Raw genomic sequence first — 139,938 nt, 5'->3', positions numbered from 1 at the left:
GAAGCCGACCAGTCAACCTATTCGGTGGAACCGACTAGTCGTCCATGGAATATTTAGGGAATATTCCCTATACCGTCACCTCGGGGGCTCTCGCCCTCGAACGCCCACCAGGGGGGCCAGCTAGCCCCCAAACCCCAGCAAGAGCAAGGGGCTCCCACACAATCACCTTTCTACCATCAATGGTCTCATTGATAGACCTCATCTAACATGCAAGTCAGGATCCATCCAGTGTCCGACGTTCACACATGGCCTCTTCTCATATGGGGGCCTTACAACTTGAGCACCTTGGACCACTGGTGGTTACCAGGAGAGTGGGGCATTGAGCATATCTAACATTTCTTCATATTAAATGATAGGGTGCATGAAACATTGCTCATCGAGCAATGCTTTATGTTGCATTGTGATTGGCTATGAAAATAGGGTGTTGCTCTGAAAAGACATTGGGTTTGGTGAGATGGTGAGGCCTCACACTTTAAGGTCGCCAAGCCATTCTCTTTTGCTGCAAGATAGGGATGGAGATGAGCTTGTTTTTTTTTGGACCTGGGCATGGCAAGGGAGATCATGATGGTGCTATATCCATGGTAAAAAGAACACTGACTTATGAGAAATTGAAGCCCACTGGTCCCATCTTGAAGTGTGCTACTGATGTGGTTACTTTTCTATGAGACTTCTTCTAAGAGAGAAATGTAGCATAATGGAATGCAGTTGTGTGTTTTGGGAGATTAAACTTGGAGATTTGAATAGAGAGGTGAAGTGGAATTGTGAGAGTATTTCAAAGTCTCACTCCTTGGATGCCTTTTGTGATCGTAGCCCAATGGATACAACTACCCTGGCAACAAGATCATTGGCATGTTTATGTGAAGCGTGCATGCATTCACAATGGAACCACTGCACTAACAAGGCACATGTGCAAGCCTTGGCTTATCACATTATGGTGTCGCTACTTGATGCTGCTGAGGCCAATGCAGATGAATGTATATGATAGTGTCACATATGAATGCCACTATGATGTGTTAAGTAGTGCTTTGTGTGTTGGTGACACTTTTGCAGTAAATCTACTTGAATGTATATGATAGTGTCACATATGAAGGCCACTATGATGTGTTAAGTAGTGCTTTGTGTGTTGGTGACACTTTTGCAGTAAATCTACATGGAACAATCAATACTGAGGATGCATATCTATGTCTTATCAAGTGCATGGTGGTAAAGGAGAAAGTAGAAAAGGGGTACATTGATGATGTTACAAAGTAGAGTGCTCAAAGATGGAGAGAAGGAGCTCACAAGGGAGAATATGGAGAGAAAAGATGATGAGACCAACACACAATAGGAGCCAATCAATATGGATTAGCTATCACCTCCACAAATGGAAGGCTAGGATGATCCACACAATAGAAGGAGGAAACCATACAATAAATAGAACTAGGTCCCTATCCATATCCCATCTAATATCCACTTCCACCAATCATGTGAAGGTGGATTTAAGACCCCTCTAAAAATCCTGATAATCTCAACCCTCCCCCTCAATATGATCTTGATAGAGTATTGAACTAACATCAAGTGATAAAATGGGTTTGCCCTATCAGTAATAATAGGCTTTTAAAAGGTGTTGGATTTTAAGGAAGACATGGTGTTAACTATCAACACACTACATAATGAGGGTAGTGCATTGATTACAATATGTCTCTATAGTGTTGCATAATCTTCTCAACATCCGTATGCATTGCACGTTGGTCATTGTCACACAATGACCAACACAAGTCTGTGTGAAGGTGAGGGATCAAGGAGGATAGTAACACCATAAGAGAGACATATGGTAGAAAACAATCAATCTATTGCAATCTATATCATCAAAAATATATAATAGGATTCTTATATAGAAAGAGCCCTTTGAATGGTCAACACCTGTGGGATCCTCTGATCCACATCTCTCCTTATGGATGTCCTTGATCCACATCCTCACATCATGTAGTCCACATCCTAGGGTGGCTACTTTAATACATTCCTATACCATACCTTGGCCTCTAATATGTGCACATGGCACCATATCTCAACACCTCCCCTTGGTGCCATGATCCATTGGCTACTGCAAGGTGATCAGATGTGAGTTACAAGCTCAAATCCTCCCCTGGGTGCTTACATGGCTACTCTGAGGTGGTCAGGTCTGATTACAAGAATATAGGCTAAAGGTGGAAAGGTTGTTGCTTCTCAATACATGTTGTTCTTGTCATTCTGCTCATGGCTTGATGATGACTCCATGTAGTTGACCTATTGGTTCTTCAATCTACAATCTTATTCCTTATGTCCCAGCTTCTTGCAATGGTGACACTTTGGTTCGTTCTTTAGTTACATTCACTTTGATTATAGTGACCCATCCTTCCGCAATGGTAACACTTCGTTGATGTTTTACTGAAAAATGCTTGTTCTTAATTATTGTTGTTGCATGTTGATGTCAATGTTGATACCTTCAACTCTCTTTCTTTTTCAAGAAGAGAGGATACACATTCCTCAAACTTTGGATCTAGGAGATTTTTCAAAGTGGTTGTCAGTGCGCTGTACTCTATAGGCATGCTTTTAAGGAGAATTGCAAGTGCATCTTTTTCCCCTACTTTTGCATTTATGCCTTCTAGTTGGGTCATAATGCTTTTGATTTTGTTGACAAAATTGTGCTCATGAAGCTCATGTGCAAACCATAGAATTCAATCTTAAGATGAATTTCTTGTTTTTTGGCTTTTGCACCAAACACTGTGTTCAACTCATTCCATTGATCTTTGGCATGATCCTTGGAGTCTATATGATGAATTACATTTGGACCCAAGTGCAAACCAATGAGTGATAGTGTTGCTTCATCTTTTTCCTTCTAGGCATCATTTTGTGCAGTGGGGGTATGTCTTCTTTTACAATCGACGTTGTCACCAACAAATCTTCACATAGAGTCTTTAAAGACTCAGCTGCTACATTGGAATGCTCCAAGAATACTCAATACCAACGCCCTGAGGGGTGGCAACAATGAAGAGGAAATGGCAAGAGTAGTGAAGTGGGAGAAGAGCCTAGTTCTCTGATACCATGTTACAAAGTAGAGTCCTCAAAGATGGAGAGAAGGAGATCACGAGGGAGGAAATGGAGAGAAGATATGGTGAGACCCACACACAATAGGATCCAATCCATATGGCCACAAAGGAAGGCTAGGATGATCAACACACAATAGGATCCAATCAATATGGATTAGCTATCACCTCCACAAAGGAAGGCTAGGATGATCCACACAATATAGTATTGATATGAATCTGATTAGTGTTGAAACTACTTTTGATGCCTTGTTTGTGAGTTATCTACTAAGCAAGGTGCTAGTTAGCAGTGTATCTTTTATGTTCATTTTTTTTATAACGTTATGCTAGTGATCCATATGACATTGTTAGAAGTTAACAGTGTATGATGGTGTTAGAAGTGTTATAGTTAACAATGTATGATGGTTTTTTATTTGTGCTAGTTTATAGTGTTATTACACTTAAATTCTAGTGTATGATAGTCCTAGGTGTGCTAGTTAGCAATGTGACACTGTTTGATGTATGCTAGTTAGCAGCATTACATGTGCTAGAGTTAACAATGCTAATAGTGTTTGTCAATGTGGCCCTTGCCCCTACAGGGCTAAAGGGGACCCCTCAAGGGCCATATTGACAAAACAGGTATCCCTAGAGTCTTTTCTAGAGAGATAAATGTTTGTCGATATGGCCCTTGAGGGGTCCCCTTTAGGTGCAAGGGCCATATTGACAAACATATTGATAACATTTATCTCCAACAAGGAGCAGGCAAGGAGCATAGTTTTAATCTTTGTTATAGTGACTAACCTCTAGATATCAGAGCCTTGTTTATAGTTGCATGGTTTTGACATATTGATTTATAGGGCACTAAATTGGTGGTATGGTTTTACTAATAAGACCAATAAATAGATGACAAAATGGGCGATTAAAAATATTTTCTATTGCAAAGTATTGGATGGAGAGGCTAGAGTAAGAGGATTGAGAGTCTAGATAGAGAGGCAGCACAAAATTTTCCATGTACTCTAAAAACATTTTCAAATAAAGTGCATCACCACTTCCATAACTCGCCACTTTATCAAGGTGTATCACCCAATCCAAACTTGCCAAAGTATCCCCTACCTCTTCCAAAACCCACCCTCTCTAATTTCCGCCCAAAGCAGCCCCTACCCTTTCCCTCATCCCTCCAAAAGTTGCCCTTGTTTTCTCCACAAATGCCCCTACCTTTTTCACTTTATAGTAGTCCTAGAACTCCCTCTTTGTAACTAAAACTCTCCCTCTTTCTCAGATCTCCAAAGCAGCCCTGAAACTACTTCTTCTACTGCTCCAAAACTCCTCCTTCCACTCCTCCAAAGCAGCCCCAAAACTCCTCTTTCCACTCCACTTGCCAACTCCACTCCACATGCCTGCTCCAATCCTCTTTGCACTCCAATTGCCTACACCACTCCTCCTTCTCCTCCCCCCCCTCCTCCCCTGGGCTACTCTTCTCTCCCTCCAGTTGCCCTCCTCCCCCCCTCGGGTTGCTCTTCCCCCTCAAGTTACTCTCCCTCGGGCTGCTCTCCTCCCCCCTTAGGCTGCTCTCCTCCCCCCAACAATCTGCTCTCTTTGCCCTTGGGCTGCTCTCCCCCTTGGACTACTCCTTCTCAAGCTGATCTTCTCCCTCTTGGCTGCCCTCTCCCTCTTGGTTGTCCTCTTTGTCTTTGTTTGCTACCCTCTCCCTATCTATCCAAAGCAGGCCTTACTGCTTCCAAAACCGACCGTCTCCCCTGTTCGTCCAAGGAAGCCCCTATCCTTTCCCTTATCCCTCCAAGATTTTTTCTTTTTTTCTCCATAGAAGCCCCCACCTTTTCCACACTATACTAGGCCTAAAACTCCCTCTTTTTAAGAAAAACTCTCTCTCTTCCTCAGACCTCCAAAGTGGCCCCAAAACCTTTACTTCTATTCCTCCAAAACTACTCCTTCCACTCCTCCAAAGCAACCCCAAAACTCATCTTTCCACTCCACTTCTCTTTCAACTCCAGTTGCCTACACCACTCCACCCCTCTGCCTTCCTTCACCCTCCCCTCTTCCTAGGGCTACTATTCTCTCCCTCTAAATGATCCTCTATCCCCCTGGTTGCCCTCCTCCACCCTCGGGCTTCTCTTCCCACCTGGGTCACTCTCCTTCTGCCTCGGTCTACTCCCCCGCCCCCCCTGGCTGCTCTCCTCCCCCCTCAATCTCCTTCTTGGGCTGCTCTTCTCCCTCTTGGTTGCCCTCTCCCTCTCCCTCTTTGTTGTCCTCTCCATATTCATTTATTGCCTTCTACAAGCCCTGGACGTGAACGTATTGTTCCATCCATGTAATGAAATCAAGAACCTGCATATGAAATCACGTAGTAAGACCAAAATGAAAGGAATGAGATTATGTTGCTCACCCACGAATGGACACACAAGGGCTAGCCACCATCATGTCCTAGTGTGGCTGCCAGCCATGGCTATACCATATCTCAGGTGGTCGTCCCTGAGCCTATTCCATAGCGGGATCCTCAAATCCCCCTCCAACTCAAATCTAGTTGGCAAGTTAAGAAACATGAATTGGGCCGCCCACTTGACATTCTTTCCCAGTCTCATGTAGGGCATGTCTTTCCTAGCAGCCTTTAAGAAAAACTAGTGTGCCTGTGCAAAAGTATCATTTTTCTTTGATGCAACGAAGTCCATGCCCATGGAGACAGTCTCCAATCGCGCAAGCACACAGCAAGGTATCCCATCCCAATTGCCATATTTTGATTCCTTAGATCTAACAAGTACTTGAAGTTGACATGACCATATCTCTTGTGCCATTTTGCAGATAGTGGCATCTGTTGCATTTGAGCTAACATGGCATGCTTATCTGGTATTGTCGCTAGCATCCTATATAAGCATCCTTCCTTGACACCTTTTGCTACTAGCTGACCTCTTTTGGATTTGTCTCTGATAGTGCATTCATCACCGTCGAAGATGACTTTGTAGTTGTGTTCCATCATTTGACCTACTGACAAAAGGTTCTTGCTAAGCTTCGAAACATAGAGCACATCTTTGACTGATCCTTTTGTACCAGTGAAATTGTTCATAGGGATAACACCTGTCCCTTGAACTGGATTTGGCGTATTGTCTGCTGTGTAGATGACATTTTTTTGTCCTTCTAATGGCTTCATTTCTGTGAACCATTCCTGATGATTTGTCATATGAGATGATGCACCGCTGTCGATGTACCAAGGATCCTGTTCCACTTGGTCGACTTGATAGCTGAAATCCTCTTTGGGATTGAAATCAGTGTCTAGGTGCATTGTATCAGTCTGATGCAATTCCTCACTTGCAAGAAACATATTTCCATGTTCATTTGCAAAACGACTGTGACTAGAATGTCCACCACGATGATTTCCTCTTCCTCGGGAATTCCCTTTGCTGGATTGACCGCCTTGGTCATACTGCTTCTTGCGGCAATCTCTTTCATAGTGTCCAAACTTGTGACAGTAGTTGCACTGAATGTTTGACACATTGGTGGATGCATTCCCTCGTCCTTGGAATCTTCCTCGATTGGAATGATTTCCTCTTTGCTGATTTTGATGTTGCTGAGGATGATGCTGATGCTGATGCTGATTTTGACTTTGATTTTGTTGATGATGACCACTTTTCTGATATGATCTACCTCTGTTTCTGCCTTTGCCTCTGCTTCTATCTGAAGCTATGAATGCCTGATCATTAGAATGACCTTTACATGCTTGAATGGCCTGAGTCCTGAGTTCTTCACCAAGTAGAACTGACTGAAGTTCTTCCAGTGTTGGAATTTACCGTTGGATGGCAATACTTTGGACTAGATCCTCATATCCTTCTCCTAGTCCATTCAGGATTACTTGAACCATTTCTGCAGGATTCATAGTCTCTCTTGCTACTGCAAGTTGATTGTTGTAGTCTTTGATGTGGAGTACATAAGCATGACCGGTTTCACTGCTGTTGCGGAAACTCTGGTTGATCTGGTTTCTCAGGGTGAGAATCCTGGATGTGTTCTTGGACTCATAGAGAGCTGCAAACATATCCCATGCTTCTTTTGATGTCTTGACTATGTTGAGCTGTCCTAGCATGACATCTTGCACATTCTACTTGATCAGGTGATAGGCATACTTGTCTTTCTTATCCCATTCTGCTTGAGCTTGGGCAATGGCAGGATCTGCTACTGGTGCGGAAACTGTTTGTGTAGATGTAGATCCCGATGTAGATCATGTTGCTGGTGTTGTGACAACAGATGGAGTAGAGCTACTGGTGGCTGGATTGGCCAATGGTCTAGGTATAGATCCATCGACATACTCCCATTTGTCCTGAAGCACAAGAATGGTCTCCATTCGGTATTTCCATGTATCGTAATTAGAGTTGTCTAACTTAGCAGATGCCTCCAGATTGAGGTTGCTAGTCGACATGGTGCAAACAATGTACTCAAAAAGTGTCCTGAAAAACTCTGTATGAATCAACTGCAAATACACTGAAGATGCCAAGTGAGATCTCTGTACCGTCGGTGAAGATAGAACTGCAGTATATAAGATCTGATCTGTGTTACAAGGCTTGTGGCAATGATGCCGGGAATAGCCAAGAGGCTCTACAAGGCTGAAAAAATGATGTGCACGATGCCGTGAGATAGCCAAATAGGCTTTACAATGGTGGCATGTGTGTGAAATCAAATGCTATCTGCCCACTGAATCAATCTGCAATGCCTCTGAACTCTGAAGTCTGCTCACTGAACTGATGAACGTAAGGTTTCAGGTAATGTAATGATGTGAAATCGGATGTGAGCGTATGGACTGACTCCGAGTAGGTACTAGTCAGGAATTTTGGGCATGGCTTAGATTGGCAACTTGGGGAAATTCAAAGCGTCCCCTCTATGGCGATCTAGTCTACTCTGATCTAGATCTAAACCAACCGTCGATCGATGAAATAACAGCAAATAATTCCTTTTCTTTTATTCTTTTTAAGTGCTGGGTCAGATGCGTCGATGGAGAGGCAAATGTGCATGAAGGAAGTGGTTTTGTCGGCGAGGCTCAAATGTGAGTGTAACTTGCACCAAAATGTGCGCATGATGTGACGAGCGCGTAGAGCACAAAAAAACGAGCGACTTTCCTTTTTGGAGCACCTCAAATTCTTCGTGGATCAAGAGATACGACTTGATCTAGGTGGAGGGACAAAAGGAGTGCAAATGGTGCTCAATGATGATGTGTCACTGAAGTCTCATGCAGTGATGATGTGGCACTGTGCTTAGCAAGAGGTGTGCCAGTGAAGCTCTGTGCTGAGGTGGCAACTGTGTGCATAGTGTGCTTGACAAGGGACTGTGTCTGCAGAGGGTCAGTGCTGACTGGACTGCTGAGGTAGTAGTGCTGAGGTGGCATAGATGATGTCAGCAAGGTGATGTGGCAATGCTGATGTGGCACTGATGACGTGTCCCTAATGACATAGCACAGGTGATGTGGTTGATGATGTGTCATTGATGATGTGGCATAGGTGACGTGGTTGATGACATGTCACTGATGACATGGCAGGTGACATGGTTGACGATGTGTCACTGAAGATGTGGCAAGTGACATGGTAGGATGATGTCACTGATGATATGGCAAGTGACATGGCTGATGATGTGTCACAGATGATGTGCCAAGTGACATGGCTGATGATGTGTTATTGATGACATGGCAAGTGACATGGTAGGATGATGTGGCTTGCTTATGTGGCACTGATGACATGGTAGATAGGATTACCACGTGGCAAATTTTGAGATGCTTATCTGCCACATGGCAAATAAGATGACGTGGTGCACGGGCCATGTGTCACACTCTGGGAAGCCAAAATCTACCAAGATTCGGACGGAATCTTTCGGATTCCGTCGTCTTCTCCGTCGATGGAGCTTTGGAGTCGCACACTATGGAGAGCTTCAAGGAGCACAGTACGCTCAATCCAAAGCAAAAGAACGCGTTGGCGAGGCAGCTGAATACAAGGAGGTGTAGGAGCTACAAGCACTAAAGGTTGCATCACCCTGCATGATTGCCCACGACCTCTACATGCTGCTGCCTATAGCGACACTCACCATGTGCCGTTCCTATGAACGTTTGGTCACACTAGACAACAGAACTTTGGGATTCGCCAAGCCTCAGCTAACTCACCACTTCTCGCAGCTTTCTGCTGCTTGCTAATCGCCATCGCCAAAGCTCGCCATAGAGGCGTTGAAGTTGACGTAGAGGTGTTGATGGTGTTGAAGTCGACGTAGAGGCTGGCTGTTGAAGGAGTCACTGCTCGGTTGAGAGGCTTCGAGAGGCTTTAGACGGGTTGGCATCAGGTACCCGAGAGATCTCATTATTGTAGAAGGAGGTCCCGTATGTAGCTTGGCAACTGGCGGAGCGCTGGAAGAGCTAGTGCTGGGTTGTAGTCGTTGGAGAAGCTTGGATGCGTGAGCTCCTTGGTTGATTGGTCATTTTTTGTAGAAGGTTGTGGGCGAACCATTGTAGGAGGCATCGTTTGGAGAGCAAGGCAGCACTGTTGTGCCAGTGAAGTCGTCGCTGAGCCCGTAGAGCTGTTATGACAATGGCGGTGGCCTTGGAGGCTCTTGTTGGGGTGACGCATTCGAGTCAGCAGTCCGTCGAGGGAGTTTGTGAGCTATGGCAGCCATTGAGCGTGAAGCTTATTGCAAGTTGAGTCAGGATCTATTGATCGTTTGTAGCATTGTGGTTGCATGTGAGTCGTGAAGCATTCTGCATGGTGGTAGAGAGGCTGAGTCGGCTAGACCTCAAGTGCTATGAAAGGTGTTGCTCGTAGAGATGTCACTTGAAGATGGCTGAGCCTTATTGTGTTGAAGTCGGCCTTCGTCAGTTGCTCTGTGGAGAAAGCTAGTCTAGATCTCAGAAAACCTTATAGGAAACTCCTCATCAATTTGAACTATAGAGAACCTTTAAACTCTCTCAAAGGATAGAGAACACATAGAAGATGTTTCTCACATGCAAGAAGAAGTCACTCCCTATCTCTCTTTCAATAGATCTCTCACAAACTATCAAAAGAGATGAACAAAAATTCCTCTCAAATGGACGGAAATTTCTCTCAATGGAAGTGAAGGGAAGAATCTCACAATCACTCAAGAGAACTCTCAATCTCACAATCTCTCTCACTCTCACAAGAAGGATGGCACCTCAGCGGAAGGCAAGGAAGCTCTGATACCATGACAAAATATGAAGAGGGGAGAGGAGAAGAGTGGAGATGAGGAGAGAGGGCACAGCTAGAGAGCACACCACAAATGACTAATTGTACACTAGATTTAGTTGAAAAAATAGAATATATACAAACCCTTTTAGGGTTAGGGTTAGGGGATCTAACCCTTTCCTTTATAGCACTCTATAAGGTTAGTGCTATGCACATATGATCACGTGATGGTGCTATGCACACATGATCACATGATGTTGAGCGTGAACTCTCAACAGGTGCCAGAATCTTTTGAAACCCACATTAAGGGTACATTTCCAAAGCTATCTCTTAGGTATTGTGGACAATACCTATACATAAGAGAATTATAGAACTTGCTTTTACAAATTAGCCTTACCAAAAGGATCTAGAGTACATCCAGTTTTTCATGTAAGTAGGCCTAAAAGGAGGGTAGGAGATGATTACAAACTCATCAGAAATCAAGTCCTCGTTGAACTCATTCAACCTCTTTCTTTACCACATGGATCAGGGGAAAGTTTAGATAGATAAAGAAAAAAGAGCAAGACATACAATATGTGAAGAATGTTTGGATAAGTGGAAGCATAGACTTGAAGAGAGTTCAACATGGGAAAGGGTAAGCAATCTTCAGAGGAGGTTTTTCAATTTTGTTTTGGAGGACACGTAAGCAAGGGGGAAATCAAGAGGGCTTGGCAGTGTAACGGTGGACTTTGTAGTAGAGAGTATGATCTACATTGGATTTCATGTATCCCAGATCAGCAAAATACTTGTCAATTCTATTGTACCAACTTCTGGGTGCTTGCTTTAAGCCATAGAGACTTTTCTTGAGATGGCAAACCTTATTCTGCTTTCCTAATTCAACATAACCTACTGGTTGTTCCATGTAGACTTCCAGGTCTCCCACCAATGCAAAAGGCTAATTTCAACATACGCCTTGCCAATGATTCACGGGCTAAACCCTTGGGAATAGTAAATGGTGTGTCCACAAAGGTCGCAGGAGTCCGCTTTTCCCTTCAATTCACAATCTTGGATCTCCCCAAAAAATCCTATCAAATCTTACTGCGACGTCCTTGGTTACGGGAAGCATCAGTCCTCCATGACTGGGGAACTAATATCAAAGAAACCACCCCTCGGTCTTGTACTACAATGGTTTGAGTAGCCAACTCATCTGCCCTTTGATTTTCTTTTCTATTCATATGAACAAAATTGCAAAAATCAAATTGACTACATAGTGCCATAGCCTTTTGATTAAGCTCCTTCAAATGAGGACTTCTTGTCTTGTAATGCCCTTGCATTTGCTTTATAATAAGTTGAAAATCTCCTCTTGCTTCCAATTCTTTAACTTTTCTTTGAAGACAACACTCCAAACCAAGAATCAAAGCATTATACTCAGCTGCATTGTTGTTAGTTGTGATACCTAGAAGCTCTTGTCCTCTTGCCCACACCTCTTGACCTTCAGAATCCATCAAGACTATCCCCTCGGCTCCTTGTTAGCATGAAGGGCTAAAAGCCCCATCAAAACAAAAGCTATTGGCGGTGTCTCCCTTTCATCATTAATGTCCTCCTTATATTTCTTTTCTTCTCTTAGATCCTGCCATCCTGTGAGCAAATCTGTCAAAGTGGACCTAGTGATATTTTCAGTGACAAAAGAGAAAGATAACTCTTGAAGCTCTGACAACCATTTTGCAAATCTCCCCCCCAAATCAGGCTTGCGAACAAGATATGCTAATATAGACTGAGAGGTAAGGAAGAAAAAACGCCGAGGTAATAAATAGGAGCAAAACTTTCTGACTAAAAACACCAAAGAGAGGGCTTGCTGCTCCATTTCTTCATACCTTGTTTCCACCTTTGTAAGCTATCGGCTGGCATAATAGATGGGTTGCATTCTACTTGCCTCTCCTTTTTGTAGCAATACAACACCAACTGAATTGAAAGATACACTTGGATTTACATAAAAGTCTTGAGCCCAATCAGGGGGCTTCAATATTGGGCCCTTACCCATGGCCTCCTTAAGTTGCTAAAAAGACTCTTGTTGCTCCACACCCCATTGGAAAGAAACTCCTTTTCTTGTCAACAAGTTCATGGGATGCACTATCTCTGTGAAATCATCACAAAAGCATTGATAATATTTGCTTTTTCCTAGAATTCTGCAAACACCAGTGACACTCTCAGAACTTGGCAATGCCATGATTGCTTGAACCTTTTCAAGATCCATTTGCAAGCCTTCTTTAGACACAATATGCCCCAACAAGGCTACTTTTGCTTGAGCCAAATGACACTTGCTAGGATTTAGACACCCTTTTGCTTCATCAATCCTAACTAAGGCCACCTTTAACTTTTCCATTCTTTGGTGTGACAAATATAGGAGATATCCATTCTGAATCATCAACAAGAAAGATGAATCCCCTACCTCAAGTAGTTGTGTTACCTCTTTCTTTAGTGCCTCAGCTTGGATCATCCCCAATCGCCTTAAACGTTGCACAACTAGCTTGCTTTCTGGCTTCAACTCAATCTTGTGCTCCACAAGAGAGATTGGTTAAACCTATGAATAGCTTGCTGCAAAGAGACATGGAAAATCATCTAACATATCCAAGTACTGGAGCTTCTCACTACCTAATAGAGAATCACTAAGAATCTCTTCATTGCATTGGCATCGTTTAGTGTGCTCCACATGCAGATCAAAGGCCACTCCTTCCACCTCACCCTCTAAGCTAGACTCCTCAGAGCTACACCCTGTCTCTTCTTCTTCATCAGTTAAAGTCAGAGCTCAAACTCTCTGATCTTAAAGACTCCTCCTTGACAACTTCCTTTTTGCGACTTCTAATGTTGTAGCACACCTTCTTATCATTTCCTTGCAAAATCATTTCTCTAGTATCCCACTTTTGAACAACCTTCACCTTGCATAGCCAAGGCCTTTCCAAAATCAATGGATAGGCATGTGCATCTGGCTTGGTAGGGATCACTTGAAAAGTAGTCGGCACAGAAATTCCACATACATCCACTTCTAGATTCTTCACAACTCCCAAGGTCTTAACCCTAGTGTTGTCAGCCAATTTGATGCGATAAGGAGAGGTAGTACTAGAGTATTTTAAATCATCATCTATCATGGTCTTCTCACTCATGACATTAATCGATGCACCTCCATCAATGTACACATTAGAAATCACTTGACCATCAATGATCACATCAACCATAGATACATCATCATCAACATCTATATCTACCTTTTGAACAACATGAATGGCACTTTTCTTCTTTTTCTTCTTTGACACTCTTGTGCTTGCTAGCTTTCCCCATTCCTTCCGTAGTTTTGGAGACAAAGCAAGTAATTGACCAAAGGTGATATGATCTTCCTTTTCTTTAAGGTCGGACAACAAGTCATAGCTTCCAATGCCTTGCCCTAAAGGAAATTCTGACATGCTAATTCTCCTTCTAGATGCCTCTTTGACCTTCTCTTGCTCTCAGCATTCTCTCCCTTCCCTCTTCTTCAAAAACCAACCTCTCTCTCAAATGCAGACACAGTTCCCCTCCCAAATATACACCCAAACTTTAGAAGACATCCCCGCTTGCTCCTGAGATTAATCTTTTGCAAGCCTCCTTGGTTAAAAACTCACACTACTCCATCAATTGGGATAAGAACTGATCTACTTTGACTCTTCGATTTTGCAAATTGCCCCTTCTGGTTCACCCGAGGTACCCACTACTACTCTTCTCAACAATGGTTTACTGCATTTACAGTTGTCTCATGTTCAAAAGAATCTCAAATATTTTCATGTTCTGTACGCGCTAACAAAATTCTAACTAAAATCCCTCCAAAATCCCTTTATAGAAATACTCTACTTTTACATTTTAATTCCCTTTTAGACACTGTTCTATCCTTTGGCACTTTTGCCTTTAGTTGGCAATATATGCCTCCCCTTAGATCCCTTCTCTACAAGCCTAAACTTACTTTCTTAGTAGAAAAATTCACCTTGTCTTGTCTTTGCACTTCTCTCAAAAGATTTAAATCCTTTCTCAAATCCTTTGATAACAAACTTCACATTTGTACCTCTGCCCCTAGCTTCTTTCGTCATCCCTTTCTCCGCTCCCACATTCGTTATGGCCTCAATCACATTCCTATCACACCCTTAGATCCACATCTCGCTCTTCAAGCACTCATCCAAACCTTTCACGACGTCTGTTTCTCCCTAAATTTGGACCCTAACCCCCTTTTAGAAACCTCTCCTTTCTTTTTTGGAAAGACTTCCATGCATTCTTTCCCCTCCTTAAAATCCAAAAGTCACCTCTTGAAGATAAGACTCTTCTTAGATAAGGCCTCCCAAACCCCCATCATTCTTTGCAAATTTTTAGTACACACCCTAACCTTGGAAAGGTTAAACTCCCCTGAATTTCTACCCTTTTCCAACCCCCCTTCCACTACTCTCTCATCCCTTGCTACTACTCTTGATTCCCTTAATCTTCCTTTTTCTTTCAAATCTTTACCCTATCTCAAATGCACCTCTTAGCCTTAGGGCTCAAAGAGCTAAAACACGTCATCTCCCTGGAGGGAGAAAAACAACATTCCACCCATAAAAACTTTCTCAATGTTTCCACAAACATGATGTGGGGCATTGATTCTAACTTACAATTCCTTGTTAATTTACCCCCTGAGATTCACTCCTTATATTCTGCTGACATAGCAAACTGCTACTACGAATCCGCCATTCCCCACTTTGGACCTTTTAGCCTTATAGAATCCCTCACCTATTTTTGCAAACTTGCTTCAAAAGTAGGCTACAAAGGCTTCTTTCTCAAAACTAGTAGTTTCCACCTCACAAAAAGGGCTAATGTAAAAACTCTCTTCAGCTTTGATACTTTTCTAAGTTAGAACCACCTTCTTCTTGATTCATGTGCTATCCAAGCTAGTTCTCTCTACTGGTCCCAATCCAAAGGCATCCCTATGGCCTTCTCTTGTCCACCTCTTTGGTACCACCTGTATCTCACTTCTTTCGAGTTCAAGTTCATAAAGAAGTTAGCACGTCTTGGCCTTTCTAACTTTCTCTCTTTCTTTCTCCTTACCTTTAGGTATGTCGAAGACATCCTCTTCATCAATAATCCCCTCATCACTAATTTCCTTGACCCCTCAAGACCTCTCAATGAGGATGACCCCCTTACCATCTACCCTCTTCACATCATCTCCCTCAAATGTAGCTTAACCTCCTCCTTTATCAACACCAACCAAAATCTCATAAAACTCTCTTGCACCTTTTTAAACATTCACATCTCTCTTTCCCCCCCTTTTCTTGGAGATTTTTCTTCCACATTTGTTTGGAAGAAAAAACTCCTCAATTTTCCCATTATCTCCCTTATTTGCTTCCATAGCAACCAACCATTTTCATCATCTTACAAAGTCTACCTAACCTATCCTTTACTCATATTCTGATGAATTTGATGCCTTTTTTCATTTATCTTTTACTTCTTAATGGCAGTAAGGACTCCCAAGGATTCTATAGTTCCACCATCAGCCAACTTTACTACCAGATGGGTTTACTCAAGTGCAGGTTTTCCCTGCTTTATCCAGCATTCCTTGGTACAAACACTCACTCCCGCCCCCCTAATGTCTAGGATGGCATCAACCTTTTAGTGTTGATAGATTATGGGGATAGCGGCGTTAGTGTCATCACCCTCGAAGTATTGGCCTAGCTTATTGATAGGAACCTTGGGTAAGTTCTACCCCTTTTCCAGCAATGATTGGTTGGCCTTAGGGTTGACGAGGCCTAGGGGCAAGAGTGGTCTATTCATCCAATTGGATAGGTCGTGCCAAAGGATGGGATTCCCTCTTAGCGGGGATGCAATCGGCATTTTTACCTCTATCGATAGGAAGGCAGCCAGCTCAGCACTATCGTAGGGTTCTTGTGAAGACTCTCCTTCCATGGATAATAGGTCCTCGAAACCGTAAAGGTCTCCTTCTTCCTGTAGGTTTTGCAATACTGGGTCTTCTTGGAACATTTTCTGCATCAAATCTGGAGCTTCTGACTGATCAAAGCAAAAATGTTCCTCATCTTCGAGTGATTTTGCCCCTTGGTGGCCCATTAGGTGGGTTGGATGGATAGTATTCAACCCTCTACTCGCCTTGAGTCTATGCTTGAACTTTTCCTAGCATTCCCGTACCAAGTTCTGAGACTCTATTACATATTGCTTCTCTAGGACCAGGTCAAGATAGGTTTCCTTATAGGAGGGTAGGGGTACTAGACCTTGGGCCTGCACTGGCTTGTTTACCTCTGAGCTCAAAGGTACCTTAGGGTTACCTGGGTGGAAGCATATTCGGAGGCAGAGGATGTGGTGAGGGTGGCTCTCACCTCATCGAAACCGTCTTGGATGAGCACTTGGTTAGACCCATCACCTACCCTTATAGCCTTCTTAGACCGGGTCAGTGGCTGTTGAGAGATCTCCGGGCCTTGCGGTAGGGGCCCTTTATCTTTCCTTGCCAGTTTCCTCATTGCCTTACCTAATTCTTTGGCTTGCCTCCTTATGATGACTTTTAAGGCTATTGCAGCCACCTAGCCTTGTTTGATACTAAGCAAGTTAAGGTTGGTGCTCTTAGGCAGGGTGACTCGGGTTGTTGGCCTTCTCAAGGGATAGCAGCAGATGCTCGATTCCACCCACACACAAGCGTGTGGGGCTAGTCATGGCCAAAGCAGCAGAGGTAAGATCCCTATAGGGGTAGTCCTTCAAGAAATGCGGCCCTTGGCACTTGAAGCATGACATCGGAGGGTTCGAAGTACCTCTATAGGGGCATTCACTTGCCCTATGGGGGGGTTGGTAGGTATAGCATTGGATCGGGGTCCTTTGGGCGATGGAGTTTAGGTCTCTAGCCCTTGAGTTCATGAGAGCGGTCTCGAACACGGGGACTTGTTGATCCTCTTATAGGAGGTAGTGACTTAGGGTGCCACTTCCTTCCTCGTAGGGGTAGTAGTCGAGGGGTACATGATCTGGATCTGTCTCCCCCCAGTCATTGGGCACTTCCTCTACCAACACTTGATTGACCAGAGCTATACGAGGTAGTGGAGATTGAGGGCCCAGTATGGAAGGTGGTAACGGAGCCGGCTAAGTCCTGCACTGGCTTGAACTAGCCAACGGGCCACCTTGTGTATTCAGAGGATTAGGCGGAGCCGTTAGGGCTTATGGGGGTCTCATTTGATACATGGGTTGAGGAGGGTACCTCAAAAGTTGACATTGGGAGGTATCGTGGTTTCCTCGCCTATGGCAGTGTGCGCAATAGTGTCGGCCTTTCCCTCAGGCACAGACACTCATTGGAGGTATGGTTGCCATTGCATACCCCACACTAGATGTTGTCTCTCCATGGAAACAAGTGGGGGTTGCTTGGCGCCTCCTTGGAGGTTCCTGACCTCCACTGTTGGCCTAGCTAATTTAGCAAATTGGAGGCTAGCTCACTCATATCCAAGCCCTTGGGCTCGTTGGTCTCCTTCTTGATCATTTTTACACAGGAAGACCTAACTGATGGAGTGTAAATCATGAAGCCTAATCATCTCTAATCACTAATTACCTTGTATTCGATGACTGTACTCTGTGGATGTTAATGTACAGCCTTTACGGATAATGGCAAATTCCATCCAAAAAAATTTACCAATTCCTCTTGGAAAGCGAAGCACCAAGAGATTAGTGAAGTGCAAAAAAGGCACGTGCATTGGTGTGTAAACCAGTGGTGGTGGCTGATTGGCTGGCACAAAGCTCAGAAAGATGACAACCAAGGTCATGTATAGGGGGCTTCTTGCTTGCCTGGTTAAGCTTGAGGATTTGAATGTGAAGTGGGATCTCACATGTGGAATGAATTGGTGGAAAGCATGCTGCCATGATATCTGGAAATCGCAGATTCTCGATAAGGAGAGATTGTTACTTTAGAAGATCCTAAATAAGTGTATTCATGTGCACAGTGGGTTAGCCAAATGGATGAGAGTAATTCCTTGATCTGTACTCTATGGTAATATGATTGAGCAAGTTAAACATCTATTCTGGGACTATCCTATGGTGAGGGAGGTGTGGATCCAATTGGAACATTCTGGTTTGATTGCTTCATTCTCCTTAAGAGCAAAATGGAAAATGGATATCCTAGAAGAGAACAATCACCTTCACTCAAATTTGGTGTGTTATTGGCTATTTCTAAGGGTGCCATTCATGTTGGCCATGTGTTCTCTGTCCGTAACTCTATGGTGTTCCACCAATCTGTCCCATTAGGCTCCATGGAAAGCGGATTCGAAGGAAGGTGAAGACTCTACTCTTCAATTTGGGCACAGTTGTGTCAAGCCAGGATTCGTTGTTGTGTTCATCTTTTTCAATGTACTTTTGAGTCATCAAGTCCTATTGCCTAGCAGTGTGGGCCATGGGCTGGTTGACCACTTAGTTGGCCAAGTTTTGTAATTGGTTAGACTCTTTTTGGGTTTTACCACCCTTGCAATATAAGATGGCCTTTTATTTTCCTTATTTTTGTAAAGAGCTCTATTCAACATGGATGCTCATCTTAAAAGCACAATTTATTTTGTTAGCTACCTTAAAGAATAGCATAATCAGGACTTTGTTGAGCTTAACTCTACCCAACTTTGTACTTGGAGATTCAAGGACTTTTTTAAATAGGAAAAAAGGGCATATTCCTTTTTGTTTGAAAAACACTCTATGCTAGGAGAGGTGACATATTGACATTCTACCTCATATTACTTGGTGATGGTAATGCAACTTGGTCAAAATTAAGTTAATTCTTTTACTTTTATCCCTTGGCTTTATTTATCCTTTTTACTCTCTAAAATTCAATGGTTCATCTAAGTGAAGTATTGAGCTTACTTAGCTTGTTGCCAAAATATGTGCAACCAAAGGAATCAAAAAGATTATCTATAGGAGAAGAGGATATCCAAAGCAAAGTACTTAATTGCAATGGGTACAAAAGTATCAATTAGACCAGCTCTATGATAATAATCAAAGAAACCATACATGTCATTAATATTATTTTAAATTAAATTAGAGCAATTTAGTATCAATTAGACCAACTCTATGATAATAATAATCAAAGAAACCATACATGTCATTAATGTTGTTTTAAATTAATTTTGAGAGGAGAAATTTTCTTTAACTTGAATGTAGTTTTTGGTTGTTTTTTCAAAGTAATCACTCATAAACATTTGCTCTCAATTCTTTAAGAAAAGAAAAGTAAACAATCTAAAGAAATGTTGAGCATAAACATGGCCTCTTTTTGCCCAACGAAGGTATGTAAAGCAATAAAGCTTAATTTTGTAACCATTGCAGTGTCTCCCTATTTTTTAAAACATTACACTTTAGTGTTAAGATTTGCACATTCTTCATGGGGGAGCATTTATATGGGCACCTAACCCAAATTCAAAGCGATTTTGGTACAAAGTCGAAGGAATGAATAGCTACAAGGAACATGTCTCCACTTGCCCATTAATTATTGAAGCCCTCTCTTATTAAGAACTGGTTTTTGTGAGCCACTAAGTGTCTACCACGTGAGATCTATGTATAACTAGTTGTCTTTCTGAATATTGACAAAGGGCTTAAGGGGAGCAATGCTATGGTAAATTGTTCAAATGCTTATGAATGCCATTAATGGTTCAAATACAACAACTGATGATTTAAAGAATAGTCTTTGCACCCTTTAAGGTGACCACTATTGCTAGGTGCATATAAGAGATGATACTTAATTAGGATCTCTTATTTATGATATAGTATTTTCACTTTTAGATGCTTGGATCCCTAGTTCATTCCTTCCTTAGCTTATCCCTTGTTCCCCTTACTCGATCATGATGATATTACGTCCGATACTTGGAATTAAGACATCTTGTCTATTCTATTGAATTTTTCCTTCTTTAATGGCTTGGGTCCGTATTTTCCTATAATTGTGTTATGTTTGAGAGCATCCCTATGTGCATAATTTCCTTAAGATGGTAACATAATAGGTAATTTTAAATGTAGATTAGCCTTTAGAATTGTTAGCACTAGTCAATGACGGGAATCCAATGAAGTTGACTTTAAAAAGCAAGGAATATCCTAAGAGGTCCACTTAAGCTGGTGTTTCTCTTCACCGGTAGTAACTTCTACTTTGTACCAGTTTATATAAGGGGCTTTCTTTTACCATGTAGCATTAATATGTCTATTTCTATGGCCTCAATAAACAAAAAATGTGAAGATAGTGGGAGAGAAGGAAGGAATCTCACTTGTGGCTTTCTCACATACACAATGGGGGAATACACACAAAGGTGGAGGCTGAAAATAGTCTCCTCTTCTTAGTTGTGAAAGCCAAAAGAACTCTAGTACAAAGAAATAGAAGAACCCTATATGTGGGTCTCAAACCAAACTCAGCTAACTAAGGTGGCATACTAACTGAGCCACGAACTAGAGTAGATAAGGATAGCTGTCATCCAGCTATTATTCATGGGCGGTGTACCAACCGCATCTGCAACTCACAAGTTAGTGACATAAATGCACAACGGTCACCCTGGCATATCACGAGTGGAGCTCGATATCTCAACACTCTCCCTCAAGCTGAATCCCAATTCCTGCACACCAAGCAGGTCTCTGAACTTGCGTAGCTTCTCTGTGCCCAATGCCTTCGTGAATATGTCAGCTACCTGATCCTCTGTGCTGAGATAAACTAGATCAATAAGACCTAGTAAAACCTTCCCCCGCACATAGTGATAATGCACCTCAATGTGCTTTGTTCTAGCATGATAGACTGGGTTATTTGCCAAGTGTATACTGCTCATGTTGTCACAATAAATGACAACTGGCCCATCTGTAGACTGATGCATATCATAGAGTACTTATGCAACTAAGCTACCTCACATGCAGCCATTGCTGCACCCCTGTACTGAGCCTCTATGCTCGACAAGGCAACTGTAGGCTGTTTCTTGCTACTCCAAGTGACTGCAGCACTCCCAAAAGAGAACACATATCCACTGGTAGATCGTCTATCAGAAATACTACCAGCCCAATCAGCATCAGTGTATCCATGCAACTGTATCTGAACAACAGCCTCATAAAATAGTCCATACTGCAATGTGGACTTCACATACCTGAGTATGCGTCTAGCCGCATCCAAATGCGATTTCCTTGGAGCCTGCATAAACTGACTTACCAATCCAATAGCATAGCTCAAATCTGGCCTGGTAATAGTCATATAAATCAAACTTCCTACTATGCGTCTGTACATAGTAGGGTCTTCCAGAAGCTCACCTGCATCTGCGCTCAGCTTCACATTCTACTCTAAAGGAACTGAAATAGGCTTACAGCCTCTCATCCCATATTTGGATAGCATGTCCAATCCATACTGCCTCTGTAAGAGCTGTATCCCACTTGGTGATCTAATCACCTCAATGCCCAAGAAATAACGCAGCTCTCCCAAATCCTTCATCTCAAACTTCTGCTTCAATAGCATTTTCACATGAAGGATATCTTCATCACTATCACTTGTGATGATCAAATCATCAACATAAATGACAAGCAGCATAATACCTTTCTTTGTTTTTCTCACATAAAGTGAGAAATCTGCCTTGGAAATCTGAAAGCCAATAGTGACAAGATACTGTCCTATCTTGTCATACCATGCTCTAGGTGCTTGCTTCAAGCCATACAAGGCTTTCTTCAACCTGCAAACAAACTCAGGATGAATAGCATGAACATAACCTGGTGGTTGCTCCATAAAGACCTCTTCTTGCAAATCACCATGCAAGAAGGCATTCTTTACATCCATCTGATGTAAAGACCATCCCTTTGATGCAGCCATAGCAATGACTGCTCTTACGGTTGCCATCCTTGCAACTAGACTGAATGTTTCTTCATAATCAATGCCATATGTCTGTTCATACCCCTTGATAACTAATCTTGCCTTGTATCTGCTCACAGAACCATCTGCATTGTGCTTCACCATATAAACCCACTTACAGCCAATTGCATTCTTGTCTTTAGGCAAAGGCACCAATTCCCATGTAGCATTTGCTTCCAAGGCATCCATTTCTTCATCCATGGCTTTCTCCCATTTTTCTTTTCCCATGGCTTGCTCAAAAGAAGTAGGTTCTAGTTCCTGTATCACTTTGACCATATAGGCATAGTGAATGGCTGTAAATCCATCATATTTCAGCCTATCCACAGGATATCTAGCTCTGGTAGACCTGCGCAAAAAAGACTCACTTCCAGGTGCTCTCAAAACATCCCTGGTCTTCCTTACTCCAGGTGTAACAACAGAAGGAATACCCAACTCATCATCAATGCTCTGTTCTGAGCCACTGGATTCACCATCCACATAAGAGTGACCTGCATTCACATCAAACATGGGCTGATCTACCTTCTCCTTTCCTTTTCATAATACCTGCGTACCACTATCTGCATTGCTTTGAGGAGTCTCCTAATCTCAATCTGCCTGTCCATGGTGAAGTATGTGAACCACTGCTAGAGGACACTACAAGTCCACTAATATTTTGTGATTGCTACTGTGAATTCTGTGCAGCATTACCATTTTATGCATCTACATCAATCATCACATTTACTGGTTTATACCAGCTGTTCATCTCATCAAAAACAATATTTTTGCTCACTTAAACTTACAAGTAGAAGGGTTATAGCATCTATACCCTTTCTGCTGCAGAGAATAACCAATAAAGATGCACTTCTCAGCTTTTGGATCCAACTTGGACCTCAACTCATCTCGCACATGAACATAGGCAATGCAACCAAAATTTTTCAAATGAGAAATATCTCGTTTCCTGCTAGTATACATCTCCTCTGGTGTCATGCCATGTATTGCTGCAGTGGGAGTCCTGTTCATTATGTAAACTGCTATAGCAACTGCTTCAGCCCAATAATAATCTAGTAGGTCTTTTTCATTTAGCATGGCCCGAGATACCTCTCCAATATGCTTGCTTTTCCTTTCTGCAAGTCCATTTTGCTGTGGGATATGACTGCATGAATATTGCTGCTTTATGCCATGCTCCTGCAAGAACCTTGCAAACTCATTTGAGAGGTACTCTCCCCCTCCATCTGACCTTAGGCATTTTATTTGTAGGCCTGTTTCTTTTTCAACCATAGCTTTAAAAGCTTTGAAGCGCCCAAACACTTCACTTTTCTTTTTCATAAAATACACCCAAACTTTTCTACTGTACTCATCAATAAAAGTGACAAAATAATGACAGCCTCCAATAGATGCAGCTTTAGTAGTCCACACATCAGAGTGGATTAATTCCAATGGCTTCTTACTCTCTTGAACATGTCTAGGAAATGGTTTCCTCGCCTGTTTTCCAAATTGACAGACTTCACATACCTTATTCACACATCAGAGTGGATTAATTTCAATGGCTTCTTACTCTCTTGAACATGTCTAGGAAATGGTTTCCTTGCCTGTTTTCCAAATCGACAGGCTTCACATACCTTATTCATTTCTGTAACCTTGAATTTAGGCAATCTTGCAACAATGTTTTGGGCTTGCATTGATTTAAGTTGATGTACATTAACATGACCAATGCGTTTATGCCAGATATCAATATCTGTAACTACACCAGTCCCATGTGCAAACATTGCTGCACTCAATTCAGGCATGTCCGCATCCAACGTAAACATCCTGCCCTTCTTCTTTCCTTTTGCTATCAAGCGACCGTTATTTTTCATATCCTGAACAAAGCATCCATGAGGATTAAATCTGACCTGCAAGCCCTGCTCAACCATTTGACCAATAGAAACAAGGTTCTTGGTGATATTCGGGACATGAAATACATCAGACAGGTATTTCTTTTTCCCATCCTGCATAGACAAAGAAATTTTACCAATCTGCACAATAGGATGTGCAGTATCATCACCAGTCTCCACAAATCCTGGTCTATCCATTTTCCTTGCATCCTGTATCCATTCTGCATGACCTGTCATGTGGTTTGATGCACCTGAGTCAACATACAACACATCATTTCCTTCTTTTGCACTTGTCACAGAATTGGTCATGTGCTGCACCATAAATAGATGCTCATTTCTGTCATCACCCTGTCTACTAGAAGATGCATAATTGCCTTGATGCAATTTTCCATTCATAATGTCATTTTGCTTTTTGTAGGAGTCTTTAGCCATATGGCCCATTTTACCAGAGTAGTAGCATTCAACATTTTTGTTTGCATTTTGGCCTCTCTGCCATCCACCACGACCTCTTTGGCTCCCCCTGCCTCTAGAGTTAGCATGTCCTCCTCCAAAGGACTGGTTTTCTTGAGTTTGCTACATATTCTGATTTCTACCATGGCCTCCAGATCGGCCTCCTCTACCTCTGCCTCTACCTCTTCCAGCATTTGAGTAGAAGACAGTTTCTTTTGAAGTTTATCCTAAAGAAGATGCACCACCATTTCTCTGCTCTTCAGAAATTAGAAGAGCAAACAACTCCTCAAAATCAGGAAATTTTTCACGGACAGCAATGGATGTCCGGAACTGTGCATAATCCTTTCCTAGACCATTCAAGGTCACAGAAACTAGATCATCATCTTCCACTGGTGACCCAATGGAAGCAAGTGCATCTGCAATTTTCTTCACCTTCATGTGGTAGTCATTGATGCTCATATTTTCTCTCTGCACATTGTGCAACTCCTACTTGAGCTGCATTTTCCTGGCTTGCGTATTTGTGCTGTACATTTTTGCCAAAGTATCCCATGCCTCCTTAGGCATACTTGCATCCTAAATATGCACAATCATAGAATCTCAAATACTGATAGACAGCCAGTACATAACTTTTCTGGCTCTCTCATGCCATCCTTTAAATGCCTGTATTTCCTGTTCATTGGGAACATTAGGAAGAATTGGTTCTTCTTCATTTCCTGTAATGAACTCCCAATAGCCTTTTTCCATAAGGAAATTCGTCATTCTAAACTTCCATGCTTGAAAGTTGTTCTTGTCAAGCTTTTCAGTGACAATCTGTGAAAGAGAATCAGACGCCATTACAGAACACTGCAAAATATTCTGTCACTGCAAAAAACACAGCTTCTGCCTCACACGGGCAAATCTGCAAAACTGACGAAAGTGGTATTTGACCACACAGTCACTTCCTAGTGACGATTTTGCATCAACAGACAATAAGGATGATTCTGTAACTCCTAGTATCTCTGCGCACAGGCATACGATGCAATTTCTGTGGCAACTTTTCACTGACCTGCAGAGCAGTGGTCGCACAACAAAAACAGGGCCTTTTTCTCAGTGCTTGCGGAGAACTTCCACCTCCAAAACGGGCCCCGAAATGGCCTCAAATCAGAAAAATAAAGTCACCAAGGGCTTTGCCGTTTCCCGCAGCATATACTGCCCTCTCGCCACACTGCGAAGGGCATCTCAATCTGAGACAGTGCACTCTTGCACTTCCAGCTGTGCTACCTGTAGAGATTTTCTCCCAAACTCGAAAAAGGAAAGCAACGCTGGTCCTCTTACCAGGACACCGTGAACTTGGTTTGCTTTCTTGAGCTCCTTACCACGAACCAGGCTCTGATACCATGTGAAAATAGTGGGAGAGAAGGAAGGAGTCTCACTTGCGGCTTTCTCACATACATAATGAGGGAATACACACAAAGGTGGAGGCTGAAAACACTTTTCCTCTTCTTAGTTGTGAAAGCCAAAAGAACTCTAGTACAAAGAAATAAAAGAACCCTATATGTGGGTCTCAAACCAAACTCAGCTAACTAAGGTGGCATACTAACTGAGCCACGAACTAGAGTAGATAAGGATAGCTGTCATCCAGCTATTATTCATGGGCGGTATACCAACCGCATCTGCAGCTAACAAGTCGGTGACATAAATGCACAACGGTCACCCTGGCATATCACGAGTGGAGCTCGATATCTCAACAAAAAAGAGTGATTAGACTATAAAGAATAGACAAGCATGTTGCACGTTACTGCCCTCAACATGTCCACCCCTTCTTTTGCTTCCTTTTTCTTTCTTTCTATCGATGGAACGACTTCAATGTCAAATTGCAATAAAATGGATGAACCGATAAATTAAAAGAGAAGAGGGAAAAAGTATTGTGATTTGACATTAAAGTCGTTCCACCGATAGAAAGAAAAGAGGCAAAGATAAAAGCTCAAATGTAAAGATGAAAAAGATTAAAATCACTAAGTCAACTACTTTAAAACAAAGTAAATATCCATTATACATACATAGTCTTACCCCTCCTCACTCAAGAATTGCACGTTTCTTACTTGATACAATTTTCTTTTTTAAGCATCAAGCCTTCCTTAATGTTTCCCAATTTATCTTTTCCTCAACTCCTAAGGCCCTATACCATTGGCCTACCTTACCATCAAGGCTCAACGTGAATGCATTCACGTTATCCAAGACATCGATGTCTCAAAAGGTCTCACAGATCTGCTCAAACCTTTCAACGTGGGAGACGGCGGATCTCCTTCTCCTAAAGACTTGGTGATAAGCTTAGAGATCATGGCCAGACGACTTCGTGAAGAATTAGTGTCTATTCCCATGACCACTTACAGTCGGCCCCCCTTCCTAGTCCTTGCACTAGGATCCTCATTGCCTTGAGTAGTGTCTGTGGTGCAGGTGGAGGTGCTTGAGGGGCATGGTACCATAGCTGGGTGGCCCTTGGGATGGATTATAGAAGTTTGTTGGCCGAATACGAATTGTGTTCGCTAGTCCTGGCCTTGTGGGACATGGAGCCGGCATGCATGGTGGGCTTGGGTCTACTAGCCTCATGGGTATGGGCCTTGGCATGGGTACATTTGCGTTAGGCACATGCCTATAAGATGGGGCCATGGGGAAAGGAGTATAGTCTGGAGCTCCACCCCAAGTCATGTATAGATAAGGATGAGGAACCATTGGATGTGGTAAGGTGTTCTCCCCAAAGTCCATTTGATCATTCCTTTGCCCCATCACAGATCAATTGGCCTAGCATACACGTGGCTAACTTTATGATGTCCTGATGCATGCACCCCCTGATATGTCCTCCATGCCCAGGCCCAATACATGTCATTTATTCATTAAGCAAAGAACGTGCAAGCCACACTCTATCAACTCAATAACCAAAGAGCTCAAGATCATGAGGAACTACAAACTGAGCACTCACACATGGGTAGAAGGCTATATGCCATGGCTTCCCACCTACTTGGAGCACTACCACCATTATGCCAATACACAAAGCAACGGGGCCCATGAACACTAGGAATTACTGTACTCTTATTTGGCCACATTTTGGCCAAGATTTATGGGTGGGTATTAGAGACGGAGATAAATGGTTACACCGAGTCACATGGGCAGTAGGCTCTAGGGCAGATATGTTTTTGGAGGCAATACTCCACCCTAGATCACATCCTCACCTTGAGGGTCCACCCTCTTGCTCATGGAATCCCTTTTACTTTGACCATTTGACTTGCTTTGCGAGGGACCTCCTAGGCCATATAGGAAAGGAGAGTTGGGTCTATTTTTATACAGGAATTTTTGAATCATTTAGTGTACTCAAAGGATCAATTGCCATGTATGTAAAAATGCACATTTGAGGGTTCCCCCTAGAATTGATAAAAATTTCCCATTCTAGGCCAAGGAATTGACCTAACAGAGTGTAGAGTGTCTCCACTTGAGTGTAAAAGGTCAATGGAAGGTCCAAGAATTCTACTAAAATAGGGACTTTTGATGGGGCAGCATATCCAAAGTAGAATCGAGGCTCTACGTCAACGTAGGCAATGGTTGGTTTTATCTAGTCCACGTCCTTTTCTTCTTCACAATCCTCTTGGCCATGTCTGGTTTCTTGAATGAAAAGATACCTATTCCTTAGGAATGTCACATTGAAATTCTTATTGCCCTGTGAAGATTATTGTCATGTGTCTTATGTAGCCACCCATTGAGGAACGAGGCAAGGGGTCATAGTCCATGAATATATCCCACCACGCCATTAGAGCTTAGCCAAAGAGAAGTCTCATTTAGACACACAAGAATGAACTCACTTTCATATACATACTAGCGAGATAGTGTGGTCGAGATTTCCTACCCTCTGTGTTGGTGTCACTCCTATAGCTTTTGCTTGCTAGTTCACAGGAGAACCATCCTCTATTAGTTGCATTGTGTTTGTTGCCACACGCTACTTTCTAGTGCATTGAAATTTTGAAGAAAGAGCAGCTTCTGGACTCTACAGCTATAGATTGCAAATGCATAAACACACTTGAGCATCCATATGTACGAAGGTCTTTGTGCAGAGTTTCTGTTAGCACTGTGTATGCCAAATTTAAAGACAATATGCACAATGTCACTGCGTTGATGGATAGGGGCATAGCCAGGCATATACATCTTTTGTGTTTCATCACATTGAACACATGGAAGAACATTGAAACCTTGCAGAGGGATATCCAGAAAGAGAGAGAGAGAGAGAGAGAGAGAGAGAGAGAGAGAGAGCATATCTCAACTTCCATTTATCTTGGTTTGAAAGTGTCTTACCATTTGCAAAATCAATCTTTTACTCTCGAAAAATGTGAAGATGCATTTACAAATGAAACTGCACAGCTGTAATCCGTTGTAGTTTCACTATTTCGCAACTTGTCACAATGTCTCCTTTAGTCCACTTTGAATAATCACAAGATTCAAGGTCATTGCTACCTCCACCAAGACTCTCTTCGAAATTATGGCGTAGCTTTACAACAAGACACTTCCCTATTTCACCATAGAAACACACAAAACCATTCCACCGAATCATTTCATGTGATGAAAGAGACTCATAAATAAAGTTGGCAATTAGCCAACAAAAATTCCTCGGGTCATTAAATAAATGCAACGATACAGATGTATGATAGATCATGCCCAATGATCACCTCCACTGCTCTGTCAATTTGCAGTGAATCTCCACATATGATCCAATCGCCAATGTATTTGAACAGAAGCCCACGTATAACATTATAAAAAGGGGCATTTCCAGCATGTAACTCCTGGATTCCTTATGTACATCTGCAATGTTTATGCAAGAAAACATTACATTGGAAATTCCTTCTGCAGCAAATCAAGATCTCGTCTGTCACAAGCATCTAACAAGTCCCCCTTTCCTGCACCACTGAAAAATGAAGCGAGTCAATAACTGTTACAGCCTGCAAATTTGTGCTTAAGAGCAGTCGTTTCTTAAACTCTACACTTTCTTGAAATCCATAACCAGGGACTTTAAGATTATTATTGTCTTAAAGTATATGAAACAAATGGTAATGGACCTAGTCAGGACTCAGTGGATAATTACAAAGGCCGATTGGCTCCTGATTGACTCTGTACTAGGTATTTTTGTTTAAAGAGCACTGAAGCATACTGCTACACTGTGTACCTCAGAGAAATTCGAAGATACTGCCAAGCATTCTCTGCTTTTGGATTCATGCACAATGCCCTAACATAAAAGCGTACCGACTCCTCATAACGTCCCTGGAAAAATTTACCCAATAGAACATGGTGAGTAGAGATGTTGTGAGGGAGATTTGCGGCAACTGTCAGCAAGCATGATACAGAGGAACTAATTCAACACCAACACGAAAGAATGAACCTTGAGAACCTATATTCACTTACATGATATTGCATTCAGATGTCCATATAATTATGATGCAAAACCTTTTGGCAAAGATGATACAAAGGAACTAACTAGACACAGCAGTTACATCAGCAACAAAAGATTCTGTTTGTTCAGATTCACCGCCACATTCAGATACACGAAAAAGAACAGCTATCTCTAAAAAGATTTAGAACAATTTATACCTGATTAGCATAGCTAATTCCCATATTTGACCAAGCTCGAACATAGTTTGGCTTCAAATCTAATGCCTGGATCACAAATGAAAAAGATGCAGCAAAGTTTGGAGAAGAAAACTGGCATGAAAACAGTCAATTCTGAACAAGATATACACCTTACTCTCTTGGGAGGGTGAAGGATACATTTAACCATCCAAAAGAAGAAGCGATCACCCACAAGCTCAGAGGGGGGGCCCTAATCACATGATTAATTCTTACAAGTGGACTCTAAGCCAAGCAGCTGCAAATAATTCTCATACCTCCTGATATGCATGGAGGGCATCAGCGCTCCGGGCACTATTAGCCTGCGTTGCACCAAGCTTATTCCAAAGGGAATAGTCTCTCGGTTTCAGAGTAAGAGCTGTTCGAAAAGCTTTAATCGCATTGTCATATTCCCTTGACAAGTTGTACAAAACCCCAAGCACTGTGTGCACGTCTCCATCTTCTGGTGACATCTGAGCAGCTTCGTGGAAAAGCCGAGTAACCTGCACAGACGAATAATTGAAAATGTTAGACAAGTGGAAATTTATATTAAAATATACTTAAAGACCATGACGATAGGAATCTACATATGCTCTTTCAGATGCATCAGGAGCTTACCTCTGCATGGTTTAAACCTTCAGGGTGGTCCACTGAAAGCAACCTGCCATACTTGGGATGATGTTGAAGCCAGGCCCGAAGGTATTTTAAAGCTTCAAATTGCTCCAATTCTGCAAGCAAAACCAAGATAAATGATTCTAACATCATATGAAACTAATCTTAATTGCATACGTGCTCCAAACAATTGGCTTTCAGAAAGCAGCTCCACATTCAGCTAGTGAACTAGGACACTTCCAAGTGGTTGGTCTGAAGCATGTATAGACTGATTGGTATTAGAGTATGTGAGCTCCAACCTTAATATGCTATAACTGTAGAAACTGGTGCTCCCCTTCAAAGGCATGGAGTACATGCCTATGCAAATAGTTCATGGGTTCGTCACATAGCACATGCTCACTAGAACGTTCTCAGAACAGATTGATAGCACCACCATTCAAGATAGAAAAAGCTAGCAATAGAAAGGCTCACTCACCATTAGTATGGCTGACACCCAGTGACAACAGAACTTCCAAGTTGGTGGGATCTGCATCCCTTGCTCGAACCATTGAAGCAATAGCCTGTTATAAATAAGCATACCAGTACATATCAGGTGATTACAGCCTCCATAAAGTTGTGGTATCGAGGAACTAAAATTCAAGCCCTTGTCCAATCCCCAAATAACCCCTTTTACTGAATCAGTGTTCCCCCATATCATTCTGCACAAACATAAGCCTAAAGAGCGTGAAGTGAATCAAAATCCCATTTGCACACTCTCTATGAATAAGAAACTAGTTTTATCAGTCCCACTCGCAATCCCTCTTCAATTAGTATGCTAGCAAGTTCTCTACCTGTCTATAAAACAGTGTCAAGCACAAACCACAAGCACATGTCCAATTGTTTGAGTATTAAGAACAATATGCAGCTTAATCTTAAGTTATATTTCTTTCAGGGAAAGTATGAATGACTTCTATCCAGAACCTTTCAAAATGCTTTTCTTTTACAGACCTGTCGATCGTCATCATTTTCAGCATGTGTAATGCCTAGCAACCGCCAACCCTCAGCATTCTCTGGATTTTTTAGAACTTCTGCCTCCAAAGCTAAGACTGCTTCACTGAGAAGCCCTCGTCGGAAGAGATCTTGCCCCTCCTTCAGGGGGTTTGGATGCCCTACATAGGGATTTTGGTCGGCAAACACATACACCCATTTTGAAGAGGATGGAAGCTTCTGTTCTCCCTTTACCTGCTCTTCTACATACCTGCATTCCAAATTAAATTGCTTTGTTAAAGAAAAAGCAGTAGGTAATTATTCCATTCCTTAGCTGCAATCCATTCTGTGAAAAATCCACATGTGCATGCACAAACCACTGCCAATTTTCAAAGCAGTCTCAATCTGAATTCTAAGCTTAGAAAAGCAATACGATTCCTTGCACTATAAAGGCCTCTCTCTCACAGGCGTAGCTCCAGCTCCAGGTCGCGCAGGGTGCCAGCTTCAGCCCGCCTCACACAGGTCGTGCTGCCTCAGCCACCTAGGTAGTGCAACTCCACCTCCCACAGTTCATATATCTTCAGCTCTCCTTTTCTCTCACCTTTACTCCGAGTTGGGCTGAACCCCCAGCCGACCTTGGAGGTTAGCTTCAACGGAGCGTGCCGAGTTTATTGTAGGCCACTATGGAGTTCCCAGAACAAAAACCTTTGCTACCTCGACTTCAACCACCAGGTTTTCCAAACCTGCAGGACGGATTCAATATCTGCAATAGGCGATGCGAGAGCTCAAGCTTCGACTTGCAGCTATGAAAAGGAGAATTCATGACATGGAAGAGTCAAGACTCAAGTGAGGTTGATGAAACAAGAGATGATAGCCGCTCTCAACAACAAGGTGAACAAAGCTGATCTATATGCAGAAGTCAAAGAGCCGGAAGCTAGAGTAAATAACAAACAACTCCTACGCATGGGGGGGTTGCTAGATGGCTGTCTTGGCGAAGGGGAATACACAGTAGGCAGAATCAATCGCCTCAAGGAGAAAATACCACAAGTTCAATGGGATCAGACGATATATTGAATGTCAATCACAAGGGAACGTAGGTACAAGTCTTTAATGACGAGGCAGCAAGGGTAAAGATAATTCAACAAACCCACAGGTTTTTCAGCACAAAGATATGGATATTTGAGGAGCTCACTCTGACCCAGCTCAAACAAATTGGTCCGTGGATCCTGAAAGTGCGAGCGGGAGCACTGCCTTTCCCAATCACGAATCCTTTTTACAAAATCAAAATAAACCCAACAACTCTGAAGCTCCCCCCTAGGGCACATCTTGTTTAGCAAATCAACACCTAAACCCGGAACTTGGGTTGATTTCTTAATTACATGACACCTATTGAAAGAAGAAAATGTTAATTGTCCTAGGAACACAAGGCTTTGGAATTAATCATATTTTCTCTTTATCTTTAATTGCAAAATTTTGTCAAAGCCAGTTTCCATGCCTCCACCATCTTGTAATGCATCCTTCTTCCATTTAAAAATCCCACAAAAAATCCTCAATCTACGTAGGAAACATACCACTTTGGAGTAAAACCACAATCATTAGTGAGAGAAAGTGTTTTACCTCTTTGTGTCCAATAATGGAGAAAATCTTGTCAGTACGATGTCATGTTCCACCTCACTCAGTCTTTCAATACTAGGAACATCACTGTTTAGAATGACTGCCTCAAGTATAATATCTTTGACCATTATTTCCTAGATATATTTGGGTCTCATTTGACCAACACTTTTCACAAAAGTAGTAACCTTGGCTTTAAGTCCTCCATCACCTTTCTGGATGTACCCTCTATGACAACATGTAAATGACATCCGATATGAATTATGCATCTTGTTATCTTTCTTTCATCTTTTAGTCTGGCCGATGAAGCATATCCTCTCCTCAAGTGTGCATGCATTGCAGGTCTCATAGTGAAGATGGGTCTGAAAAAGGCAACCCCAAGATAAGTATACGATGAAACTATCTCAACAGGTGGCCCATCACATGTGAACTGCTCTTGGCGCATGACGGCTTGAGATGTATTGAAGATCATAACCTTGGTTTTACCCAAGTTGACCTTCAAATCATGAGACTCACAAAAGGACTGTAGTGCGTCAAGGTATCTCTAGAGCCCCTCTACTGAGGAAAACAAGAGAGCCACGTCATCTGCGTAAAGCAATATCCGGATCAGCGTGCCCGCAACAGAGCAACCTACCCCCCCATGTGCATGCATCACTGTCTCAAGCTCGTCAATGTAGAGGCCAAACAAGGTAGGTGATAATGAACACCCTTGTTTGACCACGATAGTGCTCATGATCTCGTCTGTCCACCCAGATCATGCCCGGACTATGCCTAAAACTCTCTCGTAAAGTGCCATGACAGCCCAAATGATATCTTGGTCATAACCCAAATCCTGTAGGCGCCATATGGGGCAAGCTCTAGGAACCGTGTCAAATGCCTTGCGGAAATCCACAAAGCAACAATAAACCCTCTGCTTATGTGCCCTCGCCTCCTCGATGATACATCTGAGTGTGAGAATGTGGTCCATGGTTACATGATCAAGCCGGAATCCGGCCTGTCCTGCTGCTCTAAGTCCTCGACACTCTGCAAATCTGCTGACCTCGGAATCAAGTACCAATGCATAAATCTTGGACATGACATGTCCAATCATAATGGTCATTTAGTTCTTCAGGCTTATGGGATCCCCTGTCTTGTGGATCAGTGAGATAGTGTTGATGGTCCAGGTGCGTGGAAACCCCAAACAAATACCTTCATTAAAGAGCTTTGCTAAGATCGGAGCTAGGAGGTTAATCCCATATGCAATGAACTCAATGCATAGTCCCTCATGATCCTTCGCTCGGCCATTATGAAGTTTCATTACGGCATTCTTTACCCCTCCCCTAGTGAAGAGGGTGCAGGATGTGGGGCGTGGCATATGTGAGAGGTTAGGGATTGGCTGATTTGGCATGTCATAAAGTGTGCGTGCATAATCATACCAGACCTCAGTGTCAGTGAGTGGTGAGGGGGACCATCCCTCTAGAAATCTCCGCCAAAAGTCCTTAGAGTTGTTACTAAATAAAATGTTTAGTAGCTCCTCCTCGTTCCAACAAACGAAGTCTAGTTTCTTTCTGCGTACCGGTCAACGATACTTGCGTAACGTCTCTGGTTCGCTCGGAAGACTGTTTTTGGTTTCGAACCTGAGCTGACGGCGTAAAGCCTTACACTCATCATCGTACCAACTATTACAACCTACGGTCCCAAGGGGTGGTGGGCGGGTGGAGCAAGTGGTGTGAGGAAAAGCGTAAAGAGCAGTCTCGTGTAGTGAGCGGGTGACCAGGGCAGCACGATCCTCTATTAGGGGTATGAAGTTAATATAAGCGAGAAGTATGTACAGACGGCCAGAGTAAGTAGGTGAGTGATCGTGGTCAAAGCTTGTATCATGATAGGTGGAGTAAGAACTCAATGGGATGGAAGGTGTTGTGCGACTGGGAGTGGAAATGCTAAAGAAAAGATAGATCAGCCCCTGGAGGGAGAGGTGCTACGGTAAAATCAGTGATGCGAGATGTGAAGGCAGGGGATCCCATGATGTAATCAAGAACGTTGGAGCCTCCCCCAAGTGGAAAGCACGTGAAACCACCTAAGGTGGGCCATCTGTCAAGACCATTATAAATAAGAAGATCATGCATCCTGTCGAGGTCTAATAGAGCCTGCCCATAAGATGTGATCGGACCTCGTCTGTCAGCCAAAACCCCTAGCATGCCTACATCCTCAAGGTCAATGTCTGGCAGTAGAGTGAAATCATCCCTGAAGTCGAGAAGTGGTACCTGACGGGCGCCTGTCCTCGCGTTGAAGTCCCCAACTAGGAGGACTTCTCTGCGCCTAGAAAAGTCAACAATGGACTGATAAAGAACAGCAAATGGAGATGTCTCATCCTCACCTCGAATATCATTAGCAAAGTGGGAGGACTCAGAGGGGAAGTAGCAAACTGCAACAAACAAATGTCGACTGTCCATGTGCCGAATCCGGATCCAAAGAAACTTGGAATGTGCATCTCTCTGCTCTACTGAAATGGTCCCCAAAAGTGTGGATCTGTAAAGGACTGCGACTCCACCTGACCCTCGAACTCCCCCTGTATCCCTCGTCTCATCTCTGTAGGCAGACTCCCATGTATACCGCTAACTACTAGTAGTGGGCGCTCTGGACTCTGATGTGTCTCTGTATAAAAGACTGTGTCGTGACCTATATAGAATTCCGAGAAGTTCCCTGGTTCTAACCATAAGGTACAATTATAGTTCCAAATGGTGCATGATAGGGTCTCGGATATCTGAGTCTCATAGACCCCACTTCCCTATGTAGGGGAGGGGACTGGTGTCCTACAGGGGCCTGTAAGAAGTTGTCCCTCTCCCGCTACTGCAACAAAGAGCGTATCTCCTCAACATGTAGAGGGGTGAGATCCTCATCCATGGAGATCGCTGGCTGGTCTCGAAAGACTGACCTGCGTCGTAAAGTTGAAAGTCATGCCTGAGTGTCATGGAACCGTATGATCAAGGGTTGCTCTCAGTTGGAGTCTCCAACACCCACCATGTCCTCTCGATCCTGTGCTCAGCCACACCCAGAGTAGCGGCCACGAAAGCAATCGCATCTGCCATCAGTATAGCCTCAGTGCGTGGGATCCCACGTACTCTGATGTTGAGAGCCTTGCTGGCTCTTTGCTGCTGCTCCATGAGGGTAGCCGAAACGGTTGCCCTTGCGGGTTCCCCTTTGGCCACGTCAACCCATCTGGATGTCTCCTCAATAACAAATTGCATGCTCGCAATCTGTGCCTCGAGAATTGAGGTACTCCCTGGGACTGTGTGTATGGCTGTGACCTCCTGTCGGAGCTCCGAGATATCATGTCTGAGTTCTTGAATGAGACCAACTTGTTCCCGAATGAAGCGAGCCTGTTCCCGTATGATGCGACTCTGCTCCTAATTGAGGCAGACCTGCTCCTGTGCTAAGCGTGTCAGCTCCATCTCGCACTCACGGATCTGTGTACCTCCATGAGCAAGGTCTCCCAGGCCGCCGCCCGCTGGTGTGTCAGCCCGACCGTGTCCGAGGTGAAACTGGAATGGCTGTGACATGAAAGTATGGGGATGAGTCCGGAAACTGGGTGATGACTGGGTGAGCTGGGTGAGGTACGGGGATGACAGCGGAATGGATGAGGCAGTCCCAATGGGATGTGGGAGCGTGGGCTAACTGAGCAGGAGAGGGAGAGAAAGGTTGAGGTGTAATGCGGAGCAGTGTATGACACCTCTGAAGTAGGTGTCATAAGCGGTGAGAGAGCTGTAACAGGGGAGGAAGGGAAGGAAGCAACCGACGTCATGGGTATGATTATGTCACTGATAGTGGCTGTAGCTGTAGCTGGGGATGTAGAGGCTGTAGCTGAAACTAGTGCTGAAGTGGAAGCCGAAGTCGAAAGTGAGGATGTAGGGGGAGTAGGGGGAGCTGAGACTGGAACTGAGACCGAAGCAGGGGCTGAAGTTGAAGTAGAGATAGAGGAGCTGAGGCTAGAACTGAGACTGAAGCGGGGGCTGAAGTCGAAGTAGAGGTAGAGGCTGAAGCTGAGGCTGAGGTGGGCCTTGCCTTTACTTTGTTGTCAACCACTTCAGTTGTAGCATGTGTTCACATCCTCCAGTTTCAGTTGTGTCGATTGCTTTTTTTTGTTGTTGTTGTCGTCTTTCTTGGCTTTGTTTGTCTCTTTCTCAGCTTTTCCCATTTCTTTGGACTGATTTGTGTGCCCTTGGTGCAGGTCTTAGACTCTTAGTGCACGATCGGGAGGGGGAGCACAGCCCCCCCCCACCCATGGTGGGAGGCACACCCAAGGCGAGGAGGATAGTCGGAGGCAGGTAGAAAGGGCTGCGGGTGGAAGAGAGCAGTGGAAGGGAGGAGGTGTAGAGGAGGAGCTGCAAGGCGGAGAGGGAGGAGGTAGAGGAGGAGCTGCATGCTGGGGGATGTCGAGACAAAGGAGCACTACTTCTGTACCTACCCAGCCTCCTATGAGGTCTGGGGACACGGCTTTGGTACACTCTCATATTGATCCACTTCCATGACCAGGTTTGTGGTGGGCTCTATTTGATTGAGATGCAACGGCACAGAGAGACACTATTGAGACAGATCACATAGAGCAGGAGGTGACCGCACCACAAGAGGCTCAGATAGACCAAGCACAGTGACATGTCACAGACTTCTATGCATTTGAGTCATCTCCTGGACATTGTGAGGTGGAGGAGGAGCTAGCTAGCATGATGGCAATGTGGATCAGTGGGGAGAGACGACCCAACGCTACCGAGCCAGAGACGTAGAGACTCACACACAACACACAATACACAGAGTGACCAAAGCACGAAGATGGAGGTCCGGTCTATCTCAGCTTTTCTCAGAGACCGCCAGAGTCGAGGGGTCGCTCTTGACATGGCCCATCGGATACAAAGGTCAAGGAGACCACGCCCTCCACAACAGCAAGAGACAGCTTGATAGACACAGATCTGGGACATCTTTTCAGCCCACCGGAGAGCCACCATGGCACTGGGTTTCAGATTTTGAGTTTCAGTTTTGAGTTTTTGAGTTTTTGAGTTTGAGCTCTTTAGCTTAGCATAGCACTCAGCAAGGGCCCTAGCGCACCCTTTGCTTCAGCCCATAGAGGGTTGTACAAGTTCCTTCTCTTGATGTACTTTCTCCCATAGGCTCATGTGAGAGTTTCTGAAAGATTTTGAGACTTCAGCATTATTAGCTTAGCTTAGCACTCAGCAAGGGCCTTGGCAAGCCCTTTGCTTCAGCCCATAGCAGCTTGTAAGAGCTATTCTGCTGATTGTACTTTGTCTCATAGCCCCACGAGGCCTCCTAAAGATGTTAATACAACTCCCTCCCTTCCTCCCTCCCTCTCTCTCTCTCTCTCTCTCTCTCTCTCTACCCTTCCATTCATCCTATGGATTGGAAACTCAAAAACGTGTTCACACGTGGTGCAGGCCAAAATATAACTTATTTAGAGTCTCCACAAAGTAAAAAACAATATCAATGACCAAGAAAAGATAACACACTTTTCATAACTATCGATCCAATTGTCACCCAGATCCCCATTGAGCATGCCCTTAGAGAACTGATCACCAAATTCATCGGCCCAATCTTGCATGTTCAATTTGGAAAACTCGTCAACCCATCTCTCATTTGTTGATGCCTCCGGATTTTGTACGTGACTATACTCATCAACCCAAGTGTCACCACGATGGACATGCTGCAATACCAAATTTTAAAAGATGATCAGTGATAAAAAATGTCAGAGACTGCAGATTCTATAGAGAACTAGCTATTCACAATTGAACCTTCAGAGAATAGATGAGGAAGAGGAGGAAGGGAAGAAAGATTTATTAGGGGCCTAGTGTAACTTATCACCTCGCCCGGAATAAATTCTGCTGCCCATTTATCGCCAGCTGCCTGGTGAGAACTACTAAATTCATTGGCCCACCCATTAGCATCGTTGGACTTAACCTGGTTATCTTCCACGATGAGTTCCCCCCTGCTCATCTTAGATACAAACTGAAGAAACTTGGAATTCTGTGAATGCCAAACACGACACATCAGTGAAACAGATAATGCTGAATCTTGATAAGAAAGCAGGTAGCTTCTGCCATTGACTGTCTAACCTGAAATTTTGGATCTTGATTTTGAGATAGTGTGTTCACAAGTGACCTGGTCTGCTCAAGAGCAGCACCATTCCCAACATCCTGATTCCTTGCATGAGCCCGTGTCATCTGTGATTGCTCCTGCATACAAAATTGATGTCAATATCTGATCAATAAGGTTGGGCCATAGAATATCCCAATCCCCTGATGGAACCAATATAGGTGTCTGAAAAAATCTCAGATTTCTTCCCAATCTTAGAAAGCAGGAACTTAAACAGAACATTCACACTTTTTTACAGTTAAACATGTACTCATGTCAGTTCAAAACATCAATCCTGCCTTCCAATTCATGAAGCAAATACTTGATTCAATTGCTAATATCATCAAAGGACACACGTAGGAAATGGTTAGCTGTATACGAATGTCTCAACCCAAATTACTCTACATTAATCTGCAGACCACATCATGACGATCACTTGCAAGAAGAGGGTCGAAAATATTACTAGTGTACGACGTTGACAAGAAACCAGACGCTGACATTTTCAAACTATAAAGCATCAAGTCATGACAGTTCAAAGCATGAATTCTGCTCTCCAAGTCAAGGAGCAAATGTTTGACTCTACTGCTCATACCGCCAAGCCGCATAAGTAGGAAACGGTCAGCGATATACAAATGTCTCAACCCAAATCGGTTGACGTTGCAAAACGGTACAAAGCGGGAGCCTGCAGAGGCCACCGTTTTGGCCACCATTCTTAAACAGCAACATAGAGCCAGTAAGGCTCTCAACATCAAAGTCAAGGTGATGCGACCAGCTTTGTGGCTTGCACCGTGGGAGTCCATGAGCAAGTGATTGACGGCACATGGTGCATAGGACATGACCCCACTCAAGAGCAGCCTCTTGTCATCCAATTCAAAGACACTCAGACTCATCTTGCAGCATTACACAAGTGGACACTACTACGGGACCACCCCCAAATCCATATGGATGAGGACCTCGTATCCTTAAACGTAGAGGCGAGGTATACCCTCCTACAGCAGTGGGACATCACTCGCAATGAGGGAAAGTGGGTAGTGATGAGTCTCTTGAAAGGCCCTGATCGGCGTCTAGGGGTCCCTTGCATAGGGCGACAAGGTCTATTAGACTTAGAGACCGAGACCTGACCTCCACTATTTGGAATTGTAATGGTACCTTATAGTCGAATCTAGGGAATTCTTGGAGTCATACATAGGGCGAGATACAATTTTCTACACATGGACTCATCAAAACCGAGAGTGCCACCTTTAGTGTGTGGGTACACATGGGAGACAACATATCGAGACAAGACTCGGGGGATAGGTGGAGTTCATGGATCGGAAGGAGTGGCAATGCTAATAGGTCATCTTTCACTCTTTGTTGTGAGACATGACACACATTTTAGATATCTTTTGGATTAGGATCCAACCCCTCTCAATAGGACCTCTTCATTGCCGTTTGCTATTTCCCTCCCGAGACCTCACACTTTGCTAGACATCTCCATGACGAGACTGAGACCTTACCCTACATAGCCCTACATCTGAGCATCATGGATTTCTTGAGCCGCAAGGAAGTCCTCCCTATTGGGGACTTCATCGCGATGATGGCCACGCAATAGGTAAAGCCCATACAAACTTGCGCTCCCAGTTGTTATCCATACCTGCACTCTGCCCGTACGCTCGTACCAGCAAACAAAAGCTTATACATGTTCTGTCTGTACAGATGCATTTGGGGTTGCAGGTATTGAGAAAATTTGGGGCTTTTATGCATTTTTTGGCAGACATTGCAAGCAAATTGCAAAGATTGGCCAAGAAATTTGGGGCTTTTGGTTTTACACTGTAATTTTGCAGTGAAATTTAGGGCTTTTGTGTAATTTTGGCAACATTTGGGGCTTTTAGGCAATTTGCCCCCTTTTGATTGTAATTTCTTGCAAGAAATTTGGGGCTTTTGTGTTTGGAGTGCAATTTGGCAGTGAACAAGCCATTTGAGGCAGTTTTGGACTCATTTTGAGTGACATTGCAGACATTGGCAACTTTTGCAGTGTTATTTGGCATTTTCGGGCATTTGCAGGATTTTGGGGTGAATTCACAGCATTTGCTAGGCTAAAACAGCAAGCTGTCTTTTGATTTTTGACACCCAATCTCCTATATTTGGGGCTTTTGGACACTTTGCAGGGATTTTGGTATGCATCTTCATTCCCCAAAAGGGAATTCTGTTTTGTGCATTTGCTGCAATTTGGCAGACATGGCCCAAAACAATCAAAATGACTATGTCTTTCGTGTCCTCTCGCAAGAGGACAAGTTGGATGGTACCAACTACTCCTTGTGGAGTTTTATGGTTCGCAACATCTTGGTTAGCAGACAGCTTTGGGATTATGTCAATAAAGATGAGGCAAGGCCAAATTCTGTAGCTACACCTATCACTCATACAACTGGAGAAAGGGGTAGAGGTTAAAATGCAGCACAAGTAATTGGAGCAGCTGCTGCTCCAATGGCTCCCACAGCTGAGCAGAAAAGATGGGATTCTAGGGATGCAGCAACTCTATCAGTTATTTCTCTTTCTGTCAAGAGGTTCATTATTCCTCACATTCGATCATGCAAGGCCTTAAAGGCAGCTTGGGAGATATTAGAGAGTATGTTTGCAAGCAAGAAATGATGCCAAAGTTTCCTTCTTGAAGAGAGAGCTATCTCATACACATATGGATGAGAGAGATTCCATGAATGCTCACCTCACAAAGCTTCAAGATTTGAGGGAGCAGTTGCTGAATATAGATGAAGTTATTCCGGATTCAGAGATGATTACCACCACTCTGAATTCTCTTCCTGAGTCTTATCTTGGTTTCCACACCTCGCTGAATTTGTCATTGAGGGGGGACATCAATCCTCTCTTTTCACGAGTTGGTAGGACTTCTGTTGCAGGAAGAGCAAACTAGAAGAAATATGGCAACACGAGCTGGCGAGCATGCCATGCTTTCTAGTTTAAGCCAAGGGAAAAGGACAGCAAGCAACATGCCAATCAGCCCGCGCATCAGCATAAAGCTGATTCACGACAGCCCTCTTATAAGGCTAAGGGTGATGCATATAAGCCTAAAAAGAAGGGCATTTGTCACTACTGCAAGAAGCCAGGTCATTATATTGGTGAATACAAGTGCATAGCTAAAGAAAAGAAAAGGGATTCAGGTATGGCTGTGTCAGATGCATCAGCTCCTCACGCACATGATGGAAGAGATGTTACAGCCAACTTTGTGAAAGAGCACTATGCTTTTTTGTATTGCATTTCAGATTCTTCAATGGATAGTTCAGATACTACAGCCACTAATGATGATGATCCATATGCTTTTTTGACTTACAGTTATGATCCTTCAAAGGATGCATGCTCTCACAGTGTCAATGAGACACTGAATACTTGGTATTTTGATAGTGGTGCTTCTAAGCATATCACTTCTAAGAAGAGCCTTTTTGCATCTCTGCATCCTCCACCTACTAAAAAGAAAGTGACTCGTGCAAATAATTATTCTTATTCAGTGTGTGGAGTGGGGGACATTATCCTTACATCCATTGATGGCACAGATTTCAGAAATTTAGATGTTCTCTATGTGCCAGGTATAAAGAAGAATTTGCTTTCAGTGTCCTCTCTCAATAGAGGATTTCAAGTTATATTCGATGATGCTAAGTGTGCAGTCAGAGACAAAGAGAATGACTATGCTTTGATGTTGTCTAACACTTTGTATCGGGGCCTTTTTCAGCTTGATATACATGAGAAAAGATCTGATCTTGCACTTTCAGTTAGCACTCCCACTACTACGATGCAGAATGTGGAGTTATGGCATGCCAGGTATGGACACATGAGCTATGGCAACTTAATGACACTTCAGAAGCATGCTATGGTTGATGCATTGCCTCCTTTGGACTCACCTCCTCCTCATGCATGTGAGGGTTACATCCTTGGCAAGATGCATAGATTTCCTTTTAAGAAGGATGGTGCAGTAAGAGTTACACGTAAATTACAGCTCATACACAGTGATGTATGCAGTCCCATGAGAACACCTGCTTTTGGTGGTTATCTCTATTATGTTACATTCATAGATGACTTCACCAACTATACTTGGGTCTATGGTCTTAAGGCAAAATCAGAAGTGTTTATGCATTTCAAACACTTTGTGGCCATGGTTGAGACTCACATGAACTGTACGGAGATCTGGCACATCTATATGGGCAGGTTTGGAGTGTGGAAAAGTCACATCCCCATCTATAAGCCCCTCTAGGGTCTCAAGTCCAAGATCTAGGTTTAAGGATTTTGGGTCTAGGGTTTAGGGTCTCAGGTTTAGGGTCCTAACCTTGCAACTCCTCCTCCAACCTTGCAACCCATCCTCTCCCTTTCCTCTTCCCCCCCCCCCTCCTCCTCCTCCTCCTCCTCCCTCCTCCTCCTCCTCCTCCTCCCTTCTCCTCCTCCCTCCTCCTCCTCCTCCTCCTCCTCCTCCTCCCTCGAGACACGACTCAAGGTGCAAACACTTCGCACAAATAGAGGGGGAGAGTATTTGTCTCATGAGTTTGAGGCATTTTTTAAGGAGAAAGGCATCATGCATCAGCTTACAGTGAGACTTATACCTCAGCAAAATGGCAAAGCTGAGCGCAAGAATCGTACTCTTATGGAGATGGATAGATACATGCTTACCAGTAAAAAGTTACCTCACAGGTTTTGGCTCGAAGGGGTACAGTGCACAAAGCAAAGGCTATCGTCACGCGCAATGAGCATTTCACTTTTGAGGGGTCCCATGTTGAGGTAGTTTCATCATACACTTATCTGGGGGTCGTTTTTTCTAGACCCACCTTCACCATGAGACCCGCGATGCAGGCGCACCTGAGCAGAGGATATGCTTCATTGGCTAGACTTGAGAGACAATGCTTCCGCTCTCGTTTTCAGGATCCACGGACCAAAGGGTTGCTCTTTGACTCCTTGGTCCGCCCTACAAGGAGGTATGGCAGCCCATGTTGGGAACCAGATTTGTCGGATACAGAGTGGGCCAGGGTGGAGCGGCTACAGGTTCTCATGTTATCACGGATGATCCGTAGAAAGCCATCCGTCCCTCACCAGATCATTCGGGCAGAGTTTGGGTCACCCCCATTACAGCTAGATGCTGCATTTCAGGTCATTACATATCTGTATCGAGTCAGGGAGTATGGGGATTATACATCCGGGCGTAGCAGGATACCATGGCTAGCACTGTCCTCTTCTATGGCACTTGCAGCAGGGGGAGATCAGAGGTGTTGGTATGCACGCACAGAGAGAAAGTTTGCAAAATTAGGACTCCACATGGACAGACTACCCCCTTTCCAGTACAGCATGGATGCTCCTTTCTCTCCCCTCCTATCACACGAGGTCAACCTAGTTATCCATGAGGATCTACTACAGCTACACACATTCCAAACTTGGTTGGGCCCGAGTGATCTTCCAGTGAAGCTGGGTTTCTACAGAGATCACTTCTTACATATCACAGCGGAGGGTTTCATTGATCCACCAGGATACACGCAGATTCACCTACCCCACTCGTTGAGGATCTCCCTTGGGCAGTTCCGGGTCTCTTCACACAGACTTCGTATCGAGAGCGGCCAGGCAGAGCGGTTACCCACGGAGAGGCGCATATGCACACTATGTGACATGTAGGAGGTTGAGACAGAGGGGCATTTCATCTTTAGATGTCCTGTTTACTATGAGATCCGAGGGCGTTTCTACTGCCTCTTCAGAGATAGTTCTAGGATGTTAGCTTGTGTCCTCTCCTACCCAGACCAACGATGTTTGGCTGGTTTCATTCATGAGATGCTCAGACACCGAGATAGGATACTCCGAGCACGGAGACAGAAGCAGACTTCTCCCTTGACTGAAACCTCTCAAAGCTCTATCACGGAGTTCTTTCAGCCAGATCACATAGACCCCCATGAGGCGATACCTCGACATGACCACAACCCGAAGCCTGTGACCCGATAGCTCAGACAGAGGGTTGACTCACAAATCACACTTGGGGACATCCCCTTCTTGTTTAGGATCGGAGCCCGACCGATAGGGGTCACAGTGGCCTTGGTTAGACGCAAAGCTACGACCAAGAGACGTACCAGGACTACACCCTTGAGGGGGTGACAGCGCTCTATTACTGACCTCATGCCTCCGCTTCCACAGCCTCATCCATCCTCATGTTCTGTTGCTGATGATGATGATGATGATGATGATGATGGTTATGATGGTGATGCCGACCATGATGCTGAGATTGATATGTATGTATGTATGTATGTATGTATGTACATACATACATACATACATACATACATATATATATATATATATACATACATATATATATATATACATACATATATATATATATATATGTATACATATATATATTATATACATGTAATATATATATGTATACAATGTATACATATATATATACATATATATACATATATATATTACATGTATACATATATATACATATATATATATATATACATATATATATATATATATATATATAGATATATATATATATACACACACACACACACATATATATATATATGTATGTGTATGTATGTATGTATGCATGTATGTATGTATGTACATGTATGTATGTATGTATGTATGTATGTATGTATACATACATACATACATACACACATACATACATATATGTATATACATATATATAGATATATATGTATGTATGTATGTATATACATACATACATACATACATATGTATGTATGTATGTATGTATGTATGTATATGTATATGTATATGTATATGTATATGTATATGTGTGTGTGTGTATGTACATACATACATACATACATGTATGTATGTATGTATGTATATGTATGTATGTATACATACATATATGTATGTATGTATGTATGTATACATACATACATATACATACATACATACATACATACATATATATATACATAGTATACATACATACATATATATATGTATGTATGTATGTATGTATATGTATGTATGTATACATACATACATACATACATACATATGTATATGTATGTATGTATGTATGTATGTATGTATGTACATACATACATACATACATACATACATGTATGTATGTATGTATGTACATACATACATACATACATATATATGTATGTATGTATGTATATACATAGTATACATACATACATATATATATACATGTATGTATATATACTATGTATATATATACATAGTATACATACATACATATATATATATATGTATGTATGTATACTATGTATATATATACATACATACATATATATGTATGTATGTATGTATGTACATACATACATACATACATGTATGTATGTATGTATGTATGTATGTACATACATACATACATACATATACATACATATGTATGTATGTATGTATGTATGTATATATATATACATACATACACATACATACATATGTATGTATGCATATATATATATATATATATATATATAGTCAGGATATGACTATGCTGTACTTAGGACTTAGTACTGCCATTTTGCATTTTATTGCATTTTGTATTGGTGTGGACGCTCGTTTAGTAGCTCCACTACCACAGCTCATTGTATTAGAGTTATTTCGCAGTCTCGTAGACCCATCGGTCTTCCGAAGACTTTAATAAACATTCTTTCTTTCTTTCTTTCTACAATCTTGCTTCTCGCAAGATTTTTGTGAGTAGAGATGTTATATTTTTAGAGAATTCAGCACATACACATGCTGAATTTACTATTCCAGCTTCTTCAGATGATGTTTTTGAGGGGATGCTTCCTATAGCATTTTTTTCCCCACCTGAGGCTCGTGCTGAAAATCAAACTTTACAACAACCTCCTTCTGATCCACATGCCCCGATTCAGCCACAAGCTGATTTTGTACCTCCACAGGGTGTGGATGAAGTTGTCTGGCAAGAGATTCAAGAGATACACGCAGCCAAAACAGTTCCAAATTGATTGCTACAAACTCTCAGGGAGAGTAAGCTTGAGGTCCCATTGCCTGGCAGGACTCGCAGTGCAGTAAGGCACGCAGGGGGGCTCTTTCAATTAAGACAGCTTATGCAGATACTCTTCTTGATAAAGAAGAATCTGACTCTTTTGAAGAAGCAAAGGATAATGTGCATCGGATGCATGCCATGCGTAATGTGCAAAGGATTATGTGCATTGAATTGCAGTCCATTGAGAAAAATCAGACTTGGGATGTTGTGGATTTGCCACCAGGTAAGCATGCCATTGGTACTGAGTGGGTTTTCAAAGTAAAAAGGAAGCCAAATGGGTCCATTGACAGGTACAAGGCAAGGCTGGTTGCCAAAGTCTATGCACAGAAGAAGGGCATAGATTATGAGGAGACTTTTGCTCCTACATCCCGGATGACCACCATAAGGTCAGTTATTGCCATGGCTGCATTGTCATGTGTTGACACATAGATCATACTGATCTCCCCTACATGCAACTTCTCTCTGACATAATGATAATGAACCTCAATGTGCTTCGTACGAGCATGAAACACATGATTCTTTGCCACTGCTATAGCACTATAAGTGAGAATTGGAAAAGGACCCTCCAATAAGAGACGAAGATCAGCAAATAAACGTAGCATCCAAACACATTCAACTGTCACTGTGAAAGCTGCCGGTACTCAGCTTCACATGAGGAAGTAGCCATTGTAGATTGCTTCTTGCTCTGCCAAGAAATGCAAGCTTTGCCCAAAAAGAAACAATTACCACCAGTGGACTACCTGGTATCATAGTCTTTAGTCCAATCTGAATCACTGTAAGCATGCATCTGCAAGTCACCCCCCCCGGGAAATATCAAGCCATAAGACCTTGTGCCTTGCAAATAACGGAAGATGCGTTTTACAGCCTGCCAATGTGTTGTCTTTGGGCTGTGCATATACCTGCTCACTTGAGATACTGCATACTGAATATCGGGCCTAGTATTGCACAAATAGATTAGGCATCCAACAGCTTGGCTGTAAAGTGTGACATCCACTGATTCACTTAAATCATACATAGTACGGCTCCATGGGAGTGGCTATAGGCTTACAATCATGCATGTTGAACCTATCCAAGAGCTTCTGCACATACTTGGATTGAGACATAACGATGCCACGCTTGTCTTGTATAAATTGGATCCTCAAATAAAAATTTAACATGCCCAAATCCATCATGTCAAATTCAGCTTTCAACTCAGCTTTGAAATTTGCAATTATTTCCTCATTTGACCCTGTGAGCAGCATGTCATCTACATAAAGAATGATGACCAAAATATCCCCCCCATCCTTCTTATGTAAAGGGTGCTTTCCGTGGGACTATTATGTAACCCCTTACTTGCTAGGAATGCATCAATCTTGGCATACCATGCACGTGGGGCTTGTTTCAGCCCATAGAAAGCTTTGTTTAGCTTGCAAACCTAAAGTGCATTGCCAGAACCAGGAGGTTGTTTGACATAAACCTCTTCTTGCAAGTCCCCATTAAGGAAAGCTATTTTTATGTCTAACTAATGGACATTCCAAACAATCTTCACCAAAGCACATCCACGTGAGAAGTTTAAGGCATTTCGTAGTACCCTAAACTTATCTCCTTTTGGTGATTGATCACTACCTTGTACACCACATTGGCACTGCAAGGGTGTGTTAGAATTATTATCATATTCTAGGCAGTGGCCAATGTAATGTAATAAGTAGGTTAGGGACACTTTTCCCTCTCAGGTTTTTTCCCTTACTCATAGTCTAATCCCTAACTACGGTTAGTGGATAGGATAGGGTTTTGTCACTTAGACAAAACCCCTCACTTTCTCTTTGTACTTACTTTATTACACTATTCTATTCAGCACACTTACGTGTTGCTCTCACTCTTTCTTTCTTTCTTGCTCACTTTCTTTCTTTCTTGCTCACTCTCTCTCTTGCTCATTGCTCTCCATTTGTTCACATAGTTGACTACTTCATAGGGTCCCTTGCTTTCACCCCGCACTATCACTGACTCCTCTATTTTCCCGCTACCACTCAGGACTGACCACACTTATCTTTCTTCGGTATGTTTATCCATCCCCACCACATCACATACACCATGAAACATCCACACACACCACATATCGTGACATTCACTTCGATCATAGCCTGCCCTACTCACAGATCTCGAGGAGATTCTGCTCCTCATAGATCGAGCTGCTCTCATCACAGGCTTACTCCATGAGGCCACCCTTTGCACTTTCACATAGACCACTTGGTCCACTCACCTGCCACCTCTTGCCTTAATCCCCTGCACTGGTTCATACAGAGATAAGTGTAAGGCATTATGACATCAACTCTGATTCGAGACTAACCATCATCTTCTAAGCGAATGGAGATGATACGCGAGTATCGTCGTATGTTCCGTCAAAAGCAGCAGGCATTCGTTTGCAAGAATGAGGAGTTACTAAGTATCCTGTTTAGCAACTCCTCCAAGGATTCTTGCCAAAGTTTCTCAAGTGACGAGCCCCCTGTCCTCTTACCGACACCACACTTTGGCACTTCCATGCACACACACTTTACAACATTCCCACCCAGCCACACCACCTAGCCTCTAAAAGATACCCCCCATCTCATGTGCGTTGTTCACGACCAATGACGTCAAACATGCAACTTTGAAGCTACATAACGATTGAGCCAAAGATCGTGAGAGACCACATGCTAAATACATTGCATATGGACTAAGTACTATGGACCCAGCCTTGGCAAATCTTTTTAACGAAGTATTCTGCACCAGTTTTTCCCACACTTGGACCCTTCATCATCATTGTAGGAAGCTTGGCCATTCATCATTGTAGGAGCTGGTTTTTTCATCTCATAGACCTTTCGGTCTTTCGAAGATGTCCTTGCCGAAAACCCCATTCTCCCCCCACCCCCCGCTTCAACCTCCTCTTGCGCCCGCAGAAGGTCAGCTAGGGTGGCTCCCTCCTCCCCTTCTTTGGCTTCCTCATCTTTGACGTCAATGTGCAACCTCATTGCAGGACAACCCTTACATGAGGAATTCTGGAGTGTTGGCCCATGGAGCTACACAAACGTTCCTTCCAACTAGCCCCCAATCTGGAGGACTCAATCATTTGTCGCCCTAAGAAAGGGGCTGTACTCGGGCCTTGGACAGCAAGGTCCACTCAGCCAAGGGTTTCCTCTTCCTAGTAGAAGGTAGTGAGGTGCGGTATCCGCAAAATTTGGACCAGGTTTTGTCCTTCATGGGATGCTGGTTAGAAGCGGCGGGACGCACCATGAGGATTATGTATGGAGATAAGGCAAAGTGTGAGCTACAGCGTGCTGATTATTGCCCTCAAAGTAAGTGGCACCTTCCCTCTCTATATGGCACTTTTTGGCCCTACAAGCAGTGGCTTCTCACCTTGGGGTCACATACATCAATGTATTGACTTGGTCCCACAGGTTGGCGTGGTGTTTGTGACACCTCTTTTAAGGCAGCAAACGGACTCAAGCTACTCACCCTCGATACCACATGCTAAGGCAAGCCGCTCAAAGCATTCTTCATCTCCAAGAGGGCTCCCTGTTGGGAAATGGTGGAAGAGAATAAATGCATGAAGAATCAAGATATGAGAACACAAGATGAATTCAAAATGGTGTTCTATTCATTGTGAGAGAGGTAACTCTCTTTTATAGAGTGTGTGGGAGGTTGGCCTAAATCAAAGGCACCTCTCCTACATCAAAGGAGATCACTGCTATGTCATAGGCACCTCCTTAAGAGGGGGCCTTGCATTACGTCATCACCTGTGTCATGGTCCAGACACCTCATAGCGCTTCCCTACACACACACACACACACATGACTGCTATTAGATGCACACATGCACCTTTGAGCAAGCCCTTGATCAAAAATATCCCAACACCCCCCCTCAAGGGTTTGCCTCATGCTATGTCAAGGATACGTCTAGTCACATAGTTTCGCATGCCATCTCATGGTAGTCAAGGATAAACACATGGCTAGGATCTCATGCTAGCAAGGGTGCCCAAGAGTCAAGGTTTACAAAAAAGGGATAGATCCCCCTCAAATGGTTATCTCCCTTGCATGTACAAGGATTAATCTTAGGCCTTTGTGTGGACCTAGTTTCTCATGTCTGCAAGAGGTACCATGGAGGCAAACACATATCACATGGCCTACATCATATGGTGACCAGAGGTGATTTACAAAGACTACAAGGACTAAAAACACATAACATTCCTTTTGGAGTACTACTCCAAGAAGAGAACCTCAAAATTGACTACATGACCAAGTGACAGAAGTTTAAAGATATTGGACTTTAGAAGGTCCAATCTTTATCTTCCTCTATCACAAAATTTGTTTCTTCATTTGTTGATGCTACCAAAAATTTTGTTTCTTCATTTGTTGATGGAGTTATTTCTTCAACCATATTTGCCTTGACTTTCTTCTTCTCATTGCAAAACTTCTCAGAGTGATTGTTTTTGCCACAATAAGTGCAAGGATTGATCTTATAGCAACCTTTTTCAAGATGATTGGTCTTGCCACAATGCTTACATGCTTTGTACTTGCTTTTTGAGAACTTTACTGTAAGTGCTTGAGTTTGATCTTCTACCTTCCTTGAGTTCTTCTTTCTCTCTTCGTCCTGTAGAGCATAGATGATGCTCTCTAGTATTGGTTGGGGAAGATTCTTCAAAGTAGTCACAACATAGTCAAAATCCTGAGGCATACTCTTCAAGAGCACAGCCATTGCATCATCTTCAGCCATTGGAGAGTTGACTATGGCCAATTGTGTTGGAAAGGTCACCTCCCCATCTGTAAGCCCTCATATGAGGAGAGTGTGGGGAAGGGAGACCTGGGGAAGGATGTGCCCAAAAGAAGAGAGGAGGCGGAGCAGAGGACAGCAACAAGGACCCAAGAGAAGAGGTATGATCTCATAGATGACGTCAGCAGTAGTACGGAGCTGAGGCGCACACGTGTGGGTAGATCAGGGAGCCAAGAAAGGGCACAGTAGAGGCGGGACAGACCAGCACATGGGTCGGCCAGGAGAGAGGCTGGCTGGGCTGCTTGGAGGCAGCCAACCACGCCTAATATAGGGTAGACCCAGGGGCTGGACCCTTGCCTTGAAATGAGGGCTCGTGCCCTAGTTTTGTGGGCCAAGATGACCCTTATTTCGAGCCCCAAAAGGGGCACGTTTTATAGGCCAAACGGGGCAGAATGACCGACCAGCAGGTCGGCCATTTAGGGCCTGCTGGGTCAGTTGGTTGGCTAGCCCTCTGGGCCTATAAAGGGAGGGTCTTGTGCCCTCATAATTCATCACTTGGAGCAGCATTTCCGGCAGCAGGAGGAGGAGCAGAACAGCCCCCTGTGGGCCTCTATCCAGGAGGATACAAGTGGGCTGCAGAGCGATGCACTCTTCGCAGATAGGCCAGCGGTGTAGAGACCATATCTGGAGCTACACATAAAATTTCGACATGATGTCTGAAGGAAAGTTGTAGAGTAGATTGAGAGCTACAATTTTTGTTTTAACAGTGCATCAATTCGACTTTTGTATCAATAGTTATTGATGGGATATCTCAAGGTGTATGCCTCATGCACACCTTGGTTTCTATGTGTGAGTGCTAGAGGCACAGTTAGGTGCCCACAAGCACAGTTAGGTGGTGGAGAGCCACATAGGATGATTGAGAGAATCTAGGAGCAGATTGAGGAGATGATTGTGGAGCTCTGAAGTCATCAGTGATGTCAGTGAGCATGTATGAGGTGCCTACTTAAGGACCTCACTCTTCTTCATTCCATAATGCAAGTATTCTGAGTTTGTGTCCACTCTTTGCTTTCCTTTCAGCTTACCAACATGGTATCAAAGCCCTTTGATCCCCCTTGAGCCCATTTCTGCCACATCATCATCTTCTTCTTCCCCATTTTCCTCCTCCTTCCCAAAATCTTTGAGAGCTTGGTTCTCTGCCTACAGACGACCATTTCCCAAACCCTCTGAGTTGTAAACTCCTCTAGTATGGGCAAACTTCCACCTGCAAGCAATTGAAAAAAAAACGTCTTTGTTGGCTGCCATTCTCCAAACAGCGCATTTTTTCGCCATTCTTCTATTGCACAATACTCCCTGCCTGCTCCGCCATTGCTTGAGCCCTCTTAGGAGTAGATGGGCGACCTCAAGACGAAGATTTTGAGTCATTTTTCAGCTCATTTGGTTCAGTAACGAAGGAGAAATCGTCAAAACTCAGGTTCAGCCTGTAGCAACTCCCCCGGGCAATAGCGCGCGCCATTTCGTCCAACCTCTGTGCTGGATCCTCTCTGGTATATGAGCTTTCTTTTGCTTCAGAAAGCCCTCTTTTCCTTGCTTTGAATCTCTAGTATATGAGCTTTCTTTTGCTTCAGAAAGCCCTCTTTTCCTTGCTTTGAAGAGTGAGATACAAGCCCTCCAAGTTCAGCCTTTTGGTTTTGACAGTTTTGACAAGTTTTTAAAGATGATGCTACACAAAATGCTACTCTAGCACTTCTGAGTTTTTGAAGTTTTCAATAGCATCAGTACAACTGTGGCTTCAGCTTTGCTTTGAGTTGCTATACTTGGTTTTGATTGGAAAGCTTTCATTTAGCCACCTCTGTGAAGCATATAAGTGAAAGCATCATTGATTGAAATTTGGACACAAGACTTTGCTACATTAAATGCTTATATTTTGAAGCATTTCAGTTGTTATTCTAAGCCCTGTAAGAGAGAAGACACTTCCCAATACCTGGGTTAGACCCTCTCATGGCTTGCTTATGCAAAATATGTGAAAAGCCTAAACATAAAGCAATGTCTTGTTATGCTACAAAGGAAGAAAATGCCAACATGGCTTCCTTGTTGAAGATTGCCAAGATAATGGTTGCCAAAAAGGAAGCAACTTCAAAGACAGAAAATGCAAATCTACTTTCAGTTGATGAGCCTCCACAAGATGAGGCATCCTTTGAAGATTATGCATTTTAAATCATCTCTATGTATGCTCCAGATCTCTCTTTTTATGTCAAGGTACTCAGCCTGGATAGTCCTCCAAAATGAATGAAATAAACTATTGTGTTTTTGTGTGTTTTGTAAACACCTCTGGTCACCTTATGATGTAGGCCATGTGTATGTTTTGCTCCATGGTACCTCCTGCACACATTGTGTGCATGTACATGCAGGGGAGATAACCATTGGAAGGTCTTTTTGTATTCCCTTTTGTTTACCTTACACCCATGGGAACCCTTGCTAGCATGAGAACCTAGCCATAGATTTATCCTTGACCACCATGAGATGGCATGAGAAACTATGAGACTACATGTATCCTTGACATAGCCTGAGGCACTCCCTTGAGGGGGGGTTTGATGGGATATCTCAAGGTGTATGCCTCAGGCACACCTTGGTTTCTATGTGTGAGTGCTAGAGGCACAGTTAGGTGCCCACAAGCACAGTTAGGTGGTGGAGAGCCACATAGGATGATTGAGAGAATCTACGAGCAGATTGAGGAGATGATTGTGGAGCTCTGAAGTCATCAGTGATGTCAGTGAGCATGTATGAGGTGCCTACTTAAGGACCTCACTCTTCTTCATTCCATAATGCAAGTATTCTGAGTTTGTGTCCACTCTTTGCTTTCCTTTCAGCTTACCAACAGTTATCGCGGCAAATGGCTGAGAGATATTTGCTCCAGTTTTGGCTCTGGTTTCAAGGTCTTGTTGAAGCTAGTTCTTGCACTGAGTCTGGTGTTGGGATTCCGGAGTTTGTTGGAAGGAGCGCCTTGGTGCTGCCAAGACCTTTCCGTAGGTTATTGCAGGTTGTTGGCTTGCAAGTTTGTTGTGCCCGGTTCATGTCACACATTTCATGCGCTGAGAAACAAGTTTTCTGAAGAGTTGAGGGAACAAGTTGTAAAGAAGCAATAGCAAATTGATTTGCAGGATTGAGAGGTGTACCGGAGACATGTTCAGGGATTCTGTGGGGGCCAATTGTTTAGTTTGAGTGGAAGAGAGCTTCCCTACAAGTTTTGCAGATTTTCTTTAGTGGTGTTGTGTGATTTGATGAGTAGAATTCCGTCTTGCTTCAGAGTTCTCAAATATTCTGGTTTATAAGGAGTTTAGTGCATATGCTCAAGTTGAAATGTGACATATCTTTGATGCTATAAAGGTAGTATCCTTGTTGCTCTACCTGACCTATTGACGTAGACTTGCTAGCCTCCGAGCAACAGCTAGATGAGAGGGCAGGTGGTATGGGACGCATGTCTAGACTTCGAGGCTAGCTAGCTCTCTACGGTTGTCTAGACCTCAAGCTAGGGGTGGCTCAGTGTACTAAGCCTATCACTGGGAGGTGAGCTGATAGCTCCAACCCTTAAGGGTTGTTTACGTGTGTGTCCCGTGGTTTGTTTGCATTGTAGCTGCAAGTTGTACCTACCAGGGTCCAATGTTTACTAGGCCTGGTTTGAGGATGTTTCAATTGGTCTTAGAGCCAGATTCGAGCTCCGTAGAGCCCTGACACTGTGAGGAAATGCATAAATCCCATTGAGAGTGCTTATCCTAGTAAAGGATGCGCATATCTCTAGGAGAGAGAGGAGAACAGATTCCATTGTGCTTGAGTTTCTTGGTTTTGCTTGGTGATATGGCTGCAAAATTAAATTTGAGCTATTAACATTAAGTTTATGAGTCTACTGGTTGTATTTGTGTAGAAACCCTTGAAATGAATCTATAATCAGCTTTGAAACCCTAAAACAAATTGGTAATCAGCCTTGAAACCCTAAAACAAATCACTTCTGGTAAAAAAAAATTCTAGATCCTCAATTCGCAACAATTGGATGCCAATCGTAGCAGCAGAACACAATTCGCAGCAAAGAATCTCAATTCACAGCACTCCAAGTCAAATCGTAGCACTCCAGATCAATCGCAAAGCAATTGGAATAGAATCGCTACAAATAATCTCCAAGAAAGAATTCAAATTTCAGGAGAAACACGGGAAAATAGCATCTAATAGCTTCAGCTGATGAGGAAAAAGAGTAGATTTCTTTTGGGAATCATAACGTACTGAGAGAGAGAGAGAGAGAGAGAGAGTTTATTAAAGTCTACTAAAGACTAATGGATCTATGAGATTGATAGAAAAACATGATACAATGAGCAAAAGGGTGGAGCTACTAAGCGAGCATCCGAACCCATGCTAGAGAAAACTGTGTAGACATAGTCAATGATATCATCATACATGTCACCCTAGTCATAAAAAATCATGGTATCAAAATCCCCATGGAGTAGGCAATCTGATCCAACGTCAAGATACATCCGATAATGGACTAGATAGTGTAGACAAGAAGCCCGTGATAGATTTCCCCAGGTCTAAAAATGAAAGAAATGTCCATGAGTGTGACCTGCGTGTCTGTCCTCTGTAGGGTGTGCCGCATCTCGAGCTCGGGGTCCCTGCCTCTCCTGCTATCTATGGCCGGGGGGATAACATGCTCCAACTAGAAGAACTCTGTGATCATACTCTGGGATGGACCAGGTAAGGCCCCTCGCTCCTGTCTCCATGATCTGATGAGATGCTCCCTGTGTCGGACCGCCTCATGGATGAAAGCAGCCAAGCATCTTTGGTCTGGGTATGAGAGCAGTTTGGAGAGGCCCTCGAGCCCGTCTCTAAAAAGGCAATGGTATCGTCCACAGATCTCATAGTAGACTGGGCAACAAAAGACGAAGTGCTCCTCTGATTCCACCTCATGTCAATCACATAGTGTGCAAATACGACTCTCCCTGAGGAAAGGCAAGAACAGAATTATGGTTTTGGGTTAGGGTTAGGTCTAGGATGACATGGCAGCTATGGCACAGTGAACTTGCTTTGATGCCATGTTAGAAACATGGTAGAGAGAGAGAAAGAAAACTTGATACAAATCCCACTAAGGGTGGAGCTACTAAAACGAGCATCATCACCCGTGCTGAATCCTAAGTCTGATCATACATAATCAAATACATCTGGGTATGACAGTGAAAAGAAAAAAGACTGGAGCAGAAGTAATCCTCCGTATGTCATGTTGCCATGGCTGGTGCATAGCCGGTGATGGGACGCTGGCATCCGTCAAGGGGTCCCGTGCGTCTCGGTCTCCTGGAGGAGGCTCCACGCAAGACCAGAGCCACCGTGACTCCTGAGTAAGTACTCTCTGTGTCGGACCCCCTCGTGAATGAAGGCTGCGAGGCATCTCTGATCTGGGTAGGCGAGGAATCTAGAAAGCAACCCGGAGACGTCTCTGAAGAGACAGTGGTAGCGGCCTCGGATCTCGTAGTACACTGGGCACCTGAAAATAAAATGCTCCTCCGACTCAACCTCCTGACAGTCGCACAATATGCATATGCGATGCTCCCTAGGGATCCCCTCTGCTCTGCCGCTCTCTATGCGGAGGCGGTGTGATGATACCCGAAACTATCCGATGGAGATCTGTAGTGAGTGAGGCATATGAAGCTCAATGTGCCTTGGTGGTGTGATGAATCCCTCCTCTGAAATACGAAGACAGTGATCTCTATAGAAACTTAGCTTCACTGGAAGCTCCCTCGACTCCAACCAGGTCCTAAAGGTGTGTAGCTGCAAGAGATCCTCTCGAATGACTTGGTTGGTGTGTGGCCCGATTAGGATGGTGGATGGGAATACCGAAGGGGCATCTAAACTGTACTGAAAAGGAGGTATCCTATTGATGTGAAACCCTAGTCTCACAAACCATCTGTGAGTCCGTGCAAACCAACATCGCTCGTCTCCCTCTGCTGCCAACCTCATGGAGGAATTGAGAGCTAACCATGGCAACCTCTGTCTCCCTGATGTGCAGTCCCCATATGATCTAACCCGGTGTAGATATGTGATGGTCTGAAAAGCTGCATCTAGCTGGAGTGGAGAAGCACCAAACTCGGCCTGAATGATGTGATGTGGTACAGATGGTTTCCCCCGGATCATCCGTGAGAGCATGAGGATCTGCAAGCGCTCCACCCGTGTCCACTCTATCTCTGACATGTCAGGTCCCCAACAAGGGCTGCCATACATACCGGCTGGTCGGACCAAGGAGTCGAAGAGAAGAGCCTTGGTCCGAGGGTCTTGAAAGTGTGAGTGGAAGCACTCTCTCTCTAGCCGAGCTAGTGAGGCGTATCCTCTGCTCAATCTGGCCTGCATCGCAGGTCTCATCGTGAAGATCAGGCCGGAGAAGATAACCCCCAAGTAAGTGTATGAGGATACGATCTCAACTGGTGACCCACCAAAAGTAAATGCTTCCGTTGCATGATTGCTCGAGAGGTGTTAAAGATCACGACCTTGGTCTTGCCAAGGTTGACCTCCAAATCATGGGATAGACAAAAATCCTGTAGTGCATCTAGGTGTCGCTGGAGCCCCTCGGGTGTGGACGACAAGAGTGCCACGTCATCTGCATAAAGAAGAATCCTGATGATGATCCCGGCAAGTGAGCAACCGGTCCCTCCGAACGCCCCCATGAAGTCTCCAACTCATCGATGTAGAGGCCAAACAGGGTTGGTGATAAGGGACAACCCTGTTTGACCCCTATGGTACTCAAGATCTCATCTGTCCAACCTACGCCTATCCGAACTCGGCCTGAGACCCTCTCATAAAGTGCCATGACTGCCCAGATGATCTCATGATCCAATCCCAGTGTCTGTAGGCGTGTGATGAGACGAGCTCAAGGTATTGTGTCAAAGGCTTTGTGGAAATCCGCAAAGCAGCAATATACCCTCTCCTTCCGTGATCCGGCCTCCTCAATGACACTCCTGAGTGTGAGTATGTGATCCATAGTCCCATGGTCTCGCCTGAAACCGGCCTAACCCTCTGCTCTGAGCCCTCTCATCTCTGCGAATAGGCTGACCGACGCATCCAATACAGCTACATAGATCTTGGACATCACATGTCCAATCATGTTAGTCCTGTAGTTACTCGGGTCCATGGTATCCCCTGCCTTGTGGATGGGGGTGATGGTGTTGAGTGTCCAAGTGCGGGGGAAGCCAAGGCAAATAGCGACATTGAATAGCTTTGCTAGGATCGGGGCTTAAGTGTCGATCCCCTATGCGATAAACTCAGTGCATAGCCCCTCGTGATCCTTAGCTCGGCCATTGTGCAGTTTCAATGTCGCGTCCTTGACCCCCCCTCTGGTGAACAACGTGCAAGTGGTGGGGCGAGGTGTGTGTGAGATCTGGAGTGGGCTGGTGTGGGACATCGTAAAGATGGTGTGCATACGTGTGCCAGACTCTCGTGTCGGTGAGTGGTGATGGAGACCTACACTCAAGGAATCTCCGCCAAAAATCCTTAGAGTTGTTGCTGTACAAGATGTTCAACAACTCCTCCTCATTTTGACGAAAAAATGCATGCTTCTTCCGACGTACGAGACGTCGATACTTGCGTACCGTGTCTAGTGTGTTTGGGAGGTGACATCTGGTTTCAAGTCGGAGCTGTCGACGATAAGCCTTGCACTCCTCATCGTACCAGTTGTTGCAAGGTACAGAACCAAGAGGTGGTGGTCTAGTGGACCGTGTGGTGTGGGGAAAGATTTGGAGGGCAGCCTCGTGGAGTGTGCGACTAATCAAGGCAGCACGATCCTCTATGAGTGGCATGTGATCGATGTAGATTAGGAGTCTGTTTAGGCGTCCAGAGTAGGCTAGGGAGAGGCTCTGATCAAAGTGTATGTCGTGGTAGGTGTCGTGCTTCTTATGTGGTGTGTGTGGCGTGGCTAAGCGTGGGGTGGCGATAGTGAAGAATAGATATGTGTGGTCAGCTCCTAGAGTGAGTGGTGCTACAGTGAAGTCAATGATACATGAAGTGAAGGTAGGGGATCCCATGATGTAATCTACTACACTAGTGCCCCCCCCGTGTGGGAAGCAAGTAAAACCACCTGAGACGGGCCATAGGTCAAGCCCGTTGTAGATAATGAGATCATGCATCCTGCCCAGATCAAGGAGCGCGTGTCCATATGGTGTATGACACGTCCCAGCACTCCTGAAACCTCTGATCTGCAAGCAAACACAAGAACACACACAACGTGAGAAAACTGAGCAGGCTGCTCACCACCCAACCATGGCATCTATGGGATGTGATCCCGAATCAGGAGATGTCCCCTCCGAGCCACGAGCTCAGCTACTAGCACGAACTCCCAACCAGATCCTAACCAGCCTGGTGTCCCATACCACCAGGTGGCGCTGTGAAGCCTGGGATCTACTGCTGGGCCTTGGGCTATGCTATGATGCAGGCGCGCGTCCGCGACTCAATCCAGGATCAGATCTAGCACCTAGGAACGAAACTTGCTCCCATCGGTTCTCTGAGAATTGAACCCCTAGGCCCCTTATATAGACTCGGGCCCCAAGCGCCAAAAATAGCGAAGACCTCTAACTAGTTCGTACCCTTGCCACTCAACCCGAGAATCAAGCCTGCCTAACTCTAAGCCTCCCCAGGCTACCTGAGCTAGTCTCGTGTACCCAGTACATGTCAAATACCAATCCGTGCACATGACATACTTCCCCTCCTCTAAGAACTCACTCCTGAGTTCGCTAAAAAATCCGAGAATGTTCTCTGGAGGTTCTGTAATGGCTCCCATGTTGCATCCTCCTCAACACGATCCTTCCACTTGATCTTATATTCCGTGATAGTTCTATTACGAATCTGTCTTTCACGAAATTCAAGAATACACTCAGGTTCGTGTGGAATAAAAGTCAAATCTGTAACTTCTATTATTTCTTGAGGAGAAATAAGATGATCATCTGCACCCAATACTTCTTTCAATCTACTGACATGAAAGACTGGATATACTTTAACATCAGGAGGCAATTCTAGTCGATATGCAACTAGTCCAATTCTTTTAATAACCTTGAATGGACCACAGTATCTGGGGGATAATCTCGGAACCAAACCAGTACTTAGGCTCTTGGATTCCTTGGGGATTCGCAAATATACCATCGTTCCTTCAGAGAACTCTCTAGGTGAACGATGTCTATTAGCATAAAATTTGTCCCGATCTTGGGCACTTCTAATAGACTCCTTGGCAAACTGCAACATTTCCTGCATGTCTTGCAAGAAGGTCTTTGCAGCATCATTTTGGATTCCCTTTAACCCAACCATAACTGGTGACTTAGGTTGAAACCCATACATAAGCATAAAAGGACTGTAAACAGTACTCAAATGCTTTGCACTGTTATAAGCAAATTCTATCATAGGTAGCTAATCTTCCCATGAAGATTGTCTCTTAGAAACATATGCGCGAATGAGAGGGAAAAGGAAGAGGGAGAAGTACAACGGGGAGAGAGTGAGAGAGAGGAGTGACACAAAAGATGTGGGTGTGAAGTGATGAGCCACACCACAAACTCATAGGTTTTATTAGGATTAGGTTTTTCACCCTATGACTGTCTTAAGACAGTCATAGGTGTCATATCTTTAATAAAGGGGTGGCAATGTGCCTTTACCCCAACAACCTCCCACCTAAAGGCCAATGTGCCTTAAAAAAAATTACAGCAATATACAGTTACTGTATACAAGACCATAAAATAAGAATGGTCTCATCCTAATCCCATGATGTGTCGGCAATGTGCAAACCGCTCTGTAGGCAAGCTCTTAGTGAGCAAATCTGCAGGATTATCATCAGTATGCACCTTCACAAGCTCAAGTCGCTTGTCTTCCAGTACCTCCCTGATGAAATGATATTTCACATCTATGTGCTTGGTCTTTTGATGAAAAACCAGATTCTTTGCCAACATGATAGCACTCTGACTATCACAATGCAAAACTGGCATATCTCCTGTAATGCCCAAATCTCCCACCAGCCGAGTAAGCCATATTGCTTCCTTGCAAGCCTCAGTGGCTGCAACATATTCAGCTTCAGTAGTTGACAGTGCAACGCATTTCTGCAACCGAGACACCCATGATATAGCACCTCCTGCAAATGTGAAAATATAACCGGTAGTAGACTTCCGGTTATCTGCATTCCCTGCATAGTCTGAATCTGTAAAACCATGCACCAATGCATCCTGCCTACCATAGCATATGCACAAGTCTTTGGTACCCTTGAGATACCTCAAGACACCTTTCACTGCTTCCCAGTGCCGCTTGCCTGGATTTGCCATATACCTGCTGATGACTCCCACCGCAAAAGCAATATCCGGACGAGTGGCAACCATGGCATACATCAAAGAACCAACTGCAGATGCATACGGAACCTTGGCCATTTCAGCCTTATCATCATCTGATCTGGGGCTGTCCTTACTGCTGAGTTTTAAATGTGGAGGCAACGGGGTACTAATAGACTTCCCCCCCTCCATTTTAAACCTCTGCAGTACTTTGTCAATGTACTCCTTCTGTGACAGAAACAAAAGTCCCTTGGACCTGTCACGAGTAATCCGCATGCCAAGAATATGGTTTGCATCACCCAAGTCTTTCATGTCAAAAGACTTACGCAGTTGTTTCTTTAAAGCACTAATCTCATGCTGAGATTTACTGGCAATCAGCATGTCATTCACATATAGAATGAGTAGCATCAAACTGCCATCCTTTGCCCGTTTGGTGTACAAGCAATGATCGGTCTCACACCTATGATACCCTTGGGACTGCATGAAGGCATCAAACTTTTTGTACCATTCTCTTGGTGCCTGCTTGAGTCCATACAAGCTCCTCTTGAGCTTACACACAAGCTACTCTTTCCCTTTAACAGCATATCCCTCTGGCTGACTCATATAGATCTCATCATGGAGATCTCCGTGAGGAAAAGCAGTCTTCACATCCATCTGACATAAATCCATGTCCTCATGAGCAACAAGAGCTAACACTGCTCTCAAAGTAGTCATCTTGACTACAGGGGAAAAAATCTCATCAAAGTCAATACCCTTCTCCTGCTTAAATCCCTTGGCAACCAATCTGGCCTTATACCTCGGTAAAGCATTTGAATCCACTTTGACTTTGTAAACCCACTTGCATGGCAAAACCTTTCTGCCTGCAGGTAGCTGCACCAAGTCCCATGTATCATTTTGAAGTAGGGAGTCCATTTCAGATTGCATGGCTTTCTCCCACTTCCTTTTCTCTGTTCTTCCCATAGCTTCCTTGAAGCTGGAGGGTTCACCACAATCTGTCAGCATAATAAAATCAGCCACATTATTGGCTCCTGGAACAAACCTGTCAGGAGGCCGTTGTACACGGGTGCTCCTCCTAACAAAATGTTCCGGATTAGGCTGCTGTCTAGCCTGTTCGTCATGCATGACGGGTGGCTGTACCACCATATTTGGCTGTTCTACAACCCCATTTGCTGGCATATCTTGTGGTGCATCATTGGCAAAATTATTTGGCTGATTTTCAGCCTGTATACCCTCTTGAACAGGGTTATCTGCAGCAGCCTGCTGCTGCATATTAATGGGCATTCTTTGCTGTCCGACATCATCATAAACAACCCTCCTGTATTCCACAGGTTGCACGGATTCTTTGTGTACACTATCCTCTTTGAAGATGACATCATTGCTGCGTATAATCTTCCGTTTAACGGGATCCCATAACCTGTACCCCATTTCACCTTCGTCACCATAACCCATAAAGATGCATCTGGAAGACTTTGGCTCCAGTTTGGTGCGTAGTTCTTTGCGTATATGAGCAAAGCACTCGCAGCCAAACACACGTAAGTGCTTATATGAAGGTGGCTTGCCAGACCACACCTCCTCTGGCACTTTCAACTCCAAAGCCTTGTTCGGTGACCTGTTAATTATGTGAACTGCTGTTTGACGGCTTCTGCCCAAAAGCCATGGGGCAATGCAGCATAAGACAACATACATCGAACCTTCTCCTGAATAGTTCGATTCATCCGCTCACTCACACCATTTTGAGATGCATTATGAGGGGCTGTGAGTTCCTGTTTAATGCCCTTAGCTTCACAAAACTGTACAAAAGCATTTGACACATACTCACCCCCATTATCGGATCTGAGGCATTTCAGCCTGCGACCTGTCCGATTCTCAACCTGAGCGACAAACTTCTTGAAAGCATCTAAGGCCTCGCTCTTATGCTTCAAGAAATAGACCCACACTTTGCGTGTGGCATCATCAATAAAAGTAATGAAATACTTTGCACCCCCTAGTGATAGCTCTGGCATCTCACACAAATCAGTGTGCACTAGATCAAGCGGTGCTCTATTTTGGGGAGTTCTCCTCTTATGAGGAGTCATAGAATGCTTGCCAAATATGCAATGATCACAAGTAGGCAAATCTGAAAATGAAAGAGACGGCAAATAACCCAAACGTGACAGTTCTTGCATTCCTTTAACGGACATGTGTCCCAACCGGCTATGCCACAATGAAACCTTTGGCAGCTCGGTTATGGCAACAACATGATTACCTACACTGGAAACATAAAGAGGGTACAAGGTATCACTCTTATAACCCTCAGCCACTACAACCTGGCCATCAGTAATCACCCATTTGGAATCCCCAAATGTGGTGTGGTAACCACTGTCATCCAACAAGCCAGTGCTAATCAGATTTTTCTTGATTTGTGGCACATGGCGAACACCATCAAGCATAAATATGCGTCCATCAGGGAATACTATCTGTATACTGCCAATCCCTGCAATCTGACATGCATAGTTGTTCCCAAGGTGAACAACTCCATGAGTACCTGTGTAGGAAGTAAACCACTCCCTATGAGGAGTAACATGAAAAGAAGCACCTGAATCCAAGAGCCAGGTGTGCATGTCATGGCCATCAATAACCAAAGTATGTGCAATTACAGCAGAAGAGCATAAAACATCATGCCTGTCACTTTCACTGTCTTCTGCTGCAACATTCACTGCATCCAAGTCATCTGCCTTGGCCTTGCCTTTGCCTTTGCTTCCACTGCCTGCATCCTTTGCCTCAGCCTTCTTGGCTTTCTGATCCCGTATAAACTTGAAGCACTTAGACTTCACATGTCCCTTCTTGCCACAATAAAAGCATTCAATATCCTTTTTGCCACGGCACTGACTGCGGGATTTGGACTTACTAGCAGATCTCCCCTTCTGCTGAGTCCTGCCTCTTTCCTGTACCTGCAAAGCATTTGAAGACTTGCTGCCCACATTATTCTTCCTGCTCATCTCCTCCATAAGGAGAGAGCTCTCTACATCAGCATATATAAGAGTGACATTTGAATTAGACAGGGTGGTCTTGAAAGTGTCCCAACTCTCAGGGAGGGTACACAACAAGAAAGTAGCCTTGAACTCCTCATCAAGGTTCAACCCCTGTGCAATCAGCTGTCTAAAGATGGCATTGAACTCACTCAAGTGTGAGGTCATAGCTGTACCTTCCTTCATGCGAAGCTCAACCAGCTTCTTCAACCAATAAACCTTACTGGCTGAACTCTTTTGGGCATACAACTCTGCTAGCCTCTGCCATAGGCCATAAGAGGTCTTTTCAGCCTGAACATTGAACACAAGAGAATCACTGAGAGTAAGCATGATAGCAGCCCTCGCAGACAAATCTAGCTCCTCCCACTCATCATCTGACATCCCAGATGGCTTGACACCCTTTACCCTTATGGGCTTAGAAATCTTCTTTAGCAGAAGTACATTCAAACACTGTTCTGCCCATAATGCATAATTGTGTGCCCCTTCCAATTTCTTTATGTTCAGAATTGATGATTCACTTCCCCCTGATGCCATATCAGATAAGGAAAGTACCTGACTCCCTGTAAGTCAAAAAAATGACTGAATAAAATTCTGATTTCTCAGAAAAAACCTGCTCTATCAAGAGCCAGGAGCACTCACAATAGTGCTGTTTTTACTGTCAAAAAATCTGCAGCAAAACAGAAAATTTCCCTCCAGTTACTGTACCTTCTGACACACTGTACCGTGCTCAAATAGGCATAAAACAGTAATTCAGAATGCTGCAGCTGTTCCACAAGTGCTTTAACAGTGCATCATCAGCTGACAAAGCACAAAACACTGCTGTCCTGGACACTTCTCCCACCTCAGATGAGGTATTGCACTGATTTTATATGCATAAACCACTTGTCATACACTGTTTTGTTCACTGAAAAGAGGCTCCAGACACTTCAGCCTGTCATAAACCTGCAACAGAAAATGGGACAAATCCCAAGCAATCACCCTTCTGCCAAGGGGATAAAAGGCATCTGAAGGTCTCAAACAGTAACTTAAGTGCTCTCAAGCAAAATCTGGGCAAAAGCCCCTTGATTTGACACCTGTACCAAGTGAAAAACACCTCAACACTGAGGTAGCATACAAAATACAGCGCTCTCCTGGCACTTTCACCTGACAATGCAATGCATAAACAGCCCTGTGTACACAATAACAACACAGATCCCAACGTACAAACACTGAAGAGAAAATCTTTTGAGCGCTGTCAACGATGGACAGTTAGGGACCGAGTAAACTCGATGCGCCCTGGCCAAGCGTGGCTCAACTGAGATTTTTCAAGGTGTCGTACACAAAATGTAACCTGCAGAACTGTCACTCAATACACTGCGGAAACAAGACCAATGTGAGCTCCCCGGCTCCACACTGCCTCAAGGCATACACTGCATAAGCTTCCAGGCAAAAGCCCTTTGAAAATGTCACCCAAAAGCTGAGATTTGCACTCAGCAAAAGCATAAAAGCCCTCTGCAAAATCAAGGCATTACCTTCCCGAAACAAAATAACTGTGCAACCACCACACACTGTGGTACTAGTCACCTCAAGCACGAGGGACAGGAGGGTACTTGTTGTACCTTCAACACAGTTTTAAGAACTGAACAGCCGGGAATGTGAAGAGCAGAGTGCTCTCTCTTTTTCTTCTTTCCCCAAAGAAAAACTGCTGTACTTTCTGTACCTGTGTACTTGCTGTACCCGCTGTACCTGTGCAGGGTACAGATCCCAAAAAAAAAATTCGAAATGCACCTTCTCTTGACACAGTCCATACAGCGGTACGGACGGCCGTATGTCCGTACACAATTTCGACAGGTACCTGTACGGCTTCCGTACGGACAGTACGGATGGCTGTACGGGACACTCCCGTACGGCTGCCCAGTGTGCTGCCTAGGTGCGCGCCGGTGCTGGTAGCAGGTAGCAGCTAGCAGCAGCTGCTGGCGCTGCTCCGCGCCGCCCTGCTCTACCGGCACGCGCGCTGCCCCGCGCTGCCGCCCGCGCTACCTCGTGCGCTACCCAGCTCTACCCGCGCTGCCTGCACGGCGCTGTCTGCACGCTGCTCCGATGTGAGCTCGCTGCTAAGGGCACGAGGCCCGAGGGGATAAGGAGGGGTAGAGGGAGTGGTAGGCAGAAAGGGAGAGGGAGAGAATGAAGGCTCTGATACCAGTTGAGAGGGAAAAGGAAGAGGGAGAAGTACAACAGGGAGAGAGTGAGAGAGAGGAGTGACACAAAAGATGTGGGTGTGAAGTGATGAGCCACACCACAAACTCATAGGTTTTATTAGGATTAGGTTTTTCACCCTATGACTGTCTTAAGACAGTCATAGGTGTCATATCTTTCATAAAGGGGTGGCAATGTGCCTTTACCCCAACAGCGAAGCATATCTTCAACCAATTGGTTAACCTTCTCTATACTGCCATCGGATTGTGCATGATCTGAGGAACTCATTCTTAGAGTAGTTTCTAGCTTCTCAAAAACAAGTGTCCAAAAGTTACTTGTAAACTTTGAGTCCCTGTCATCACTGACTATGTCAGAGGATAAACCATACAGCTTAAACAAGTGGTCCACAAACTCGTGGGCCAGCTGAACAGCTGAAATAGTTGTTCTAGTAGGTAAGAATCTAGCCATTTTTGTCAGACGGTCGACTATGACCCAAATGGAGTCATGACCCTTGCGCGTTCGAGGCAAACCAGTAATAAAATCCATGGAAATACTTTCCCATTTATTACCTGGAATTTGCAATGGTTGTAATTAACCCGCGCTTCTAAGGCGTTTTGCCTTAGTAACTTGATAAACCCGGCAACCTACCACATAGTTTTCAATAAATGCACGCATCTTAGGCCAATAAAAGGTATGCTTCACAAGAGACAAAGTCCGATGTATACCCAGATGTCCAGCACTAGGAGCATCATGACACTCCGAGAGAATCTTGGATCTTCCAGAACATTTGGCACACAAATCTTTCCATTTCGGAACAGCAAGCCGTTCCTAATCCACTGACCTCTCGCCGCCTGTACCGTAGGTGGCACAATCCCTGAAACCATGGAGCTCCCATCCTCGACTCTCTGCCAATAAGAACTGAAATGATTATCAGTTGCGCAAAGCCCTCTCAAGGATTGAAATAGCTCTGAGGATATTTCCGTAAATGACATAGCATTTACAAACTTGACTCGACTTAAGGCATCCGCCACACTATTCAACGAACCCTTTCGATAACGTATTTCAAAATCAAAATCTTGCATTAATTCTGCCCATCTAGCTTTCCGTCCCCTCAATTCAGACCCATCACACACACACTTAATTGACTGATGATCAGTCAATACAAGAAACTTCGAACCATACAAGTAGTGTCTCCAAACCTTAAGGGCATACACTACAACATAGAGTTCCTTTTCTAGTGTGGGCCAACGATATTGGGTGTCATCTAGCTTCTTACTCTCAAAAGCTACAAATCTACCCTCTTGGAATAGAGCTGCCCCAATCGCAAAATCACTCGCATCGGCCTCTAAAACATAAGGCCGGGTAGGATCGGGTAATGCAAGAACGGGTGCTTCCTTGATAGAAAACTTCAAGGTTTCAAAAGCCTTGTTTAATGCATCATTCCAAGAGATCGGCTGGGTAGACCTACGTCCACGACCTTTCAATATGTTTGTCAGGGGTGCCGTGATATGTGAATAATCACGCACAGACTTTCGTAGAAATACCGTAAATCCTAGGAAAGAACGAAGTTGTTTCACACTCTGAGGAATAGGCCATTCTAAAACCTTCTGGATACGATCCAAATCAATGCTAATACCTTCAAAAGAAATCTGGTGTCCTAAGTAAATGATCTCCTTCATAAAGAAGTCACATTTACTCATCTTGGCATAGAGCTTATGCTGTCTTAGAATAACTAAGACAATCCGGAGGTGTCCTATGTGATCCTCGAGCGTTCGGCTATATACCAAGATGTCATCTAAGAACACTACAACGAATTTGCCCAGAAATCTCGGAACAAATCGTTCATCATTTACTGGAAGGTGGCAGGAGCATTGGTCAAACCAAAAGGTAATACAAGAAACTCGTAGTGGCCATACCTAGTTCGGAATGCGGTTCTATCTATGTGTTTAGCATAGATATGGATTTGGTGATAACCCGTATGCAAATCAATCTTAGTGAAGCACTTCGCTCCGGCCACACGTCTATTAGATCATTGGAACGAGGTAGAGGATATCGATTCTTAATTGTCACTTTATTCAATCGTTTATAATCTATACACATTCTCCATGTAGAATCTTTCTTCTTCCTTAAGAGGACAGGTGCTCCCCATGGTGATTTACTTGGGCGAATATAGCCCATATTCAAATAATCTTGTAGCTGTGAAGCTAACTCATCCTCCTCAAGCTGGCTCATCCTCCTATAAGGTGGAACACTAATAGGTTGAGCCCCAGGTACTAAGTCTATGCGATGATCTACTGCCCGTTCTGGTGGTAAACCTTCCGACAGTTGAGCAGGGAATACATTCATGAAATCATCTAACAACGTTCTCAATTCACGGTGTTCAAACACACTTAAATCATTCTTGTTACTAACAGAGAACAAATGAAGAAAGCGGAATCAAAACACACTGATAGACATCATAATGAGAAGTGTTTAATATATTCCGAAGCTGCATCGCAGATACAATAGGTCCCTGAGAAGAGGGAATATTATCACACTGAATACAAAATTGGGTGTCCTTATCCAAAAAAGAAAGAGTATGTTCCTTCCATCCAATCCGAATATTGTGGGTTTTAAACCACACTATTCCGATTAACAAGTCCACATGCTCCAAGTGCATGACATAGCACGTAAGAGCCGCTTGTGTATTCTTGAATCTGGATAGAAAGGGCTTCAATCTTGCGATCCCAAAACTGCTTCCCAGCTGGAAGCTGCACCTCATAGGTATGATCGCTAGGTATCGTGGACAGCCCCATCTTCTGCACACGTTTGTAATTAACAAAGTTGTGAGAGCTGCCCAGGTCAAAGAGAATGTGAACTCTTTGGTCCCTAACTTCTCCATAAACTCGGAAAAGATCATGGGAACCAAATAACAAAGTATTAAAAGTGCAATTACAAGAAAGTAGGCAGGTAATGACATTTACAGAAATACCTGTCATCGCAACTTGATTAGCTCCCTTGGCTTTGGTACCTGGACCCGCCTTGAGCTTCGGTCCCAGCGCTTGCTTGTGGTTCTTGCGCTTAGGACAATCATTCTTAGTATGGCCCCGCTCCTCGCAGAAGAAGCAACGTCCTTCCTTCTTTAGCTTCAAGGTACGAAGGAAACGGGCACGACCATTCTTCGCCTGAGTCAAGTGTTTCTTGGAGGCGTTGTCTATAGACTTCGACTCCCCGGTACCAGTGATAGGCTGGAAGAACTTCCGCTTGTTCTTCCCACTTGTGTCGGCAACTGTGGTTCCCTTTGCACTGGCCATGGTATCATCATAAATACGCGCGTAATTCATGGCCTCTTGCAACGTGGTACACTTGTTATTCTTGATCTCTAACTTGTACGAGTCAGGCAAACCATCCACAAAGAAACCTAACAAGGTCACTGGATCCATCTTTGTAGCTCTGGTCTGCAAATCCCGAAACCTCTGAAGATAAACCTCAAAAGTCAAATTCATCTTAGACATATCGAGGGCTTTGAGCTTGCCTACAATATCGTAATCTTCCTCCTTCTTCAGAAACTCTTTCCTGAAGACCCCTTCGAAATCTATCCATATTGCAGGCTTGGGTTGGAGTTCCTTCCACCACAATAAAGCCTTTCCTGACATAAACCCGGCTGCAAGCTGTATTTTCTTGTCATCAGGATAAGGGTGAAACTTGCCACTTGTGCAACCAAGTGTCAACAACCTCCTTGGTACGAGACTTTTGATCTCCGGGAAAAGGATCTGGAGTGATGTTCGGACCTAACACTGAAGCCATGGCATCCACATGCGTGAGCGCCTGAACAGTGCTAGTCAAAAGTGTGAGTAGTTTGAATCCCTTGGAGTTGCTGCGTCAACCCCGTTTGATTCGTGTTAACTTGCTCAAACTTTCCATCAAGAGCAGTGGTGAATTCACTGAAGGCTTTCTTTGTAATCAGATCATCGTAGAGACCCTAGTCATCCTCCGCATGGTAGTTCATATCCCGGTCTCCCATCGCAAGCTCAGGGTCTACAGAATCAGCCATAAAGGATGTGGAGCGAAGGAGCTCGAAAGGCCAAAGGGAAAGGAGAGAGTCGTGAGGAAAGGAGGGGGCAGCAGAGAAAACAGAATCCCACAGCAGGCAGTAAATAACGATCTACTTGGAGATTTCGTTAGAGGGGAGAGTGTTGAAGTAGAGGAGCAGCAGGGCGGCGAACTGGAAGGCGATGAGAGAAGGGCTGTTCCTAACTCAGAATTGCGATACAGCAGCCTGAGCTAACGGGTGAATACGAGGTGAGGGCGGGTGGAGGGTTGGCTAGGCGCACTCATGGACTGTGGATTAGAGCAGGCGAGACGGCTGCCTGAGCAAAGAGCGCCTCACTGCCGGCTTATAGCAGCCTGCAGGCCAAAAAAAAAACAGTCCCCTACTTTGGTAGGGCTTTTGCTTTTTTGCAAGCCAAAAAAAACAGTCCCCTACTTTTGGTAGCGCTTTTGCTTTTTTTAGCTGTCCAAGCCTAATTTGGACGCAGCTTTCCCCTGCCTGATTCGCAACCCAACCAGTCCCTCGAGACTGTCATCTGCTGCGCACCTCCATCCTCACTCCAGCCATCAATACCCGCTCCCTAACTCTCATCCTGAAAGTTGCCCGCGGCCTTCCATCACGTCCTTGCTCTCTGCTTTTATTCTGAAACACGCTCCTACAACTAACGAACTGCTCCCAAGCTCTTCCCCTTACAGACTACCTTTCTCATGGCCTCTCTTCCACTCCACCTTGCTTCTTGCGAATTCACCTTTTCTCTCTGTCTCTCCTTCCTTCTTTCCACCATCTATCCGCCACCCTTAACCTTGAACCAATAAAGCACGTGCAGGGTAATAAACATGAATTTCGAAATTAGGGCATACCTGGAGGAACAAATCGTCCAAAATTCTTGGAACAGAAGTTCCTACCTCAGGAGTTGGCTCTGATACCAACTGACACGTCCCAGCACTCCTGAAACCTCTGATCTGCAAGCGAAACTGAGCAGGCTGCTCACCACCCAACCATGACATCTACGGGATGTGATCCCGAATCAGGAGATGTCCCCTCTGAGCCACGAGCTGAGCTACTAGCACGAACTCCCAACCAGATCCTGACCAGCCTAGTGTCCCATACCACCAAGTGGCGCTGTGAAGCCTGGGATCTGCTGCTGGGCCTTGGGCTACGCTATGATGCAGGCGCGCGTCCGCGACTCAATCCAGGATCAGACCTAGCACCTGGGAACGAAACTTGCTCCCATCGGCTCTCTGAGAACTGAACCCCTGGGCCCCTTATATAGACTCGGGCCCCAAGCGCCAAAAATAGCGAAGACCTCTAACTGGTTCGTACCCTTGCCACTCAACCCGAGAATCAAGCCTGCCTAACTCTAAGCCTCCCCAAGCTACCTGAGCTAGTCTCGTGTACCCAGTACACGTCAGATACCAATCCGTGCACATGACAGTGTAACAGGCCCGTGTCAGTCCGATGAGGTCCTGGTCATACCTGCTCCGTCTAGGTCCATGTCTAGTGGCATGATAGAGTCGTCTCGGAAGTCCAGGAGTGGTGCCTGGCTCGTGATCATCCTGGCGTTAAAGTCCCCAACAAGGAGAACTTCCCCACGGGCTAAAAGGTCTAGGATGACGTGGGCAGCTATGGCACGGTGAACTTGCTCTGATGCCATGTTAGAAACATGGGAGAGAGAGAGAGAGAGAGAGAGAGAGAGAGAGAGAGAGAAACTAGAATTTATTAGCATCCTGGGGGGGCCAAAAAATGACCCATGGGACCCGTCTCGATACAATGTAAAAAGAGTCTCCTCAAGGAGAGGGGTCAGGAGTCTATGAGCTCCTGACGACAGGTAAAAAGACGAGTGACAAAAGATCCCAATGCTGCCGGAGAGGCAATGAAGAGAACTGATGTCAACTGAGCGGAGTCTCCCAGTATTTGCTGGTAGTCCTCCCTGATATGTGCATATCGGGGGCACTGTAGAGCTACATGTGCCTCTATCTCAACTGTCTGCATGTCACAAAGGGTACAGACTCTAGCATGTCTGGGCTGGTGTATCCAAGCTCCTTGCTCAATGGCAAATGTATGAGATCTGGTATGGAACCTGGCGATGTTTCCGCGATATAGAAGGGGGATAGGTGTGCTAATATAAGACTGATCATGAATCTCTATGGACATGTATGTAGACCAACATGTGGGATTTATGTCGTCTTGATAATATTCCAGCTTTACCCTCTTTTCACTTGTCAACCAGTGATTCCGCAAAGTGCTCAGTAAAGACAGTTGAAACTCTTGCATGTTGACCTTTTCAGGCGGCATGGTCAAATATGCTTCCACTTTCCATCTGCTGAACCATTTTCTTATGTCAGTTGCCCATCCTGTGCAGATAACCTTACTTTTGTAGTTCTTTTGAAGCTTTGTGCTGGCATTCCATGCTTTAAGAGAGAGAGAGAGAGAGAGAGAGAGAGAGAGAGAGAGAGAACGTTAGGGTGTGAGAAAATGATACTCAAATGAAGACATGAAGAAGGCTTTCATTCATCAAGTATATGATGACAAGTGAAGTACAAGTCTTACATAGGCTACACACTCACACTTGCACCAAGTGCATATGGGATAAGTCCCATAGTGACTCGTAGCACTCACACATGACTCACAGATGAACTAGTACTAGAACTCCTAGTACTACACATCAACACATCACATCACCACACTCTTTGGCTATGATATCTCCAACATAGAGAAGTGAGACACCTCCTACAGGTCTATTGCAAAGCATCTGGAGCCAAGATCAACCAAAATAAATCAGTCGGTTCCCTCACACCATCAGAGGAACCACTTTTGGCTTCAGATGCATACCTCAAGGCCAAATGGCCTATTACCTCGGCTGCCAGGATGGGTTCGAATATCTCAACAGATATCCCTAGTGCTAGAGAGTGTGCGTACGAAGCAGCTCAACCACGCTATCCCTCACAAGCAAACAATTGTGGTAAACCATATTCTTTTGGCCACGGCTTAGTACATCCCACCGTGTTGGCACTTCCACAAAGGTTGTATGGGACACATCAAGAGGTTGGTTTCGAACTTTCTATGGGCAAGATCAAGTATCATAAGGACTACTAGAGCGAGAGTTGCTTAGCAAACAGTATCCTTCTCCAAGCAAAGGGAGGGCTGAACGTTATTAATCCAAAGATCCCTTCTAGGCAACCTCACTGAAAGAGGACACACTCCAAGGACAAAGCTTCAGAAGTTCTTGCTTCAACAAGGGCTCTAAAGAACACTCCTTGCACTGGGTGGCAGTCGTAGCAATCTCAGCGATGGATCTTTACAGAGGCCCCCCTAATGGGGAAGGTGTTCACATTGATGTAGAGATTGATGAGTGTGTGGCAACACCTCTCCACCAGCTTCCTCCGGACCATCTCACAATGCAAGCAACTACAAGAGGAGAATAATCGATACAATTACTAGTGACAACAGATTAATACAAGGGGTGCTGCATACTTCTATAGCACCAGCATTCAAGAGAGTAAGGGTTCCATAGTTTTCCAGCGGCAAAGAACGTAACAAACAAAAGATGGAGGGCCTAGTTGTCTAACTATTGCAAAAAGGTTTTTCTTCAATTTTTGTATTTGTACTCTACAGATGTCCAAAGGCATGTGAAGTTATGGAAGCCAATACTTGACTACAACATTTTTTCTACATTCATGTCTTCCAAAGCGTCTTTGGCTTGTATTTTCTTCCCTCTCAGCTGACCTTTTTGCATGCGAACCCATGTTGACGACAATACTTGCTGCACTAAAATTTTCATTGTTTTGAAAAAGAGGCTTTCTATACACTTCTTTGTCGGTTAGCTCCCACTGTGTTATGACTTGGTTAAGAGTTATATCAAATCTAGCCAAAGTCGACCCCTAAGTAAGGAGTCCACAGGATTAGCAGTAAGACCACAAGCTCACTGCAATACCAAGGGCAAAGGGAAGCAGTGCTGCCCATGTCCTAGACCTATCAAGACAGGCAGTTCTAGGCAAATTCTAAACAGGCAACCTTCTAAGTTCTATTTTTAGTCTAGTGCTAAAAGCTCCACGAGACGTAGTCCTAAAGTAGGCTTACCGACTCAGCCACCCTCTAGCCCTGATAGTGAACTTAACTAGCCGAGACATTCCCTGTGAATGGTTTAGTTGTATCCAAAACAAGTGTAGCAGCTAGAGGTTCACTGGAGGCATACTTTACTCTCATGGGGGGGTGGATCTCGATTGGACCTATGGCCATGATAAGTATTAGAGGTTGCTGTGTATCCTTTGTAATATCCACATTGTACAAACAGATCCAAACTACAACCACGTAACGAATTCTATGACAAACGGTCCATTTGCCATGGCATCGTCAAATTATACATCATCAGGAAGCTCTGGACAAATGCAACTTAATTGTGCATAGCCCTCATAAGCAAAAATGGGATCGAAAAGTTAAGTACAAAACCAACAAATCATTCATTTAGGGTCAATACATCACTCAAGTCTCACACCAACAAAGACATATGTAAATGAATCCAGGAACATACCTTTGGAAACAAACATATACTGCAGTTCAATCACATGACAGTCACAAGCTTGAAAACCATAACCTCCAACACGCATAGCAGGGACTAGCAGCTATGACTTCCTCACCGACATCATCAGTGCCCAAGGGTGAATGTAGACAATCGTACAAACATATTTCAGAGCTCTGAAATATACATGCACCCACACACTTAAAATCCATTATATGAAATCTTTGTACTCGGTTCTTGTCAGCACTCCAGAGGATCAGTCATGACCAAAGCTAGCACTAAAGAAGAAGGCAGTCCACATTCTCTCTCTATTGACCAATGTAACTAACGAGTGGATATAAACACAACCCACACACCAGTTCTTGTTTCCATATAATTCTTTATCAATCAAAATAGTATCACCTAAAACAAACCTCATGGAACTGATGAGCCCAACCATTGCCCTGCTGATGCTCAAATTCATTCGCCCAGTTTTGTGGATCGTTCAAGAAATTCTGTTGTTGACCAAACTCTGCTGCCCAGTGATTTGACATTTCAAAATGTTTAGAATTGCCACTTTGCTGGGATCCTATCCTTCCAGCATGTGCTTCATTCCAATACTCTTCTAGCTCTGACAATCGACCACCTTGTGGCCCCCAAGCCCTTAAATCAGACTCTATATCCAATGAATGCAATAGGGCATTTACCTGAAAAAAGAAAACAATTCATGTGATGCTTCATGCTTTCCCGGTATAATCTACCATGTTTCTTGAAGTGAGGAAAAATATGCTGAACTGCAGAAAATAAGGCATTAATGAGATAAGTAAAATGCTTATGAGTGGGCAAATGAAATTTCAGTTGACTAAGAAACAATAAGGCAACAACCAAGAGACAAGCAATGAGGATCTCTAAACAATGTCTTCTTGCAATTTCACTTTCTTGCTACCTTCCTAAGACCTAATTTTTGAATATCATCTGAAAAATACTAAAATTGTTTCCAGATGTGTGCAAATTTGTTCAAGACAATGTGTATGTAGAAACATGGTCTTCCTTTCATCACTATAGATAATGATTCCCAATCAAATATGTACCTTCATAAGGCTAGAATAAATCCAATCTTATGAAGTAAAGTTTTTTGTAGAGCGAGCAAGAGAACAAAGTTTTAATCCGTCATTAAACTATATCTTTCATCTCTGCCATTCAAATCTGCCCCATTTGATGATGTTAGCAACTTGGCTGTCCCATATCCCAAGTCTGTAAAAGGGAAAAGCAATTACAACTTGGCTGTGCTATACCCTAAGTCTGTAAAAGGGAAAGAAAAGCAATTACATCAAGACTAGGTTCCGTGCCAAATTTAGTATCAAATACATGCTTGAAACGCATCGTTGAATCGAGATTCCACTCACAAGGCTTGCACCATTGCATCATTGTGCAATGTGTAGACTGTGTGCCATGACGTCCCTGATATAGTCATAAATGGCAAAATATATATGCAGCTATGCATGAAAATATGTCCCAGATTAAACAGATGTCCTTGTCTTTGGCAAGCTCATGAAATGAAAACTAAGAAAATTACTTATAGGAGAAAGCTGATTGAACGACTGGTTCCATAGATACAAAACGAATTTGAATGTAGAAACAGCCACAACTTCAACAGAGCCTCGACCATGTCTGTCGTGAAGGGGGGAAAGGGGCAATTTAGAGGACCTTTAGAGGCCTCTTAGCTACTTCCCCTCCTCCTTCTTGCCACCTGCTGCCTACGCTCACTCACTCTCTCTTCTCCCTACTCTCTCTCTCTCTCTCTCTCTCTCTGCTCCCTTCTTCCCCTCTCTCTCTACCTTCTGCTATTCTATCCCCTTCCTCTAGATCTGCCCCTACCCCCTTTTCTACAATGTCCCAGGTGAAAAAACATCGTCATGGGGCCTTTCATAGAGCTGAATTCGTATGCACCTTCGAATGCACAACTGAGATGGGATAGCTAAATCTGATGGGACTGAAGGCTTGGATATCAATATTGAATATGGAGAGCCTACGGAGCTGCAGTGGTTGCTAAGGTAAGGCTGCTTGCTGCTGAGATTTCTGACTGAAGTGTTTCCACTACTGATGCTGGAAAGAATGAGGCTTTGGCTTTCTTTTATACCCCTGAAGGCTCTTTAACTGGCCGATCAGATCTGGGAAGTTTACAGACCAGATCTAGTCTGGAACTGCCATTTTGAAAGACTGTAACTGCCATTTTCACAAAGTGAATCAATCTGTCAACAGATCCAACCTGGTTACTGTCATGTGCATGGATTAGTATCTGACGTGTACTGGGGTACACAGAACTAGCTCAAGTAGCCTGGGGAGGCCAAGTCTAGTTCCCTAGTGCTAGGTCTGATCCTGGATTGATTCGCAGACGCGCGCCTGCATCTTAGCGTAGCCCAAGGCCTAGCAGTAGATCTGAGGCCTCTAGGTGCCACCTGGTGGTATGGGACACCAGGTTGGTCACGATCTGGTTGGGAGTTCCTGCGAGTAGCTCAGCGTGTGGCTCGAAGGGGACATCTCTTGAGTCAAGATCGTATCCCGTAGATGTCATGGTTGGGTGGTGAGCAGCCTGCAAGATTAGTAACTGTTGGAATGGTGACCTCCCCCATCTGTAAGCCCCCACATGAGGAGAGCATGGGGGAGGGAGACCTAGGGCAGAAGATGCCCACAGAAGAGAGAGGGAGGGGGCTGCCACATGGGCAGCACCTCACAGCCAATAGAGGAGGATCCCTGAAGGAACAGTACAAGACAGCAGCGTCTCTAAGTACGGGTGATGACTAAGTACGGGTGATGACGCGTGGCTGTACGGGACTGTGCAGATCCTTGGAGGCGCAATGACATCAGCAGGGTGCGCCGACCTGTACGGCTGCAGTACGGCTGCATGGCGGGGTCCATGGGCAGGTATGAAGCCTGCAAGAGCGTCTCCAGCAGCAATAAAAGGGCAGCCTAGCAGCAGCCCAAAAGGGCCTGGCTAGAGCCCTTATATAGGGTCTGAAGAAAAGCCCCAGCCAGGTCGGTTTTACAGACCGGAGGGGGGGGGGCAGACTGGTCAGCCCAAACAGACCAGCCAGTCGGCCCATTTAGGGCTGGCTGGTCGGTTGGTTCAAGGGGGCCTTGGGCCCTATAAAAGGAGAGGCCCTGGGCCTCATTTCATATCCAGCAGAGCAGCTTGGGAAGAGCAGAAAGGAGCAGCACATCCACCATCCTTGGGCCTCTACACAGGAAGTGAAGGAGAGAGGTGTTGCTGCAGACTTGGCTCCAGGAAGAGGCTGAACCTAGACTGTCTTCTAGGGCAAAAGGTTGCTGAGATCAACATCACTTGGAGCAGCAGTTGGGGAGCAGACAGCAGCAGCACCTAGCCCACCCTTGGACCTACACACAGGAGGAGAAGGAGGCTGACATAGGGCTGCAGACTGAGCTCAAGGTGCTGCCCACCTAGGCTGGCTTCCAAACAGCAAGGTGGAAGGGATCTAGACAGAGAGTCTACATATGCTTGAGGTGGAGCATGCGGGCTCAGAGATCTAGAAGTGCCAGGCTTGTAGTAGAAGGACCTTTTGGTATTGTATCCTGTCCTAGTTTCTGGACGGACGGAAATAAAAAGTATTGCTTCTATATTTGTCTCTGAGCATTGTCTATTTACTGGCTTGCACATCTATGCACATAAGTTAAGAAATTTGTGATTCCACACCCCACATGCACACTCTATGAGCTCTTGGGCATTACTATCAGTCTTCTACTGTGCGTACCCTCTGTTGGGTCATTTCTAACAGTAACATCCTCGCAAGGCCTCACGGGCCTATGGGACAAAATAAACCAAAAGAAAATAGCTCATCCAAGCCTCAATGGGCTGAAGCAAAGGGCACGCTAGGTCCCTTGAAGGCCTGAGGAGTGGATGGAGAATGAGGGCCAAGGGGGTTGCTTTTATAGGCCCCCCTTGGGGTTCAAAATACCAACCAGCAAGGCCGACCTTGCTGTTGCACCATCGACTAGGGCTGATGTGGCCAACTGGCTGCTGACCTGGCACCAACCAGTCCATGTCACGATCTGTGACGTATTCCTTTCTCTATTTCTAGACTTATGGATTGTTTGATGAATGGACACTTGTGGAAGGGTATGCCCTTTCGACGGGACACTTCCTATGAGGCACAACCCTTCACAAGAGACACTCTATTGAAGAGACACTCCTATTGTAATGTACCCTCTCATCAAGGGTCACACCTTCACAAGGGGTACACACCTCTTCATGCACAAGGGGTACACACCTCTTCATGCACATACACTTTGGAGTACACACCTTTTCATGTGTGACTCTTCGCTCTCTATATAAAAGAGGCCCAATTGTATGGATGACACACTACAGCTACACTACAGACACTCAAGCAATACAAATATTCCTTGTTCTCTGCTATTTCAGTCTCCTTTCTGTTCCTTAGCACATTTCTCAATATAGTAAATCTAGGATTTCTTACAGTGGTATCAGAGCAAATTTCGCTCCTGCCTGTAGGAAATGCCCCCCACCTTCTAGCGCCTATCTGATACATCTCTTTCCGCTAGAAGGATATCCGTGCACATTGTGCATGGAAGAGATGGAGAGAATGAGCGTAAAAATTTTTAGCGCCAATCCTGCCTAAAGTCATCAATGGCCTCTCCATCTCCCACACATCACGAGTTGATGTGAATAAACACGACAAAGATCGTGTCTTTTCATGTGCTTGGGCTGTCCCAAAACCAAGGGACGCACCTTTTCCACCTTGACTCCTCACCCAAGGGACACACCCCATCATGGAAAAAAGGACACACCTCTTCATGTGGGGACACCCCTTTTAAAAACAGGGACACACCCCTTCATGAAAAGGTGCACCTATTCCAAGGGTCACACCCCTTCGAATAGGCACACCTTTTGGCACCAAGCACTTATAAAAAGGGTACCTAGAGGGGTTAAAAAGGAAAACCCAGCCCCAAACCTTAGGTCTACCCTAGATACCCAAGGGTTAAATAAACCCACCCTTTAATTTTTCGGGCAACCACCCAACCTAAGGCAGCACAAATGAAAAGACAAAAGGGACGATCCAATTTCAACGCTCGTACAGTTTTTTCGTCGAACAGGTTGGCCTCTTTGCGCAGCCCCTGCCCTCGCTATTTCGCTGCCCTACCCCCTCGCCATATGCAGCCCCTGCCCTCGCCAGTTTTTCATCCAAGTTCTGAAAGAAATGCTTCGACATTATATTCAATCATGCCTAGCAGCTTGGGAAGAGTATCTACCACTCCTTGAGTTTGCTTATAATAACTCTTTCCATAGTGCCATCAGCATGACTCCATTCCAAGCAGCTTATGGACACACTCCGATTGTACCAACGAATTTTGTACTTCAACATCGAGTGGCCCTAGCTGATCAACTGGTTCAAGAAATGCAAGACATTCTACTCCAAGTCAAGGATCATATGCAAAAAGTGCAAGAGCGGTATCAACGGTTTGCAAACAAACATAGACGTCACCTGGAATTTGACACTGGTGACATGGTGCTATTATTTGTAGCCCCACATCGCTATAAGACGGTCAAGTCTATGTTTCCTAAGTTGCGACCAAGATACTATGGACCTTTCCGGATCATCAAGAAAAATTCACCTTTAAGTTACAAATTGGAATTACCACCATCATGGGGTAAAATCCATCCGACATTTCATATTTCTTGGCTAAAGACGTACATCCCAGGCGATGAAGCAGTTCCTCCAGGTGATTATGTCCCAGAAATTGAAGACGATTATGTTCTCCTTATTCCTGAGCGTATTATGGACCATCGACAGCGAGAGACTCGACATCGACTTATCACGGAATTCCTTGTTCTTTGGCGAGATCTGGATGACTCCGATGCTACTTGGCAATCTGATGAAGACTTACAACAGTACCCTGACACTTTACAGTAATATTTTCAGAATTTACCGTGATATTTTCTACATCAGTTCATTATCTCCACCAGGGTCTTATTTTGAGTGGGAGGGGATGTCACAATCTGTGACGTATTCCTTTCTCTATTTCTAGACTCATGGATTGTTTGATGAATGGACACTTGTGGAAGGATATGCCCTTTCGACGGGACACTTCCTATGAGGCACAACCCTTCACAAGAGACACTCTATTGAAGAGACACTCCTATTGTAATGTACCCTCTCATCAAGGGTCACACCCTTCACAAGGGGTACACACCTCTTCATGCACATACACTTTGGAGTACACACCTTTTCATGTGTGACTCTTTACTCTCTATATAAGAGAGGCCCAATTGTATGCATGACACACTACAGCTATACTACAGACACTCAAGCAATACAAATATTCCTTGTTCTCTGCTATTTCAGTCTCCTTTCTGTTCCTTAGCACATTTCTCAATATAGTAAATCTAGGATTTCTTACAGTCCACGTGGCAAACGACTGGCTACTGACGTGGTGCTGCTAAGCTGGCACCTCTGCTGCGACTGTATCTATGCAAACATCAGCTGTTGTCTTTCTGCTATCACTAAGTATAACAGAAAGGAGAGAATCCAGCATATACACACAGTTCTGTACTGATTTGGAAAACCATGAGATAACTATACTGCACCAATAAATAAATGAATATTAGCTTATTAGATTTAATCAAAATATTGAATTATCAAGCCGAGAACAAGTTAGTATCAAACCTCAGAATGGAAAACATAATGTTGTTGTTGACCTTTTTTGAAGGAACGGAGAGGATTGAAACCTCCTCTCCACCAAATTCAAGATATTGAGGTCGATGTTGTTGAATCATAACCCTAACATTAAAAGAGCTTCCCATTTCTTCCAATGCATCCTCATTTGTAGAATTAATCTCTCTATTGATGAGTATGCACACCTATGCTATGCACATAAGTTTAAGAAGTTTGTGATTCCACACCCCACACCACACTGTGTGAGATCTTGGGCAATTCTATCAGTCTTCCGTTGTGCGTACCCTCTATTGGGTCATTTCTAACATGGTATCAGAGCCCAAGTAGGAGGCTCACAAGTGTGGGAGCCTGAAGGCAAGGACCTTGCTGAAGGACGACCCTGATTCAGAAGCTCTTGGGAATCGACTTCCACGACTGGAGGATAGTGCCCTTGCGAGAAGTAGAGTGACTCAGGTTCAGTCAGGTGCGTTTAGAGTTAGTGTCTACTGAAGGTTGAGTTTGGTTGACTTTGCTGTGTGGTTTAGCAGCAGAGATGTCGACCTCTTCAGACTCTTCAACCCTTGCTCTCCCTTCCTCCTCCCCCAGATTTCTTTCTTTCACTATCCCTAACTTTGGAGAGTCTGGAAAACTGGATGGGTCAAATTACCCGATTTGGAAGGTGAAGATCCGGAGTCATTTAGTGGCTCGGAAGCTGTGGAAATTGACAACGGGAGTAGAGGCGAAGCCGGAGGACACGATGGACAGACAAGGGAATATACTCATGGCAGTAGACCGAGAGAAGCTCGAAGCTTGGGAAGACAGAGATGCCCATGCCCTGGCATTGATCATATGGACTATAGCGGACTCTGTGCTTCCTCACGTCCAGATGGCCGAGACGTCAGTAGAGACGTGGGTCACTTTGAAAAATCTGTACGAGACAAACAACACATCTCGGATCTTGCATCTTCAGCATCAGCTCTACAACCTAGATAAGGATGAGGGAGATTCGGTACATATCTTCTTCTTCTTCTTCTTCTTCCTCTTTCTCTTCTTCTTCTTCTTCGTTATCCACATGCATGTTGAAAAGAGAGAGAGAGAAAGGAGGGGGCGCATGGGGGGCGGATCCTAATAATTTCATACATGCGGAGGCCAAAAAAGGGAGATCAACAAATGTAAATCAAATTTTGTGAAGAGCCTGACCTCCCTACATAACAAGTTCTGTTAGTCAATGAATCCTGAAATACCATAATGCACTATGAAACTCTACCTGAGCATTGACATATTCATCGCCCTTGTCAGCAAAAAAATGACGTGCCATAATACTGCTCCGGTCTCTGATTCTTCTCTTGTCAACTTCAGACAAGCCCAACTCAGGCAACTGGACAGGATGGAAAGGAACCTCAGCTCGACTGCTATCCAGAAAGGATCTTAAAAACCCTGAAAGAACTCTTTGGGGAGAACCTACAGATTAACAAAAATAAAACATGATAAAAGATAGAGCTCATTGCAAAGAACACCTTTCAGTTAATATATTACAATTATTTCTATAGATTCTCGAGACTTTTTTTTTTTTTAAAGTTAATTTGAGCTCAATTCAAAGGGATCTTGAAAACCCTGAAAGAACTCTTTGGAGAGTACCTACAAATCAACAAAAGAAAAACATGATAAAAAATAGAGCTCATTGCAAGAACATCCTTTCAGTTAAAATAGTACGATTATATGTATACATTCTGAGACTTCTTACTTTTTTAAGAGTCAATTTAAGCTCATTTAAAAATTCAAAGGATGACATCATCATGCCTTGATAGAGTATTTCAATTTTGACTGCAACTAGCATCAGGTAGCGATCCCCAATTCGAGTTCACATACTTATATGGTAGAGAGTACAGACCACAATTGAATACAAACCCATAGATGTTCTACACAAAGTGCTCCCAATAATTCAGTAAAACTGATTGCCCGCTCGAGATGCTAGCAATCCCCAAATTTGAGTTCACATACTTATATGGCAGAGAGTACAGACCACAAACCCATAGATGTTCTACATGAAGGACTCCCAATAATTCAGTAAAACTGATTGCCCACTCGAACCTTATACAGATAAAGGTATCCAAATTCGAAAGAGTTGTTCGCCAACAAAAGATTGAGCTAAGTCTATCTAAATTTTGAAAGGCTTTTATACATCACAATCCACATCTCCGCCATTACTGCTCATGTTGTCAAACCCGATATTAACCTACCTAAAAGTCCCAGGCTCATTTAAAATCATAACGACTCACAAAACTGTCATATGCAAGCGTGCGCACACACAGAGTCTTTACTTATATACATGGAGTGCATGTTGAGCATACACTGAAAACACACAAGCATGCACACATATTTGTAAATGCAAAGAGTATGCATGCGTGTGTTTTGGCACATATTACGTAGGTGTGTGTGATTGTATACATAACATTCACTCACACCCCCAGATGCACGCATGCATAATCACACAAACATTTATACATTTATACAAAGGCCCTCATATCAAGTCTCCACCAAAGCTGCAGGCAGGCTTAGTCATGATGAAGGCTGATATTGAGGCAGAAGGCCACTTTAGCACATGCAGCACATGCTTTCGAGTTGTGGCCTCATATGAAGACAACGTAATTTCATTTAAGTCTCTTCCAAACAAGACTGCATAGAATCAAGAAAATTCTGGGTGTGTACAAAGAGTCAGGGTTGCAGGTGCCAAAACAACGAAATGAGCCATCTTGCAGGAGTATTTTCTTCAGGAAGGGGCGAACATATGGGATTGACTACCCAAGTGTCACTTGCTTTTGGATAGCGATGGTTTATCAACAAGTATGTAAAAGCAGCAAGGGGACTCGGCAGAAAATAAAGGACTAGAATTCACATACATAATACAGATGGTAACCCCTGTGTGTGTGTGTGTGTGTGTGTGTGTGTGTGTGTGTGTGTGTGTGTGTACCTTCATAAGACTATAATATATCCAATCTTACAAATTGAAATTTCTTATAGAAGAAGCGAAAGAACAAAGGAAAGGGAGTTTGTAAGCGGCTTTAGACAAACTTATGAGTAAATGAGAAAAATGAAAAAGAATGATAACTTAGTAAGCAAAGCTATGCTTATGTGCTCATCAGTACCCAAGCATAAGCTGGATTCTTAGGTAAACCCAAGCTTTGGAATCCCAACCAAACAACAAAAACTTTCATAGCAAAAAGGAAGAAAACAAATCACAAAATAAGAATAAGAAATGCAAAGACAGTGTTAGAAAATAAGAGGGAATGAATCACTCAAACCTCCACCCAAGATCTCTCCAACTCTTACACACACTCAACTCAGATAGATGATCACAGATGCAACAAACACTCACTCAGAAATAAATATGGACGGAAAGAGAGAGAGAGAGTATATTCATCCACCAGATGGTGGACAGAAAAATAGCTCCAAGGGAGCAGTACAAAACACAGCAAAGTACTGGAGAATATTGATGGACTCTCTCTCTCACCAACTGCTCCAAATCTGAGTGCTGAACACAGCCTTGGAGAGGAGCTTTCAGTCTTGCACTGGATGCTGGAACCAATGGAGGAGTGGGCCTTTTATAGGCACTGCCCAGGCCCCTTCAGTTGACCGACCAGCAGGGTCGGTACCCTGTCTGGTGGCCGACCACATGGACCCTAGTAAACCGACCAGGGTTGGCCCTGGTCGGTGGCCCTGGTTGGGTCGACTTGGCCAGCCATAGGCCCCTATTTAAGGGCGCCCTGGGCAGCCAGTCAATGCTGCTCCTGGTGCCTCTATGTGACGCCTAGAGCCCCTTTATTCCTGCTGTTACAGACTGCAACCAGCCCGTGTGCTGGTTGCCTATGATGCCGGCCTGAGTCTCTCTCTCCCCAGCCCTCCTACCTCTCACTGCCCCTTGTCCCCTCAAATCGGGGGCTCACAGGTGGGCACAGTGAGTTTCTAACACACAGAGCATGAGCGAGAGAGACAGAGAAAGAAAGAAAGAAAGAAAGAAAGAAAGAAAGAAAGTCACATTAATGTCCGTGGGAGGCCTCACGGGCCTATGGGACAAAATGTAAAATATGGTCAAAGAGTTCTTTTAATGGTCAGAGAATTGACTATGGTCAAAGATACTTGACTCTGGTCAAGTAAACCTGACTTCGATCGGGGAGGCTTGGTTTATTACCAAGAGGGTTAACTGCGGTTTACCAGAGAACCACAGAGCTGACTACGGTCAGAGAGTGTTGACTTCGGTCAACGAGACTTGGCATGCGCCAAGCGGGTTAACTACGGTTAACCAAGATGTGCCAACTTCAGTTGGAGAGTTGTGCCAACTTCGGTTGGAGAGACTTGACTATAATTAAGGCGCCTCGACCCTTGGTCAAAGCCCTTAATTATGATCAAGAGCGTTGACTTCGGTCAACGAGAGAATAAATATATTTTTTTACATATGTTATGTGTGCACATGTGTTCAGTGGAAACACCCACCATGACTAGAATTAGTCCACAGTGTGTTATTTGCATGCACAGCGCTAACAATTAATGGGTGCCATGGTGGTGCGCTTTAATTTATTGTTGCAGGTACTAGGAAGAGTTATTTTCCTAAGTGCTACGGGAGCCTAACAAGAGTCTAGGAGGCGGTTAGCGTGACCAAGTACTTCGAAGACTCCAAAGTTGCCCTTAGTGGCATGTAATTAGGAAAGTAAAGTAGAAATTGACAAGTGGCTTGTTGCCAAAAAGGGGAGCCTGAGAGCTCATGTAATAAAATTATTCACGTTTGAATTATATATGAACAGCTCTACGCTGAACTATGTACTAAATTTCTCTCTAATGAATAAAACCTTCGGGGGGGTCCAGCCCGACGATTGTCCTGGGCCCTAGTGTATCTGTTGAGAGAGGGAGAGAGGGAGAGAAAAGAGAGTGTCTTTGCTGTCTTTTACGAGTAACATTTCATAGAGAAATGAGAGCGAGAGGTTTCATTGGTATCAGAGCCAAGGCTCATAGCCTTCTTAGGCTGTGACGATCTAGGAGACAAGGAGGGAAAGAAACCAGAGACCCACCGTGACCACGTAAAGCATCGTGGTGAGCGTGATGTGCTGGCGCAATTGTATCCGAACAAAGAAGATAGTCGCAAATTGACAAGGCCTATTACCACATCAATGTATAGCCTGTTGGCGAATGCAAAGCGTGGTGATCAAATGTTTGCAGACGGAAAGCTCAGGCGATGAGTGATTGGGTGAATGTGACAGTCCGTGAAGGTAACAAAGCGTGGTCACGAGGCGTTTGCAGGCGACGCGAGCGTCCTTTCCGAGAACAGGCTCTGGCGTTGGGAGATCACGGGGAGCTAAAGAGCCATCATATATTCCAAGCTTGGTGTGCTATCAAAGACAGACGGAACTGGCGCATCAGATCGGTGCTAGATAGGCCAGAAACCAAGCGGGACCATCGACGGACCTTCACGCAGGCTCCCGCGACGCGCGAAGCTAATAATTTCTAGAAGGCGCGACGCGCGACACCGTGAGAGAATCTGTCGCCATCTTCAGCCCAAGGATTAACCTTAGGGTGACGTGGCTTTCGTGACATGGCAGACACATGTACTGTGCTGACGTGGCACCTAGCCAGGCAGCAGATGATGTGGCAAGTCAGCAGGTGAGGTGGCATCCACACGTGTGGTGATGACGTGGCAGCCAGCTCAGATGTTGACATGGCAGCCAGCTCACAGATGATGTGGCAAGACACGTGGCAAGCTGATGTGGCAAACCAGTGATTTTTTAACTCTAGTTAGTTAACCCTGGTTAGAAGTTCAGTTAGTTGGTCTAACCAAACTAGACTGGTTAGTCAAACCAGGTTTGACCAACTAACCTTGGTTGTAGTTAACCAGACCATAGTTGGTTAACTAGACTACAGATGGTTGAGGTCCAGTTGAGAGCTAACCAGACCAGAACCAGTCAGTCTGGTTAAAGTAACCAGCCGGTTACTTCATCCAATTACTGTCCCCAAAAAAAAAAAGATAGTTGCAGAGATTGTTTCTGCTAGCAGTTTTCACCTATCTGAGAGAGTATTTGCTGTCAGAAAAAGCAGAAATCAGAGAAAAATCAGAGATTTGCACAAGTAAAGGAATGCATGCCTTTGTGCTCAGGAAAAGGGAATCACATGCATACTCAGCCAAAAAAAAAAAGAGGGGCAATATAGTTGTTGATGCCTTGGCATTTTGTGGGTATATGCTTTGAGTTGACAGCCCGGTACTGGCATAGATTGTAAATGCAAGACACCTCTTGTTGAGGTACTTTCTTTCTGAAAAGCAAAGGCAACGTGCATCAGTTGCATACACAGTGTGTGTGAGAAACTCGCAGCTCAAACGAGTCGTAAGAAAATGGCTCAATCACCTATCCAGTGGGATTCACAAGATAGGGATGCACTTCCAAGACAGAGAAGTGTGCAACAAACTCAGCAAGAGTTTGAGCAGATGGTACGCACTCGTATGCAGGAGATGGAAAATTTTAGAAGGGATCCAAGAGCTCAGCATTTATTTCAAGTAGAAGCTATGCCTAATGCGGCGTATGATGTGCCAATGCCAGAGGCACACTCTCGTGTACAGCCAGAGAGAGAATGATCTCATAGGGGACGGTCTCATAGCACGAAGAGATCGAGGCATCATCACCGATCTCCCAGTCCTTCACCGTCTACCTCGAGCTTGACTTCTCTATCTTCTTCTTTATCAGATAAACCATCTAGGAAAAGAAGGAAACACAAGAAGTCCAGGAAGAAAAAGTCTTCCAAAGAGACCAAGGAATTCAAAGAGGGAGGTAAATCTGTCAAGTTTATGACCTACAATGGACAATATGGTCATACAAACAAAGCATTGCAGTTCATCAGGCATGTTCATGCTGCATTCGGTACAGAAAAGTTTTCAGAATCCTCCAAGTTAAGAATGGTCAGTTTGCGCTTGACAGTGACAGCTAGTGCATGGTGGAGTGCACAGACCACAGATGGGTCAGCCCCAAAGAGGTGGAAGGACTTCAAGAAAGCCTTCTACCAACAGTTTATGCCTAAACAATTTAGAGATCATGTTCTTCAAGATTGGGACAGTTTGCATATAAATGCAGAGGAGATACAGTGGATGTGTACAACCAAAAGTTTTGGGATGCTTATTTGCAAGTTGCACCTTTCAAAAAGATCTCCAAAGGAACCCAAATGAGAAAGTATAGAGCAAGTCTCAGTCCAAGAATTCAGGCAGTATATTCAGGCAGTAGTGAATACTTTGGGGGCAAAGAACATTCAAGACTTTAAGCATTCAGCTTCAATAGCTAGTCTTGTGCCGTTACAAGATCCATCCACGGTGCTATCCTTGCATGCAGGACGTGCTGAAAGGAAGAAAACTGATTTTTCAAAATCAGAGAAGAAAGAGTATCCCAAGGTTGAAAAGAAAGGGTTTCAGCCTCAGATGCCGAGGGGTACTCAGTTTTCAAAGACATATAAAGGCAAATCCCCATTCCCTCCTCAACAGATAGCTGAGAGATGGGAAATGCTTTAAGTGTGGCAAAGAGGGGCATGTGGCTGCCCAGTGCCCAGAAAAGCCTTCAACTTCAAAGGGAAAAGAGGCAGAGAAGCCACGGGGACCGCAAAAGCCAATGGCAGGAGGAATTCTTCACATACTGGGTCATGTTTCAAACCCAGATGAACAAGAATTGCTACTATCATGGGGCAAAGTCAGAGACCAGCAAGCGCTGATTTTATTTGATCCAGGGGCTACTGATAATTTCATATCAGAGGACCTAGCCCTGAGGCTGGGAATAAAGACGGAGGAGTTGGGCAGGGCTTTGGATGCCGATCAAATGTTCTGTGGAAACCCTGTGCTAGTCACTCCCTTGATAGGGAAGCTCCGTCTTCATGTACAAAGTTATGTGGATCAGGAAGACTTCTTCATTTCTCCACTGAAACATAATCATGTAGTCTTGGGTATGCCTTGGTTTCATCGCAAGGCAGTGAAGTTGACTCTTCCTGAAAGAGTGCTGGAGTTTGTACATAGGGGCAAAGTATATCGTGTGGTTGCTAGGAATAGAAGGGAAACTATTCCCATTGTATCAAATAATTCTGTTGGAAAAGAAATAAAGTCTGCAGTTTCAACTTACAAGATTTTGTAAAAGAGAGAGATGTGGAAATGCATGCTGAAATAAGTGAGGCAGATCAGAATAAATTTCAGTTCCTTGAAAATTTTAAAGATTGCTTTTCTGACGCTTTGCCAGGGGAGCTACCCCCTGAGAGACCTGAGGATCATGGCATAGAACTCATTCCTGGAAGCGAGCCACCCAATAGGGCCCCATACAGAGTTAGTGCAACTCAACGAGGAGAGATTATGACTCAGGTGCAGGACTTGTTGTCCAAGGGCTTGATTCAGCCCAGTTCTTCTCCTTTTTGTTCCCCTGTACTGCTAGTACAGAAGAAAGATGGCGTTAGATTCTCACTGTGCCCACCTGTGAGTCCCCGATTTGAGGGGACAAGGGGCAATGAGAGGTAGGAGGGCTGGGAGAGAGACTCAGGCCAGAAACAGAGGGAGGACAGCATGGCAGAAATAGGCGACCAGCACACGGGCTGGTCGCTGCCTGCAACAGCAGGTATATAGGGGCTTTAGGCCTCACGTGGAGGCTCTTGCAGCAGCACAGACTGGCTGCACAGGGCACCCTTATATAGGGGCCTGTGGCAGGGCAAGTCGGCCCACCAACCAGGGCCACCGACCAGGGCCAACCCTGGGCAGTTTAATGGGGCCCATGTGGTCGGCCACCAGACAGGGTACTGATCCTGCTGGTCGGTCATTTGAAAAGGCCTGAGCAGCCTATAAAAGGCCCACTTCTGCATTCACTCCAACATCCAGTGCGAAACTGAAAGCCCCTCTCCAAGTCTGTGTTCTGCACTCAGATCAAGAGCAGTTTCTGAGAAAGAGTTCATCATTGTTTTCCAGCACCCTGCTGAGTTTTGTATTGCTCCCTTGGAGCCATTTTCTGCCCACCATCCCGTGGATGAATATACTCTCTCTCTCCGTCTATATTTCTGAGTGTGTGTTTGTTGCATCTGTGATCATCTATTTTTGTTGAGTGTGTGAGAGTTGGAGAGATCTTGGGTGGAGGATAGCATGGCAGAAATAGGCAACCAGCACACGGGCTGGTTGCTGCCTGCAACAGCAGGTATATAGGGGTTTTAGGCCTCACGTGGAGGCTCCTGCAGCAGCACAAACTGGCTGCACAGGGCACCCTTATATAGGGGCCTATGGCAGGCCAAGTCGGCCCAACCAGGGCCACCAACCAGGGCCAACCCTGGGCGGTTTAATGGGGCCCATGTGGTTGGCCACCAGACAGGGTACCGACCCTGCTGGTCGGTCATCTGAAGGGGCCTGGGCAGTGCCTATAAAAGGTCCACTTCTCCATTCACTCCAGCATCCAGTGCGAAACTGAAAGCCCCTCTCCAAGGCTGTGTTCTGCACTCAGATTTGGAGCAGTTTCTGAGAGAGAGTTCATCATTGTTTTCCAGCACCCTACTGAGTTTTGTATTGCTCCCTTGGAGCTATTTTCTGCCCACCATCCGGTGGATGAATATACTCTCTCTCTCTCCGTCTATATTTCTGAGTGTGTGTTTGTTGCATATGTGATCATCTATATGAGTTGAGTGTGTGAGAGTTGGAGAGATCTTGGGTGGAGGATTGAGTGATTCATTCCCTCCTATTTTCTAACAGATGGTTCATTCCGTATGTGCGTTGATTACCGCGCACTGAACAAAATGACCATCACGAATAGATTCCCTATTCCACGCATTGATGATGTGCTGGATCAGTTAAATGGAGCTTCAATTTTTAGCAGGATTGACTTAAAGAGTGGCTATCACCAAGTGAGGATACAGCCTCAGGATGTGCACAAGACAGCGTTCCGCACTACTTTTGGGTTGTATAAATATTTGGTGATGCCTTTTGGATTGACAAATGCCCCAGCTACTTTCAATAGGATGATGGATCGTATCTTCCAACCCTACAGACAGTTCACTGGTACCTTCTTCGATGACATAGTTGTCTTTTCTAAGTCCGAAGAAGAGCACAAGGAACATCTTGCTATAGTGTTTCAAGAGCTGAGAAATCATCAGCGCTATGCAAGCGCAGGGGCATATAATATCCAAAGATTGGATACAGATGGATCCGGCAAAGATTCGTGCCATTCACGAATGGCCAAAGCTGAAAACCATCCATGACGTTCGAAGTTTCCTAGGCCTTTGTTCTTACTACAGAAGATTTATCACTCCACGATCTTACTAAGAAAAATGCAGCTTTCAGATGGGGAATTCCTCAAAAGACAGCCTTCACTACACTCAAGGAGAGGCTGACTACAGAGCCGATCTTAATCGTTCCATATTTGTATCAGCCATTTGATGTGGATTGTGATGCTTGTGGGAAATGTGTTGGGGCTGCATTGCATCAGAATGGTCATGTAGTGGCCTATGAGAGTAGGAGACTCCGGGATGCAAAGAGATATCTGGAAATCTATGAGAAAGAGTTATTGGCTGTAATCCATGCCATCCATACATGGAAGCATTATCTTTTGGGTGCAGATTTTATAGTCAAAACAGATCACCAAAGTCTGAGATACTTTTTGACTCAAACAAAGCTTTCCGAGAAGCATATGAAATGGGCAAATATGCTGTCAATGTATCATTTTCAGATTGTCCATACCCCAGGAATTCGGAACAGAGTGGCAGATGCCTTGTCCCGAACACCCCAGGTCAACAATGTGACTATTGCTTATCATCAGGACCTGGAAGGCATGAGGGAGCAATATGCTAATGATGCAGATTTTGGCGAGATTTTACAGCAAATGCAAGAGGGGTAGTAGTCAAAATTCCCTGAAAGATGGGTATCTGATGAAAGATGACTACCTATGCATCACCCAGGAGATGAGGAAAAAGATTTTGGAGGAATGCCATGCACCTCCCTATGCTGGACATAGAGGAATTACAGCAACAACTCTAGCACTAGAGAGGTATTTCTTTTGGCCAGGGATGCAAAAAGATATACATCAGTTTGTTACTGAATGCCTTACGTGTCAGAAAGTAAAGTATGATAGACGGAAGGCACCTAGCCTACTTATGCCTCTTCCCGTGCCTCAGGCACCGTGGGAAAGTATTACAATGGACTTCATTTTTGATTTGCCAAGATCAAAGTCAGGGAATGATGGGATTTGGACTATCATTGATAGATTCAGCAAGCAAGCTCATTTCATTCCGGTTCGCAAAACCATAAAGGCATATCATATGGCTAAGCTTTTCATGGCACAGATCTTTAAGCACCATGGTATGCCTAAGTCCATTGTCAGTGATCGAGATCCCAGAATGACCAGTGTATTCTGGAGCGCTTTATTTGACAACATGGGGACGAATCTGAATTTTTCTTCTCCTTTCCATCCCCAGACAGATGGTCAAAGTGAAGTAGCAAATTCTACAGCATTGGATATGCTGAAATGCTATGTGGGTGACCAAGGTTCAGACTGGGAAAAGTACCTACCATTGGTAGAGTTTGCTTACAATAATACAGTACACAACTCTACAGGGAAAGCCCCCTTTGAGGTCATCTATGGGAAGGTGATTCTACCACCTATCCTGAGGACCAAAGATGAAATATTTGCAGCTGATCAGTTTGTGAGAGACCTCCAGACAGCTTACAGCCAAGTCCGGACAGCAATTGAAAGGTCTCAAGAGAAGCATAAAAGAGCTGCAGATAAGCATAGGAGACAGTTAGATCTCAAGGAAGGGGATTGGGTACTTTTAAAGTTTGAGAAAGCTAGGCTCCGCAAGTTCAAAGGCAAACAAAAAGTGTATGCAAAGTTATCTTCCAAATATTATGGCCCTTTCAGGGTTACAGAAAGAATAAATGAGGTTGCATGCAGGTTGGCATTGCCAGAGCATTGGAGGATTCACAATGCATTCCATGTGAGTCTTCTAAAGAAATTCCAAGGGCCAAAGCCTACAAACCTAGTATCAGAGGATCCACCAGAAGTGGATGAGCTGGAGGAGGTCCTTCAACCAGAGCAGATTGTGTAGCATACTGTACACGAAGGCCCTCAAGGCAAGGAGTTTTACAGGTATCTTGTAAAATTCAAAAATTATACGGCATTAGATGCCAAGTGGATGGATGAAGACATGTTGTCCGATCATCCACATCTTTTAAATGTTTACAAGGAAGCTTTTCAGTTGAGGTTAACTGAATAGAAGCCAAGGGGATGTCACCATCATGTAAATATCCTAAGTCAAAGTACAGTTGACCATTCATTTGATCATAATTAAAGAGTTTTCATATGTATTGATTATGGTCCAAGAGTTCTTTTAATGGTCAGAGAATTGACTATGGTCAAAGATACTTGACTCTGGTCAAGTAAACCTGATTCCGATCGGGGAGGCTTGGTTTATTACCAAGAGGGTTAACTGCGGTTAACCAGAGAACCACAGAGCTGACTACGGTCAAAGAGTGTTGACTTCGGTGAACGAGACTTGGCATGCGCCAAAAGGGTTAACTACGGTTAACCAAGATGTGCCAACTTCGGTTGGAGAGCTGTGCCAATTTCGGTTGAAGAGACTTGACTATAATTAAGACGCCTCGACCCTTGGTCAAAGCCCTTAATTATGATCAAGAGCGTTGACTTCGGTCAACGAGAGAATAAATATATTTTTTTATATATGTTGTGTGTGCACATGTGTTCAGTGGGGACGCCCACCGTGACTAGAATTAGTCCACAGTGTGTTATTTGCATGCAAAGCGCTAACAATTAATGGGTGCCATGGTGGTGCGCTTTAATTAATTGTTGCAGGTACTAGGAAGAGTTATTTTCCTAAGTGCTACGGGAGCCTAACAAGAGTCTAGGAGGCGGTTCGCGTGACCAAGTACTTCGAAGACTCCAGAGTTGCCCTTAGTGGCATGTAATTAGGAAAGTAAAGTAGAAATTGACAAGTGGCTTGTTGCCAAGAAGGGGAGCCTGAGAGATCATGTAATAAAATTATTCACGTTTGAATTATATATGAACAGCTCTACACTGAACTATGTACTAAATTTCTCTCTGATGAATAAAAACCTTCGGGGGGTCCAGCCCGACGATTGTCCTGGGCCCTAGTGTACCTGTTGAGGGAGGGAGAGAGGGAGAGAAAAGAGAGTGTCTTTGCTGTCCTTTACGAGTAACATTTCATAGAGAAATGAGAGCGAGAGGTTTCACTCTCTCTCTCTGAGGAGATCGAGGATTAGTGGAAGGGGGAGTCTCATGCGTTTCCCACCATGTTTCAGCTCTCTCACTCATGCAGGTCTCTCTCTGTCTCTCTCTGTCTCTCTCTCCTCTCTCCCTCACACACCATGCTTCTGCCCTCCCTCTCCCATCGTATGTCCACTCTCTTGCAGCTCGACTCAGCTCTCCGTAGCCTAGCTCTGCGCTACGCCTACGCTCTACACTAAGCCTACGCCTATGCTCTACGCTCTACGCTAAGCCTACGCCCCCTACGCTCAGCCTACGCCCTACGCCCCCTACGCTCAGCCTACGCTATACGCTCCCCTACGCTCTACGCCTCCCCTACGATCTATGCCTCCTCCCTTCCCTATGGGGACATAGCCAAGAAAGACGACAGCAGCAACAACAACAAAAAGCAAACGACACACCTGAAACTGGAGGATGTGAACACACGTTACAACTGAAGTGGACTCGGGGTAGACAGCAAGGCAAAGGTAGGACCCGCCTCAGCTTCTTCAGCCTCTATCTCTACCTGGACCTCGACTCCCGCTACAGTTTCGGTTTCAGTTTCAGCTCTAGCCTCAACTCCCTCTATCTCTATCTCTACTTCGACTTCAGCCCCCACTTCAGGCTCAGCTCCCTCTACATCTACGATCAGTGACATACTCATGCCCATGGCGCCGGTTGTTCCCTTCCCCTCCTCTCCTGTTACAGCTCTCGCACCGCTTATGACCCCTACTTCGGGGGTGTCATACACTGTTCCGCATTACACTTCACTCTCCCCTCTCCCTCTCAGACAGCCCATGCTCCCACACCCCATTGGGACTGCCTCATCCATTCCACTGTCATCTCCGTTCCTCACCCAGTTCACCCAGTCACCGTCCAATTTCCAGACCAAGTCCCACACTTTCATGCCACAGTCATCACAATTTCAGCATGGACATGGGTGGGCTGATGCACCAGAGGCCCGTGAGACCTTGCTCATGGAGATACATAGTTTCCATGAGCGTGAGATGGACTCGCTTTGCATGGGAGCAGGTCCGCTTCAACCAGGAGCAGAGCCGCATCATACAGGAGCAGGCTAGGGCCATTCAGGAGCAGGTGGGTCTTATTCAGGGACTCAGACAGGATATCATGCAGCTCCGATAGGAGGTCACAGCCATACACACTGTCCTAGGGAGTACCCCGGTGGTCGAGGCACAGATTGCGAGCATGCAATCTGCTATTGAGGAGACTTCCAGTTGGGTTGACGTGGCCAAACGGGAACCCGCAAGGGTAACCATTTCTCCTACCCTCATGGAGCAGCAACAGAGAGCCAGTAAGGCTCTCAACATCAAAGCACGCGGGATCCCACGCACTGAGGCTACACCGATGGTAGATGCGACTGTGTTTGTGGCCGCTACCCTGGGTGTGGCTGAGCACAGGACCCGTGAAAAGGAATGAAAAAATGTTTCGTTTGAGAAAGGCCATAACCAAAAAAGGATTGCTCGACATGTTGGGATACTACTCCAAGTCACAGTTTCGCTACAAGTTCTTTGTCTCCAAAAAGATTTATTTACAGAAAAAAATCCATAGATTATATGTCTAGTAAAAACACACACAGCCCATAGCTGGGAACAAACCAAACCCAGAAGTTGAATCATGAAAACACTTACCATCCAGTGACGGCTGATACCCAGCTGCAGGGGTTGCTTCGTGTTCATAGATCCGTTCAAATTCAGAAAATACAAGTGGAGGCCTCTTTTCTTGAAGAAAGGGTGTGGGGGGCATCTGAACTGCATTGACCTCACTCCAGGCATCCGCATATGCAGGATGATCAGGGCCATGAAATCCCCTTAAAAATCCAGAAACCTGTGTCATGTGGGGGACCAAGTTTAAAATTCAAAAGAACACATGACTGAAAAATACATATACCATTGTAAGACTAGAATATATCCAATCTCAAAAGAACACATGACTGAAAAATACAGTGGTAACTCAATAAATCTCTATAATATCCTGCCACAGAACAAGCAGTTTAAGACAAACAATTAAAATCTAGCATAAGACACTTCACAGTGCCATCTAAAAATTTGTATTGTTCTGCTTTTATTGTGAACTTGGTTGAGTTGCAACTTGATGTTTTCTTATATACAGCACCAGCAAGTAAAAAATTCCCTCCTTGTAGATCCTTGATCTCAACAACACCACCACAAGTAGTCACCTATGAAAGAACCTAATTCTTCCTGGCATCAAAGAGCTACCTGGCACGACTGATATTGCGAGCCTGGCTGACTTGAAGATTTACATAGAAACCAGCCTTGCTAGAGAGTGAACATTAATAATGGGATATAAATTTAATATATCATTAAAGATGACTGATACTGCGGGCCTGACTGACCTTGAAAACAGCCCTATCAGAGAGTGAACATGAACATGGCATGTTAATTTGAAGTATAGGCACAACTCGGCAGTTTTCCTGATCCTTTGATGCCTAGCAAAGGTAGTCATATTTCTCCCTGCTTGTTCACAATCTTCCATTGCATTGTCTCATAAGTAATCAGAAATTGCTCATTTATCAAGTTGTAATGTCCTTCCTGATAAATGGGCACAAAATTGGGAGTGCTGTGCAACAGAACAGGGACAGAAATTGGCAGGGCATTTAAGCAAGACAATGGACATATGGCAAACATTGGCTGTCCAGATGCCTCACATGGTTCCCACCAAGAGGCAAATTGATAGCATGTATTGAAATGAACTTATTCATTCACAAAGAAGTCAGATACACACAGTAAAGACTGTGTGAATGTGCTCCGAAGCAGTAAGTGCACATTTAATGGTCGCAGGTGCGCACTGAGAAAAAGAACATGTGCATCATCCACAGAAGACCCAAAGAGCTGAGCTCCTAGCAGGGACACCCAAGCCTGCTGGCCAGATCCTGGTCAAGAACAAGAGGCCTTGTGCGGAGCTCCGCCAAGTGTTAGCCACCTAGATAGTCTTTGAAGCCATAGCCTTGCCGATGAAGCCCAATGCTGCTGAAGACCTAGCCATCAGCCAGGCCTGGCAAGAGGAGAAACATACTGCTGTATAGACCTCACACTATATAGGTACCCAGGTACCTTCATAGGAAACTTGCCATCATAATAAAGAAAATCCAGAAGCAAACTGCATGTCCAGATATGTTACAAACAAACATTTACTTTCATAATTGCAATCTTTTTACTGCCTAGAATTGCAAGTCCATCATTACGCATAACCTTCATTGAGTTAGAAAATCCTAGAATGTGTTACCTTGCAAATTTATTACTAGTCCATGTAAGAAAACAACAGTAACTTAGGCCATACCTGAGAGCCAGTGGGTTGCCCATTTGCTTGTTCATATTCTAAACCTGGCAGGGAAGTCAGAGGCCCACTAGTTCCGATTTCACTAGGAGAAGACTCCCCAAGGCCTGGTAATGTTGGAAGTTCCTTTAACCTTTCCTGTTGATATTACAAAGACATCCTGTCAGAAATCCCTTTAAAATAAAGTCTGCTACATCCAGACACATTTTTTAAATATTCGGAGCAATACAAATAGAATGTAGGGATCTCCAAAGCTGCCACATCTACCTAAGTTGGGAGCAACTAAAGCAAAGATGCCAAAGGAAAAATATAATCACTGGTAACCATCAGATGTATTTCCATCTTGAAAAGCAAGACAAAGGCACCGCAACCTTTTCATACAGCGGAAGCAAGCAACCTTCAAGCTAATCACAGAGACCGCTGCCACTACCTTAAGCCTTGAGATCTAGAATGATCCTATTGGAATCCTACAACTTCAAGAAAAGGCACAATGCACAACTGAGCACCTATAAGAGTTAAAACTGAGAATCCTAGAGCTGGGCTTTATCACAACCAACCAAGTGGCTAATGCCTACTTACCTACATGTTAACAGAAATCTAAACTATAAGAAAAATGAATCTAAACAAAAAGTGCTGAAGTTACACATTCTCTTACGCATTAGGACAGACACAACCAAAAATTTTAACAAAGAAAGCCTGCAAATCAATAGACACCTGAGTTTTGGACGCAGAGCCAAATAGAGAATCTGCCAAGCCACCCAGTGGATTCGAGGTTCCAGAGGTACCAGGGACAGCACACCCACTACCACCCATCACAAGATCACGGAATGCCATTTGACTTTGATATCAAGCTGGAGCTTTGTGCAAAACTCTTGATGTTCACCTGACCCACCAGTTTACAAAACTAAACTATCACCAAAGTGCCCAGAATACATGACCTGCTCCTGTTCAAAACAAAATGCGGTATTAGAAATGCTCCTCTCACTTTTAAAGCAACTATAAAAATTTAATTAATCCTGCATTTATGCATCTCTTAAGTATTTAACCCCTCTTTCCAGAAAGCTACTTAAATACTGACTGACAAATAGTTATCAGCATCTGTTAACACGATTTAACCTATTTGCTATTATACCTGCTCAAATGTTTCTTTAATAGCACAGGTTGAAAGGTGTATCTATATCTTATGATGATGCACAATGACCACTGGATCTTAGCTGGGCAAAAAAAGACACCATACCAAGAGGAAAAAGCGGGAGAAAATGTTATAAAGTCCATAACTAAGGCAAGACGACTGTACAGACAAGGTCAGTTTGATCAAGGGGTCTAACAGTAAAATTGCACATGACCACAGAAAGCTGATGAAGACCTATTAAGAACCAGAAAAGTGGTGAGATTTTTTATGCTTTTGAAAACTGTCGTCATGCTGAGAATCTATTGTTGTGAAACATAGGGCAGCTGACTTAACAAAGCTACCATCTTGGAGAGTTGATGCATAAAAACTAGCTGGTAAAAGGTCTCATGGCATGAGCAAGTGCGTTAAATTGGATCTTTTAAAGCTTTACTGCAGAGTATTTATGGAATATTTAGGAATCATCATCGTTGCTTGTAATTTTTCTGGATATGAATACGTGCACAGTGGCAAGCTGATCCCATACATAAGAGCCCTGAGCATCAGGAGCATTAGTGAGCCTAAGATCATACGACACACATATGTACCCTATTTGGTGCAAAGTGTGATGTGTCTATACCTTCCGTATTTTATGGTACCCAGACTTGAGTTCAAGTATTGACAACATTCTAAAATAGAGTAACTGATCCAAGAGATCAATCTAAAGAAGAGGATCTTTGTTTTATAGTCAACTTATTCAATGGGCGATAGTAAACGCAATGGTGCATGGTGTAAGTCTTTTCTGGACTAAAGTAACTGAAGCTGCTGATTAATTGGTGAAACATGTGGAGCAAACAACTCTGCATGAACCTAATGATATACCTCTGTAAGACTAGAGTAAGTCCAATCATACAAATTTAGATTTTTGTTGTTCTAAAGACCAAAAATCTACACAGAAAATAAAAGGGGAAATCTGCATGAACCTAATAAACCCATCCTTTGACTTGGACTGAAGACAAGATCAACGGAGTCAGTACATTACTGATCCCTAGCTGCTGAATCATTTGTTCTTTGAAAAGGATTTGAACTATTTGTCCTCCAGACTGATTTGAGGATCATAGTCGTATATGCTGAATGGGCCAATTCTGATGTCTGTGTCAGTAGAAGAATTTATATATACCTTTGTAAGACTAGAATAAGTCCAATCATACAAATTTAGAAATTTTGTTGTTCTAAAGATCAAATATCTACAAAAGAAAAAAAAAAATGAAAGAGAAGAAAAAAGAGGTAAACAAAAACTTTTAAGAAAAGCAAAAGGAAGACATACTAAGCAAGCAAAGCAACACTTATGTCGTCATCAGTGCCCAAGCATAAGTTGTATCCCTCTTATGTCGTCAATTAAGCAAGCAAAGCAACACTTATGTCGTCAATTGAAGTCAATAGTCTAATTTAGCACAACATTGCATTAGTTGTATCCCTCTTATCACACGAGGTCAACCAGGTTATCCGTGAGGATCTACTACAACTACACACTTTTTGGACCTGGTTGGAACCGAGTGAACTCCCAGTGAAGCTTAGCTTCTACAGAGATCACTTCTTGCATAATCCATTACTTGATATTCCGAGGACATCCACAATCCAACACAAAATGATGTGTCTCGCATGGGTTGAACCCTGAAGCTGCAGGGCTATACTCTGGTGGCAGTTCATCTAGCAAGTAGCGACTAAGAGGTAAGGAACAATAACATGCCTTTTCCTTTATTATCTGAGTTTTCTTCGTAGATGTCTTCTCCATATTGAAAATTTCCCATTTGATTACACTTGTGGGCACCTGAAATCAATTATAATTGCATACACTGTAGAGGAAGATCCAGATGACGAGGATAGTAAGCAACCCTACTGTAATTTTGCTGTCCTGTCGACGCTGCTTTTCCAGCAAATTAAAATTGGGAGGACAGTTGTCTGAAAGAGAATTGCTGCATAAAATTAAACGGCATGTGTTGTTCACAAGGATTTTGTTATCCAGTCCTTTGGAAGACATTGCATACCCTCTTGAAGCAAGACACCCAGCCTCACCTTGAGCTGTTGCTTGAGACGATCCACCTTCCTCTTCGAAATCCATGGAATCTTGGAACTTTCAGAGAGGTTCATTGTATTTCAGCAATATATTCCACATACTGCATTGCTTCAGAAAGACTGCTCACATTGTATTGAGAACATTATAAAGAAAAATAGCTTCTTGTATATAATGTGGCTCCATCACCAATGGGAGGTATATCCATGATACAATTCACATAGGCAAGTGCGCACTTGCAATTCCACTTCGGGAAGAGGTGGGCCAGGATGCACGCCCTAGTGAGCTCAAGTATATCTTACATAGAGAGGAGAAGGGTTTCCTATGGAGGCAACGCCTTGTCTGGCTGCCACACTTCAACTGAGAAAACGGGATGCAGCTTGTCGAACCAAAACGCACATAGTAATCGAACGATAGTGAAAGAACGACCACAGCATCTTCGCGAAATACTTTTGGGTGAGGCGGAGACGGACCATGGATTCGAAGGGTGTCGAGAACTAGTGCATGTGCAGGACACCTTGGCGGAAAACCGTTCTTTTCCTTTGATGTCGCTCATCCACATCAGTAGAGAACAAGGTAGAAGGTGCCCAATTCCTATAAATAATATTTAGGAAACGAAGCAAAGCAGAGACAACCTTGAAGGCTCCAGCATAGCAACCAGCAGTTTCCCAACAACAGTTATACCCGCAGCTGATTTGGTTCCGTGGCAAACGGTGCGGAATCTCAAAGGGGAACGAATAGAAACACGAGGGACAGCGAGTAAAGGGTGCACAAACGCCATTAACAGGATGAAAAAACAAGCGGCGATTGGCGACAGGTCGCATTTGTTTGGCAAAGGAAAGGCCATAGGAAATTGAATGCAAGGAGACAGCACCTGCACATTGCCGTTGCAGAATTGTCCCGTCGATCAGGCAGCCTGGAAACCTTGATCACGGAAGCTGAGCTTTCCAATTGGAGATGCCAATTGCCGACTCAAGCACACAACACAATCAATTGCTTCTCCTTTTCTTCACCTCTTGTTCATGCTTTGCTCACATCACACGCTTTTTATACTTTTCCCATATCATATCATTTATTTATATTTATATTAAGGTCCACGTGGCACTCATAGGAGAGTCAAGTTCTAGACAAAGGAGGGCCCCACTTGGCGAAGAGCTCTGAGAGAGGAGAGAGAGGAGCCTGTCGTAGACGGGTCCATTTACTAGGGCTCTTAAATGAATGGAAATCCAACTCTATATGTGAATAACACGAATCTCATCATGAATACTTTGTTCACGCTATCTCAAGTTTATGTTTATTAAAGGCCAAAAAAAGGTAATCGTGTGATTTGCCTTCATAGAATGCTCGTGTGCTTCAATATTTGTGCCAACGTTATATCATAGACAAACATGGCCTCAATTCCTTTGGCTTTGCACAAGATGCCTCTAGAAACAATGCTTAATGCTTGCCTCAATGCAAAACAAGAATGCCACTAAAACCTCTAGGAAATTAGTAAATCATTGTTGCTATCTAGAACAAAGGAAAGGCAAAGATCACTCCCTCTAGTAATGGTAATGGCCTAATGCCTTCTACAACTCAAGGAAAAGTTAAGGGAAAACTTTTCCATGAAGATTGGCAAACTACAAGAAAAATAGTCTCAGTTAGGACAAAGGAAAGGCCAAGATCACTCCTGCTAGGAATGGTAATGGCCAATGCCTTCTACGACTCAAGAAAAAGTCAAGGGAAAAAAAATCTCATGAAGATTGGCAAATTCCAAGAAGAATAATCTCAATTAGGACCCTTCCACCTCATACATGGACTGAATTCTTGCATTGGCATTACTTGGGCTACAATGACTCGGAGTCCTTTACTTTTCCTCGATGATGAAAGTTGCCCTTTTACTGCCTGGTCAATAGGATGTGGTGTCACATGAGGACCATGTCTTAAATCCTAACATTGACATGTAGTTTTGATTTGCCTCTTTGTATGATAGAGTGTGTACATTTCTATAAATATGATAACATAAATAAAATTAGCCATTACATGTCCATTTTGCATGATCCAATCAATCCTAGTTGCCTATATACAATTTTATTTGGCCTTGATGATGTTTGCCAAGCATGATATCTCATCTTTCATATCTACTATCATGGAACTATTTTGGTGATCGCATAGTCCTCGGGTTACTTTTTCCGGATCATCTTTGCTCATCAAAGATGCATGGGGGATTCAATATTCTAAATATTCATATGCACATTGTACCACATAAGGGGAAAATGATGCTTTATTTGATGCAAGGTCATCACCCATGGGCGTACATGATGTGGCATCTGCTTTTGCATTTGTCTATGGCTACATTTGGTCACTAGCATCTTACTCAATGGGATTTTCTCCTAGGACACATTGATGGTAGGACTAAAGGCTGTCCTTTTGTCCCTTGCATGTTGTGGAGCTATGCATTGAAGCCTACAATCGCACAATTAAAGATTTTTGTCCTAGGATATCATCTTTGTGGATGGATGTAGATGAGTGGAGCTCCTTCAATTTCATTTTCTTATTATCACGTCAAAGCCTTGTTAAAATAAAGACCTTGGTCATGAGAGGATAAGCTCAATCAGGGTGTATTTCTATCTCTTCAAATATTGTCCTTCCCATTTTTTATAATATGGATGCATCTATCTTTTCTTGTGGAAGTTAAAAGTGGAGTATGTCAATATTCTTGCATAACCCACACATCCAATGGGATGGAAAAGGGATATTTCTTTTATCTCTTCCACTGCCATCCATGACATTACTCTTTCTTTTCCCATATGCTCAATCATAGGCTACAAACTCTCAATTGAATCCTCTAAGACTTATCTTGATCCAACAAATCCATGTCACTGTATTGGGTAAAGGAGAAGAAGACACACTATCTCTTTTGCCATGGATGGGTTTTTGTCATGTGGCATCTTGGAGGAGAACAGCTTAAAAAGTGTTGCCATGTTTCACCCTTGGACTCTTGGAATATCACTACTTCTTGGATTACCATCCTTGGACTCTTGGACCTTTATAGACTCATGCACCATAAGCTCTTGGAGAGCTCTTGGACTACCACCCTAGACTACCATGGGCTCTTGGACTATGCCACGTGCCACCCTTGGACTCTTGGACTTTTACAAACTCATGAGCTACCTCAAACTCTTGGACTACCACACACACATGCATATGCATGCGTGTATGCAACACACGTAAACAAATGTATATATGTAAACAAAAACACACACATGCACACACACTTTTTTTTAGTGAAATGTATTTGTTTTTATATACAAAAAGCACTGCCCAAGGAGGGGACATGTAGCTACAACATTAAAATTTTAATTATATGACAAGAAAGCTAGATAATTAAGATCTTGAGTGTGTCTAGAGTCAAATAATGATTGTGTAAAGATGCCCGAAAAGAGGGATACTTGGTAAGGAATTCACCAAAGACCCTATGGCTTTGGTCCTACCATAGAGTCCATAGTGATTGATAGCATACCCAAGTAAAGAAAAGATCACCCCCTTGCTTGACAGGGTGAATCGCAAATCGCTAGAATAGCTTGCCAAAGTAGAGATTGAACCCACAAATGACGTGAATCTCTTTTGTCCATGCATTTGTTGCAAACAATTCTATGTATTTGTGCCAAGCTTCTTATGTGCCTGAAGATATTGTTGTAAAAAAATAAGAAGTCATGAATTTTAGGGCAATCACAAAATAGATGAGGCATAGACTCCTGTAGGGATAAACATCGATGACAAGTAGCAGGAGCAATATGTCGACATGCCAAGATGTTCCAAATGGAAGAATCCTAAACCTAGAAAAATATGTTGACAACCTTTTTGCTAGCACAAATTTGCGACAGCCTTTTTCTCCACCATGAAAAAGTATTAGTCATAGGCCAAATGTGATTTGCATGAGCAAAAACCCAAGGAGGAGGTAGCAAAACCTTACAACTTTGCAATCATGACATTAGCCAACAACAATGAATGACAAGCTGGATCATTCGAGTGAAGGGCTAGATTTTTGAAGCAGTGTATAATCTCAAGACCAGGCATTTGGCTAAAATTCATGAAGCATTTGTGACAATATGTGTCAAAGAGATTTGTAATGTTGTCCCAAGCCAAAGTGGCTAACTATTGTAGGAAAAGGTAACACCATACTAACATCCTCACGCACATCTCCTACAAGGCATATTCCTTTGGAACAAATAAAATAAGAGTGGCAGGGTCTTGCAAGGCCAATGGATGTGCAAACGAATTTGACCAATGAAAGCACTCAGCATGCAAAGAGTTTCCATCAAGATCATCCCTGGCATTCCATTTAAGATGAGTGAGTATAGCAATATCACAATGTCACATTTCATTATCATAATAAAAGACAATATAAATTAAAAAACCTTAGCCATAGGTACTCAAGGAGGCACTTCGAATATTGTTGAGTACTCATGGGTCTTGAGGTCTATCACAAGAACCATTTATGAGTATAGTTACCCTCACAGGGTAACAAGATATATAGTGAGTACCACTTTGATTATGGTCTCACTATACTCAAAAATGGTTCTTATGATAGACCATAATCATAATTAGACCCTCACCCATGTCTTGTTACCTTGGGAGTGTGGACATTGTGGCTTTAAGGGGGTGTTGCCACCATAAAGTACTTGCAGTGGGATCTCGAGGAATGGGAATGTATTGATGAAGGGCACCGAGAGAAGAGCCTTACCTTATTTTGTTACATTGTTACTAATTCCAAGAAATTCCAGTTGTGCTGTAAAGGTTGGAAGCCCTCCAAAGCACCCCATTGGGGGTGTTATGAGATTTCAACTGAGATATAGAAGAACTTCTCGAGGAGACTTTGAAAATCCTGCAGGAATTTAAAAAATACTCTATTCTTTTGGCTTTCTATTCATGGAGGGATTGCAATGAACCTTTGGAGATCTAGGTTCGGAGTTGAGCATACTTGTCCACATTGCTGTTTTGCAGTGGTATTAGTTCAACTTTGGCTTTGGGATTGTAGACAGGCCAGGACTATTTGGAGGGGGTTGGCTAGGATTTTTAGCACCTTTATTTGTCTCCCTTTCTTCATGACTTGGGGATCTATTGCTTGGATCTCTCTCTCGTGGCCCCGTGTCTTCTATGAGAGACATGACTCATCTTGGGCTTTATCAAATTGATGTCATTTGGTTGAGCCATGCTCTTTAGATGACCTACTTCACCCTTCAGAGTTGTACATGCATCTGTGGTCTCTTCTTAGGAGATATTGTCAAGTATTGCATCTTTGAATGCATAGAGGCATCAAATGGATCCCAAGTACACCCTTCTTGTACCTTGCAAGTATATGGATAGATACTATACACACTCTGATGTCCATCTGGGTGAGACCCGTTGCTAAGAGAGCTATTTTTTAACGGAATAGGGGAGCTCCCCTTTTGTCTTTGAGACTACTACAAGGTTGAGATGTCATTTTCAGCCTCAACATTGGTTGTTTTCTACCTCCTTTTGAGGAGATTCCACATGATCTATTTTCACCCGAGCTCTTGCTCTCACAAGTTTTGGTCATACTTAATAAAAGTCTTTTTTATGAAAAAAATTCAATGTGGTATTCACTGTATGTAACCGCCGCTATTAAAGTATATTTTTGTTAATCAAAGTAGCCAAAAAGACTAGTATTAAGTCAATGTACCTCAATGAAACTGCCAAACTGAGAAATACAAGATTTGACAGAGCCAAATGAGATGAAGCACAACGTAACCCAAACCACGGAGCCAATGGAGCAAGAGGACCAAAGATAAGGATGAAATTTAAAATTTTCAAAGAGAACCATTCCCACCATCATTTTTAGAGTCTTTTAAGAATGGTTGCAATCCTACAAGTCATTAATAGGAGTACATGATGTACTTCCTCCCCATGTTTACCAATGGACACTTCACCATGTGGGATGAGTTGAACGCTCCACTCCCAAAAAATTTATGGATTTAGCAAGGAGGACATATTTCTAAAGCTCAATCATCTCGGCCAAATGATGGGCACATTAGTATATGACTTCACAAAACAAAGATGAGGGTCATAACCAACTACCTCATAGACATGCAAGACAAGACAAGATACAAATACATTGTGGTGGAAACCAACTATGTTACCGAGTGGGCTAAAGCAAAAGCCCTCTGGGACAACATAGCTTGTAGGATCACACGGTTCTTGTACAAGAACATCATCTGCCAATTCGAGTGTCCCATCATAATCATATCCAATCAAAATCATGTCCGACTAAGAAGTTCACTTCATAAATTTGGTCATAGAGGTGATGATGAAGGAGCTCCTCATTCGACACAAGAAATTGACCACATACTACCTCCCCATTTCAAAACAAGAAATTGACCATGTACTACTCTTGTGCAACCAACAAGGTCCTAAAGACGATCCTCCACAAGTTGGTGAACGAGAATCAAAATGACTAGGATCACAAGCTGTAGATGACACAATGGGCTTACTTAAAGGTGTTCGAGGTCACAAAAATGACACCTTCTTCTAGTTGGCATTTGGACTTAAAGCCATAGTACCAGTGGAATTTCTTGTGCCAAGTCTCTGAGTGGCAATGCAACATATAAATGGCCAAGACGAGGCCATTGTGAAGTGACCCAACTTGACAAAGTCAAACTCCAAGCAACTTGAATTCAAGGTGTGATCCAATGAAGGCAAAAGGTGTGGCATGATTGCCACATCAAGAAAAGAGCACTCAAGGATGGCATGATGATGCAGTTGTGCAGTGCTCCATAAGGGACAATGAAGCAAATCTCCAAAATTGGGTATGGCTTGTAATTACTGGCCTTGTCTACCCATCCTACAAAACTCAACTGGCCACAATGACTAGAAGCAGTGTAGGGTGTGTAGTTGAGGCATATAGTAGACCCATCGATGGAGTAAAAGTGGTGCCAAGATCAATCGTGAGGGTGACAAATAGTAAGGGGGGGAGGAACACAAGGCCTTCTAGGTTGCATCTCAAGCATGGATTTCCCACCACATGCCATGATCGAATGGCAATTGCAACCCTAAGGACTAGGGGTTGTTCCTTGCCTTGTTGTGCCCTCCTTGAGGACGCAAGTGCCAAAACTCAATACTACCAGTAAGTCATCAAACCCCAACAATTCCACTAATGCAAGAAGATACACAGGGGTGCATTTTTTTGGCGAGCATCTTTTGGCAAGCATGTTCAAAATGCTCTCTCTCTCTCTCTCTCTCTCTCTCTCTCTCTCTCTCTCTCTCTCTCTCTCTCTCTCTCTCTCTCTCTCTCTCCCCCCTAACTAATTTGAGTCTAGACTAACCAAATAGGGGATCAACTAACCTAAGGTTAACTGACTTAAGTTAGGACTAACCTAACCTAGCTAGTTAGTTTACCTGTTAGTAGTTAAAGAAACCTAACTGTGGTAGCTAACTAATCCTAGGTTAAACTAACCTAAAGTAAAACTAGCCTAACCTACCCCACTAATCCTAACCTAGGTTAGTCCTAAGGTTATTTTAGGTTGGTTTATTTGTTTTTTTTTTTGGGTTGAAAAAAAGAGGGGAGGGTGGTGGCCACTAGCAGTCGGGCGGCTAGGAGGGGGGGTGCAAGTGGGAGTCGAGCGGGTGGGGAGTGGTGAGAGGGGAGGGAAGGAGGGGAGGGAAGGAGAGGCTTGGAGGGAGGAGACGAGAGGCGGGGCAGAGGCCTGTGTGCAGGAGGCCATGCCGCGAGCACGGGCGGAGGAGTGGTGTGGGGAGGCGACGCTGTGAGGCGGGCAAGAGGCAGGCAGGTGAAATTGATGCACCTCCGTGGGCGCTGTGGGCAGCCTTGCAAGCCAAGGGCCTTAGGCCCTTAGATAGTATGGGTAGGGAGAGAAGGGCGGTCGGCTAGGGGGGGGCACAGAGAGAGAGAGAGAGAGAGAGAGAGAGAGAGAGAGAGAGAGAGAGAGAGAGAGAGAGCGGGGGGGAGGGAAATGGAGGGGAGGGCGGGGAAATGGAGGGGAGGGCGGGGAAATGGAGGGGAGGGAAATAGAGGGGGGGAAGGGGAGGGTGGGGGGGGGTAACTAATTGCAATTGGTGAATTAACTGTAGTTATTGACCCATCAAACTAACTCAGTTGCACTAACTACCAGTTACCCCATCTCAGTTGGGGCTAGTCCACCTAAGGCACCTTCACACATAGAATGAAAGTCTAAAGACCATTCACACCACACTTTAGACTAAGGGGACCCCCCCACACACACACACGAAAAGGCAAATTTAAACCGTACTTCAACACTTCGTATCTCACCCGTCTGGGACCCAAACTTGACCTTGTTTGAACCACGATTTCACACACGCAAACATCACACTATGGGGCATTTTCCCATCCCATTGCACACCATTTTGGCATCCCAAGCACTCATTAATTTGCACCCTCGTGTGGGTCTCGTTTCACACTAATTCCCTCATATCTTTATGCCGTGACCTCTGATTGACGATCCGTTAGCATCGGCACATTTTCCTACACATGTGGGACAATCCTAGGCACATTAATAACATGACAGTCCTTACAACACTAACACATCTCTAACCCTCCTAATACAACTACATCAACACCCGCAGTTACGACAGAGACACTCGTTGCACATGCATGCAACTGCACTCCAGCCAACGCTTCTGGCACCAACAGTCGCCAAATTCGCATACAACTCTGCTACAACCATCGCCTCCAACAATCCTCTACCCCGATTCTCCCCCTGAAAATCAAGAAATCCCTTTGACTCCTCCATGACACAACATGGTCGGGCACCGTCACGATGATGGGGATATTGACCTCGATGCAGAGGGGAATAATTTCTTTAATCGCAACAATTTTAGCAACAATAATAACAATCAAGGTAGGCGTCTCTTGGGTAAACTCGAACTTCCCAAATATAATGGTAGGGGCGATCCAGTCCGATTCCTCCAACATTTTGATGCTGCATGTTGAGCTGGTGGAGATCAATCCAATGAAACTAAGGTGGCCTGGTTTCCCATGGCCTTAACAAATGAAGTGTTAGAATGGTACCTAGACCTCCTAGTGGAAGAAAGAGCCACATGGGACCTGCTGCAAATTGAATTCAAGAGGCGCTTTCAAACGAATAGACTATAAGGTGATCCCGCTCTTCAACTAAGCAAGCTCGAACAAGGTCGCCGAGAAGATGTACGCACGTACCTAGGCAAGATGAAATGATTAATTGCCAAATGTGACCCATGCCCGGATGCTAAGTACCTCACAGCTTGGTTCATTACTAAGGAAGAAAATCTGTAAAGGCATGAAAAAGACCAGCAGCAGTAACGAAACATTCAGTGCTGCTCATGCGGCAACCATTGACATCGAGGATGGCATGACTGACTCTTACACTAGCAGTGATGATGGAAGATCCAGTGCATGAGATAAGCGCTCTAAAAATGATAAATCCAAGTCCACTACCGAAACGTCTAATGAAGATTGCCCCCAGATTGCCTAGAGGCCATGACCATGAAGCTGAAAGAAGAAATGATGCAAGCCATAGAACAAAAGCTTCACATGTCTCAGCTGCCACCTTAGACTTATCTACGGTGAGAAAATGTATGGTGCCCACACTGCGTGGCCAATCATACATCAAATGAATGTCCAATCCTAAGAGCCAGGATCACTGCACAAGCAAATCCACTGCCAAGGTTGTGGTGCCATATTTGCATTGTCGATGGCCATGATGAAAATAGTTGCATCTTCAACATGCGCAACAACCCGCCTCGACCTCAACAATACCAACCGGCACCCATGCCAATGTATAGGCAACTAGCACTTGCACAAGCACTCCCAGCTCCAAGGCTGATGAATCATGTTCCCATACGGACACAAGTCCCACAATTACTCAGGAATCCGAATCCATGACCATATCCAAGAGCGCCAAATCTAGCTCCTCAGGTAGTTCCAATACAACAACTGCAAGCCGAGGAAGTAGACTCGCCATTTGAGTATGAAGCCGAGTACCCAGTGTACTATGTAGAAGGCATAGAAGGTTTAATACCAGTCTATGCAAATCAAGTATGTCCCTACACATATCGACAAGTGCTATGATTGTGGAGAAAACCATCGGATCGTAGAGCGCCCTCATCGTGGTAGTCCCGCTACTTTCCAACCCTTGGCATAGGCCATGCCTATATAGATTGTCCAATGAAAAATAAGGTCCCACAACAAATTGAGGCTAAGCCTGATGTCCCAATCGGCATTATTGGGGTGGACCATCAAAGTCTGGGGCTGGCAAGCATAATATCACAACCTTTGAATGTAATTACACGCCAACAAAAAGAGGCCACCAAGGATCCTATATTCCAATCCAACCAAGACAACTTCTTCGAAAGATTGCACAAGTGCCTCTACCTCTACCAAGCAATGAGCAGTCAAGCTCATCCACATCAACTCCCAAGCCTCAAATAAAAGAAGCTCCATACCCAAATGCAGAAGTGGAGAAGGCTCGTTGAGAGAAGCCATTGATTACTTTACCAAATGGGTTGAAGCTAAAGCAATCAAAAAGGCAGATGCCAGAAGCACAACAAGATTCTTATACGAGAATGTGATCACTCGATTCGGATGCCCCATTGAAATTGTGTCGGATAGAGGCACAGATTTTGTCAATGAGGTAATCCAAGAACTCTTGTCTGGCTTTATGGTAATCCATGGAAAAAGCACACCCTACTATCCCCAAGGGAATGGATAGGCCGAATCCACCAACAAAATATTATGCATTATCCTCATCAAGATAGTAGAACCACATTGTTTTGATTGGGTAGAGAAACTGAATGCAGCCTTATGGGCATACTGAGCCACACACAAGGTCAGTAGTACAGCGAACACACCTTTTCAATTAGTGTACGGCCCTGAAGTTGTGGTCCCACTAGAATTTGTAATACCAAGCCTATGTATAACAGTACAAGAATGCATGGGAAATCATGCATCCTTGAAAGAAAGACTCTATCAATTGGAGAAGCATACAGAGACAAGATTAGTCACCTACCATGCCATGACAACATAAAAAGGCAGAAAAAAGACATGGTTTGACAGGAATCTTAAAGCCAAAGACATCAAGGAAGGTGACTTGGTCTTGTTATACAATGCCAAAGTACACAAGGGAAAACTCAAGTATCTAGGTCAAGGACCCTACCGAGTCAGAAAAATGAATCCCATCGGAGTTGTGCTGATAGAAAGGGGGTTTCCATTTTTCGAGCAGAAATCTCGAGCGAGCGGCATGTCAGAGAATATGGCCAAAGCCACTATTCTTGGACCTAAATGTAGTACATCACGTCACCAATATTATTCCAAGGAATATGTATATTTAGTATTTAATTATTCAATGTGAGGGAGACTCTCATCACAATATGTTTAAAACACATGTACCAAACCCAGCAATATTACAAGATAACAAAAATATCAAAGAACCAGCAGTTAAAAATGTCAAGGAATCTTTCATTGTTATATGTTTAAAACAAATTTACCAAATCGAGCTATATTATAAAATGATAAAACGGTCAAAAATTACACCATGTAGACACTAACTCAATTGTAGCATTTACATAGTGACAATTTGAGGTGCACCATATAGCCACAAAATGGCAGCGCAAAACTGTAGCAGCGAAAGACCCATGCAGACATGTCATGACCACAAAGAGTACACAAAACCACAATGTAGTGAGCAAAGCCTCGGCACAAAATGTTTTCTATCTATAGAAGACTACAACAGTAGGTATGTATGTCCACATCATGGGATTCTTGAAAGTACATTATAAAGCTCTTGTTTTGTCATTGATGCTTGGTGGACCTCTTTGTGATTTTCTACATCTAGACCAAGTACTACAATAGTATGTAGTAAATGTGCTTGCAAGGAATGTAACGATCCAATCTTCCAGACCTAAATAGGAAGTCTTTGCAAGTGCAAGATGGAAAAACAGATATGGTCACTATATATTGAAGCCCCCTCATGCGAGACCCAGTTGTACCAACAATAAACTCCACATGCTCCTTAGGCTCCACCTCATTCACATGAAGCACCTCACATTCCATAGCCCTTGCTGAATCCATCCTTCCTTGCATATCTTTAGTTATTTTTTTTCTAAAGACAACTCTTTGGCCCTCTCAAAATTCAGGTCTTGCTTGATTCTCCAAACGTTTTTTATGGCCCTACCAAAATTTCCTTGACCCTTTTTGAAGTGGTTCTTCCAGAACAAATCCTCCTTCTATAAGAATATGCAACTCTTCCAAGCTGATATTAGTTCCTTCAGCAACCTTTCACTTTGCTAGCACTGGTTCTTGCAATGCCTCAATTGCTGTTGTTAGATTCCAAGAGTGGTCCATGCTATCCCCACAGAACCAGATCATTTGTGACTTTACACCTATTGGTGTTCTAATCCTCCCAAAAAATGAAGGTGCGGGGGCTCCCAAAGCTCCTTTTCTTCCCTTTGAGTCAATTAACTTGTTACACTTCCCCCCCTTCGATGTAGATACCCTTGGCAGTGGACTTGACTCCCTGCCTGCGTATGCCGAATCGCCCACTTTGTCTAATGTATTTGCACCTCTGCCACACCCTGTTCACAACCATCAAGATTGTTATTGTCAATCACAATTGAACCTGAATGTCTTCTTCTTAGCACTGGTGTGCTAACTGTTTGATACTCAGGTATGTGGGAGTCATCTTTATGGATTGTAGAGGACATGGATTTTGGTCTTTTCTTCCAGATTGTTCTAATATCTCCAAGGTCAATCTGACCTTCGTGTGCCACTCCAAGTTCTATAGCCACATCATTTGTAAGGTCAATGAAATTTCTTTTCGAATATGATTTTTTACTCCACATAGATTCTCTTCTTCTTAGTTTTTGCACTGTCAGACCTTCACCAATATGTTTGCCTCTCATGTAGGATCCTTGTTTACTACTTTGCAAGATTGCTACAATCATGTCAGTGATGCATGCATCATACAATGACACATACTTGATGCCATTGTTTGTGCTCAACCAACTACCATGGATTGATTCAGATAGGTTAGTCCTAGGAAGAAGGTAACGTTCTTCAGCCTCCATCTCCTACACAAGAATAAGAAATCAACTTTGGTAAGGAGGAAGCAATGATGCAAGATTTTAATGGATTAACAATGTTAAAATTTTCAAGTCACTCACTTTCAAAATGTATTCTCCCTAGTGGTAAACTCTTGAGTGCCACCACATGAGCTATGTCTGAATAAAGTGGATGTTGCCCTCGATTGCATGACCATTTTCAAGCCATTCACACCAATGATTTGAATGCATGCATGGCAGCCTTCTTGGTTGGAGAATTCTTCCATTGTCTACATCTCATCTTGAACTCCTCTTGGTCATGAGGTGGGATGCATTTTGTAGCATGCTTATGAAGATTATTCTCCTAATGCCACAAACAAGTGCACTCCTTTCCCAGCATCACATTCTTTGGGCCCCCATTAAAGACAATCCTAACATCCCTCCAATTTGCCTGAGCTTCATCCCACATGAAACCATGAAATTGTGCTTTATGAAAACCCTCTTTCCCCATGACTTGGTTCAACAATTCCCAAAAAATCACCTGACTCTCTGTGTCCTCACCTTTGAAATCCCCAATGGCTATTGTTTGGAGTTCTTGAAGATGAGGGTTGTAAACATGGCAAGCCATGGTTGACCAACCTCGAATCCTCTTCACATGATCAAAGCAAACCCAGCACTGCCCAAGCTCTCCAGAACCAGGACCCTTTGTAGACATCTTAAAAATGTGGCATCTATTGAAGGATGAAAAAGATAACTGTCCTAGGAAAACAATACTTTGGATGTATTCGTATCTACTCCTTGACTTCAATTCCAAAATACTATCAAGGCTTTGTTCACCTCCATCCTTTTGTTCATCCACATCCTTCTTCCATCTAGACACCCTACACACAAGCACAAAAATGAACTCATTAAAATCAAAGGTAGGAACTGTGCATTCAAGAAGAAGAGTAATGAAAAAGTACTGAACACCTCACCTCTAATTGTCAAGCAAAGGCTCCATCTTTTTTAGCAACGAATCTAGTTCAGTGTCAGTCAAGGGATTGGATTGATCATTGTTTGGAATGATAGCTTCCAACACCATCTCTTTAGCCACCATCTTTTGCAAAGCCTTAGGCCTAGAAGGATGCTTACTTTCCACCATTTTAGAAACCTTTCCTTTCAACCCATCCAACTCACTCCTAGATGATCCCTCTGCCACCAAATGCATATGAAAACCAACGTGAATCGCACATCTACTTACTAGATGCTCCATGGTGTCTCTTGGAAGAAATATGTACAATTTGCAAGTACAGCTGGCAATGCAAAGTGGACTAGTCTTGCAATGATAGCATTTGAGAGTACCACATGTGACTTGGTGGATCTTTGGAATCTTTATTAATCGTCCCTTCCAATGACTCTAATTTTTAACACCTGATCTTAGAAACAAAGGACACATCTTAGTATCACATTTTGCAATCGACCTGCACATTTCCTCAATCTAACTATCCCATTGAAGCTAGCAATATTTGTTATAACATCCTCACTCTAGACATGACCATCAAACTTGTTTTCCAATCCTACTGTCTTTTGCTCCTAGAATGTTGGAGGCAACTCGAACAGAATATTTCCATCATATGACTTGGGTAGCTCCTTGACAAATTTGATTGAAGAGACCATTTGAAAAGAAATAAAAAGAGAATTAGAAGGTGGCAATTTACATAACAAGTCAACGACATTGTGAAATGGCTTATCTTTGTCTCTTTCTATTGAAGGCAATCTATCCCTAGTCACAATGAACTTATTCTTGAATTGAATGACCAAGGTATATTCCCTCTCATCTCCTCTCATTGCAAATGGCACTTCAAACACAACCTCTTGCTGTGACACATCCATACTCTGGTGAATCATGATGGTAGAAGAAATCAAATCGAAGATCGAAACTATTTCATTCTCCTCAAGCATGCACACACAATTTTGAGCAACCTTTTGTAGCAACAAAACACCATTCTCATCATGAAGCATAGCACTACTCTCCATTTCCATTAGAAAGATTTCAAAATAGGATAAATGCTCTTCCTTTTATGGAAGAAGCTTCAAAATCTATGAAAGCAATTGCAGTAGATTGTAGAAATCAGGAAGTATCTACCGTGCGATGCCCCATAAATAATTCTGAAAAAGGAAGGGAAAGTTTTTGAAGGTGGAGATACCTCACATGCTAGGGAAGTTCAATGTTGCCAAAGCAAAAGAACAAGAACGGCTGCAGCTCACAAAAGTATGTGGTAGAGGTAGTATTGAACGTGAAATAGGCACCTCAAATGCTATGTGGAGCTACCCAAGAAAAAATGATGGTTCAAGTTAAACATGGAGGCAGGTGTGAACAGAGCTATGAAACTTGGAGGCAAGTGCTAGAGTAGTGATTTAGTAATGACAGTTTTTAATTGCGTGGCACTCATGAAAGGAGGGGGTGTAGTTATAAATGCCATGAAAGGTGGTGGAGTAGTGATATAGTAACACGAGCTCGAAAAGTGTGTGCCACCAATGAAAGGATGGGGTATACTTTTAAATGTATGTATTCTTCTAAATTTTAAGGGGGTGATAAAAAAACATTTTAAGGGGGTGATTGAAAAACATATTATAATGCATGTCTTACAAAAGATATATTACAATGTGAAAGATTGATCACATACAATTGCATAACTACTAAGGAATATTTATCTAATGATGTAGAAAATGTTATTTTTTAAATCTATCAACTTTGCATTTAAATAAAATTGACTCAAAACTTAGTGTAGGCTTTGCCTTGTTTTTGTTTAAATATTATATTTTGATATCATAAATACTTTATTTCAAATTATGAAAAAAAAATATGAAATTCATTTGCATTGATAATTAATCCAAGACACTTGTAAGGACGAACGCCTGCCACCGGAGCAGGCCATGCCCACTCACCTGGGTCCCAATCAAGCTCCGCAAGAGGTCGACCCTGAAAAATCCAAAGTCTCCATCTTATATCCTCTGCAATGGTCAACCTGGAAGGATCTGTGACCCATTCCTTACCCAAGCAACCAATGACCCTGACTCTCTGCCAATAAAGCTCCTGACGATCTAGGGGCTGAGTGGGATACAATCTGTGAGAGGAGTCCGTCTCAAAATAAACACAATGTCCATTTTTTAGATTGAGAAAGATAACATTCCAATCAAGCATGTGACTACATCTGACTTCCTATCGTGCTTGAGCACTGGATTTGAAGCCATCAACCTCGAGAAACACCCATTTTTGTACATATGATGGAGTGGACAATGGTCTTGCATGCATTTACTCGACCTCTACCATTCGATACCTTCACGCCAAAGCTACGACAAGTGGTCTTCTACAAGCGTCACTCTGCCATTCTATTGTAGAAAACGGTCTCCAAGGGCCATTCTACTACAGGTTTAGGTTCAGGTTTTCTAGCACTCTCATCAAACTCTAGCCATCCATTTTATATACTCTATCCAACTCCCTGTTAATATTAATCATTCTTAGGTTCATCCCTAGTAATTGATGTAATTAACAGTTTGATCAATCCTAGCTCCCCTAGATGTTGCCTGCGACCTAAAACTATGCAGACCATAGATCAATGCATCCAGCCGTGGAACGGAAGTAGCTGCTGAAATTGTGGCTGCACTTGCCTTAATCGATTCCATGGTAATAAGCCTTCTTTTAGCGTTACACGTTCGACTGTGGTCTCAAGAGTCTGTTTCGGTTTGCACCTATACCTGTGTTAGAGCCGCCTGCTTGGTGGGGTGCCTTTTCAATGCCTAATCGATGAAGGTAGACAAGTTGGAGCTCATACTCATGGTGGTTCTCGTGAGCAGAGAGCCAGGGGCAGAGGAGATCTCACCAGGGGCTTGAAGAGAGATCTGAGGAGTGCAGTGGCAGACTTGTCGATTGAGGAATGCTTAGGTGGATTGGAGGTGGGATAGTTGGGAGTGACACCCCATTCATTGTGGGCATCTAGAAAGAAGCCGAGATAGTCAGGAATCATCCTCTGAGGTAGTCAGCATCCAGATCGTCGAACAGCCTCCCGAGCTTTGTCGTAACTCCCCATAGCTTACGTTCTTGCTCACCACCATGATGCGAGTCTCTCTGCCAACATACTTGAGTTGATTGTTGTACGGCTGTAGGAGATGCATCTGCCATAGAAGCACATGAGCTTGATGCGAGGTGTAGGAATACTTCATCGCTGTGTGGCCGGATGATTGCAGGGAAGTTTTTTGGCAGAGCAAGCGATTCTATCTTCTTTGTCTTGAAGCACATGATGATCGTTTACTGATCTTGAGGGTTTCCGTCTATCTTGAAGTGATCTTTTGGCAATAAATTTTACTTTGCTGTAGCAATGAAGAGGAAGAAACTGCAGCAATTCCTTTGCAGCAGCGATCATCATTGCCATAGCTGAAAGAAACTACTTCTTCAACTACTTCTCATTTGGAGGATCACCACCAGTGCCACTAGTGGTGCCTCGCTATCTACTTCGATGCCACTCTTTGGAGTCTCATCATCCATAACTCCACGTCCTGCTGCCTTTCAGCCTGCGCCTTCTTTTTCCAATTCGGCCCCCACCTACACGATATTTATTTTTGGCTATCGTTTTGATTTTGAAATTTTGTGACATTATGCGTATGAGACAATAGTTTGGAAAACTTTTTTTGGGTGCACTCTAGTTTATTAATGTGCAAGTAAAATCTACATTGGAGGTACAGATTGTTTTGGCTTTTGGAAACAATCTTGAGCTTCTATTTTGTTGACTGGCATTATTTAATGTAAGATTCTATGATATGCATTCCTTTTCCTTCATACGTTGTCACTCTTACTTGTTATATTACCTGCATCTAGTAAACTTGTTGCATGTGGTTTGTAAAATATCACTTGGTGGCTTACATATAGATGAGCAAGCTGAAGTGCACACGTAGATTTATTGGTTGAATTGGTTCATTGAAATTCAGAATGTAAATTATGCTTTCGATTAGGAATATACTGGGCAAAACTTCCACATCTCGTAAAAGTTTTGTGCAATATGTTCAAACCTTGTTCATGGATGGAATCACATACATGAGTGGCCAACTTAGTTGAATAGTCTACTTTGGGTGTGAGGAGAATAGAGAAAAAAATAATGAATTTAAACATATGAATGTTCTGAAAGATAATGTATCATTCTGGGGGGGTTGCAAATGACCTTGACCTGTTTTAACATTTTCTTTAAATACTATACATGGAAAGTTTGTACTGTTAGAATTGAATAAATATAGTTGGTATTTAACATATGCCACTGTAATAGTGTTCCAATATGATTCCTTGAATGAATATACATAGGAACATGTTGCAAAAAGGCTCGCTCGGACTTCTCCGCTCATGGTTTTCTGCTCAGATACCTGTAAAACCATGATAGAAACATTAGATGGAGTCCAATTCAACACAACAATAGATGGGAGCTGACTAAAGCGATTCACAACATAGGATATAAAGCTTCAGTCTTTAATATCAGGTTGTTTATACACCGCCCAAGCCCCCACCTATGTCTTCTATAGGGGCGACATGCCAGTTGTTGCAAAAATAAGTATTTAACTCTCCATTCACGCCGGCTTAGGCAAGGGTTTGGTGTGCAAACTATCGCACAGTTATTCTTTGCTGCTTAATTACTACATAGGAACTTTCTAGCTTCTCTAAAAGTTTTTAAGACCAATGAGTTGACCACTCTTCACAAAAACCTCTAAAAACTACATCCAATGAACTTGCAACAATTTCATTATTACCTTTTCTCAATTTTGTAATATTACAAAATTCTAGGCTAAAAAATATGCAAGTTCTCAACAAAATTTTGAAACTCTTACTTTTGTGATTTGTTGAGAAAATATTTTCTTCAACACTAGACCGGTGTTCACAGAGAGTCTGTAAACTAAGAGAACCTATAAATGATATAAAATGAATGTGCAACATTTTCAATTCCACCAGTAAAAAATAATATCTCAATTTTGTAAAATCTACATTTTAGAGCTAAAAATTTTGCAAATTATAAGGACAAACCTTCAAAAGCTCATTTACGAGGGATATTAAGGTGCCCCTCCTTCCTGTGGGACCAACATAGGGTGAGATAAACAAGTTGAATTACATTCATTATGCTTGCCAAGATGGGATGTCTATGTTTTTATAAACTAGGGAGTGGTCAGACCAGTAAATAAAGTTGGTCCCATATATACAGTGGTGTTGTGGTTTACTTGTCCAAAACATGGTCTATAGTTAAACCTTGAACTATTGTTGGTTCTTGGAATAATTGTGTCATTGTACAAAGGCAGGAGTTTAGTGTTGTGGTTGATGTTGAGGGGGAATTATATACATTGATGATGGCAATTTCTTCTTGTTTTTTGTTTTGCAAAAATTGTTGGCAAGCATTCACAATGTTGTTGTTGGATATATCTCTCGCTTCATAATAGGATGTCTTTTTTCTAGCATGTTGCAATTCCAGGCACGTGAATTCAAGCAAGTGGAGGATGTTGGAGGAACTGTTATGCAATTCTTGGAAGCAAAGTATTGATGCACTTAGGAGACTTTTGTCATGCAATATGTCTTGTAAATGTGATTTTAGCACTCTTATGTTGAGTGATTGCAATGTTATATGTTGGTTATGTTAGCTAGAGAAGTTTATTTGTTGTGTGTCCCATAGTCTTTGATTTTGCAAGCGTTCAATTTCTTTGGGGACATTGGAATCCACTTTGATGTGCCTTTTTTCGAGTGGATTGATGAGGAATAAATTGTTTGGTTTCCGTATACATGAGAGGGCTATGTATGCAAGACCATGGGCTTTGATGAAAGAAGGATCAAATGCTAGTGAATCCATGGATAGCCCCTGAGAACGTTGGATTGTTCTTGCTGCTGCAGGTTGCATCGGAAATTGCATTTGAGAGATTGTATTCAAGTGGTTTTTACCCACTTTGAATTCTCAAGTGATTGGATGTATTGGGGTCCAACTACATGTGATTTTGTTGTTGTAGATATGTTTGTTGTTGAGGCATGCTAGTTTCCATGTGTTGTTGTTGAAGAGGACCCAAACAACATGTAAGTCTTCGCTTTCGTTTGAGTCTTTAAATATTCTATCAGCACCATTGACTAGGCCATCTAAAATATCCAAGTTTTCAGAGCGAATCTCTATTATCATTCTTTGCTTTAAATGCAAGAATTTGTGCAAGCTAGTAGTGTTTTTCGGGTTTGATGGTATTGCTAGTTTTCTGCTACATGTTTTGTGTTTTTTGTTAATTGCTTGAAGGATATGTGGGGTCGTTGTGAGCAAATCAAATACTTCTTTGTTGTGAACTTCTTTTGATGCATTGGTATAGAATAGGTGAGGTATGTCTTGCCTACGTGGTGGTTTTCGCAAGAAATGATTGTTTATGTATGATATGTCATCAAGAGTTTGTTGCCCCACTCTTATTTTGTTTAGTACTTTTATGTGTTAATGGTTTGTCTGCCGCATTGGTATGGTAAGTTCATAGAGGAAGACATTGTTTGATGTCTTTGATAATTTCTCCATAAAAAGCCATGAATCTTTTGTGGGGCTAGCTTGGCATAGGTCTCCACACAAAAGTACATCAACTCCTCCAAATGGTTCTAGGTGGTTGTGTTTGATCTCCTTGACACGTATATCAGCTAGCTATGACTAGCATGCTATGCTCGATTAGTGAAACCTTGTTGAAGACCACTAGCTGGACTCTTTGTAAAGCTGTGATAGTTCTTGTAGCTTCTCGGTAGAGAGGCTTGTGTAATGGGATGCCATTAGTGGCAAATGAAGAGCAAAGTGAATAGTCGTTCCTGCAATATTGAAGGTAGCCTTTCTGGTGTATGCAAGCAACATGACTTTTGGCAAATCAATGTTGCTAGTTTTACTTGTGTGAGTAATACCTTAGAAGTTCTTGGATAATGGCTAGTAGTGTGAATGTTTTTTGGATTCCTGCATTACCTGTTAAGAAGAGATGTATTTTTGTTTGTGGGGCCACTCTGTCTTGCAACATGATGTCATCAAGAATTAGTCATTGTTTGTTGTTTAGTTTTCTTAATGTGATGTAATGCTCATTGTTTGCAATAAGTTTATATGTCAATAGCAATGATTTGTGTGTTTGGATTCCTTTTTTCAACGTTGGCATATCAACTGTGATGTCATATGTATCGTCGTAGTTTTTATGGGATTGGTCAGTCAAGGTTGACGAATTATTGGAGATATTTGTTGTAAAATTTGATGACATTGTAGTAGTAAGTTTGCTGAATTTTCCCTTGTTGTTGTCTACTATGATGTCTTTGTTTTCATTGTATTTATCATGCCATGTAAGATTGTTTTTGTCAAGTGCTAGTTCGACATTATGGTATGGGAGAAACAAAGTGCATAGCTCCCTATAGTGGTTTTCAGGGTCACTAATCACGTTGTAGTTGTTGAAACGTATTACTCTAGCTTTTTTGCATAGTGTTGCAGTTGCTCGTGAAACTATGTATTCACTAGCAAAACTTGCTAGGCAAATATGTTGTAGATCTATTGGACGCTTCAGATATTTTGTAATAATGTCGTCGAAGAAGATATCTATACTATTCGGATGTAGTTGTTGGAGTTGTTGCTGTCGCTTCAATAGCAGGGTACAATTTTTTAGTGGATTTGTATTGATGTATTGGAAACGTCTTGATGATGTTGATAGTGGAAAGGATAATGACAAGTAGACAGCTTGCTGAGAGCTTATGTGTTGAGTATTTAGAATAGCATTGCCAATGCACGAGATATGTTCATTAGGTTGAGCGCTTATGCTTTGCGACATAGTTGCTTTCCTTCACTTGTAGAGACCTCCCTTGTGGTTGGCCTTTGCACATGCGAACCCAAGATGAAGAAAGTATTTGCCTCATGAGTCACCAAGATTTCCATTGTTTTAAAGAAAAGGTTGTCTCTTGATAGCATAAAGTGTCTGTCTATGTTTGTTAGCTCCCACTTTGCAATGGTTTGGTATGGCATACGTTCATGTATATTGTAGGTTCGAGCTGTGGCAAAGAACAGCTTGGGATAAGTAAGTTCTTCATAGAATTTGTCATTGAATATGCTTAGTGGTGAGAAGCCCTCAGATGGCACTAGTGCAATGGTTTGATTTTCGAAGTCAACAACTTGCTGGGTAGCATATATTCCATGGACTAAAGTGTCACAGTTAGAAGTTCATCCTCAATTATGTAGTTGTAGTCACGTTCATTTTCATCATTGATTGTATCCCTAGCTTGAATGTTTCTTACATGTTGTTCCCAAAGATTATTTATGCACACATTGTACTATTTGTATAGTGGTGTATCCAATAATTCTTTCAGGGCAAGCATTGCAAATGTTGGATGAACAATGCCACTCATGTAGTTGTGTTCATATGACAGTTTTTGCTTGATTGCTACATCGACTATGTCATTCTAGTTTAAAAACCATGGCAACACTCGTCGTTGTACTCTAACAGCATCAATAAAAACATTGACAATGCTTCCATGAAGGCAAAATTGTCCTTCATAGGTCAATTCTCTAATTTGAGCAAATGGTATTCTAATAGAATCAAGCATGCTTCGATATCATTTAGTTTTTGAGTGTATGTTTTCAACTATTGTGGAGGTCATATCACCCTCAATTCTGGAGGGAGACTAATCCGGTCTTATCTTTTCTTTGACACTCCCTTTTCCATCTATTTGAATGATTCTCCAAAATTTGAGGGCAATTTTTATCATGGGTGGGCAAGCATTGAAGAGTGCTAACGAGGTAGTGTGAACAAAACTTGCATCCATGTGCTCTTTGCAGGACTATAATGTTAACAAATGTTACTGTACATGGGTGGCATATGTGCGTGCAAGAAGAATGCAACAATCCTGAATCCTAGGAGGAAGATCACTTTGCCAAGTGTCACACTGAGGCGATGCAGTGCCAAATGCCAAGGGATTGAGCTAGTGATAGTGTGTGAATGTGTATATTGATGATAGATCTGGTGGGACTAACATCAGTGGGAACTTATCGGGTAATGTGGTTTTTCACATGTACCATTTTCATGTTCTTGGTAGATAGCATGGGTATTTTTTTGTTCTTGATGTCTTTGTAGCATAGAGAGCATAAGAAATTATTAGATTATTGAGAGGTTGATACATTTATTCCATTAGCTTGGAGGAAAACCCATGTCCTCCTTCACTTTTTGTAACTTTGCAAGAAATGTTAATCTCCCGCAACAAATGCATGGAAAACTTGGGGTATCAAGAACTTTCTTTGCATATCATTGTACGTGCAAAAGTGGAGTTCATTTTCTCTTTATTGATTTGGCTTGTGATGTTGATGGTGCCATTGTTGTGTTATTTCCCACGAAACGAAGATTTGGTTGAAGTACTACTCTTCTCTACTTGTATATTTTGTTCAAAGTACCTTGCATTGTATAATTGGTTTGTACAAAATGATCAAGGAAGAGGGAAGCAATATTTTTTACAGGCAAGCTTGAATATTGATGGATGAGTTCATGCAAAAAGAGATTATCATCTTTGTTCCATACATTGTAAACACGCTTAGCTTGCAAATATTTCAACCGAGTGATTGTGCACAGAACAATTGATTCATCCAACAGTAATGCCTTGGTATTACTTTGTTTAGTTTAACCTATTGTAATCTTCCTTGAAAGTTTGTTTCCATTGAAGCATAGTAACGCAAAAGAAGACTTGAAAATGGCATGCAAATGTTGGAGTATGTCTACCACCAATGCACAGGATCCTGAAGAGTTTTGAGCTAAATTTTGGACTATTTCAATTGTCAATGTTGTGCCCTTCGCAATCGTTGTTGTGAATGTAGCCATGCAGTATTACTTGTCTGAGAGGTAGCAACAATGTTTTCAAATACAAGTGTTAGCAATTGTTAGTATGTTAGAGAAGGGAAAAAATGTAGAAGACAAATAAGGGTATTTGTGTTCAATGGATTTTTCATTATGAAGTCTTCATTTTTCGACAACAATAGCTGCTCTATGTCCATGGTTCTCTTAAACTTTGTCTTCACATTATGATGGTAAATTAAAAAAAAAAGAACTTGCAAGCATAGTAAAGAAGACAATCACACTATGCATAGATATTTATAAAGAAGACAATTACATTATGCATTTGCTTCAAAAGCAATTACAAATCCGAAAATATTCACTGTAAATCTTCCACTAGGCTTGGAGCTGCTAAGCTTCTCTCATGCCATCATGAGGTCCTGCTCTAGAGCTCAACAAAAGAAACACCCAAGGAAAGCACAATATCGACATAGGGGCATCTAATATGAACAGGCACTTGGTCGCCTACACGTTGGTTGATATCCGCAGTCAAGCAAGGGACTTGTGCAATTGCTTGTGGATCCCGGCTAACTCGAACGCCTTCACATGACTCGCAAGCAAACTCAAGCAAGTCCGCACTGATGTTGGTGAAGTGCATGACTCTGAATACCTGCAATGGAAGAAAGCTCATTGTTAGAGAACTTGGACCTCATTGTAATTAAATTAAGTTGCATTATGTAGAAATGGTTACCGGTGTGCCATATCCAAGTCTTGCAGCTTGACTAACGAAAGCTTGTTTCAACCCATCTTTGATAGAACCATCGAACAAGTCCACTAAAATGGTGAAATCAAAGATGCAAATTGTCCCTTTTGCTTTCTTGAATGACACATTTTTCAGTACATACATAAGAACAACTTCTTCATTGAACTCTTGGACAAGCTGAGTGATGGTACTTTTTCGCTCTTTGAAAAACGATAACTATGACATGAAGATGAAAAGAGCAACACAAGCTAGATAATTTCAGTACAAAACTTGGCCTAAGGAGGCTGATGCCACAGCCTACACTAGAAGTAGTAAGACTAGCCTATACCATCCTAAGACTGGCTTCAATGGAGAAGAGTGCATGGCTCACCACTAGGTTGGTACTATCAAGGATACGGCCGAAGTCCTTGAGGAGCACCTTGGTAACCGCAACTATGGTTGTGGTTCTAAATCCCAATTGCAGTTTGTGCTTGAAGACACTGCCATTCCGAGCTTCCCAGATTGAAGCAGAGCCACCGCCCTCACGTAAGGCCAACTCGCTGCTAGCATAGACAGCATCCGAGACGAGTCACCTAGGAGTGGGATCCGCCATTGATGGCCTATCGAGAACTTTGTCATGAGCCCCGAGCTATGTACAACTGCTTGGACCATGTGCCACACTTCTTTGGCTACTTGGCATTTCCAAAAAAGGTGCCTTACTTCCTCCATTGCCTTGCCCTAGAGCCCACACCCCGGGTCTATGGCAACCCTCTTGGATATCTTTGTCTTGACGGCGGGCAACCATTGATTGAGCATCTTCCACGTCAAGAATCTGGCTTTCCCCACCTAGCGGCTCTTCCAAATTCATGTGGGCCTCTACCATGCATGGCCTCATCTCAAGCCCCAGACTTTGTTTAGTGTCGCACTCTGTATTTGGTGGAGATGCCTGTATATTAATTCCACCAAAATTTTGCTCAGGGGGGTTTTCCCCAATCGCCACCATTGAAAGTCAACACGATCTTTGGCAAGAATCGAATTACTTGGCCAACCCTCTAGAATTCTTTCAAGGATCGCCCTAGCCAGAATTGCTTCACTGTTAGCCATGCGAAACTCTTCGTGCAGCACGTCGACTGATTTCCAATTGGCCTTTGTGGGGTCCCACACATCTGCCCATGTGGCCATACCTTTGGTTGTGTGCCCACCTGATATCATCCCACGTGAATGCATCTCCTTCCTAGTTCAGAGCCTTGCTCCACCATATAGATTCTCCCAGACTACCGTCCCCTCTCAAGCCATCTCTCCGCCGTTTCCAGCAGAGTTGGTTGACACAACCTTCCACGCTGAGACGAGAATAGCTAAAATATCGGAGCCACAGATTACCATTGGGAAGGCGGATATGAGCTTGTCATACTAGGACAAACCGTGCCACGGCCCCACTCCCTTATCTTTTGATTCCTTGAGCTTCGCCTTAGCTATTTCGGCCAAGGGGGTTGGCCTAAGGAATAGCCGAGTGAGGATTTTGCCTACCAGTGCGAGGTTCCTAGTTTTAACATCTTGCAGACCTACCCCACCTTCAACTTAGGCGCTTTCATCTACTCCCATGAAATATAGTGCATCTTCTTCCTGCCTTGGTTTTCCCTCGAGAGAAATGCTCGAAAAAGGGCCTCGATTTCCAGCCAGTGGGTTTTTTTGAAATGCCATAGTGAGGCCAAATAGGTGACCGACGTTGCCAGGATGTGCTGGATCACCAAGTAGGAGGCATTCTAGCTTAAACACACCCCATTCTAGCTCATGAGTTTTGGTTTGATTTTTTCCTTGAATCAGAGGAAGTGTTTCTTGAGGGAGAGGTCGACACCTAGAGGAGCCCCCAGGTACCGTATGATCTGGCCCTTAGGGACCACCTTTGCCCCAATTTCATCAACCCGATCTTGCATGGGTTTGGGCTCGATCGGAGAAGGAAGGACCTGGTCCAGCTATAGTTCAAGCCCGAAGCCCTGCAGAAGACCTTAATAATGTCCATGCGGCTGGCCATGCTTTCTCTGTGCTACTATATCATTGCGACAATGTCATCCGCAAAGAGATGGTGGGAGAATTGATCTCAAGAGGGGAGAATAAGGCTCTTGATATCACCGCTGGCCACTTTGGTTTTGAACAAGGACATAAGAGGAACTGTGGCAATTGCATACAGAAGGGGCAACAACGGGCAGCCTTGGCGGATGGATCTCCTTAGTCTGAAGTTTCTGATCGCTTCTCCATTAAGGCAGAGGACCGCTGAGGTGTTGCCAAACAAGCAATGAACCTTCTACAAGAACTCAGGCCCAAAGCCCTAGCCTATCCATCACTACAAGGATGTATTCCCAACGAACTCTATCATAGGCTTTATCCATATTTAGGCCAAAAACCAACATTTTTTGACCGGTGGCCGCTGCGTGATCCAGGGAGAGGGCAACGTTTAAGATATTTTCATAGATATCCCTCCCTTTGATGAAGCCATTCTACTCCTCATCAACCACAATCCCATATAGATCTCTGATCCTGAGGGCCATCGCCTTGGCGATGACTTTGTACGAGGTTTTCAGCATCGTTATTGGCCTCTAGTCCCCCACTTTTACCCTGCTCTGTCTTTTTGGGAAGAGTTTTAAGAGCCCAGCATTTACATCCTTTGACAGAGTACCGGCTTCGACTGCTGCATTAGCCATCTCAGTAAGATATGGTCCCAGCATGTCCCAGAACTCCTTACGGAATTCTGCACTCAATCTATCCAGTCTCGGGGACTTGTCATTAGCCAGTGCATTTAGGGCTTCCTCTAGCTCCTTGAGGTCGAAGGGCCTATAAAGGTAGTTCTTATAGGAATCCGATGCCTGCCCATCCACATCAACAAGAGCTTCATTAATGGCATCCTCCGAGTCCTCGTCTTGGACCTCTTCCACCCCCACGATCGCACTCAACTCACGTTGGAACCCGGCTACTGCGATGGGCCAGAACTCAGTCTCTGGACATTACCTCGGGCATCGTCAACTTTATCCATGAAGTCCCTTTAATAAAACTTTTGAGGGCCTAAAAGAAGGCTTTAAAGGGGCAATCACCTTGAGCCAGCCATAGCTGTCTGCTCTTGATGCGCACATGCTCAACTTCTTGTAGCTCCCAATCATGCCTGGTAACGTCTGCTTCCACCAATAGGGTACTCAAGAATGGATCCTTTGGAGATAGGAAAATGGGGGCTCTGAGTGAGTCTATAGCTATAGACAGTGCTTGACCATAGCTTCTTCTTCTTGTCTTGGCTTCACGGTCCATTTCCTTAATGTAAAGTAGAACATTTCTGACAGCCGCATCCCACTTATGGTAGGGGTCTCTCACGTCTGCAGTTTCCTGCCGCCACCACAGCTTCTGGATTTGGTCGTTGTAGATATGCTTGTTGTTGAGGCATGCTAGTTTCCATGTGTTGTTGTTGAAGAGGACCCAAACAACATGTGGTTCTTCACTTTCGTTTGAGTCTTTAAATATTCTATCAGCACCATTGACTAGGCCATCTAAAATATCCAAGTTTTCAGAGCGAATGTCTATTATCATTCTATGATTTAAATGCAAGAATTTGTGCAGGCTAGTAGTGTTTTTCAGGTTTGATGGTATTGCTAGTTTTCTGCTATGTGTTTTGTGTTTTTTGTTAATTGCTTGAAGGATATGTGGGGTCGTTGTGAGCAAATCAATTACGTCCTTGTTGTGAACTTTTGCTACGTTGGTATAGAATAGGTGAGGTATGTCTTGCCTGCGTGGTGGTTTTCGCAAGAAATGATTGTTTATGTATGATATGTCATCAAGAGTTTGTTGCCCCACTCTTATTTTGTTTAGTACTTTTATGTGTTAATGGTTTGTCTGCCGCATTGGTGTGGTAAGTTCATAGAGGAAGACATTGTTTCATGTGTTTGATAATTTCTCCATAAAAAGCCATGAATCTTATGTGGGGCTAGCTTGGCATAGATCTCCACACAAAAATACATCAACTCCTCTAAATGGTTGTAGGTGGTTGTGTTTGATCTCCCTGACATGTATATCAGCTGGCTGTGACTAGCATGTTATGCCGGATTAGTGAAACCTTGTTGAAGACCACTAGCTGGACTCTTTGTAAAGCTGTGATAGTTCTTTTAGCTTCTCGGTAGAGAGGCTTGTGTAATGGGATGCCATTAGTGGCAAATGAAGAGCAAAGTGAATAGTCGTTCCTGCAATATTGAAGGCAGCCTTTTTGGTGTATGCAAGCAACATGACTTTTGGCAAATCAATGTTGCTAGTTTTACTTGTGTGAGTAATACCTTAGAAGTTCTTGGATAATGGCTAGTAGTGTGAATGTTTCTTGGGTTCCTACATTACCTGTTAAGAAGAGATGTATTTTTTTTTATGGGGCCACTCTGTTTTGCAACATGATGTCATCAAGAATTAGTCATTGTTTGTTGTTTAGTTTTATTAATGTGATGAAATGCTCATTGTTTGGAATAAGTTTATATGTCAATAGCAATGATTTGTGTGTTTGGATTCCTTTTTTCAACGTTGGCATATCAACTACGATGTCGTACGTATGGTCATTGTTTTTATGGGATTGGTCGGTTCAGGTTGATGAATTGTTGGAGATACTTGTTGTAAAATTTGATGATATTGTAGTAGTAAGTTTGCTGAATTTTCCCTTGTTGTTGTCTACTATGATGTCTTTGTTTTCATTGTATTTATCATGCCATGTAGGATTGTTTTTGTCAAGTGCTGGTTCGACATTGTGGTATGGGAGAAACAAAGTGCGTAACTCTATATAGTGGTTTTCAGGGTCACTAATCATGTTGTAGTTGTTGAAACGTATTACTCTAGCTTTTTTGCATCGTGTTGTAGTTGCTCGTGAAACTATGTATTCACTAGCAAAACTTGCTAAGGCAAATATGTTGTAGATCTATTAGACGCTTTAGATATTTTGTAATAATGTCATCGAAGAAGATATCTGTACTATCCGGATGTAGTTGTTGGAGTTGTTGCCATCGCTTTAATAGTAGGGTACATTTTTTTAGTGGATTTGTATTGATGTATTGGAAACGTCTTGATGATGTTGATAGTGGAAAGGATAATGACAAGTAGACAGCTTGCTAAGAGCTTATGTGTTGAGTATTTAGAATAGCATTGCCAATGCACGAGATATGTTCATTAGGTTGAGCGCTTATGCTTTGCGACATAGTTGCTTTCCTTCACTTGTAGAGGCCTCCCTTGTGGTTGGCCTTTGCGCATGCGAACCCAAGATGAAGAAAGTATTTGCCTCACGAGTCACCAAGATTTCCATTGTTTTAAAGAAAAGGTTGTCTCTTGATAGCATAGAGTGTCTGTCTATGTTTGTTAGCTCCCACTTTGCAATGGTTTGGTATGGCGTACGTTCATGTATATTGTAGGTTCCAGCTGTGGCAAAGAATAGCTTGGGATAAGTAAGTTCTTCATAGAATTTGTCATTGAATATGCTTAGTGGTGAGAAGCCCTCAGATGGCGCTAGTGCAATGGTTTGATTTTCGAAGTCAAGAACTTGCTGGCTATTATATATTCCATGGACTAAAGTGTCACAGTTAGAAGTTCTTCCTCAATTATGTAGTTGCAGTCACGTTCATTTTCATCATTGATTGTATCCCTAGCTTGAATATTTCTTACATGTTGTTCCCAAAGATTATTTATGCACACATTGTACTCTTTGTATAGTGGTGTATCCAATAATTCTTTCAAGGCAAGCATTGCAAATGTTGGATGAACAATGCCACTCATGTAGCTGTGTTCATATGATAGTTTTTGCTTGATTGCTACATCGACTATGTCATTCCGGTTTAAAAACCATGGCAATACTCGTTGTGCTCTAATAACATCAATAGAAACATTGACAATGCTTCCATGAAGGCAAAATTGTCCTTCATAGGTCAATTCTCTAATTTGAGCAACTGGTATTCTAATAGCAATCAAGCGTGCTTCGATATCATTTAGTTTTTGAGTGTATGTTTTCAACTATTGTGGAGGTCATATCATCCTCAATTCTGCAGGGAGACTAATCCGGTCTTATCTTTTCTTTGACACTCCCTTTTCCATTTGTTTCAATGATTCTCCAAAATTTGAGGGCAATTTTTATCATGGGTGGGCAGGCATTGAAGAGTGCTAACGAGGTAGTGTGAACCAAACTGGCATCCATGTGCTCTTTGCAGGACTGTAATTTTAACAAACGTGACTATACATGGGTGGCATATGTGTGTGCAAGAAGAATGCAACAATCCTGAATCCTAGGAGGAAGATCACTTTGCCAAGTGTCACACTGAGGCGATGCAGTGCCAAATGCCAAGGGATTGAGCTAGTGACAGTGTGTGAATGTGTATATCAATGATAGATCTGGTGGGACTAACGTCGGTGGGAACTAATCGGGTAATGTGGTTCTTCACATGTACCATTTTCATGTTCTTGGTAGATAGCATGGGTATTTTTTTGTTCTTGATGTCTTTGTAGCATAGAGAACATAAGAAATTATTAGTTGATTGAGAGGTTGATACATTTTTTCCAGAAAACCCATGTCCACCTTCAGTTTTTGTAACTTTCCAAGAAATGTTAATCTCCCGCAACAAATGCATGGAAAATTTGGGGTATCAAGAACTTTCTTTGCATATCGTTGTACGTGAAAAAGTGGAGTTCATTCTCTCTTTATTGATTTGGCTTGTGATGTTGATGGTGCCACTATTGTGTTATTTCCCACGAAACGAAGATTTGGTTGAAGTACTACTCTTCTCATCTTGTATATTTTGTTCAGAGTATCTTGCATTGTATAATTGGTTTGTACAAAATGATCAAGGAAGAGGAAAGCAATATGTTTTGCAGGCAAACTTGAATATTGATGGATGAGTTCATGCAAAAAGAGATTATCATCTTTGTTCCATACATTGTAAACATGCTTAGCTTGCAAATGTTTCAACGGAGTGATTCTGCACGGAACAATTGATGCATCCAACAGTAATGCCTTGGTATTACTTTGTTTAGTTTAACCTATTGTAATCTTCCTTGAAAGTTTGTTTCCATTGAAGCATAGTAACGCAAAGGAAGACTTGAAAATGGCATGCAAATGTTGGAGTATGTCTATTACCAATGCACGGTATCCTGAAGGGTTTTGAGCTAAATTTTGGACTATTTCAATTGTCAATGTTGTGCCGTTCACAATCGTTGTTGTGAATGTAGCCATGCACTATTACTTGTCTGAGAGGTAGCAACAATGTTTTCAAATACAAGTGTTAGCAATTGTTAGTATGTTAGAGAAGGGAAAAAATGTAGAAGACAAATAAGGGTATTTGTGTTCGATGGATTTTTCATTATGAAGTCTTCATTTTTCGACAACAATAGCTCCTCTATGTCCATGGTACTCTTAAACTTTGTCTTCACAATATGATGGTAAATTAAAAAAAAAAGAACTTGCAAGCATAGTAAAGAAGACAATTACACTATGCGTAGATGTTTATAAAGAAGACAATTACATTATGCATTTGCTTCAAAAGCAATTACAAATCCCGAAATACTCACTGTAAAGCTTTGACTAGGCTTGGAGCTGCTAAGCTTCTCTCGTGCCATCATGAGGTCTTGCTCTAGAGCTCAACAAAAGGAACACCCAAGGAAAGCACAATATCGACATAGGGGCATCTAATATGAACGGGCACTTGGTCGCCTGCACGTTGGTTGATATCCGCAGTCAAGCAAGGGACTTGTGCAATTGCTTGTGGATCCCGGCTAACTCAAACGCCTTCACATGACTCGCAAGCAAACTCAAGCAAGTCTGCGCTGATGTTGGTGAAGTGCATGACTCCGAATACCTGCAATGGAAGAAAGCTCATTGTTAGAGAACTTGGATGTCATTGTAATTAAATTAAGTTGCATGTAGAAATGGTTACCTGTGTGCCATAGCCAAGTCTTGTAGCTTCACTAACAAAAGCTTGTTTCAACCCATCTTTGATAGAACCATCGAACAAGTCCACTAAAATGGTGAAATTAAAGATGCAAATTGTCCCTTTTGCTTTCGAAAATGACACATTTTTTAGTACATACATAACAACACCTTCTTCATTGAACTCCTGGACAAGCTGAGTGACGGTACTTTTTCGTTCTTTGAAAAACAATAACTATGACATGAAGATGAAAAGAGCAACACAAGCTAGATACTTTCAGTACAAAACTTGGCCTAAGGAGGCTGATGCCATAGCCTACACTAGAAGCAGCAAGACTAGCCTATACCATCCTAAGACTAGCTTCAATGGAGAAGAGTGCATGGCTCACCACTGGGTTGGTACTGTCAAGGATACGGCCAAAGTCCTTGAGGAGCACCTTGGTAACCGCAACTATGGTTGTGGTTCTAAATCCCAACTGCACTTTGTGCTTGAAGACACTACCATTCCGAGCTTCCCAGATTGCAAGCAGAGCCGCCGCCCTCACGTAAGGCCAACTCGTTGTTAGCGTAGACGGCATCCGAGATGAGTCACCTAGGAGTGGGATCCGCCATTGATGGCTTATCGAGAACTTTGTCATGAGTCCCGAGCTATGTACAACTGCTTGGATCGTGTGCCACACTTCTCTGGCTACTTGGCATTTCCAAAAAAGGTGCCTTACATCCTCCATCGCCTTGCCGTAGAGCACACACCCCGGGTCCATCGCAACCCTCTTGGATATCTTTGCCTTGAAGGCGGGCAACCATTGATTGAGCATCTTCCACATCAAGAATCTGACTTTCCCCACCTGGCGGCTCTTCCAAATTCATGTGGGCCTAAGCCTCTACCATGCATGGGCTCTTCTCAAGCCCCAGACTTTGTTCAACTAGGGTGCCCCACTCCCTTACCTTTTGATTCCTTGAGCTTCGCCTTAGCTATTTCGGCCAAGGGGGTTGGCCTAAGGAACAACCGAGTGAGGATTTTGCCTACTAGTGCAAGGTTCCTAGTTTTAACATCTTGCAGACCTACCCCCCCTTCAACTTAGGCGCTTTCATCTACTCCCACGGGATATAATGCATCTTCTTCTTGCCTTGGTTTTCCCTCTAGAGAAACGCTCGAAAAAGGGCCTCGATTTCCAGCCAGTGGGTTTTTTTGAAATGCCACAGTGAGGCCAAATAGGTGACCGATGCTGCGAAGACGTCCTGGATCACCAAGTAGGAGGCATTCTAGCTTAAACACACCCCATTCTAGCTCATGAGTTTTGGTTTGATTTTTTCCTTGAACCAGAGGGAGTGTTGCTTGAGGGAGAGGTCGACACCTAGAGGAGCCCCCAAGTACCGTATGATCTGGCCCTTAGGGACCACCGTTGCCCCAATCTCATCAACCCAATCTGGCGCGGGGTTTGGGCTTGATCGGAGAAGGAAGGACTTGGTCCTAGCTACAGTTCAAGCCCGAAGCCTTGCAGAAGACCTTAATAACGTCCATGAGGCTGGCCACGCTTTCTCTGTGCTCCTATAACATTGCGACAATGTCATCCGCAAAGAGATGGTGGGAGAATTGATCTCAAGAGGGGAGAATAAGGCTCTTCATGTCACCACTAGCCACTTTGGTTTTGAACAAGGACATAAGAGGAACTGTGGCAATTGCATACAGAAGGGGCACCAACAAGCAGCCTTGGCAGATGGATCTCCTTAGTTTGAAGTTTTCGATCGCTTCTCCATTAAGGCAGAGGACTGCTGAGGTGTTGCCAACAAGCAATGAACCTTCTACAAGAACTTAGGCCCAAAGCCCAGCCTGTCCATCACTACAAGGATGTAGTCCCAACGAACTCTGTCGTAGGCTTTATCCATATCTAGGCCAAAATCTAACATTTTTTGACTAGTGGCCGCTGCGTGATCCAGGGAGAGGGCAACGTTTAAGATATTTTCATAGATATCCCTCCCTTTGACGAAGCCATTCTACTCCTCATCAACCACAATCCCGCACAGATCTCTGATCCTGAGGGCCATCGCCTTGGCGATGACTTTGTACAAGGTTTTCAGCATTGTTATCGGCCTCTAGTTCCCCACTTTTACCCTGCTCTGTCTTTTTGAGAAGAGTTTCAAGAGGCCAGCATTTACATCCTTTGATAAAGTACCCACTTCGACTGCCGTGTTAGCCATCTCAGTAAGATATGGTCCCAGCACGTCCCAAAACTCCTTACGGAATTCTGCACTCAATCCGTCCAATCTCAGGGACTTGTCATTAGCCAGTGCATTTAGGGCTTCCTCTAGCTCCTTGAGGTCGAAGGGCCTATCAAGGCGGTTCTTGTAGGAATCCGATGCCCGCCCATCCACATCAATAAGAGCTTCATTAATGGCATCCTCCTAGTCCTCATCTTGGACCTCTTCTGCCCCTGCGTCGGATCGCACTCAACTCACACTGGAACCCAGCTGCTGCGATGTGCCAGAACTCAGTCTAGACATTACCTTGGGCATCCTCAACTTTATCCATCAAGTCCCTTTAATAAAATTTTTGAGGGCCTGAAAGAAGGCTTTGGAGGGGTAGTCGCCTTGAGCCAGCCATAGCTGTCTGCTCTTGATGCGCACTTGCTCAACTTCCTGTAGCTCCCAATCATGCTTGGTAACGTCTGCTTCCACCAACAGGGTACTCAAGAATGGATCCTTTGGAGATAGGAAAATGGGGGCTTTGAGTGAGTCTCTAGCTATAGACAGTGCTTGACCGTAGCTTCTTCTTCTCGTCTTGGCTTCATGGTCCATTTCCTTAATGTAGAGTAGAACATTTCTGACAACCGCATCCCACTTATGGTAGGGATCTCTCACGTTCACAGTTTCCTGCTGCCACCACAGCTTCCGGACCATCCTGCAAAACGGCTTAGATTCAAGAAGTCGTTTGTCAAACTTAAATGGGATATCTTTTGACCTTTCAATTTTAATGGGGATATGGAACGTTAGGAGGAGGAGTGGTTGGAGAGGGCTATAGCAGTTATTGTCTTCCCCACAAACGGACCCCAGATCCATCATGCTTCTCTCGAGATATAGAACCTATCTAGTCTCTCGGCCCTAAACTCATCGCTGCTTCTTTTGTTATTCTAGGTGAGGTCGGGTAGACCTTGAGAGATGATTTCCTTGTCGTCAATCAACCCCAAATGGAGACAAAGTTCCTCCCAGGTCTCACGCTCCCTACCAAAGATCACGGCTCCACCATGAGATCTATCTAGGGGATCCTCTGTTGCTTTCCAGTCACTACCTAGTAGCCAATAGTCCCCATCAAGGTCCCTACACAGGGCTCACCAACACTCCATTCTCTCCACACAACTATTCGGGGCATAAACATTGGCTACCCCGAACTCAGCCCCCCCCAACCGACAATCGCACACCTATGTACCACCCCTTCGCGTTCCTAAAGGCGAAGGTGTTTGGCCACTAAGATGGCAGCCCCACCCTTCCCTCTCTTTGGGCAATTCATGAAAACCTTGAAACCTAGCTTCTAGAACGTGAACCATAGGCTATCCTCGCAGCCACACTTGATTTCCTGAAGTAGAATAATATGCGGCATAACTCTCTTGATCACGGAAACACACCGTCTTTGTTTTAAATTATTACAACACCCTCTAGCATTCCACGACAAGATTGAAATCCTTGACTTCCTACCATCTCTCCTTCCCTTTTCAATTGGTAAGTGCTTTATATGTATCTTTAAGAAAAATGAACCGATTATCCCGCGAACCTCTCGACGCCCTTATCACATCCTTGATACGTTTTGAGAGGCTCTTTTGCTGAGGGGCTGCCAACTTTTCTTGCGCACCATCTGGAAGGGAGTTGTTGTGCTGCTCCTCAAGCTCTCTTTTGTGGGCGTATGCTTCCGGCATTTCTTCATCCCTGGCTTCGCCATTCGAGGGGGTGCTCGAGCCCAAAACTTTTACTTCACCTTCTTGTGAGTTAGGCGGCTCTTGGGGGGGGGACCCTTTGTCGACATCTCCTGCCTAGCTTTGCCTTTTTTACCCACCACCTTCCATTGATCCATCTCCTGGGGTTGCACACGGTCCTTCGACGATGATTCTGTAGCAGTCTTTTTGGCAGACAGAACCTCTCGTGATGGCTGATGCATGCCAGTCCCGATCAAGATCTGCTGATGGCTCCTTCTCCTCATCATCGCCCTTCCTGGTCGACGTCCTCTCATCCACGGGTGAGGTTGCATTCCCAGTGCCAATGATGTATTTGCCGTCTTGGCTTGGCAAAAAGATTGGTAGTCTCACGGGCGACGTTGGGTAGAGTCCTACAAATCCCCCTACTTCCTAGCAGCCTACGAGCAGGAAGAGGGTTTGGATCCTTTGGGACAGGACCCAGGAAATTCCAGAGTTCATCAATCTCAGGATGCAAAATGGTGTCAACTTCACAATTCAGGTCAAATTTAGCCCATTCCTAGATGCATGTTACATTTGCAAACGACTAGGGCACTTCGCCACCATAAAGACAAAGTTCTAAGTGAATTTATTGCTTATGGAGAACCACAACAAAATTTTCTATGAACTACCCATAGAAGAATATTACAAGCAACCATAGTTGAGACATATAATAATACACATTTATTTCATAGTTAGTAAAAGGACATATGCCAACTTCGAATTTCAATTGTTATCACACTCTTTAGTATGATTAGAAGCATAGAAATTCTCTATTGCAAGAACAATTACTTACTTCTGAAAGTCCAATAAAGAACAATAACATATCAAATGGTAAAACATATCCTTTTTGAATAAAATTTCTTGGTACTAGCAAAAGATTTCAAAGTTCAACAAAATAGTAACATTTGCACTTCATTGTCCAATTTAATCAGACTCAATGTTTATAACTTCGCTTGCGCCTTTCCTTGGTGGGGATTTGTTTCC

The 139,938-nt window shown here is 43.5% G+C and overlaps 1 protein-coding gene across 3 annotated transcripts; it reads right to left on the bottom strand.

The window, feature by feature from the left end:
- Positions 1–28,671: 28,671 nt before the first annotated feature.
- On the bottom strand, positions 28,672–103,527 carry PEX5 (peroxin 5). 3 transcript variants are annotated; one of them, XM_087402172.1, is made up of 16 exons: positions 103,378–103,527; positions 100,036–100,265; positions 99,325–99,459; positions 97,656–97,851; positions 84,021–84,214; positions 76,499–76,771; positions 39,277–39,396; positions 39,026–39,187; positions 38,674–38,867; positions 31,589–31,838; positions 31,077–31,161; positions 30,608–30,717; positions 30,268–30,492; positions 29,975–30,040; positions 29,553–29,647; positions 28,672–29,294 (listed from the first exon to the last, which is right to left on the bottom strand). In XM_087402172.1, the coding sequence occupies exons 2-16, from the start codon at positions 100,153–100,155 to the stop codon at positions 29,216–29,218; spliced, it is 2,304 nt and encodes a 767-aa protein (XP_087258298.1). In that variant the 5' UTR covers positions 100,156–100,265; positions 103,378–103,527; the 3' UTR covers positions 28,672–29,215. The 3 variants fall into 3 exon arrangements, with proteins under 3 accessions (XP_087258298.1, XP_087258296.1, XP_087258301.1); XM_087402170.1 differs by having other exon boundaries at positions 100,036–100,259; XM_087402175.1 differs by having other exon boundaries at positions 100,036–100,204.
- Positions 103,528–139,938: the final 36,411 nt, after the last annotated feature.

This window comes from Dipteris shenzhenensis, chromosome 3, assembly GCF_047967505.1.
Source record: "Dipteris shenzhenensis isolate YYH24624 ecotype China chromosome 3, Dip_SZ_1.0, whole genome shotgun sequence".
NCBI classification, from domain to species: Eukaryota; Viridiplantae; Streptophyta; class Polypodiopsida; order Gleicheniales; family Dipteridaceae; genus Dipteris; species Dipteris shenzhenensis.
This window is presented reverse-complemented; position numbering and strand designations above follow the sequence as displayed.

Bases quoted from the DNA above. Each gene is read 5' to 3' on its own strand.
- PEX5 (XM_087402172.1), bottom strand. From the start codon at position 100,155: ATGGCATTCCGTGATCTTGTGATGGGTGGTAGTGGGTGTGCTGTCCCT. The intron at 38,868-39,025 runs GTGATAAGTTAC...TTGGTATTGCAG, and splicing joins CAGAATTTATTCCGGGCGAG to CATGTCCATCGTGGTGACAC. The intron at 30,718-31,076 runs GTGAGTGAGCCT...TTTTGCTTGCAG, and splicing joins GGGTGTCAGCCATACTAATG to AATTGGAGCAATTTGAAGCT.